Raw genomic sequence first — 121896 nt, 5'->3', positions numbered from 1 at the left:
CACGCTAATCTCTGAATTGGAGATTTTAATCTGTTGAAGAACAAGGACCTAGGTATCACTTGAACTTAGATTCTGCTCTGGTGTAAACCCAGAATAAGTGTGCTTAAGCTCAGATACACAGACTGATCTTTCAAATGCCTTATAAAATGTGTTACTGCCTTATAAAAAGCCAGGCACTTGTAACCTGCTCTAATTCAGTGGGAAACCACCCTTTATACCCGTGTTGTTTCTCTCTGCTCTCCTGCAACACTAACAAAAATGAGTATGGAAACTTCCACCATTCATCAAGACGCCCAGAGTGTCCTCAGATAATCCCTTGTGGGGCTGGATGGTGGGATCAGAGCCAGGCTCTGTCATCAGGGCTCCCCAGCTGGTCAGAGGGATGGGTTTGTTCCCAACCACCCCTTACTGTGTCTCGAGATGAATGGCTCCACACTGACCACTACAATTACTTGACAGTCCCAGGAGAGATGCTGTTTAAGCTGAAGGACAGCACTGGAACCAGAACAAATGTGTCTAAACTGGACATAATTGCATTCACACTGGTTATTGAAAGAAGATTCCTAATAAAGTTTTTGGAGAGCAGCCAAAATTATTAAAGGGATAAAGCAACCCATAATTATTTTTAAAATATAAGTTGGTATGATTTTGGGAAGATTTATTGAAGTTGCAGAGGAGTCAGATGTCTCAGCAGTCCTTTAACCTTCTTGTTTCTGACTAAGGGGTCTCTTGGTAATTTAGTGTCTGGTGTTAACTCTTACCCACACAGGACATTGCTCTGCTGCTATTCTTCTGCTGTGATCACACTGAGCTCTGCTCTCCAAAACAGCCCCAGAAATTGCTGCCTCCCGTGTGCAGGATGGTGGGGGAACGACAACCCTCTGTTTAATTTAGCATTGAAAAGCCCACTCCCCTTACTAAGGTGTATGAAAAATAATTTGCTGTGTGTCAATGTTGGTTTCACTGGAAAAAGTCAGTTCTAAAAACCACCTACCTGATAAACAAAACCAAAATCTCTAAAATGAGACCTCAAAATGAATCACATTCTTGAAAATCTCCTTTTTCTTCCAGTCACAAAATGGGGCTGGCAATACTTACATGCCTCTGGGAAGTTCCCTGGGTAAGAAAATCATCATGGCATGCAAGATCTTCTCCAAAAAGGGCATTATTTGCCTGGTAATTTGCTTTTATTGTTTTGGTCTAAAAAAATCCCAAAACATCTCCACACAAACTTCATAGTGTTACACTGAGTTTATTTTGAAAAAGAAATCAAAGAATGTTTTTTCATCTCTGAGCCAGATGGGAAGAAAAAACAAACGTATTCCACCATATGAAAGAAAACAGATGAGAACTTTAAAAAAAAATTTAGCCAAGTTTTTTTAGAATTTTTTTTCCAGTAAACAACATGGAAAAAATGCAGTGGAGATGGTGAATGAACAAATAGGCTCTGGTTTTAGGAAGGCCTGGTTTCTGGCGAGCAAGGGTTTTGTCTGTAGGGCAGTTTACTGTCCCATTTATAGGTGCCCAAGGTATCCCTGAGTGTGGGTAAGCACTGGGAACTTCCTCCTCCAGCTCCTGCCCAGGCCCTGGGGAGCCCATGGTGTCCCAGCTGGGGGCAGTGCCAGGCATGGGCCGCTGTCCCACTGCTGGCCTCTCACCTGGGTGAGCCCCAGCACCTGCACAGGGCAGTGCAGAGCCTGCTCTGGGGACCGCTCGTGGAAGAGCCATGGAAGAGCTCTGGGGAACACAGGCACCCACAGAAGTGAGGGAGGAAAAGCAAAGCAAGGCTGGAGACTGCGTGTTCCCTTTGGATGCTACAGATGTGTGAGCTGCTGTGCTCTTGGGCAAGGAGCCTGCACTGGGGAAAAGTGGTTTTGTTTTCTCACATGTGAATGGACTCAGCCGCCCTGCTCCTTGCAGATCAGTTTGCTCCCACAGCCAGTGGCTGCCCTCTGACCAGCTCCTTGCCTTGCCACTGACCAGACACCAGTTCCTGCTACTTGTTAAAAGCAGGGTAGCTACTTGCCAGGAACAGAAAATTAAAAGAGGAGGTCAGCTGTCTGAGAGAGAGAGGAATAGCAAGACCAGATCAGCCATTATAAACAGATAATTTAAGCCATCATAATGGCTAATGTGGGGGCTGATGTGACTTAGTTCAGGACATCCCTCACCTGGAGGCTCATATGAGGTGTTTGGTGTGCTAGGACAGTAAGCAGCAAAGGGCTTCAGCCCTTCTTAAAGGTCTTATTCAGATTAGGCCTTCCAAACCATGTTCCTATCCCCTATGTGCTGCAAGAACAAGGCAGTAAACCTGCAATTGCAGGATAAGATAGCCCCAGACATGCTCAGAACCAGGGTGGTGTAAGTGAAAAAGAAGGCTTTAATGGAAAAAAGCTTCATCAGTTTGATTTTTAATACCTGTGAATGCTCTGGGTCCACATCCCTCTGATTTCCACATCCCTCTGATTTCCACATCCCTCTTGGTAACACACACATGCACAGAGTTAACAACTTTAATTTCTGTGTTTTCACTTAGTGATTCCTTTATTGGAACATTTGCAAGTATTAATTATAGACAACAAAGGAAATGAGACTTGAGATTTATAAGCTCTAATCAGCTGAAGGCATTTCCAAATAAATTAATGAAACAAGTCAGAAATGACATTAAGAAATCCAGAACTTAATGTAAATCACAATGACTTTGTACCTTCTCTGACTTTCCCTCTTTTTCTTCCAACAGTCCAGTGCTTGCCAGGGTATATGAACTTGTATTTAATTTTTATGTAAAACAAGAAGGATGATGGGAATGTGTGCTCAGTATGACAAGTTACAATACTTATGTGTAAGAAGGAAAGCAAAACTCAAGCTGGGGCATAAAAATTTGCTATCACTCAAAAATTTCTATAAAATCTGCATTATTACTGAAACCATACAGAAAGATTTGATGAAGATGTTTTCCCATTAAGGAGTGGCAGTGGCTTTCATGACAATTTCTTGGCCCATTCTGGTGTCCTGCTTGTGCTCCTGCCAATCTGTCCTTTCTGTGATGTGTTCCTGAGCTGTCTTAACACTCTTGGTCCTCTCAGTGATTTCAGTTCTTGCTGCCATTAGACACCTCTGTTTCCTTCCTGCAGGAATACTAGGTCAAAAGGATGGTCTGTCTCAGCACGCCTGGCTGCTCAGGCCATGTTTTAAGGATGACCGGCCACGTCAGGCACGCAACTGCAGCATCCCTCTTCATCCAGTTTTGTCTAACAGCTGCAGTGTTTGATTCAAGTGTGTGAACAGAGGGTGTGAGCCCAGTCACGTCTCATTTCTCAGTGTCCTCAGCTTGTCATTCCTCTGGCTGGGGAACACTAGATAACTCTTGGATAATCTGATCTCGTGTATGTACCATCACTGCTGTTGCTGAAGGAAGAGAAGGATGAAATCTGGGCAAGGAAGCAATACAGCTTGGGCTTAAACAGACATTTCTCATTCACTTCTTTTGGTGACAGAAGTCTGTGACATCAATAGAAAGCATAAGGAATGTAATTTAATGTGGTAGATGCTCAAAACAGGCTTATTTCACCCAAATAAGACAACATTCAAAACAAAGGTAGCAGTCCTTCCACTTCAGTGTGGCTCTTCAAGGCTCCATTCACCAGGGTTTGTGAGGCTCTCTGGGCACACAAAATACTGGTTTTGTACCCCGTTATCCAAAAATAGCAGTTTAACATTATCTCCACAGACAATGTGTAAATATATATGTAAACACTGCAGCATGTATCTACACACAACTCCTTGGTACAGCATGACAGTGCATGGCAGAATCAAGTTGTATTCAAAACCTTGTGAAAAAGAAAAGGGTCACAAAATCCAGACAAGCCCTGCCTCCACGATGGTGACACAGGGTTTCTGCAGCTGCAATACATAAACCTTTTTATGTAATACATATACCAATTTTCGCGTTGTTCCTGTCTCATATCTAATTTGTAGTCACAGGACAGTTTCCCAAATGTATAATTTTGTGTATTTTGAAAAAAAATTATAATTGAAATTTAAAACACTTGAGGGAGTGAGAGATGTAGGGAAACAGCAGTCTTTAATTGATTGATCTTAGGAGCAGTATTTGAAAATCTGAAGTACGGAATCTTGTCTCTGTTTCCAACAGAGCTGGAGTATTTCAACAAACATATCTGCATTCAGCCAAGGTAAATGGCAGGTCAGGAGGCAATGGAAAAACAGCTCTCCTTCCCAAGAAGCCAAAACAACTTCCTTCATTGTAGAGCATGTGGCCATGAGAAGGGTATAAAAATTGGAAACCAATACCAAGGTTTCTGCTAATGAATTAACCTGCTAATTTTTAAAATTCCTAATAAGCTGCCTAGACAATGGCTCATGGTACTGTGGAAGAAACTGGCTGGGTAATGGTATAATCTCTTTCTGCTTTGCAGCATATTTTCTGTTTTGTTTGGGAGAGAAGTACCAGTCCAAGAAAACAGACAGATTGATTTACAAAGCACTTTGGAGAAGTGCAAGTTTATTAGATTTTTCTGAGTATGGCATGTTTTTCTCACCAAATCTTGAAATCTGTCTTAAAAACAAACATATTTCAGTGTGTGCAGCTTCTTTGTTTCTCTTTTCATAAAGTCTCTCATCTGGGCTTGACCTGCAGTATGTGTGGCAACTACTGGGGTAGAATTCCTTACAAGAAGGGAGAAGGAATGAAAACATTTCAAAATGATTATTAAAAATTGGAGATTTACTTCCATGGAATTTTCTCCTAAGAGGAAGGAAGGAAGGAAGGAAGGAAGGAAGGAAGGAAGGAAGGAAGGAAGGAAGGAAGGAAGGAAGGAAGGAAGGAAGGAAGGAAGGGCAGGCTTTTATTAAAATGGTCTTTCCATAGTACCCCAATGAAACACTGGCTGTGATCAGAGCTATAATGAGTATCTAGTCCTTAGTCAACTTAATTGTTACACATGCAGACTAGACTGCTTACAGTAAGGAAAACACTATCTAAAATCTGCTTTAAAAGTTATTTAACCAGAACAAATCATCTGGGAAAGTAAAAATATTTCTAGCTGGAAAAATATTTCTCTATAGCTGAGCTAGGCCTGATAGCAAACCTTAATGAATTATTAGTACCTTTATTGTTTTCTTTGGCCCCTGTGCACTATATTTGTAAAAAAAGTCAGTAAAAAAGAGAACAACTGTAAAAAGCAAATATTTTGTACAAAAATACAAAGTTTTAAAAGCTCTTAAAAGTATATTCCATATTACTGATAAGAGTTGGACTATATATATATATTTATATAAAATCTATATATTCGTGTATCTGTATAATTTTCCTACATTTGGGATTTTAGCAAATTAAGCAACCGTTTACACAGTTGCTTTATATGTTTTTCTATGTGAGTGACCAACAGTCTTACTCAGATTTATAGAATGTCTTTTCTCAGAAGACACAAGCTGGTTATGGATGTGGTTACTGGTTGAGAAGAAAATCTAGAACAGAATTAGTCCAACAGTATTTCCTGATGCTGAGGGTCGAAAGGCCTTAAATAATTACAGGATGCTGGAGAAGAGTTATTGCTGCATTCCTTGATGCTTTTAAATCAGTTTTCAGTGCTTGCTTTTTTTCTGTTTTCATTTTTTTTTTTAATTTTGGAAGTCAGTGTTGCTCTTTCCCATGATTTTCTTCTTCTTTACATAAATTTCCTTAATATGAAGGTATCTGTAAAGTTACAGCCTATTACACTCCAAGAATTTGCCCTACAGTATGAGAGAAAACAAGAAAAACAAAGAGAAAATGAAATGCTGTAAAAAGCCTGTGAAGATTAAACAAATTTCAAAAGAGAAAACTTACAGAGATCAAGGTATGGAAAAAATTTGAGCGGACTCATACTCAGATCCTGAAAGTCCTGGAGTATAAATATTTGTAAACCTTTAAGTTTTCTTAAAATAACAAATGTATGTAGGAAAACCAGGGTAAATCTTATTGTTACTTACACATGGTCCTTCACTCTGGACATCTAAACAGAATTATACATACAAAGCTTGTTCAGCACTTAGTTGTGTCTTAGGGGACCATGGATGGGATGTAATTTTGGCTCTGGCTAACATTTATGTCTGCCTTCACTGAAATCCAACCAACACGTTTCCATTTGGAGGAGCCAGGCACCCTTGGCAGAGCAATGTTTAAACAGGTTGTATGGAGGAGATAATGTTTCAGGCAGAGCCCCAGCATGAACACAAACACTTTTGTGCCACGTTTGACCACATTCTATGGCGATGGGGCCGGGCTCTAAGCGGCCATGGGAACCACCTGCCCTCTGCTCCTGCAGAAATGCCTGTGTCAACAGAGAGAGATGCCCTGTGGCAAACACCTGGCTGTCTGCTGGCCACACCAGCAGCTTATGAGCCCTTCACTCCAGCTGCAACGGATGAGCTGCTGATGGCCTATGGACCCAGCTTCTCAGTCCCATGGGACATCTCCTGGCAGTGACGGGAATTTTAAGATCTCCTCAGCAGTCACCAAGTTTGTGCCTCCTATTGCACAAACTTTCAAAAGAAATATTTTCTGGTTTTTGAAGACTGACTCCTGAGCCACTCTAAGGCCAGCTTTCCCTGTTGTGTGGCCACTGAGCCTATAAAGGCAGCTTCCAGCATGGGTAGGATCTGGAGTATGCGCCAAATCATGCCCAAAATTTTAGGCATGTGTAAAGCCTACAGGAAATGGTCAAGATTCTGGGCATTCCATGGCTATAGCCAGCTTTGAGGCTGCTTTTTCCAAGTGCAATAAATCCAGCACTTGCATCTGGATCTGAGTAGAAGTGCCTCACATGTGATTCCCCCTCTTCCTCAACAAGGCACTGCTGTAGCATTTAGCGAAGATCTCACCTCTAGCTGCGGGACATTTACTATGGGCAAGATGGAATAATCAAACCAAGGGCCTTGCTTACCTTTGTCCATGTCTTTTTCACAAATGAAATTGTTAGCATCTTCACAGTGGAAGTCATTCCAGAGTCCAGCATAGATCAACCCAGCACAATCTTCCCCTGGCCCGTGATTGTGATCCCAGTTATCAGGCTGCCCAGGTTTCCAGTTTCTTTCCACAAAAAAGCAAGAGATATGATTGCACAACACAGCACACATGGCAGGTTTTCACCACAAGAAATTAACGAAAACATCATGAGATCTGTTCTGAACGGGAAACACACATTGAAACAAACAATACATAACTCTTGCTGAAAATGGAAAACAGATGTATTACAGAGAAGGGAATCTATTCGGCCTCAGGCTGCCAAAACTCAGAGACCTAAATTTAGACCAATGAACTTTATTTTAGTTTCTGAGCGTACATGCACACACAGTGGGAGTGCTCCGTGCTCCAAGTGCATTGCTCCAAGCCTGTGAAACCTGCACAGCGCATTCCCGCTGGCAGATGGGGCTCAGAAGAGCCCACGGGCTCAGAGGTAATGCCAAGATGGCATCAGCCTGCCCTCACTCACTGCAAAGCTCTCTGACTGCACCAAAGGTGGGCATCTTGGGAGGAACAGCGAAGATCCATGTGTTTTAGGGACACGTGCTCAGATGGGAAGGGAATTCTATTGAGTTTTAAGAAATCCACACACAGTATATTTACACACATCTTTTGAGATCGTTAGCTTTGATGGTGAAATTGAAGGTAGCAAGTAAAAAATCTTGCAGCAAGTGTTTCCTCATCCTGTTTTTGTTTAACAAGTGAGAAATGCTTCCAAACTCAGGATTTAAAAGCTCGGTTTTCCTGCAGAAACAGGTTGTTGAAGGGAGCTTGTGATTGCTGGCTGACACAGTCCATGCTCAGCTAAAAACATGCCTGCCTGACATAGAGCATCCAACCAGGCATCTGGGAGGACACACAGCTTTCCAGAAGTAATGAAATACTCCAAAAACCTGTAACCAACAGCTCTGAGGTTATGACAGAGCACCTAAAACCATGGTGCAGTGGAAATCTACTAAAAGCAGCACCTTAAGTAGGATCAGTCACAGTGCTGCCATGAAGAGAAAGAAAGATGAAAATGGGAAAGGAGAAAAAGGGGAAAATATTACGGCTCATTTGAAATGAATGTGACTTTTGCCATGTTTTTCATCTAAATGAACACCAATGAGATCATAGCTAATCATTTCGTAACATCTGACTGACTGTGTAGCCTGTTTTTCTGAAGCACAGCATGTTAACATCTATAAACTCTTTAGTCTACTTCTCAGTATTAAAAATTTGGGTGGTTGCAATCTGTTCCATTTAGGACAAATTAGGTGTAGCCCTAGGATTCCTGGAAAGCTGCCAATTCAGTTCTCAGCTGGCCAAAGCATAGACACCCTCATTTCATGCATTTTCCTTATGCTGAATACTTTCCACTTGGATTTAGGCTTTATCTAAAGACTGGTCATTTTTTATTAGAACGAGTACTCTATTTATAGCCACTTGTAATGCAAATAAGGAAAATTCAAACCAAAACAGTAAAACTGTGCTTTCCATCTCAACTTTGTAATAAAAGTCAGAAGCAAAAGTTTTGGCAAGAAACACTGGGCTGCATAGTTATGTGATTCTTTCATTCAACATTCAGTTTTCTTTCTGGCAAGGAAAGGAATCCTTGTGCATGGAGAAGGCAGAGAGAAAAAACCCCAGCATCCTCAGTAACAAATTAAATTATTGGCATCTACAACCATCTGGATTCATTAGATAATGTCTAGATGCTGCTTTTAGAAGTATCAGCAAGAGCGACAGCATTGCTTTCTATTTACGTACGTGTAAACTGGTAAAGATCCATCCAACCATCTCCATTCATTTTCCTTCTCTGTATCTGTTAGTCCAATCCAGAAGCTGCCTTTCCCAATAATCTGCCTTTTTATCCATTGCTGTGAAAGAAAGAGCTTAGTCCATAACAAGGACAATGGTTTTTGGCACCAATAAACTACACTGGTTTCATAAGCCTCTTGTTATGACAACACAGTGGGCCAGAGAATTTTTTCTTAGCTGAAGATATGTGTCAGGAGTTGGCCTTGAGACCCCTCGCCCAGATTAGAATCCCTTTCATTGTTTGCAATGAGGTAGAGAGAACTAGGCATGAAAATTGGGTTGACATAAAGCCACAGCTAATATCTTACAGACACAAATTGAAAAAAACCCTAAGAGTAAGGAATTGTATCTTGACATCTCCACTGCCATGTTGAATAGTATTTAAAATATAGTTAGATTAAAGATACTTTTGGGTCATACTAGTCTTAGGCTGCATGTATTAAATCAGATAATTTAAAATTACATTATATTCACTGCCGTGAAAAATACTTTGATAGTACACAAGGCATAATGGATTCCATCTTTAAAGGTTCAAAACTCCTACAGTTCTCAGCAGCTTTTCTGACTGCTCTGTCCCCACCACCTTCTGCTCACACTACCCTTCTGCACAGGGAGAAGCTGCTGATCAGGCACAAGAGGGTGGACTAAAATTCTAATGAGTCAATGTGTTTATTTCTACTATATGAATTCATGGTGCTCTCAGCTTCCCACTATCTTGTGGTTTCTGCATGTTAAACAGCTTCAAACTTCCTCCTTGAAAACCTGCAAGAGAGGGTAATTACCTGCTCTTCTTTGTCATTGATGATAACCAAGCGTGATGCTTTCTCTTCACAGAATAACTTTGCGTCTTCAAAAATTTCTCTTTCAGTTGAAAAGTAGTAGCACTTTTCTGTATAGTTCTTCCAGTGGGGGGAACAACCTGTGATGTGAATTTTTTTTGTGTTAAGCCTGTTATTGGTAACTCAAGGGAGCAGTGATAAATGGAGGAACCCATGCCCCTGCACAGCATGCAGTGTGGTGATGGCTTACCATTAGCCTCGGGCACGGGCGTAGGCTGGCTCTGTAGCGCCATTGGCATCCCTGGGCCTGGCGGCCCCGGTGGGCCAGGCGGGCCCTTCGGACCAGGCAGCCCAGGGACCCCAGGGAGCCCAGTTATTCCTCGTGGTCCTGGTAACCCTGGGCTTCCCACCGTTCCTTGCAGGCCTTGAAATCCAGGTGGGCCTTGGGGCCCCGGTGGACCATCCTTGCCTGGTGGCCCTGGTGGCCCTGGGTCTCCATTTGGTCCAGGCAGACCGGTCTTGCCAGGAGAACCTCTCTGACCTTTGGAGCCAGGCGATCCTCTTGAACCTTTCCCTCCTTTTTCTCCTGGTGGCCCGGCTGGCCCAGGTGGGCCCTTCTCACCTGCAGGTCCTGGTGGTCCAGGCTCTCCTTTCTCTCCTTTTTGTCCTTTTAGGCCAGCGGGGCCAAGAGGACCAGGAGGGCCTCTGTCACCTTTAGGTCCCCTTGGACCAGGAGGGCCTGAAACAATGCAAGTGTACAAAGTGGGGATATGCACAGAAAACAAAACAAAAAGCCCACGTGGGGTAGGCTTGTTTAATACATCTCAGACCAACGCCACTGGATATTTAAAAAAACAGAAACTGGGCTAACAGCTGCTTTCATCAGTGCTTGTAATAGTGCAGCTGCTTTCCAGGTCCTGTATACTGTTGTCCTTTCCTTGACCTCCACAAAATACAAGATACAGAAAATACTCTGATACACCCAGCCATGTGAACGGGACAGTGACACCGCGCCCCAGGTGACCAGGCAAGGTGCCAGTCTCTGCAAAACTCTGTGCACTTGTCTATACTGGTTTATGCACTAGTGCTGTGTGTTGTTGGTCCTGTTCCCTCACTCTGCCATGCTCCCTTCTCCTTCTATTCTCATCACTCTGCTCTTAGTCCCAGGACTCTTTCTCCTGATCCTCGTTGTTTGTCTGTCAATAACAGGGTGTCAAAAAGAGACAAAATGATGGATAGTGAGCAAAAGGCCAACTATGGAAAAGACCGGAAGTTGCAAATTGGCCAGCTCTAACAAGACAGGGGACAATAACTCACAACAGGAAATGGCAATACTGTGACAGCAATAAACAACAAAACAGTTTGGGATTCTGTTCATGGATGAGCAAATCCCTTGTCACTACCTTCCCACCCCCGGCACTAATCTACATAATTCAAACTCCTCCAGAGATAGATCACCAAGCTGGAATCATTTAGGCCTGGTTGAAATGAGAATGGTTAAGGTTACTGACATGTAATCTTGGCTCTAATACAGCCTTAGTTTATTTGGAGCAATGGATTTATATTTGTGATTAGAGGTTTAGGCTGATTCACATCTGATTGGAAATATGAGTGTTCTTTTCATTTGGGATAATATTTGGCTGGGAAAAACCTTTTAAACCTGATGCTATTTATTTCTGGAGAAAATAAAGTATCCCAGGATTAAAAACTAAGCAAAGTAGGATGTTTTCTGGCAGACTAACAACTGGCTTAAAGTGAAATAGTAACTTGTTTTTCAGTAAGGGTGGACCTTTCTGGGAATAGTCCAACATATATTTTTTAGCCATTTCCTCCTTACTGAGGATTTGTTTCTTGATGTTCCACACCTTCACTCACTTATTTTAGAAACTAAATCAAAAGCAGATCCAGTCAGTCAGTCAGTCAGACAGAATAAAATTCTGCTAAGTCAGAACCTTCTTTCATAACATCCCCATTTTAGCTAGAAAAATTAGTACGGAAAATTCAAGCTACATGTTCATTTCCAAAGTTTAGGATTAGATAATGGAAAACTTCAGGACTCTGTACCAGCACACACTAACTTCACAGAACTAAAGAAGTAATGCAAGCAGGAATTCAGCACACACACCATCATTAGGGAAGCTGCATACCTTGTAGGATAGTGAAATTCTTGATGAGCTGGCCATGTTTGGAATCCACCAGCTTCATTTCTTCCATGATTACTGACAAATTAGCAACTTCAACATCTAATCTTGACCTCATCAAATCCTGTTGCACCTTGAGAGATGCAGAGTCTATGCGAATATTGGCTAGTGTGCTGTTCATAAAAATCAGCTCATCCGAGTGTTTACTTAAGGTGTCCGTACAAGTTGTCCTGACCTCATTGAGATTGCTCGTCAGTGTCCGTAGGTGATGAGCAGTGTAGCTGATGTTGTTGATGATATTGACTATATCAGTCTCAAAGACCTGGAACCTTTCTTCTAGATTGGTGAATTTGGCAGCAGTTCTGTTTTCATCTCCTTTATGCTGTTCCTGGAGATCCTTTAGACTTTGTTCATTGGCTTGGGCAATTGTGGTGATGTTCTCCATTTGCCCACTGAAGGAGCTGAGCTGACTGTTCATGTCTTCAAGTGTATCATTGTTGGCTTTTGCCATTGCTGAGTTGTTGGCAGCCAAGGCCTGTAAATTGTGCACTTTCTCCTTAAGCCAGTCAGTGTCCTTCCGGGCCTGAAGGACAACCTGCTGCAGATTTTGAAAGTCATTCTTGATTCTTAGAATAGCCGAGCTTGTATCTTCCATTGACTTCTGTAAGACACTGATAAGATTTCTTTGCTGTATTTGAGTCAGGTTTAAGTTGTTAAGGCTCATGATGACCACACTGTGAGAATGCTCTTGGCTTTGCAGGGTTGCTTGTATATTACTTGTGTCTTGTTGGAGATTGTTGATATAGCCAGTATATGCCTGAAGTGTCTTATTGACACTGATGATCGTGAAAGTGTTACTATCTAAGGCACTTTTCATTTGGTTCTGCCTATCATCTAATACATTTCCAGACTCTTGCAGCTTCTCCAGTGTGTCTTTGTTTCTGCTAGTTTTCTCTGCAATGTCATGAAGTTGCTGACGAAGAGCCAGAATGTCAGATCTGAAGCTGGACAGTTCAGTGTTAGTATTCAAGGCTTTTTGTCCAGCTTGGTCATCTGTTGTACAGGAAAAAACAAAAAAAAAAAAAGGAAAGGCTTTAGTTTTTTTTTTTAACACAGTATGAAACAACACAGTGTTCTTTAAGAACAGTCAGGTTGTCAAACTATTCAGTAGGATTTTTATGCTATCTTTTCCAGAAAAGAGAAACGACTAAACAAAGTTCTGCCGCTAGACAGAGAAAACAAGGAAAGAGGAATTGATGGAGACCTTGTGTCTTGCTGAGGAGAACAAAATGGTGATTCTGTCATCACAAATGGGAAAAACTATGGTTAGAAACTGATGAGTATATGCAGTCAAGAATGCTGTGTTCTGAATGAAAACTGAATTGGAAACAGAATTCAAAACATTAAACAGGTACCAGCAAGTGGAGGTTTTGAAGTTACAACTGGATTTTGCTGAAAGACCAGGAGTTTATTTTATCTGTTCATGTTTTCTTCTTTCTTTTCATTGCAAGTGGAATACCTTCATTGTGATTTAGTACATAGAATTCTAATTTTTAAAATCTTGGGTTTAGTTTTCACTAAGTTCTCATACTTATTTTAAAGCAATCTGGATTAGAGACAAAACTTTGCCAGCAGGCTACTTCAGATATGTCAGGATAAGATATATTTCTGGTTTTCTCTCTAATACATTACTATTGCTTTTAATGGCATTTATTTTGCCATTATTGTTGCCTCATGTTCTGAGTTTGAGGAAGGCAAAACCTTTAATCTTTGAGGAACATCTCTGCCTGTGCTTACATTGCCCTATGGAATACTTCTGGAAGCTTGTCCAAGTATGATGAAGCATTTGAGACTGCACAGCCTATCATCCAGGACATAGAAACCAAGGAAATATAGCAGTCAACACTTGCTCTCAGGGAAGACTCCCTTGCTTGACCTCAATCACTTCACTATCCTGCTCACAGTCCATATATTTTTGTCCTCATCTACATGTAGCTATATTTATGAATTAGATAGTCTCAAGTCCATTATTTCAGATGATGCCAAGAGAAAGCAGTATGGTTTTCATAAATTGCAGTGAATACAGCTGTGTATGGTGCTTTTGTCTGGTGTGATTGAATGAGTCATGATGAAAATGTCAAAGGATGGCTTGTGAGACTTCAGCCTGAAGTGTTTATGGAGTCTTTTGTGGATGGATATCTTCCTGAGCACAGTTCCTCTCCCTGCCATTTCTCTCACTCCCAGATCTTCTCAGCTCTGACTCCATGTTTACCTCTTGGCTGTAGCTCAAATTATACAGTGTTCCTCACACAGCTCTGACAACTGCCAGGTCCTCATACAGCTAATCCCTGAAGGCCTGTCTTCCATTCACCACATGCTTTTATCCTTCTGGCCCTACAGCACTTCTCTTACTTTTATGTCTCCTACTCAAACTGCTCCAGAACTTTCCTAACTTCCTCCATGGCAAGGCCACCTAAATGTGAATGGATGATCCTGAGCATCTCACTGAGCATCCATCCAGCAGTGTGCAAAAATGTGTCGCCATGAAAGAAGCAAAGGTGCTCCAAGTCATGAAAATTTAATCAGCATAATATAATAACCCAAATAGAATCCAGAAGGTTGCACAAGCAACCTTTACAGAAGTGTAATATTTACTTCTGTAGATGTGTCAGTAAAAGAACACCTCACTGAATTACCCCATATTTTTGAACTAAATGTAGTGTACAAATACTTTAGAAGCCAGCTCCTTTTTGAGAGAAAAAAGTTGTAAAAATTTACAATCAAGCTGCAAGCAGAGAAGTTTTCCTAGAAATACATGTCTCAATATATGATTTACAAAGCTAGACCAAATTTATCTCAAGAATCACATGCATGTATATGTATATTAATACTTCTACAATAAAAACTGTATGTATAGGAAGAAAAGTAAAAATGTACACTTAGAGAGTAGAATTTTTATCCATGATTTTTTTTTTTGCATCTTCCTGAAAATTGAGAACTTTGATAGTGCTTGGGATACCCAAACACATAGCAATCTTACCTCCTGTATTCCCTGAGATGATCAAGAAATAATTTATGGAAGTAATACACTTGCCTCAGACATAAGAATTTTGAATAGCTGATTATTGTGTACCTTGCAAAATGAATCTTAATTGCTAAGCAGCTTCAAGATGACTGGGTGACAGGTGCTCATTTTATGTAGAGGCTTTTGTGCTGTAGAACAACTTCTGTTATGTTTTAGATCTCTACCTCAGAGAAGATTCTCTCCTGAGGACAACATTTAAGTGTCTGTTTATTTAAATATAAATGCTTTCAGAGTGACTTCAGTGGGAACTGTAAATTTTGAAGTATTCTTAAAATGCTTTTCTAAGTAGAGCTGATCTGAACTATTTCTAAGTACTTTCCCAAGTACTTGAGAAACTGGAATGGAAGTGCTGTATCTTGTCATAGGCAGAGATTTTTCAGACAAATTTCCTGTCTCAATCTGCCAGGAGAACACCCCAGGTCCATAATACAAAGGGGCTTTGCTTGTGGGTAGATTACCTAATTTCTTCAGATCACTCTCCACTTCTGTGAGCTTTTCTGTGTATCTTCTGTGGGATGTTTCCAGGCCACCTGTCACATTGTCCATTTTTTCTACAACTAGGGGAGAGAGAACAGTGTGTTATGAAAAGAAGAAAAGGGAAATTATGAAAAAAGACTAGTAAACAATAAAGCAAACAAAACCCCATACCATTATCACCAAACAGTAAAAAAAGAAAACATCTTAAAATTGCCTTGCTTGCCATTACACACTGCTGTTGCTGTTGCCATTACACACTGTGAAATCTCGGAAGGATGAGCTCCTATTTGCTGGTGGACCCAGAATTCTTCTACTTCTTCAGTCTTCCAGCAGTCCCTAATGATTTTTTTTGCCCATGAGAAATCTCTCTCCTGAATGAGGAAATCCCTCTCTGTGGGTTTTCCTCACAAACAAAGTAATTTTCTTTTAACAGTATTTCCATGCTTCCAGCACAGTACTGTGTAGCAAAGGAAAATTGATTGCTAAAGGCTCAGATGTGTGAATGAATCTTCCTTTAATTTTCCTACGAGGCATTTCTCCTTAAAAAGAATTCTTTTTTTTTCTTCTGCCTTTTCATCAGTAAAAGGCACCACCTGGATAGTAAACTTAGGACTGAGATAGGAATTACTAAATGTTTTGGGGGGTTTAAACATATTGATAATGGTACAGATCACTCAAAGCAATCTTGAAATGATTCTGCCTCATTAAGATTGAAAGGATGGTCATTCAGGTCATTCAGATTTATGACTGATGTGCCCTTTATTTTGTAATGCCAGAGTACTTTTATTGTCACTGAGATATTCAATTATTTGATGAAATTAATATGGGAATGGAAAAAGCAGAGCAACAAATAAACAGCCCGGGGTAGCCTCCAGTGGCAAAAATGTGAAATTCTTGCAAGGCTAGAGGTAGCCAACAGATTTCACAGTAGACTTTGTCTAACAGCCTTTTGCATTCAAGCCACAACTAGGAGTAGAAATTGCTTCTCATCATGAGATTATTTCATCCTTTTGCTACACTGAGAGCAGAATGGGTCTGTAATAACCCTTGGAGAGGCTACACAAGTTATTGTGCCAGCTCCTTTTTTTCAAACAGGAGAAATAAAGTGTTTCCCATCTTTTGAGGTTCTGTAAACATGTGTGGGATAGAGGTACCTCTAACTCTTTCTGTCTGTGAAATGATCTGCAGCTAGGAAAGAGTCTCATAAAAATGTTGCTATGTAAAGGTTTGGGTTTTCCCAAGAAGTGAAATTTAGCAATCTTTTGCTGCTCATGAGCAACCACACGAATCCCAGACCTTTAAAGTGTAGTCCATCAGATGCTCCTTCTTTATTAGCATTTACATTTGTTTTTCTGATTCTGGGTACCACAGTTACACTGGAGGCTTTTACTGCTTCCCCAAAACCAACATAAGAAAAACAGATCAAGACTATCTGATGGAACATCACTGAGTTACAACAGAGAAAAAGTCTCAGGGTCTTCAGAGAGACCATACAGCCTTTGGTGAATTACTTGCCTGCTCCTTTCTAGGCTGCTAAAAAGCCAGTAAAAGAGAGACTCTACTGCTTGTGCAGAGTGTGGCTTTCTGTATTTGAGATGATGACAGATTGCTTGCTAAACACCAGACCCAGACTACAATAAAGGCTTTGCTTTTTCAGAGAGACAGTTGCTCAATATCTTCAGCTTTAGAAAGCATTTTTCTCCCCATTATAGCACTAATTTTTCACTGGTTCTTCTGCCCATTAAAGTTGTCAAAATGCTATATGCCATTTTTCCTAAATGAAACCAGAGTTGATTCTCTGTTTGTCCTGCCCTGCTGTCTTCCAGGCTGGAAAAGGTCCTTCAGCTACTTCTGACACTCCACTGATGCATGTATATGCCTATGCATCACATACAGAGGGGGTGAGGACTTGGCTTTTCCTTCTGGCTCCTTGTTCAGTCTGTGGTGTTCTCCTTTGTCTACAGAGAGTCACTGCCAGGGCATGGCTCACTCTGGGCACTTAGAGGGACCTTATGAAATCATCTGTATTTAAAAAGCAGGCCTAATTCAAGTGTTTCTGCTGAAACTGTGCCTTGACTAGCAATGTCACATCGCCTATGGTTCTTGTTAATTCAGTTTTAGTGTAATATTCAACTGTTTCCCCAGTTATACAACACACTTGGAGTAGGAAAATGAAGATATATTATCAGTAATTAAAAGAAAAATGTAATTTCTTCCTTTTGCTGTCCAAATGAATGCTAGTTTTGATGTAGAAAAATGTAATTTCTTCCTTTTGCTGTTCAAATGAATGCTAGATCTGAAGTTTGTAAAACTAAACTATCATATAACAAGTATGTTTTCATGGCTGAATGAAATCTAACACTGGAAGCTTGAGTTAAAATTTAACCCTGAAGAGTCCAAAGCAAATGTAAACAAAACAGTAGTAATCCTATCAATAAGTAGTTGTCTGGCAGTTAAATGAGACTGAACAGAAGTAATTATACAACAGCATATGCTATTTTCATTGTTCAAAGTGAAAAAACCCAAAGCCACTGAACTCCAACAGCAGAAACAAATCTGCTGGTCTCTGCAAATCTGACTGCAGGGCTAGCTCAAGGGCTAAGCTGCCATCCCATAGATAAACCAATGCATGTATTTGCTTTATATTGGGGTGGGATCTTATGGTCAAATAAATCATGGGTTTGGGGAATTTGATCCCCTGCCCAAACTCCTTCCCAAAGCAAGTTGTAGCTTATTTGCTTTTCTTGCTATTGCCCTGCAAGCGGAAAGGATGAATTTGGGAGAGTAGTGAGTAGCGAGAGGCCAGTGTTGTGTTTTTTTGTTCTTGGTGTCCAAAGAGGTCATGTGGACTAAAGGTCCTGTTACTGGGAATGTCTTTCCTTCCCTGGTAGTAACTCCCACTATCATCTCTGGATGGAGCCTTCAGTGATATGTGAGTGTGTGGAACACTCTTAGAAGTGGAAGTCAGCCTCTAGTGAGTGTCCCAGACTTGAACAGCCACTTTCCACCTTCTCCAGAAAAAGGCAAACAGGCAGAACAGCCGTAATATCCCACACAAAAGGCCACTCTGCTGCTCCCAACAATCTGCCCGCTCTTAAAAAGGCAAAGCTGTGTATGTCTTAACTTGCTTTTGGTTAACTTCACCTTAATTCACAGCTTGGTTTCTCTGCATTGTCATCTCAATTCCTGACAAGATCACAGTGGAAAATGTGGCAAAGATCCTCTAAAGGAAGCCAAAATTTCAAGTAGTTGCTGACCAGAACAGTGAGGAGTGTCTGCAACTAAGCCACCATGACAAAATGTGCCATTTCACCAGGATGTGTTGGCCCCAGGTAATGGCAGGCAAACTATGTCTGGGAGACAGATAAAAGAAGCAGATGAAAGTCATGGTGGGCGTTACTCAAGAAACTTAAAAACAAGGACTGACTAGAATTCTCTACCAGAATTCTAAACTACCAGAAATTCAGCCTGCAAGCATTCTCTTACCAGAACAAGCCACAGGAAGATAATTCATCTTCAATAGACTAATCTGACACCAGCTGGTGCCAGAAAAATTATAACTTTGTATTTTTAATTTAATTTAATAAAGTATGCACAAAAATTGCAGGTTGCTTTATTAGTGTTTTAAACAACAATTTGTCTTCTCAAAGCAGAAGAATACTAAACTTGACTAGTTATTCCTTCATGGTTTGTTTCCTTGTTATTCATTCATGTTTTGGTTTCAGGGTTCTCCAACATACTATATAATTTTTACCACTAGTTTGGAGGTTTGTTCTGTGTTGACTTTGCCTCCCATTGAGTTATTTTTTTGCTTGCCATATTTAATCCACTGATTAGTAGTTTTAATGTTTTAAATCACAAAGGATATTTAAATGCAATGTAGGAAATGAAAGTTTTAAAAGTAGTTTTGGGCTTTATAAACATAAGTGTGGGAGGCAAATTTAATGGAAACTTAGCTAAGAGACTGAAAGAATCCCTGATGCCAGCAGAATTCCTTCTTCCAGTGTAATGTTGCAGTAAAGAAGAGAAGCCAAATTCTGATACGGAGAGGCGAGTTCGAGAACAATATACTTTTATTCTGAATTTTGTTCTTCCTTTAAGGCCTAATCCTTTCTCAACAATAAAAACTGTTGCAGTAATTAATTTGAATGTGTACTTTCAGCTGGGGTTTTATCTACCTTATGTTTATCTAACTTATGTTTTCTGCAAATTACCATGTAGGTACACTGAAGACAAAGCTCTGAAACTGCAGGTACAAAGGGCAGAATTAATGTCTGACATATGACCATTTGCTGCATGGTGTTACAGAAGAATGCTTGGATTCAACAAGACTTTTGTCTCTTTTTCTCTTTTCCTTGGCATTCAAATGTTGCAATCACCAAGTTGGTGAGCAGTGGTCACCAAAATGTCTTAGGTTCTGCGAGCAAGATATGCATTATCCACCCTCCTACAACCCCTTTTCCATTTATTTTTTGAAGAGGGAATTCTTTTGTCCTTGTCCTGGATAGCTGTGATTTGGTACTGCTGTGGCAGAAAGACTCATCCCTGATGAGTGACTGCTCATTCAAAGAAGTAAGTTTAGAAATGAGTGAAGCAAAGTTTGGGCCTCAAGTAAAGAGCAAAGCCTGGGGAAAAGATGGTGCTAGCAGCCCCCACAGGTAAATAAGCTTGAAAACTAGATTGAAATGAGGAAGACAAAATCTTTCTCCCAAAGTCTGCTGGACAGTTTCCTTATTGATTCTGCCTCCTCCACACATGTAAAGCATTTGCCAAAGCAAGATAAAGAACAGTAGTCTCTCCAACTTGATATGCTGCATCTGATGCTGAGTGAGGGCTCTGAGAAGCCCCAGAAATGATAGATTTATGTAAAACTCTTGAGGGAAATTCTGCTAAATTCCAGTAGTTTAGTGGCTGGGTTAAGTTGGGAGAGACCCCATTCTCATCTGATGTAAGCAGATTTCTGCAGATTTATATCTGCAAAAGGCCTCCCCTAATCCATTTGACCAAATCATCTTAGATCAATAATAAATTTTTGAATCCTGGAAGGCTTTTTGTCCCTCAAAATCTGACTTCCAGAGACCAGTTACTTCAGGAGATGTATCCACATAGATGTACTGCATTTTTTTTTTTTTTACATTTGATGTTAATTTGCCACCTTTTGTCTGGTTTATCATGAAACAAGATTACCTAAGTCTCTCTATCTGTTCCTCACATTCTCTCTTTTCCCTGGATAAATCTTCCATCTAAACAAAACAGTTTTAATTTTCTCCCACTCAAAACTGTGCCAAATCCTCTTAAATAATTATTTATCCTTTCTATTTCTACAATTTCCTTTTCTTTCCCTGGCAAAGGACCAGAGGTGATGTCAGCTCTGCTATGAGTGCAGCTGTTGGCAGCACAGGACATGCTGCATGCTAATCACATGAATATTTACTCAGCTCCTTGGAGGGGTTTTGGAGCTACTCTCAGAGCCATGCTCAGACAGGTAATTTAGAACTAGCTTGGTTTTCTCTGCAACAAGCTGTGAAGCCCTGTTATAATGCTCACAATGATGTTGTTCACTTTCCTTTCCATGCCAGAAATTCACATCTTATTTATTTAACTTATTATAGATGTAACTGCACAGTAAGCAGGTGTTTACATCAAAACATTTTTATAAATGCCCAAGTGGCTGCAGTTAATTCGTGATAAGGATTTATGGGAATTTTAAGCCATGTTTCCCAGTGTGCCCAACCAATGACTTGCATAAATGAAATTCTCTCCATTACTGGGTTGCTCAACTACCAGAATCTTTGAAATTACTGTTAAAAGCATCTAAGTGTCTTTGTTCATCACAATTATTGTGAATAGTCAATACACTGGTACCTCCTGGTTTAATTTTTCTTTTTCTAGATATTTCAAATTAATATTTATACTACATTTTGTTCCTGTGATAAATATTATATTAGTAAGATATTCCTGGCTGTTGCACATATTACACAGCTTTGTGTCTTCCGGTACTCCTTCTTGGTGGAGGAATGATCATTTTGTTTCAACTTCCCTTTCAAATGTCTAATCTGGTTTCAAAAATTCATAGTTATTTGAAAGTCAAATTCTAATGTTGCAGTTTGTTGTTATGTACATACAAAAAGCCAACACTGCCCAAGTACTGATATTTAGGCTAAAATGTGACAAATTGCCTGGCTAGCTAATAAGTGACAACGTGTTTGGACACTTGTCTGAAAGTGAAATGTTGGCCTCAATGCATACATACCTTTGTATCCCAGAATGGCTACTGTGATTGTTAACAGGGCACACAAAATGTATAATAAGATGATGGAGAACTTCAGTGCCCAGTTATTTTTACACTTGGTACATTGGCTCCCCTCCTGAATACCTGCAACAGAAAATTTAAAGAAATTTAAAACAATGGCAAAGAACACATTGCTGGGTTTCTCTCCTCATCTCCTTTCCTCTGTTTTCTAAAGAGCAAATTATTTATATCAGCAGGTGATGTTTACATATGGGGTACCTATTTGCCTGTGCTGCCAGGATAAAAAATCACAGTGGTTAGAAGATCTGCTCTGTGAAACAATCACTTTGGGATTTTAGCATGTGTAAGAAAAGTAGGTTCTGCTTCACTGGACAACCTCTGGCTTTCCTGTGAAGGTGGCTATTTTCTGATTGTGCTAACAAGATTCTGGTGAGTTTTGGAAATAAAACCTTTATTAGCATCTCCTCTGTCAGGCATCACACTGCAGCAGCTCTTTCTTAGCATTAGGTATCCCTATGGGGGCAATAGGACACAATAAATGTTCTGGCAGAAAAAAACCACAGGAAAAAAAGAGCATTGTGAAAGACTGGTAGGAGTAGTTCTGCTTTGTGACAATCACCACAGACAGTTACCATGCAAACACTTTCTTTCCACAATGAGACTTCTTGCATATTTTTGGGGGGTTTTGGAGAACACTATTTCCACAGAAAGAAGAGATGCTTTACTGATACAGTGATCTGTTCATCCACAGAAAAAGTGCTGGTGAATTTCTCTTTGTGGACAAGTTAAGAAAAATGGCCTCAAACTGATGAAAGAAAACAGAGCTATACTAGTCTATATTTAAACTTTTTTCCAGAACAGCTTGGTATCTTTGAGTCTATTATGGAAGCAATTTTCCTATTTTCCTCTTTTGTGGTCCTTGGGAATAGCTCAAGAGTGTTGGGAGCATGGGTTATTAATCAGAAGCACAAATGTGTAAAAACCTGAAAACTGGAGCGATGTGCTGGAAGAAACAGACGGGATTTATCCATCTTTCCAAGGTGCACTAAGCAGGCCAGGATTAACCTAACGTTCTGTGTCTGTCAGAAAATGCATTTCTTTGATATTCACTCTATTTGTGTACTATTAGGGGAGTCCCACAGGAAAGCTTTAAGCTCTAATAAATTCTATGTACCAGATTACTTAACTAATCAAAACTTGCTCTGCAGCTTTTTATGAATAACTTTTATTTCCCCCAAGGCCTAACACACAGATGATTTTACTTTTCCAAACTCATAACCTTCTACAGAGTGGTTTTTTCTTTTTCTTTTTTTTTTTTTTTTTTTTTTTTTTTAAGAGAAAAGCACAGGCCACTTCCCCTGGGTTCAAGAAGGATGGGTGACCAACATAATGAGTTAGGTCAACTGCATTTCTCTCTCCAATGACATTTTCCAATGGCTTCCTTTAAAGCTAAGGTACTTGAAGAAGGAAGGATTACCATATTGGAGCAACTGAGGAAGAGGATTTACACAAATTTATTTGACAAGGCATTTTCTTCAATCTTCTCTGCACATATATACTCGCTGTGGTTAAGGTGGAAATGCATCTTTTTCAGGTCTTTTCCACATTACATCATCACATGTTTTTTCTAAACTTTTCGGGTGTGACATCACATTCTGTTGCCATGTGATGAAAGTGATGCCATGATTTGGGCTCCTTGTGGCTTAGGCATAAGACCAGCTGGGAACATCTGGTTCTTTTTTCAGGAACATTATGGGAAAATGAGACAAAGGCTTGTAAGCATAAACTCAAGAACAGAAATTCCAGAGGGTTAAGGCTTCTCTTCTGTGTGTGGGGTGAGAAGGGAGGGAGCTGGCACAGAGACAGGCAGCTCCATAGCCCACTTATTGGTGACTTGGATTTGGAAGGGGGGTAACTCCTGCACCACAAAAGAAAAGGTGAAGGGTCCATATTTCAGTAGTCAGGTTTGCTTATGGATCCTGATGCATGGGCTGACTTGCTTGCTTTGGTCTCAAGGAGTTTGCCAGTGAGGAAGCTCTAACTGCTGAAAAAGCAGGAAAGGGAAAGTGCAGTTTTCTAAAGGTTTGCAATAGGTATTTAGAGACTGAAATGACCTCACAGTGGGAACTTGGTAGTGTCTGGAGAACCAAATTGCTGGTCTTAGCCAGTACTAATGGGCTCATTGAACCCCTGTGCCCTAAATGCAAGGCACCTTCTCATGGAAGGATTTAAAATTCCAATCTAGTTGTCTTTAAGAGTCCACATATCCAAAAACAAGTTTGGGGCAAAACTCACATCACATTCACTTTCTAAATACACAGACAAACAGAAAGCTTGATCCTCCTTATTTTAATGTTAATTGAAGCAGGCCTAGATCCTAATCTGGGAAAAATGATGGACTGCAGAGGTACAAAACACAGAGAAAGGCAGAAGTAAAAACAAAGCCTTTGGCAGCAATTGCCAATGAAAAGTTTCACTTGATAAGTGTCTCATAGTCAGATGACTCATTTTATGACATGACCTGCTTTCTGTCATTGTACTCCGGCTTCCTGGGTAGTGTAATGAGCTGAAACTTCACCGATGTCACTGGGTGTATTGCAGTTCAGCATCAAGCATCATCTATGTTCCAGTGCTTCACAGGGATCCAGTTTCACTTGTCTCAACCCACTCTACCTCTGGTTCAATAAAACAGCACTTCAGCTTTTCATAACTTTTTGTTTCTGTGTGTTTCAAACTGACACCAGAACAGCACCACAACAAAAGCCAGACCTCTCCATCCTTTTACAGCCCAGCACGGTTGGTATCAATAACACAGGCACATCATACTTAAACAATCATACAGGCTGGAGTGATTCCATTAACTAACTGGCCTGGAACTCTGCACTGCATTCCTTACTGGGGCTTTCTGCCTGTCAGCCTAAAACTACTTCTGATTGCCAATGAACCCCTGCTACCCTCATCTAACATGACCCAGGTCCAGGGCTGGAGTGAAAAGCCAGGGAGCTATAACAGGGTCTTTTGTTTTCTTTTACCTGGGATACAGTAAAGTCTTTCAGATAAATTATATTTGCTCTTTATTACAAACATGTAGTGCTTAACTCTGCTGCTAGTTTACTAAACATAAAAACTACCGCAAAAATACCATATATAGGTACCCCTTGAAGAAGAGATTTGGAAGACTCATTCTGATGTCTTTCTGAGCAATTAAATACATCAGGCTACATGCAAAAGCCATGAATGCAACCCTCTCTGAGTAGGGATGAACTCCAGTATAATCAGACCTCCCCAAATTCCCAAGCACACACCCTGACTTCAGCTTGCCCTATTTTTTATCCCCACTACCTCACTTAAGAATCATGCCCAAATAAGATTGTTTTGATATAGGAGATGCATTTAGTTCATGTTGTGAAGACACATTTTTATTCAAAGGTGGTTCTCAAAAGATGTAATAGCCAAAATATTAAGCAACAACAAATGTGAGTCAATTAAAAATGCTTACTGTGATTACACAAAACCCAGCAGGCTAGCATAACATCATGCAGGTTTACCACAAAAGCTGTGAGTTGAGCCTTGAAGGATCCCATGCTTGGGCTTTTATTTGGCAGAAGTTCCCCAGTTTTATCCACTAGACTGCTTGCTGTTATGACTGACAGATAAAAATGCAGAATTCTTCCAGGAGACGTATCACATTCCATCTAGAAAGCTGCAGACTAAATGGAAAGGGAAAGGCCCTACACACACATCCCATTGACAGAACAAATGTAAACCTGCAAAAGGGCGTTCTCAGCTCAAGTGAGCTCTTCTCCATCTGTTAGTGATGCTCCTAGTGCAGCACACTCCTCTCTGTGTCCTGCACACGTGTTTTCAATGCTGCTCTGCTCCCAGACATTTGTCACTGCCTTCCAAACCAAGGGAGCTGGGGTCACTTCCGCATGACGTGCATTTCTCACTGCTGATTTGATCAATGTTTAATAAATATCAGATGGGACACAATGTGCCTCGTTTCACTGGACATATGCTTTTTTCCATTCCTTTCTCTGACTTATTTTAATAAGAGCTCTGGTTTTTCTGCCTCACTGTTGGGAAGACATCTGGCCAAACAGACAGCAACCTAGTACAAAGAGATCCTGCTGGCTCACATGCTTTGGGGACCCCCTTCTCTGCAAACCAAAATGCTCACAAAAAAATATGCAAGTGAGACATCCCCCTGTTACCAGGCTTTGTAGTATTTGTTTTTATAGCATTGCATTCCAGGGACTGAAGACTTTGTTCTCACGCAGGGGGTATACATCTGCAGATTCCTTTTGGGCTCCAAGAAGAGGTTTTGCTGAAGGAGGACCTGGGTTTTTTGGGTTTTATTTGTTTGGGGGATTTTTGTTGTTGTTGTTGTTGTTGTTGTTTTGTTCCATGGTTTCAATGAGACACTAGATAGCTTTGCTCTTTGTAACCACCTTACAAAATACCTGACTCCTCAACTGTATTACACTTCAGGAGCACATCTTTGAACACTGGAATAAGACATGCACACACTTTTTAAAAAATTTTCTGAATAATTCTCTTACAAGTATTTGCCTCTCTGCTCTTTTCTTGGCTCTGGCTGCAGGATCATAAGTGGCCTCATAATATTTCTGCTAGCAAATCAATTTTGACAAAGATGCAAGGTTTCCTTCATAACCCCGACAAGAAATGAGAATAATAATGATAAGATAAAGAAATGCAGTGCAGGAAATGAAAATACATTAGTTCGGAGGGGGCTTCCCCTGTGTGATTCACTGAAAAGAGATAACAAAAGGAAGACTGCAAGCCTACTTTGCAGCCTTCAAATGATTGTTTTCTCAAAGTCAATGTTTTCAAAACAGCAGTGGATCTAATACCTATATTTAAAGGGACCTGAGCAAACTATATACTTCTAATTCAGGACTCCTGCCCTAGAAGGTGGCACTGCTCATGGCAGGGAGGCAGAAACTACATGATTTTGGGTTACCTTCCAGCATGAACCATTCTGTGCTTCAGTGTGTAACTAGGAGTCAAATACTGAGACGTAATTAACGTTGCAGAGTTGCAACATGCTCCCAGTGGTGTCTATCTCATAGCAAAAAGTAGGTGATCCCATGAGGAATCCATCTCTAGGTTTACATACCTAAATGTTTTGAAAAACCTGGTTTAAAGTGCTTAAATTCAGGCACCCAAGTGTAAAATGGTAGGTGTTTACTAATATGCATGACTAGCAATTATGAAAGGAAGTTTGTCTCACAGGACAGAGAGGATTTTAAGTTCAGGCATATAAGTGTTTTCATATTTACATACACATAAACATAATTATGTTCAAATATATGGAAAAATGAGTGTATTTTTTTTACAGAGAAGCTTTGGTAATGATAAAACCCCAGCATATTATATCAGCACACTAAGAAAAAGCAGGCAACAGCATCTTTGACAATAATAACTTTGTATAGGTTTGAGACTATGGGATCCAGCCAGCCACAAAATTCACAGTGAGATTTTTGTCTTCTCTTTTGTACTGTGTCACAGGTTATTAACCTACCCCTCACAAAAACAATTCCCGTGATCCTTCAGGAATGGTTTTGTTGGAGTGAACAAAACTGATGGTTTGATAGTTCCATATGCTGGCCTACTTCAGAAAACAATTGTTCTTTATAACGGCAAAAATTGAAACTGCTTCATGCCTTTTAAAATTATTCCTTTGAGATAAAACTAATTTCTTCAGTTTAGAGTCTATTCTCACACTGTAAATGCTGTAATTTGAGCTACATGTAAATAGATGTCCTATATATTTCCTAGCTAATGTGTAAAGATCCACACCTCCTCCCGTTCCACAGTTTTGGCAAGCCCTGTCTCCACAATGGCAGTGGTCCTGCTCACCCAAATAGTGCAGTGCTGGCTTGTGGCCAGGTGGATTGCAACAGCCTGCTTAACTTAATCATCAGATTTTTACAATGCCATTGGAAAAAATATCTAGCACAAACATGCTGTCATTTGTTCCGGAATTTGCTAGTTTTGCTTCTGGTTTTATAATCAAATAGGGATAAATGCAAGCATGCTTGCTTTGAAAAAGTTTCTGGTTATTTATTAGGAAGCAATTAAAGCAGCTAAACTTGAAATCCAAGCAGTGGGTATGTACCCACCTAACTCGTGCCAGTTTTCCTATGCCAGGTGGAAAATTATGAAGCATGGCAGCAAGACACAGGCTGAAACAGCCACTCTATATTCCAAGTAAACACTGCAAGACACAGAGCTTCTTTCTTCCAAAATGAATAAATAAATGGACCCAACCCAAACCACTCCATCTCCACAGGTTTCTACAGCATTCAGCATAATCTGATTGCCCTGCTACACAGCTGGCAGCTGTGCCAATAACCTCTGGAGAGAAGAAAGCACACCTCAAAAGCCCGGTCTGAGAATTTGTGCCTTGTGAGGCTGTACAATCCCTGCCACAGACAGTGGTACCAGTTCCTATGATTATATCCTGAACTTCACATTTGAGATTTCCTATTCACCTGGTGCCCCTTTCTTTCCAAGTACAAGGTTGGGGCAATCCCTGGTATCACTATAGGTTGGGGCATGAACAGATCAAGAGCAGCACTGCCAAGAAGGACTTGGGGATGCTGGTGTACAAAAGCTGGACATGGGTTGGCAATGTGCTCTTGCAGCCCAGAAAGCCAAACATATCCTGGGCTGTGTCAAAAGCAGTGTGGCCAGCAGAGGAAGGACGCAATCTGCCCTTCTATTCTGCTCTGGTGAGACCCCACCTGTGTACAGTTCTGGGGTCCCCAGCACAGAAAAGACATGGACCTGCTGGGGTGGGTCCAGGGGAGGAACATGAAGATCAGAAGTGCTGGAGCATCTCTTCTATGAAGACAGGATGACTGAGTTGGGACTGAGTTCAACCTGGAGAAGAGAAGGCTTCAAAGGAACTTTATTGTGGCCTTTCAGTACTTAAAGGGGGCTGCTAAGAAAGATGAGGACAAACTTTTTAGCAGGCTTCGTGTCCTAACAAGAGGAAATGGCTTTAAACCAAAAGAAGGTAGATTCAGATTAAATAAAATGAAGATTTTTACAATGAGTGTGGTGAAACAGGAACAGGTTGCTCATAGAGGTGATAGATACCCCATCCCTGGTAACATTCAAGGTCAGGGTGAGCAGGGCTCTGAGCAAACTGATCTTGATGAACATGTCCTTGATCACGGCAGAGCATTTGGACTAGATGACTAACTTTTAGGGTCCCTTGCAACCCAAACTGTTCTATGATTCTTGTAGCTATGTAATTATGTGGGACTTTCAGCTTGCATTCTAGGAGAACAGATTCCCAGACTCCTAAAAAATAGAAGTGGGGAGGAGTTGTTCATTAATGCTTAAGAGAATCAAAGACTCCACCAGGACTTTCATAATTCCACCTCTTCAGAGGAACTCTCAACACTGAGGGTGCAATGCTGGGGCTGGGGCTGGCAGGGCTCACCCTGTCCCTGCACCCCCTGAAGTGGAAGGGGTGCATTTTTCCCAAAAGCCCAGGGTATTTCAGTAAACATGAGGGATTTCCTTCTCTGGGACACTTTGGGAAAACCCAGCCCTTAATGATCAGCACACTGCAGCCCAAAGCTCTGCACAAAGGGGCCATCAAGCAAATTCTCCTCCACACAGCAGACTGAGCCTGTTGGAGGCAGCGGCCACTTCCCATAAATCAGAATCCCACATCTGACATAACAAAGAGTCTCAGAGGGCCAACACTATTATCTCTGGAAAGCTTTCAGCCTAAGAAATACTTTATTCTATGTAATGTACACAAACCCTTTCATTAAAGGAGGGGAGAACCCTCATTTTCAGCCTGACCATCATCTCTCACTTATTTATATAACCCAGGCAGCATTTTCTCTCTGGCTTTGTTCTTCTTTGCAGCAGTCCAGAGAATCACAATGAATTGTCAGAAATCCTAATTATACACTTCAACAACCACCACCATTTAATTATATAGTATTACCAAACAATGTCCTACTGTGATTAAACACTAAATATTTTAATTGAAAGGATACAAAAAGCCCAACCACAACACAGGGTAAGCAAAGACTGCTGCGTATCCGAACTGTATGTTAGGCAAATATTACAAACAGAGCTGAAGAACCAGTGTGGTAAATTTTATGAAAAATCACGGATTTGCAATAGCTTAAGGTCCAGCCATAACAATGTGGTAAGAATATCACACCAGCAGAGGGTCCAGCATCCCTCAGGCTATTAGATTTAAAGACAAACTCAAACCAGAACAAACCTCAGAAAGTGCTGGTGCTTTTAAATAACTGTCTGGAATAAGAGAGATGTGTCTGTCCTCAGTTACAGAAAATCAAGTAACGGATCACTCAGTGCATGTCTCTGGAACTAAACCCAGAAATCTAATTAGGCTGTTCAAAAGATGAGAGAAAAACTAGAACAGTTAAAGGAAGATAAAAATTATGTATGAATTAAAGACCTGTTCAATGACAGGCAAGACAGCCATGATACATGACAATAAAGAGCCTCTCTCAAACTCTGTCTCAATACAGGAGAATGTAGACTGACTGGCAAGAAGAAATATAGCCAGACCTATAAGGAGATCAAAGCCAGGTTTTTTGTTTGTGAAGCAGTTTCCTAAGACAACCTGAAGATATTCCATTCAATGATTTAAATAAAACCAGAGGTAACAAAGCATTAGTAAAGTCAAGGATGGGATCCCTCCCTCAGAGTTGTGCCAGATGGCACAGTAATGCCATTTTTGCCAAAGTCCAAGCCTTCCATTCTGAAATAAATATGCTTCCTAATGAAATATAGATCCTAATTAAGATTAAATAATTTGATGACTAATGTAACTGATTTTCCACCCTAATTCAATTTACATTCAACTGAAAGATGAAAAGAAGTAACATATAATATACACCCAAAGTGTGTATTTTCCTTAAAATTATCTAATTTTATAACACAGTATTTAGGTGTTAGTGACCCTAGTAATGGTGCTAAATGGTAGGCAGAAAAGTGGTTAATTCCGCGCTTTGTGGCTTTTAATACATTTCTTGAGGGGGGCAACATGATCCCCTCTATGGCTGGGTGTGGTAGGTACCAAAACCATGGCAGTGCCACCTGTGCTGCAGGGCCACTCACCAAGGACATGATGAAGACATCCAGGGCACAGATGCAAAGATGATGCTCTTCACAGAAAGCTTCCACCTGTTCTTTTACCAGTTCTGCAACTTCTAAATTTAAGGGCAATGCTAAAAACATTGGATCACTGTTATAAAGAACAAGAAACAATGGGAACTCCAGCCATGCACAACAAAGCAACAGATCTGTATCCACTGATGTTGCCACAAAAGCTATTCCATTTAACTACAGAAATTAAATTTTTTATGTGCCTTCACAAGTTAAGTGGAAGTATTTGGCAGCCATCTGTTCCATGTAAGTTTCTGTGCACACACGCACCCCTGACATGGCTGAGGCAGGTCATTCATTTAAGAGCATTGTAAAATACCATGTGTTATAGCAAAGTGTGTTTTAAACTCTTGTAGCTCATACGAATCTAAACCAATTTTCACTCAGTAGTCAGAAGAACAACCAGCATGCCCTCCTCATCAGGATTTTTTCTCTCATCTACTACCTGGTGGAACTGAACAAAACAGAGTTTCAACCATATTTGATAGCATAAAACCCATATTTACATTTTTCTGTTAGGGAAAAATGCAGATATACTTTTGATGAGGTTTTCAGCGGGGAAAAAATTGTTGCCTGAGACTGAACAAGTATACCCAGAAAATCTAACCTGCAGATGTATCTGTAACTACAGGTTTTGTTATGTTCCATCTGAAATGTTGCAATAAATGCTGACATTAACAGGATTGAAAAAAATTAACCAAGATATGATGCCTCAAATTAATATATATACCTTTATACACTCTTTTCTGGATTTAGTGGTAATGGTCCTGTTGCCTTCTTTAAGGACAATTCTAATATAAAAATCACCTCTTTTCCAAATGAAAAGTTTCTCTGAGGACATTATTTGAAATTTAAAAGATTCATGTGCATGAAAAAAGAAGAGGTAAAAGTTTTTCTGTCCATGCTGGGTACTTAGCAGTTTCATAGAACTGTTACTTGGAAGGTGACCCCAAAAATGAAGAGGGCCACAAGGAAGAATGCAGTAGGACCAAAAAAAAAAAAAAAAAAAAAAAGTGAGTTCAGAAAACAGTAGGTATAAAGAAGCCTGCTCTACTCTTTTAATTATGCAAATTGCCACTTCTGATTAGCCTTTTCCCTGCGATATCCAGAATCCTTGGCTAAGGTACCAATACTGAATTGAGAAGAAAGGATCCCCATAGGCACTGCACTGAACATAGCTCATGGTCACAAATCCACTGGCTGTAAATTCATTCCTAATCTCCTGAGGCTACATGCTCAACTACAGGAGAGAAATTATGTCGAGGTATAAGCACTGTTCCTCTACAAGTGTGCTGCCTTACTCCCCTCAGCTGAATTGAGACTCTGCATTAAATCACCTCCAAAGGAGAGGAGCTGTCAGGGCCTGGATTTATTTTCCACCTCACTGCCCTTCTAAAACCACTTTCTAAAGGTAGAGCTTTTTCTACAGAAATATTGCAGGCTTGATGGCAGACACAATAAATCTTGTTTCCACCCTCCAATATAACCAACCTCCCCCTCTGCCTCCTTTTCCAGAATCTTATATTTTCAAAGTGGAAGTTTTCCCCTGTGAAGCTGGATCTCTAAGTTAAGGAATGATTATTTCTCAATGCAGCTCCCATCTTTCAGTTTTCTCTCTCTGTTCTTCCCTTTCCCCCTCTCCTGTCTCCTTGTGTCCTGTAGATTCTCCGACCTCTGAGGTCTCCCTAACCCTGGTTCATTCACACCTCACTAGCATCCAATTTCCTGGATAAAAAGCAGACTTAGAATGAATTCCTCAGGCAACCAGAACAGTTTTTTAAAACGCTTGTGCCAATGTGTAATGACTGCGCAATGAAAGGAACAAACAGCCCTGATAAATGGATTTTTTCCACCTAATATCATCACAATTTCTGGGATTTTTCCCTGGTTAATATTCACTCTTATCTAGAGAGGAAATTTTTATTCTGTGAACTACTACAAGAAATTTTCTGTACAGAGGTGGGGGCGTGGTTGAACAGAATTTGTGTTTTCCCTCCTAATAAAACACCAAGCAAATCTGCACTTTCTTGACAAATGCTGGGAAATGATGCATTAAATCCGCTTGTTACAAGTGAGGAAAAGCCCTGCAGAAGGACATCCAGAGCACTGCAGTCAGAAAGATAATGAATTAGCCAACAATTAGACAACAAGCATATTACCTGCCTACATAGCACCCACCCTGCTGTGAATGCAATCACTGTGGTAAGGAGGTGAAAACTACTGCAATCACGAAAATACAGAAGCTGACAAATCCATTAAACATGAAAAATTTGCTACACTTTCAACAGCAACAACAATAATAATACTTGCAAAAGTAATCATCTTCCTGAAACATACATTCCTTGCTATAATCCTTTCCCTGATAGCTTATGAAATCATGGAGAACCAAGTCTTTGCAAAATATTATTTAACAAAGCCTGGCAGTTTTAGGATCCCTGTCTTCAGAGCAGTACAAGGGGAAGGCTGTTGCCATGAGGCCAGGCTCTCCTGAGATTCCACATCTGCAGATGGAGCACTAAGAATCTCAGAATCACAGAATCATTTTGGTTGGAAAAAACCTCCAAATTCATTAAGTCCAGCCTTTGACCATCTCCACTTTGTCACCTACACCATGGCACTGAGTGCCACATCCAGTTGTTTCTTGAGGACCTCCAGGGATGGTGACTCCACCACCTCCCTTGGCTGTTCATTCCAATACTTGACAATCCTTTCCATGTAGAAATTTCTCCTGATGTCCAGTCTAAACCTTCCTTGGCAGGGGACATATCTTGAGGCTTTGTCTTCTTTTCCTGTCACTTCTTGCCAGTCAGAAAAGGCCAACCCCCAGCAGGCTCCAGCTACTTTCAGGTGGTTTTAGAGAGCGATAAGGTCACTCCTGAGCCTCCTTTTCTCCAGGATAAACAACTCCAGCTCCCTCAGCCATGCCTCATAGGACTTACAAGTCTTTTAAGTTTGATTTAAAGTCTGACTTAAGTCAAGACTTAAGTACAACTTGCTAGTCTTCAGTCTGGTAAGACTCAAATCTCACCATGCATTTCAGGCTCATTGCTACAAGCTTTATCAGGGGATTTAGGCTGACAGTAAAAGGCTTAAATTGAACAAAATAATTTTCTTACCCAAAAGACTAAATGAAAAACTTAGAACTTTTCACTATAAAATATGTGTTCTTTAATGGAGAGAAAATCCCAGAGCACTTTAATTAAGAGGCAGAAGGCATAATATAAAACTATAGTTACAAGTGGGAATTGGCAAATTTTAATTCAGACAAAAAATTGTAAAAGAGACCTTGGGGTTTTTTTCCCTAGTTGACACATAAATATATTATTAAAAGTTCTTGTGAAAGGTCCAACCCTGTGCAATAAAAAACCCCCAACCCAAATATTAGCTTGTGTTTCAGTGAAAGCAATCCCAAGGTAACTAAAACTTCGGAGGACAGCTATTCAGGGGGGAGGGAAGAAGGAAGCTGAGTGAACTCAGTCAAGATGTCTAAGCTCATTTTGAAAAATTATTCTGCCTGAAGTTAATGCCAAAGACTTTTGGACTGCAAACCTACATATCTGCTTAAATCCGATGTTCCTCTAGACTTGTAACTTTACCACACTTTTAACTCTCTGAGGAATGCTGAAGTTCTCAAATAATGGCTGTAATAATCAGTTTCCTTGTTCTGATATGATATACCACTAAAAATACAAAGAAAATAGTCCCTTTCTGTACTTTCTGTAAAAGATGGCAAGAACTTAGAAAGCTAATAGAATTGATCATATTTGTGTCCAACCTGAATTTGCATTTCCATTCTTGGGGTTTTTTTGCCAAATACCAAGATTTATTGGTCCTTGAAGAGAAAAAAAAAAGACTGAAACAAATCTGGGGTCAATATTTGACTTCAGGGTCAATATATCTTGCCTTTTCACTCTCAAAGAGGTCAATATCTGCTGTTATTTATGCCATACTCTGCAGCTGCTCTTTTGAACTCCAGCAGAGAAATACATCACACCCTTGACCCACAGCCTTTCCAACTAAGTGTGGAGACACTGTAATTTATTTATTCAAAGCAAGTGTCAAATGTTTTTAGCACTAAACTGCACTAAACACTCTTGTTCCTTATCACAGCTCCAGTTACACAAGTGCAACCTCTCTGGCTTCCACAGACTTACATGCAATTTCCACCAGTGCAGGTGTATCACTCAGCCAGGGAGCTGGAAGATGGTTTTTGTTCCATGACAAGCTAAAAGCATAAAACAGAAGAGCAGGTGAAGCAGCCAAATTGGCAGCTCAGTGGAAGCTCTGCATTAAAAAAATTAACACACGGTACTGTAACCTATTTAGGAAAAATCCAATAAAATACAAAATAACTCTTCCTTGTGTCTTTGGAATCCACAGGCACCAAGTCCCAGTAGTGCTCTGAGGTTTATATGTAATAGGCTGAAGAATAATTTTCACATATTAAGAGTAAAAATATTTTCTAAAAATTCTGTTTCTCCGCAGTTTTATTTGACTTGGTACATTTATTTCTTGGCTAGTTCCTACTACAGTAAGTTTCAGTCCAGTACAAATTTTTTCCATGGCTGAACTATATCCTCCTGAAAAGCAGAGGCGGAAATGTTGAAAACCATAAACTATAGCTAAAGGCACACATCACAAAAAGCAGAGTTCTCAGTGTGAGGAGAACCTTATTTTTCAATGAAATATGGACTTTGATAAGCACACTTTGTACCTCCTCATACTTTGAATCTTACTCCAGTCTCCAAAAGGAAGAATTATTTGAACATATTTGCTGTAGCTTTTTCACTTAAGAGACTAAGAGTTTTCACTACTTTTCATGTTCCTCTTGTTCTGCACTTCTTTCCTGATCCACAAGAAAAGATGGCATCTTGTTTGCCATCTCATTTGAACAATGCATCATTCTATTTAAATAGCTTAGACAGACCTCAAAGCTGTTAAAACTAAGAGCTCCAAAAATATTTTTAAGGAGAATTAATGTATTCAGTTTCTTCATACCCTACTATATGAATACTATTTTTTACTGGTGAGATCAATGTCTGTAAATTTTTAGATGAACTGTGTTGCACAGTTAAAATAGATTAAACTGCTTGATAAATGTTCTGGTAGTTCTTGTGCCAAAAGATGAGAGAGGATATGCCCAGCAAAAAGTGTTACACTCCTGCAGAAATTGGGTAGTACAATGTTATGCAGCTTCTTCTCTCTTCCACTCCTTGTTTTACTGAGTGCTTTGTTAAAGAAATTTAAATGAACTCACAGAAATTTCCTCTAAGTGTTCTGCCAAGGTGCATGAGCAAACTCAGGTCAAATTTTTACTGTACATGGACAGAAGCCAGAGGACAGAAGAGCACTTAATTTTTAATCATTATTTCATTAGTTAGTAAACTGCTTAGCTGCTCCATAATATTTTGGATTGTCTGAAAATGGCACGCTTTGCAGGAAATCCTTCTTTGGCCACTCTCAGTCGCAGACACAAACCTTACAGGTTTCCCAAGGGAGCACAAAGCTTAGTGCATAACTAAAACATAATGATGAGTACAGGGCAGCCATTCAAGCCAGATGAGTCACAGGATAAGCTGGGACCACATACAGGAAAGTGAACATCAGGGTATTTGGGAGAATGGTGTAAACAAAATCACGAATCCTGTGTGCTGTGTGTGGAGAGCAGTGGCTCCAAAGAAGATAACGAGTGAGATGACAAGAAGGCCACTGTGATGTTGAGGACAAAAGGGCAGAGCCAGCTCCTTGGCTTGCTGCAGCGAGCTGGCAGCTGGACCAGCCTTGGGCATCACAGCACTGATGAGAACTCAGCTCAACACAGGGACTGGGAAAGCCCAACTCACTGCTGCAGCTTCCAGGTTCTTGTGCTGGAGACAGCACTTGGAGGCTGGACAACCTTGGACCAGCTCTACAGCTCCAGGGACACACCAGTCACTCAAAGGCTGAGAGAAAAGGTCTCCTGGAGGTGGTGGCCAAGGGCAGCTTCTAATGGGGTCAGGAGAGAGCCATTGGCTCCAAGGCAGCACACACTGGAGGGAGCTGCCACTGAGCTCATGACCCTGGTGTCCCTTTGTGGGGAGGCTGCAAGCCACACCAGGTGTTTCCACCACTATGAGTCTTACCAGGAGTCTGGGGTTTACAGTGAGAGCCTTAAATTGAGCCAGATGCTTTTCATACTTGGAAGAAAACAGTAATTAAAAGAAAACCAGAGGACTTGGCTGCAAACTTGGGTTCTTTAATGGAGCACTGTCACTAAAGGGCACTCTGATGTAGAGGTAGGAGTAACATATGTTCCTGGCTACAAGCTGGAGGTAGAGACTCTTCTTGGAAAAAAAAACAGAAATTGAAGCAGTGGGGGTGATTACAACTGGAACAAATTACCATCACAGGGGATTCCCTGTACTTTAATGCCTTTAGATCAAGCTTGACTCCTCATTTAAAAGATATGCTTCAGCCAAAAACAAAGTCCTTGGACTTTGTACAGGAGTAACTGGATAGAAGTGCACAGCCTATCGCACACAAGAGGTCAGAGTAGTTAAGTGCCTTGGCTCTAATCCCTACAGATGGAAATACGTGTGGCTGTGCTCTGGCCTGCTGCACAGAAAATACGTGTCTCTAGGGGAAGTTCATGGTGATGACAAGATGCCTCACTGCCCCAAGGGGGATGTGTCTTTCAGATCCAGCTGAGCTCAGAATTAAAACAGATAACCCTCCCAGATGTTTTATGGCACTGGATGGAGACAGCAGGTGATAAGGTTTAGTGTATGCTGGAACACAAGGGGGTTTAGTTTTTTTCTTACAAATCCAGCAATAAGTCTGTTCAAGAAACAAAATAAAATTAATCCAAAGGTATAAAGACTGGAAGCTAATTAAAAGCCTACTTTTATTAATAGAGGGGGAGAAACTGCTCCAGAATAGTTCATTATGTTGAATAATGGCCCTCTAATACTGCCAGAAAATGCTAAAAGCTTTGGTGAGTTATCTTTGACCTGGTTTGTTAGACAAAACTACCCTGTTGTAGCTTTTCTTCAGAGAGGGCACAGATATCCACATTGGGAGGCAACAACCAAGTCAAGTATATGTCTCTCATGTAGGGGTGAAAGGACACATTTCCCATCTTGACCTTTTTTTTTTTTTCCTTTAAAGCTGGTTCTTCCAGTCTAACAGATTTTCTTCAGAGCTCTCAGCCAAATTCTGGAGGAAAACTCTTTTTGCTGAAGTCCAACTTTTTCCTTGAAGAGCACAGAAGTGAGTATGAAAAAGTACAAGTATTTCAGTCAATTAATACAGCTTTGGAAAACATAATTATACTAAATTTTTACTACTTTTTAGTATGAGTTACTATTTAAACCGGTGAAAATTTGCTGATAATGCTAGTGACTACTAAAAAAAGACAGTATGGAAAGTAAGGATTTAGGACTAGGATATGAAACAGAAGAATTTTCTATAAAACTGAAAAGGGCTAACTTGGACAGGCTTGTAGAAGCTGTTTACTGAAGTACTACATAAGATGAAACTCACTTGACATTCACAGAAAACTTCTGAGATGCAGCTGGTCCCTGCCATCTCCATCCTGAGCATCCCTTCTGTTGTATTTGCCCCATTACTTCAAGAAAGAAATTAAATGCTGCATTTTGGGACAATTTAGTTACAACCAAAAAAGGATGATGAATGACACAATAAATCAAACCCTGGAAGATTTGTAGAAGTACTGGACAACCGTGCACAAAAGCTTAAGCATTAAAACTTGTTTTCTTGCAAACTTTCCTTAATCCACACGTGCTGGGAAGGCTCCCGGAACTTGCAGGAGAACAGAGACAGAAACGGGGGACTTTTGTCAGCTTTCCATGGCATTACAGGCAATCAACACATCAGCCTTTCACAGCCAAGAAAACTGCCTCCCTGTGTGCTGAGCCTTGAATCATTCCCTGTGTAAGTCACAACTGGGGGCGGCTTTGCTCTGCTTCCAGCCACGGCTGCTGCACTGGGGAAAGGGTAAGGGAATCTCTAGGGAAGCTTTTGGGAACTGCAGTGACTCTGTCACGGAAGGGGGACAGCCATTGCAGGGAATGTTTGGCCACCTTCGTGTCAGGGCACTGCTTCAGGGATGTTCACACTCACGCTGGGTTTCTCTGCCGCCTGGAGGTGTGTTTGTTTTTTAGCACCTTTTTCCAGCAGGCAGCAAACTGTGGAAGGCTGAGCCCCCAGATATCCTATATTGTCCAGTCTGACACTTATTAACAGGGAAAATGCCACTGTAATACTGAGAGTGCTTCTTAAATGAGCACTGTTAAACTTCAACAAGGATGTTTAATGTATTGCAAAAAGGAAGAATGAGGGCCTGTGTCTTCTTAATTCATCTGAACAGTACCTGGCAATCTTACAAAGTGAAAAAAAAAACCCATTGCCCTGAATTTTCATTAAGGCTCAGTGTTTGGATTCAGTGCCAGTTGTCATTGATTCACCCCGTCTTCAAGATAAGTTGCAGACTAATCTATTTTACTTTCATACAGCACTGAGGCCAAATTACCCTTGTACTTGCTCTGGTGGAGCCTCAGAGTTACTGTCATCACACAGATAAAACTCAGCCCAAAATCTGCTGAGCTGATTGATGTCCACTCCCTGGTTTTCCACCCTTTATAGCAAAGGAAAACAGCTCATCCTTCAGCTGTGTGTGAAAACTAGCAAAGACACAAGTTCCAAAATTTGTATTTTTTATTTAGCTTGACTGGAGACTCTTTAGTGAATGTACATTTATTTTAACTGATTGAATTTGATTAGCAGCTATTACAGACTGAAATTCGGCTCTAAAAGACTATTACCATAAATTGAGACAATTTTCTGTAGTGGAAATTCACCTCATAAATCAAGTCTGGTATTCATATGGCAGCACAGATGCGCCAACTCAACTTGCAGCTGCAGGCACTCAGAAAGCAGCAGAATTTGTCCCTAAATTTGCAATTGTTTGATGACAAAATGAATATATTTTGACTTTCAAGTGAACAGACTATTGGAAGATGTCTTCTAATACAGAATTTCAGGATATCTAGTCCAAAACACCACTGCTGGTAAAAACGAGGAGACTGGAGATTAAAGGGTTTTCCCAGTTCTGTCTGTACTGCAGTTTTTCAAATATATGTTCCTCTGCCTCCAATGTGCTGGTCAGCAGGACAAGCATTTCTTCAGTATTGACACACCATCCAGCTCCATGTCAAACATGGAAAAGGGTTAGTTTTGCCCCACAGGAATGCAAAGCACTTCCAGGTCCAGGGGAGTTACTAAATAAACAGCTTACATTTCAGAATTACCTGGGAACTCCTGCTGAAATTGGGACCATTCATCAAAGACAGAGTTCAAAATTAAATACCTGGGTAGGAGGTTAACTAAAGTTGCTGGTGGTTCAGCTCTTCTGAAATTTGGTTTATTATTACTATAAAGCCAAAGGTCCCTGTTTGGAAGACTCTAGACTAATCCCACTTGCTTACTTATTTTTTGTTAATCAAAAAGTGCCTGAGATCCTGATTTTGGCTGACCAGACAGAATAAAAACCAAAAACTCTAGAAAATGAAGTTTGTCCCCTACATGTCTGGGACAAAAACAGAACTCACAAGAAAAAAAAAAAAAAATCTGTGATTCAGCAAGCACAGAAAACAAAAGTATTTTTTCTATAATTATAACATTTTTTTTCCCAACTGAAAATTCTTTATTCACAATAACTTTTTTCCTCAGATTTAGATTTTTAGCATAATCCAATTTTCAGCCATAAAATATGCCACATTGGCTATTCTTTTAAGCTTCGTGGTGAAATTTTGATGATAATATTTTGTATTTACACCCTTGTCCTTAAATACAGACAGCCAGTCCTGCTGTTCATCTTAAATAGCATGAAACCAAAATTTTACTCCCATCAGGTACTAGTTTGAAATACATGGTCCCTCCAGTGCTGAGATACACTGAAAAAAGGTTTGCAGGTTTTCATGGAACTTGCTGTCTTTCTGAGCAATTTTTTTTTTTTATTTCTTAACCAAAATTTCAACTCTTACATCAGTGTAAATCCAGGATAAGTTCAGTGTAGTAACTCTAGGTCTAAATTAGTACAAGTGAAAACAGAAAGCCCTAGAATATGATACTGAAATTAAAATGTTACTTGTTGAAATAGACTGTAGAAGCCATGTCCAAAATTTCTGGTTTTGTTGCTTTAATATATTTTGTGGAATATTCAAAAGGACTTCAAAAAAGGGGTCACCAATGCAGAACAAGAACTGTGTTAAAAATCAGCTTATATCTTCCCAGAACCCAGTCTTTCTGTAGCCCTTCTTGTTCCCTGTCAAGGCAGTGCTTCCAGGAACACCCTAAGAAACTCTGAAAACATCAATATAAAGCCTGGGCTGTGGGGAAAAACATCATTAGGAGAAACTAAAGGAAAAAGGCATCTTTTTGCAAATTCAACACACACAACTGGAATATCTCCTGTACATAAAATTCCTGCTTTATGAAAGTGGTATATGAGGAAAATCTGAAAGCTCATTTAACAGTTTAGGATGTGATCTGCATTCAGAACATCTCCTCATTAACACCACATCATTTACCCCCATGAGGTTTAAGAATAATGGGATTCTGGCTCACATGCCTCCATCCTGACTTAGCTTCCCTGCTTCTCCTGTCCCAGGCCTCTCTTCTAATTCAGCTAGTCAGCTTGGTAGATACCAGACACTTAGGAACTAGGCTGGGATAAATCAACCCTCTGAAACCAATTTAAATTTTAGCCAGACGAGGTAAAACCGTGTGACTCATGTTGTGCAATAACTCACTATTCAGTTATCTCCAGCCTTCTCCACACATCCCTATCTCCCCTCTCACAAACACCTTGAGATATTTGCAGGACTCACTTTACCTGCCGTGCCTATCACACATCAAAGCTCCCCTGAATGAACACATACACAGCTAGATATTACCCAGTTCCTGCTGGTATCCCACCTGCTCAGCAGTTCCAGCTGTCCCTGTGAAAACTTATGGAATGTGAGGTTAAAACTGCCAGAAAGCCTTCCTATAGGCACTTAAACAAAGTCTTAATTTCCCACATTGTTTCAAAAGGGTGCATATCAAGAATTCATTCCTTGCTGGTTTATAAATACATCTCAGATTTGTAACTCAGGCTGAAGCTGTCATTAAGTCACACAGGTTCTTTCTTTAGAAGTTTCTACAGTTAGCTTTCTCCACATTTTTACTGCTGAAATTTTGAACCCAAGGTTGGCCACCCCTAGACTCAATGATTAAAATCCCTTTGCCCCTGGATTCCTTACATTTTTTTTCTGACCTCTTCCAGAAGAACTCCACAGCAGCTGCTACCTCCCTTTCCCCCACGTGACTCCTTCATATTTCCTGCATCCCTCTGCTATGTCCCACTTCCCCACTCCACAGCACACACATGGGTCTGTCAGTAACACCAGATGTCCTGGGGAGTCATCCTCCCCTAATGTCTCTCTTTTCACACCCTGGCCTTCCCTTCCCTCCTCTCACTTGTAAAACTTCATATGCACAAGGGAATCTCTCCATTTCTCAAGAGCCAAGCAGCACCTGGTCCTTGTGCAAAGAGCCCAGACCTGCTCCATCACATTCTTCTCCTTCTGACTCCTCTGCAGAAATCCCTGGTGGCCTCAGGATTCAGTGGCTGCACTGCACATGAGTCTGCCACCTGGCTGCCTGATGGGTCAGCTTATGTCCTTACAGCCCTGTCCTTAACCTGGAAGTGATTTTGGACAGGGACTGCACTGAATATGTTACTGTTTGAATGCTGTGACCTAAAATGTATTACAAATGACTTGGTAGTCCAATATTTATAGCTACTTTGCCTGGAGTCTGCCAGTGAGGGCTGTTGAAACATTACAGAGCAAAGTTTGCAACAAACCCACCCCTCCAAACTTCCTCCTCTCTCAATCTCCCCAAAAAAGCAGGAGATACAGTTAATCCACCCATTTTCATGGCAATACCACTTCAACAAAGGTTCAGAGGAGTATCTGCCTTCCCCCTATAGCATCATGTCTTGTAAGGAGGCTCTGACAGAAACAGATGTTGACTGTATATCAGAAGGAGGTTGCCACCATGCTGATTCACTTGTTATCTGAGGGCTGCAGCTGTTAGAAGTTTTGTACAGAGTGCAAGCCCACCTGGCCATTGAATGAGGACACATCAAAGAGGGGCCGAGCCAGAAACAGCCTGACATGATGCCCTTATTCAGCACCACATCCTTGCAAATGGCAATATAATCTCCAGAAAGATGCATGAGGATATAGAGAGTATGTGTGTACAGCATAAAATGTCTGGCAATTGTAGTGCATTCACCAGTCTGTGGATCATGGCTGAAAGCCCCACCAGAGGACACAAACTTTGGAAAACACAGCGGGGTCAGAACTACAAAGCAGTTGTGAGGCAATTGGACTTGCTCATGCAACACTGTCTTCTTTTAAAATATTGCAAGCTAAATATAAAAGGCAAGAGCCCAGCCCCGTAGGAGGGATAGGTGACTGTGTTTTAGCAAGCAGGGAAGGCAGTGTGGGTAACCACCAGAGCCTGACAGTAGGAAACCCTGTAACTGAGGAGAGAGCAAATGAGGAGAGAGAAAATGCAATGCCTAAGTCTGTAAGCAAAATTAGAGGTGTGGTGTGTCTGGTGATGGTACTGGAATCTGGTAACTGTGTCTGGTGATGGTACTGGAATAGTTTATGCTGTTTCTGCATCCATTCATTGAGCAACTGAGATGCAATAAAGAATTGGACAGTACAGATGAAAGGATGATAAGAACTTTCCTTAAAACGAGGGGTTAAAGAAAACATAATTTTACTGAGTTTAGCAAAGATGAGACTAAGCTGACTTATTCATGTTTTGTTCATAAATGAAACCCTTTCTGACAATACAAGGCTTTCAAATAAACAAAACATGATAAAAGCCAATGTGGTGGACAGTGAAGTTAAACATATTCCAGGTAGACACAAGCTGATAGTTCTTGTGAGAGATGATGATTAACAATGGGAAACAGTGAAAAATACATAAAAGGGATTTTATGAAATGTTAAAATTAGGTCTCATGTCTTTTATTAAGAAATGCTTTAGCTACAGGAAAAAAAGAATGATGGGAATCGTTCAGCAATTCTGCTGTCTTATATTTTGTAAAAGGTCAGGTTTCATTATCATGATGGTCCCCTCTAATTGTAAAGTTCTGAGCCTATGCATTTTTAAAGCATTCTATGCTCCTGAAAACCATTAATTGCACCAAACTATATGACCATAAAAAGGAGTTTTGATGGACAGGCTGAAGAGGGTAGCTCACAACAGCCAGTAACTGTGCTTGTGCTTATGGAAACCAACTCAACAGCAAAGAGCAAACATACAGATGCCCCATGGATAACTTTCTGAGTACACAGAGGCTGCCCAAGATCCCATGCTGGAATCTTCTCTGTGTAGATGATCAGAGAGGAAAGCAGTAATAATATGCCATGCTTGTTCCCTTACTGCATTTGAAGAGATGTTTATCAGAATTCAATTTTCCTGTTGCACCAGGAAAGTCACCCCAGGTACCTCTCTCTTGCTTGTAGTACCTGTGCTTCAGCTGGGACGTGTGCCTGTGAAATGAGGGGTGTCAGGCCAGCCATGTCCAAACTGGGCCCCACAGTGCCTGAAGACCTGGCTCCTTGCACCCTCAGACACGGCCTGAGCTCCCACACAGGCATGTGCATCCCCAGGGAGCACCTTTGGCTTGGGAGCTCACACCACAGGAGGAACAAGTGCATTTCTGCTGGGAAATCTCGGACACAGCAGAAACTGAAGAGGCACCAGACATGTATGAAAACTGATGAGCCCCAGTAGGCTTTGGTGATCTCTTTCCATTTCTCTCCCTCTCTGGCCCCTCAAGAAGGGTAGGAACAAACTTTTCCTCTTCTACTGCGGTTTCAGGAAAAAACAAGGGGTTTTAAAGAACTGTGAGCCATTTAAAAGGAAACTCCTAAACATACAGAAAAAAATGTTTTTTAAAAAAATCCATCCCCACAACTATTCCAACATGTTTCAAAGAAGTCACTGTGGATTAATGATGTCTGCAAACACTTTTCTAACTAAATAGTTCACTCTCTGCTTGAACACTGAAACAGCTTTCATCTCACCTTTCAGTTTGCTGTGAACTCTTGTAATTAAGGAAAGAATATTGACATGGTCTTTGGCTTTTTAAATAATGCCAAGAGAGGCAATTTCTTTATATTACTCCACTTGTGCAGAATGAGCAAAACTCCAAACTTCCCTGAGAAAGAATGGAGAACCTGACCGGGGACACTGACAGATTTCCTTTGATGCCTCACAAATGTGCTGTTCTAGTGCTTGTGTATCAGTGCTGGTGATGTGAAACACAGGGCTGGGAGCCCCAGGTTAGCACTGAGCCTCTCCCTGCACTCCCAGTACCACAGCATTACTGCACCTGTCCCACTGAGTACAGCCACATCAGCTCAGCACCTTTCTTTTGTGTCCTCCTGCCTGGAATGATGAAATACATCCTTCAACACTTGGGCACCCTCAAATAAAAACCAAACCAAACCAAAGAAAAGACTTATCCATATGCAAGTTTTGAAAAAGCTTTCAGAAAGACACTGGCAAAATGTAAAATAGATTTTGAAATTATACAACATTCCTAATCCTGAAAGGTGAGGTGCCACTTTTGTCTTTGGGTTTAAATTCAGAGAAAGCTTTGTCTACAGCTATCCCACTAGCTCTGACAAGATCTGGTTTAAAACAGCATTACCTTCATCAGATACAACTGAGTTCCACCTCTGAGAAAAAAAAAGGCTTTAATGATGTTCAAATATCAGGCTTTCTGAGGTCCATAAGCCAAAATCTATTTGACTTTCCCCCTCAGCCTCCCTGTCTTGAAAAGCAAACTTCACATCTGCTTGTTATCAGTAGTTATCTCACAGCATGCCTCTGAATCATTTAGAAAACTCAAAGCACATGTTTATCCCTGCTGAGGAACCAGTCATTATGATGCTATTTACAGGCCCTTGGTGACCCAAGCTCACTACATGGTGTAGAAAACTGCCAAAGATTTTGTCTCAGGGGTTCTCACTGCTGCTAGGTTTAATTACTTACCATCAGCTTTCAGCCAGGAGGCTGCACTCCCTCCTTTCAAGCTGCATTGAGGCATGCCTGTGTGAGGACATGTGGGAAAGCTGAGATAAATCAATTAGACATATGAAGCACGTTGCATGTGACTTAAAGCACGTTAAGTCCTCATGTGGTTATTCTTATTCAGAAGAATAAAAAGGCTTTCACTTTCCTGTGCAGGCAACTTCAAAGCTGCACCATTTTACAGTTGTGGAGTGTAGTTAAAAGCAATGAGGGGCTAGGAAGAGATGCCAACAGTCTGGGCAAATGCATTTAAATCTGAAAATGCAAACACTGATTGTTTAGTAATGTGGAAGGATGATATGTCCTTCTGAGACCAAATGTGCTTCTTCCAAGATGTTGTGCACGCAAACCTTTCCAGAGCCTTTCTGCTTAGATGGCCAGACAAACCTTACATTTTTCTTAGCACAAGGATAAAACTATTTCACCACAAGATACTCAAAATAAGCCTACTTTTTTGTGGGACATGAAGGTTCATGCAAGTCTGCACTTCCCCTGTCTGTTGAGAGTCAGCGGTTTTGCTCAGTATTTTCAAAATTCAAGAAAACCATTTAAAGGTCTGATCCTACAGCCAGTGTCCAGTTTGCAAGTGCTCCTTAAAACACCATAGGGGAAATCTGCAACATCAAACCCAGACCTTTGCCACTCTGGTACAAAAGGCTAAGAATAGTGGTTCCTCCTTGTGCAAAGAGCAGAAATCTCTTCATACGATTCTTCTTAACCCTCTTGAAAATCTGTGCAGGGCTAGCCCCAAATGTCATTTTTCACAATTTTGAATGAAAACAGAGCCCTATGTTTTTTGCTTTTCATTTAGTAATTTCAGCAGTGAGCCATATTTTAATTTTTTTTTTTGGCTACAGCTGTTTCAACAAGTTAAAAAAGTTCTTTCTAAAGCCTTCACAGCACTTCAGAAACAGAAGAATCCCAATATGGCGTCCTCATCTCATCTTGCTAAAGAATCTTTTGGAAAGGTAACAACATCAGACACGGATGTTGCAGCTTTGGCTGCTTTCAGAGAATGTCTCTGTGAGGGGACATACACAGAAGTGACCTACAATGCCAAACTCCAAGTTCTACTTGTGACAACTTGTCTGAAGCTACTTGCTGTGGCATATCTGTGTGAAGTACCAAGTACAGACAGAGCCATCCATTATAAATTCTGTGCAGAAGTTGTACGGTGTCTGTCATCTTCTTAATTAAACTAAACCCAAAACCAATAATAAAATACCCCAACCCCAAACAAAAATACCTCAGCAGACCAAAACCAGCTGAATGTCACCAGTATTTCCATTCCTGCATGTGGGTAAGTATCTGCAGCTGACAACTTCAACCACACGTTCTGCAGGCTGCCTTGTTCCACGCTCTTGGGGGGATGTTTATATATCCACTCACATGCCTTACGCTCTTTAATAACATAATATACAGAATGGGGAAAATTTAAAGAGAAAGCACTTGGCTACAGCTAGGTCCAAACCAAAGCTATGTCTAACCTAACTATGCCTCAATTCCTTGTGTTGCTGTCACCAAACTAGCATAAAATTTGATTAGACTTAACATTTCTGGCTTTATCTTGAGAAAACCATGGAAACTTGGGGTTGAAAAAAAAAAAGGCTTCAAATGCACTGCAATGTGACCCTGGAAAAAAAAATCTAGAGGCTATAAGGGTATACAAAACATCTGTTCTGCCCTCTAAATAGATATTAAAAGCTTAATTAACATTTCACAGTGGTATGACAGAATCTTTGAAGAAATCAAATCAGAAATTAAAAATACGTATGACATTTATTTTGAACATCCTAGTGCCATAGGTCCAGTTCACTAAGTGTGAAGAGTCTGCTACATTACTCAGAGGTGAAATGTGTATTTCAACTCTGCCTTCATTTAAGCAGTGCAGCTCAGTTTCCTCTGCTTCTCCAGTTTCTGACTCACATTTGGACTGGACTGACACTTTTTGCTGAAGCGTAGCTTGACTTAGGACTCAACTCCAGATGTCTACATCACTGACACTCAGGAGGGAAAGGCAGTGATGCACTGGAAGGGGGTGTTTCTGCTGTTGTTGAAGACTGCCATTCTCTTCTCATGCAAAAACTCATGATTCTGAGGTGACACTAATCTCCTGAATAGGTCCCAACACAGCACTTGCTTCACTGAAGGCTTTAGAACCTTTTGTTCAGGCCTGGCACAGTTAGCCAAAGCTTTCCACTTCCATTTAATTTTTCTTCAAGATGTAATTACTGCAATGCTCTCAGGCTTGGAGCTACCCTTGAAGATCAGTCAGAGGCAACAGCTGCCACACACTGTGGCTTCCCACTTGCTAGGAATTGCTCACCACAGGCGACATGTCACAACAACTCTTTCAACACACTGTACAGATTTTCATTTCTCATGTTCAAAGTTGCATTCATCTGGATTAGCAGAGACATGGGGAAGCTGGCACCACTGTGCTAGCTTGCTGAGGCTGGGAAACCAAGGGCTTGGCTCACACAAAGATTAGGCACTTTTAGGTCCAATATATTTCCAGGCCTTTTAAAGATGGACCTCACTGCTTTTTTCCAGTCCTTTGCTGGTTCTTTACTCCAGGATCATCTTGGTGTCACCTCATCAGCAATCTCCTCTGGGATCCTGTGCCTTGCCCCTGTGGGCCTTGCTGTATCCCTGCCACACCAGGAGGAACTACAAGCCAATGCTCCTGCAGAGCTGGCTATCTGTGCAGTGCTCTGCTTGCTGCTGTGTCTCCTTGGACTGGACAGGAGCTGGCAGCCTGTAACTCAGGCTGGGCATGTTACTCACCTTGGGAAACCAGGATACAGCTCAGAGAAGGCACTGGACTAAGCAGAGCCTCAGGTATTCAGTTACCACCTCAAGAGGTGGGATGTGGTTATCTGTAAGGTGCTGTGCCAGAACCAGAGAGCCAAAGCAGAGCCACAGCTTCTCAGGGCTGCACTCTAACCTCCAGGTCACCTTAACTGCAGCTCCCAACAGTAAACACCATAATGGAAAGGCTGGCATAGCCATGCAGGGATAGGGTCATTCAGACTACAAACCAACCTCTTTTGCATGAGAATGCAACCATAACTGAATTTAGCTAGCCCTTGTTTTGATCAGGACACAGCCTGTTTATACTGCTTAATTGTAGTCATTCCTGTGGCTTTGTTTATTTGTTTACAGCAGTACTCCAAAGTTTGGGAAAATGTTGCAAAAGTTTCAAATAGCAAACATGGCAGTCATTCTTTAAACTAGGGTTTATAGTTTCTAGGAGGACTTCAACATGCGTTATAATATTGCAAAACCCCAGCATGTCTTTGCATAATTTGTCAGTACAAATCTGGGGACAATTTATGCAGTGCTGAGAAACAGCTACTTCTGGTACAGCTGCAAGTTTTTGCAGACACACAAGATAAATCACCTACTCAAAGATGATGGAAACACTCCCAGGAGTTTCAAACGAGTTCATAATTAATTAATATCTACCATCATCAAAAATCCATAAAAACAATTCTGAAAATAAAAAAAAAGGATGTGACACCACCCTCCTGTTATGTCCCCACATATTTATTTGCATAAATAAAGGACTTACAGCAGCATTACATTCTCTTTTTTTCCCCAACACAAATGGGCTTTCTGAAAATATGTTGTGTTTCTCATGCTTTAGTACATATATTCCAAAAGTGTTCCTTTTCCCAGGATTTGTCAGTCTTACTGATACATCAAGATAAAGAATCTCAACCTTTTCATAGTCTGGTTGGAGCTAGACCTGTTCACTTGAAGAAGCAAGGGTCTGGCACCTAATTTAGCAAGAATCAGTAGGACAGTTTAGGAACAGGGAGTTTGAAGAGCTCTATGAGAGTCAGGAACTCCAGTCCAGCAGAATTTGAAGAGGGTATTTTGCTTCTACACTCACTAGGTACATAAACTTGAAAATTTTCCTTCCCTTCTGATGCAGGGCCCTAAAGGTACAATTCTGGTACCATGAAACTGGGACAATTCTTTAAGTGGGACATGTTTCTTTTAACAGCAGATAAGTGCTCTGAGACATATCAAACCTCAGGATCTTTCAAAATAACCTCCTTGTGAATTCTTTTAGGTGATATGCTCTCTCCATACCCTTTGATCCAGCCTAAATTTTATATTTACACAGCACAGACAACTTTTTGCTGTGACATGGATGACATCAACTTAGTGTGCATGGTGTATTTTTTACAAGGCATGAATATTTAATTTATGATATCTGTTCTCTGTTGCCTGAACCTGGAATTTTAACTCAGAATTGCACAGGGTTTTGCCTTGCTTCCTTTTGCCCTTTATTTTGTGGAACCTCAGTGTGCTGAGATTTGCAGCTTCATGTTCCCCCTCAGTATCGAGGACTTCACTGGCTTGTGGGGAAATATCCATCTTATACTTTCTTTCCTCTCTGTTCACATCTGGAGCGAGGCATGATGTCATCAGTATAGCATGTCATCTGCCTCATCTCCCCTGGTAAAAATAAGAAAATTTGCTTGATTTTCAAGCGTTCATTGAGGAATCTGAATGCAACATGAAGCTGCTCGGAGTGGCCTACTCATTCTGGCCAGTCTGATTAATCTGCACCATCACACAGCTCTCTGGGAGCATCTGAACAGCCATTGCCTTGTTCTGAGGAAAAAAATAACTCACAAATTCTTATTCCTCTCTGCCCTTCCCCTGGCCTTGAATCCCATTTCTGTGCCTTTAAAGGTGAATTATTTTTCTGTTTCCCTTTCATTCCAGCAGAAAGATGGCCCCTTTTCTGTTTCAATGGGACCCGGGCCTTCCTGCCGCAGCTGCTCCCTCTTGGCCAGCGGCCGACTGCCTCATCTGAGCTCAATCTTAATGTAGTTTATTTTTCTCTGTCTTAGTTGTTTTGTTTTTTGCCTTTTCTTCGGGTTGGACCTCTCTTAATCAATCTCAGTCTTAGCCCTTTTCCCTTTCAATTCAGCCTTTCTTGCTCTGCTGGGTTTGGGGTAAAAGAAACAAGGCTTCCTTAGAGTGATTTGCTTACTCTCTCTTTTCCTGATTTCCTTACCCTTCTCTTCCTCTGCCAGGGAGGTCAGGTGGGCTCTGACCTTGGGTAACAGCGCAAACTGGAACATTTGTGATTGCAACAGAAACACTTTTTAAATCAATTTAACAATCCAGCAGTTGCAGAGGGAAGCCAGCAGGGTTGTCCTGCCTGCTGGGCCCTGCTACACGATGTCTTAGATTGCCTTCCATGCTGAAGTTCACTCTCACAGAATGAAGTCATGACTCTGATACATCCCTCCTTGTCAGTCAGCAGCAATACAAGTCAAACATCTTTATTTATGTATATTTGTTTTTACCTCTAAAAAAAATTCACTAAAATTACCACTTAAAAGTCAAGCTGTGTCATTGTGAACTCTTACTTTGCTTCATGTGGCTTTTGTTTATACAGCTGAAGAGTCACAAAGTCGATGAACTTGAAATATCTGAAGAATTCTGTAAGAAGTTATTATATGAAATCCTAATTGGAGAGAAGCAGTGTGTTTGCTTGCTGCTACGGATGGATGGCAGCAGGGCACGTACCATTGAGTCCTATGAAACAGAATGCAACCCTACAGTTTCCAACTGGAATGTTTAAAACCATATAGGCCTGAATGGGTTCTGAAAATTTCTCCTATGCATAAGAGAAGGAAATTGTCTTTAGGAGGCTTTTTCATCTGTTTAACAGATGTTCATAGAGATCAAGCCATGCTTTCTAGGAGGGTCAGGGCCACTGAACCAAGTAAATGTGGGGATATGGGGAAAATACAGGACAATGTCAAAACACCATTTCATTATGGCGGAGGGTTATCTCACCAGCTCTCAAGCATCTAAGCCAAAATTTTCAGCAATGCCAGCTGACATAAAATTTAGGGCTGAACATTCTGATATAAAAACATATTGACTGGAAATCGCAAATAATCCATGGAGAAATCCATGGTCCTTAACTTATAATCACATTGCTTTAGATCCTCAAGTTTGCCATGTGGTGTTCGGTAGTCTCCTTTTATGAGTAGCCACACTTCATCATGCCATCTGCAGAAGAAAATAACTGCATTTAACAGAAGCCTCTTTTTATTTAGAGCTGCAGGGGGAACTAATTAAAGGTAACTGAAACCACAGCTGCTAAAATAATTATATGGCATGTAAACTATTTTGGAAAGCTCTCATTGCTTCTCAGTGTGACAAAGTGGAGTACGATTGAAAACCTACCATCACCTTAAGCAATACATTTGTAGTAAATTATGTACCTAGAACTCCGTAGGATACTCCCTAACACAGGCATGTGAAACAGCCATGCATGTTTTAAGTGTACGTATACACAAACACACACACATATTCTATAAATTGACCTTTTTTAGTGCTCTTACTAGCTGCATATAGTCTTCAAGACTTAGGAAAGAAACAGGTACTGTCATTATAGAACTGTAATAAAGAGATGCCCACATTATTTTGGAAAGAAAAGCATTTTATAATCACACATGGAACTGATTGTTTGGAATTAAACACACTAAACATTATTCAACCAGTCATCAGTGAAAAAAGCATTTCTTTCAATCATTTTCATGTAAGAAAAAGACTTGAACTTCATATATATACATATACACACACACAGAGAATGGCAGTACTGAAGTTTGGATAAAGAGTTTCAGATGAGGTTTGAATTATTCCAAACTCAGGGCTCAGTGGGGAACTCAGATTTTACATTTGCACAGGGATGCAGCTGTCAAAAAGAAGTAAAATCAACCGACAAAAAGCACCAGCAAACAAATCTGATTGATTGTGTAATTTGGAACTCATTCATAAGAAGTTCTTTAAAATGAAGAAGAGGAAGGATGTGCATTTGAACTCCCTTCTACTTTAATTTGTTTCTCTCCAAATGATGTTCATCATCACGGCATTTCAGCCTCTTTTGAAACTGATTAATGCAAGCAAGCCTGAAAAAGGCAGGCATTATCATAGAGTGACTCAAAGCTGGACCTGGCTTTAATTTTACAAGCACATTCTTCTAACACCCTTTCCAATGTTTATTACAGATCACACTAAATGTTTTGGGACAACAGTGTTTCCCCAAAAAAGCCACGACCAAGTGCAAAGCAGGGTGCACTCCCCTGATAGTGCACGCACTCCCTGGCCCCGCTAAAACCCAGATCCTTGGCTCTTCCTAGAGCAAAATCCCTGTATCCATCTCCATTTGTTGACTTGTACTCAGTTTCAAGGAAAGAGAAATGTGGTGGTCTACCATAAAGTTACCACAAAGTTTATCACCAGTTAAGCTGAGTTTGCTGATAGACTTTCTCTTTTAAGTGACAGCCCAGCCAGTATGCAAGTGAAGCATTCAGCTTCACAAAACCAAAGTACTAATAGTCTGTCACGAAGAAACCCCAACAAAGTGAAGTTATCCTCAGTGACATTTTAGTGCCAATACTGCTTGGAAATAAGCATGAATACCAGATATTAAATAATTTCCATACCTTGGAAACAACATATTATCCCCCTGGAGATGCAGAAAAGGAGATGATGCCAACTTCTTTGACAGGATATCAATTGACAGGGCAACAGCCACATTTACCATCTCAAATAATATTTGGTCAGCAAACATCTATTACTAAAAGACCAGAATACAAATCTCCAACTCAGACATTACTTTTGTCATCACATGCGGATGTGCAAGAGGGAAATCTATCAAAATCATAGACAGACTCTGAATGATTTAAAGAAAAATGCTTCAACAAATACTAGGCAATAAATGGATTTCAAGGATAATATATAACAAGATATGCCAGAGCATCCAACAACTGGTTATGTCTTGAGTGAACTAGAAAAAGCCCCTTATGAACAATGACGAGGAAATAAGTAAAGAATGAAGCTGATTTGTTTGCCATAACAGACATTGCATAGGTCAATGGGTAAACCCTCAGAAGGCCTCACTGAAAGAATTCCCTCCTTCAAGCCTCCTGAAGGAAGGGTATTGCACTTAGGAACATGCTCAGCATGAAAGCAGGAATTGCAGTTAGTCAGGGGCTGACATGACTCTTAAGTGCCCTAAGAAAAGTTGGGTGGCTTAAGGAAAGATTGAGACCCAGGTGTGACAATTTTCATAAATTCATTTGCCTCATTAATTTTTTTTCATAGAAAGTTTAAGTTATCCCATTGACCTCCTGTACCCTACCTAGCTTCCTTGACATAGTCAAGGAAAAAGAGCCCAGGAGCCAGGATCTTGGTCTGGAATGGACAATGTCCTTTCATAGGCCGTTACTGGGGCTCAGAGCAAGTCATGCAGGTATAGGCTACTTTAGGGTACAATATCATCTAAAGATGCAGGTGCAAACCTCCTGTGACTTTAAAAAGGGCCTTAGCAACTAAATCTTGTTGAACTCAAAGAGGGACTAAAGGGCAAACAAAACCCATCACCCTGTGACTCTGAAAGCAAGCATGAATTAAAAACGAAAAATTTCTTCAGAGTCCTCTAGTCAAATAGTCTGTCAAAGCAAAATGTATTCTGCACATTTTCTTTATTTTTCCCCAAACTTCTCTCTTGTTGTTATTCTAATGGACCCTGTGTGAAAGCAGGAAGCACACAGGCCTAAAAGTATATGAAAACTATAGATAAACTGCATGAGGCTGCTCTCAATTACAGCCAAGCTGGAAAGAGCACAAATGAAAACCAGACTGACTGTCTGGCTATTTTATGTCTCAATGAGACCTGAAAATTTAGATAGTTTCAAGAATATCCCATATAAAGAATATCATATATTTTATTGATAAACAGCTCAGAGACTGAATGGTCCCAGCTTGTAGTCATCTTCATTTTGACCTGATTGAAAACATCCTTCCCTGTCTTGGATGGTATGTGGGTCACATCAGTGGAAGGATATTAAGTTCACCCTGTTGGTGCCCTTTCACATCTAATGTGTTAAGAATGACCCTGACGTGCCAGAAGTGTTGACTGACAGTTGTTTTCGTGCAGATGCTGGAGAGGTTATGCAAATCATGGTGTTTATGAGCTGCTACACAAGACCCGAGCCAAGTTTGGCAGAAACCACCCCTTCATTTTGCTGGCTCGTGAGCCCACCCAGAGTAGCTGAAAACCTCAGACAGTGTTCCTTTCTTATGGAATGAGAAAATGCCGCACTGAACTGAGAAACTAAGATTGACTTGGGCTTCTGCGCCAAGATCTTTATGTTTGTTTCAATTGCTTTTTTAATGGAACAGCAGATAGTTTCCATTTTCCTCGAGGCCATTTGCAAACAGGAGAAAGGGTCTGAAGAGTGAGTTACAGCCTGTGCCAGCAGAGAAGATTAAAGTTGTCAAGATACTATGATAAAAATTATGTTACTTTTACACTAGGATTTGGGATTTAAAGTATTAAAAGAAGGTCCTTACAGAGAAACTTGGGGCCTCCCCTCATTTTCCCTGCTACACACTGTTCACAGCTGCCCCACTTTGTAATACAATAATGATTAGAACAGAGAAGCTGTTGGTTTTAGTTAGGAAACCAAACAAATATCAACAAAATACCAAGAAGATGTAGTTGAATACATTCTCTAAAGTCCTAAATGTGGAGAAAAATTTCCAGTAAGAGTGATAGCACTGAAATGAATGCATCCTACTTGTGCAGAGGTAAGGACTGGCACCGCTCAGAAAATGTCTGTCAGAGGACACACGTTTGTTGTACAAAATATTTCATCACTCAGCGCTGTGCTCTCTTCATCTCATCTCCTCTCATCTGATCATCTAATCTCATCCATCTTTGCTTGTATTTCAGCTACAGCCATACCAATGCTGATCATTGTAAATTCTCACTTCAAGTGATAGAGTGATAGCAAACAGTCCTATTTATGTGTCACTACGTGAGAGTGACATGGAACTATCTGGACATTCTCCATGCTACATTAGCCATGCCCACAGGCTAATCGACAAACAATCTGAGGCACTGGAACAGACTCTGGCCTCAACCAAACTCAGACCCTATGAATCACAGTAAGTGAGAATGATGCTTCTAATCTATCTAAATGACAAAATAATTTTGAAGTCTTTAGAAAATCATCTACCAACAAAAAAGTTTCTTCCTGTTGAATATCACACTATGAAGCTGGGATCCTGCATGTGTGGGTAAATTATTAAAACAATCAAAAGGAACTGAACAATTCAATTATGGAGTCAATCATACATGTTGAGTAACAAATGCCTTCAGAGAGAAATATTTCTGAATAAGGAGTAAAAATATTTTCAATATTTCTGAGTAGAGAATCTTTAATAAATAACTTCACCTGTAAATTAATTCCATCAAAAAAGTGACTTGGCCAAGCTTGGAAATCAAAGGAAGTAAAAGAAGGACACAGAAGTTTGACATTTAAGCAGATTCATAAATGGAAGATATGTGGCCTTAGATGAACAACAAACTCCCTTAACATGCTGGTTTTCTAAAGAGAAAATAGCTGCAAGTATTTTAGATGATTTCGGGACAGGCTGCTATGGTTAGGGTCTTCATTTTTGCAAAGTATTAAAAAAAAGCAAGATATTGAACATAAACACGGCATTTTGCAAATAAAGCAGATTAAGGAGTGAAAATTCCTCTTGCTATTAAAACTATTAGTGTCTTGAACACCAAGGAGAATATAATAATCAAAAATGCAAAAGGTACAAAACAGCTGGCAGGATGTGCCAGGTTTATTTGCCCCACTGGGCTCCACACCCCACGCCCTCACCCTCAGGCCAGAAGCAGCAATAAGCCAAATCCTGGGCCCCTCATGATGGCATCACCTCACAGCCAGCCCTGCACTGATGACTTCCAGGCTGGCCCTTCCCAGTGGCTGTCTGTAGCCATGGGCTTGCTGGGGGATACAGTCAGAGCCTGCACGTGTGCTGAGCCCCAGGGGCCCAAGGAAGATGGGTCTTGCCCAGCCACATGAGCAGTAGGGCTAGAATGGGAATCTTGAAAACTTGGCCCTTCCCAGCTTAAATAAGAGAGCTAATGAAGAAAGCAACAGTGGCTCTAATGTATGGTAATAATTAAGACATATTCAGATGTTGGTAAATGAAAAGGGTAGTTGAAGACTAAAGAAGTAAAATCGTAATTGTAAGTAGCTGGGCTTCCACTTCATAAAAAAACGAGACACTATGAAGGATGCCATATTGCACTTGGCTCCCATCCTAAAATAATTCCACATTATAAATATTTGACACAGCACTTAAGACTATTGCCTCTACAGGATTTAATGCAGTATAATGTAACACATCTGTTAGCTACCCACATGGCATGAAAAGAGTGAATGGGGAAGATAGGAACAAAAAGTTCAAAAACATATTGTACACTATTACTTCTGTGTTGGTGCTGATCATGCTGCATTCATTAACTAGTGAGCTAGGATGACATAAAATGTTTCACAATACCTAAACAGCACAATCTTGTCCATTGCTTTTTTGATCTGTGAGACTACATCAACCCAGTTCCTGACTTAACTTTCTATACCTGAAAAGTACCATGAGAAGTCATGGTATGGATACTAGATAGAATGTATGGATACTAGATATAATGTGAAAAATTGGAGTACCTGTATGAAAATGCAGCAGCATAAGCCACTACTTGTAAGGTCAAGTAACCTGGGGAAATGCACCTGCTTTTTATGTCTTCAATTTACGTACTAAAAATCTATTGTCATCAGTTTACACTACCTAAAAATTGGTAAATGGAAGAGATGTGTAAACCAAGTTAATAAATCCTTTTGTCAACCACATGGTAGCTGAGTAACACTTTCTTGCTCTACTTTGAAGAGTTGCAGGATTGCCATTTGACAGTTATCTCCTGTGTGAGTTCCTCTGCTCAGCATCCTTCCTGCTTGCAGGGAAACTTTTCTTAAGGGTATCTTTCTCAGGAAAAACTCACAGAGTATCTTTCTTAAACTTTAAGTGCTGTAGTCAAAGAAAAATGTTAAAAGCCACAGGTCATGCTAACAAGCAACCAAACTAATGTACAAACAACACTTAAGGGTTGGCATGCACTTTCATCACTGCAGGTCCACCAGTCTGCTGGTAACAAACTCCACACCAGCTTTTTGTTCTCCTGAGGGCAGCTTAGATTGATTTTGGAGTGACCATGCACTGGAACAGATTGCCTTGAAAGGCTGTAGAGTCTCCCTAACTGAATATATTCAAGAATTGTATGGATGCAATCCTGTGCCATGTGCTCTAGCATGGCCCTGCTTGAGCAGGGAGGTTGGACCAGATGTGGTCCTCTCCAATCTTACCCATCCTGTAATTCTGTGAAAAGAAAGCTACACTGAAAAAGTAATTACAGAACAAACCTTTGGTTTTCTCATGGTTCCATAATAGAAGTGCCAATCTCTGCTCTGTTCCCAAATTTAACAGTGAAAAAACAAAGCAGAACAAAACAAACAAAAAACCCCAACAAACAAATTAAAAAACCCAAAGAAAGTCTTACTGTGGGATAGAGTTTAAAATCTTTCCAGAGGCTGGAGTCCTGCCTTTATTCAGGTTTTATTTTCATCAAAGCATTTTCATGTGGTGCTAGACCCAACCAGGATTTTCAAAGCTGCAAACCAGCTTAACTGTCCTTTGCTCATTTGAAAAGGTCAGTGTTGATCTGCAGAGAGACCACGCACAGCCTGGGCACTGCTCTATGTGCCTGTGGCCCAGCACACAGCAGAAAGCAGGAGGTGGCCAGGAGATGGTTCAGCCAGGAGCTACAACAGTGCCAGGTGCCACCAACACCGAGTGACCTCTTTCTGAGGGCTCTGAGAACTCATAGTGGGTGCACTTTGGTAAGCTCAGTATGTCTGTGATACTCTCTGATCTCTTATTCCCCATGTCTAAACCACAACATTTTGTTTTCTCTGAAAGCTGCTGATGAAGCAAACATTAGCTTTTTTGGGAAATTGCTTTGGCATTTGTCAGACTATCAAAATGAGTAAATCATTTAGCAGAGAAAAACAAATCTAGGCACAACTTTGCATACCATTATCTTGACTCCTCTACTGTATAACTTTTCATAACTGTGCCTCATCTAGGAAAAGTCACAAATCTGTTGTTTGTGGGAAGCTAGATAATTAGACACTCTAAATGACAACTGACAAACTATAGCTAAAAGCTAACCAGCCTGGTAAACAGGAAACGCAAGACTGATTTTTTGCTTCTTTACTCAGAGATTCACACAGATTAAATAAATGCTTAATTCAGCCCTTCTCTAGCAGCAGTTCACAAACCAGGGGTGGTTTGTGAAACCACAGAGCCTGCTTGTGGAGCCATGTTAAATTCGTAACACTTCCCAGTTTTGATTGCCTGCAATAGTCATCCCTCCCAGAAACTTGCTATGTGCTGGTTCATTCATCCACAGCTTGGAGATCCCTAGGTTTCAGTCAGGTCTAATGACCAGAAATTTAGCCAGTTATTCATAAACAATTTCCCACTCAAAAGCACAAGAGCCTGACTAGGCAGCCCCTTGAGATAACAGCAAAACTCCTAAAAGAGCTAAGAAATCAAGGTAACAGCATCTTGAATAAAGTATTAATTTTTTTTACACTGGTAAATGTTCACATTTCCCACAAATAACCCACGCATACGTACTTGGTTATGAATTTCTGATTCAACAAACACTGTGGGCAAACCCTGTGGTCAGAGGTTGCTAGGAGCATAAATGTGTATAGCTGTTGGTCATCACGTCCTCCTGCCTCTGCAGAGGACAAAATTCAGAGTATATCATTCATCTCTTTTGTTTGAACTATGGAAGGACCTGGCTGAGAGCAGCAGGAATGAACTCAAAACTTGGGTCACGAATGTGAATGATTAGAAGAAGGATCTCAGCTAGCATATTTGATCTCCTGAGCTTGGAGGACAATTAGAGCAAAACTGAACAGCTTAAGTTTTCTTTAATTAGCCTCCAGTCTGCAGTGTATGGAGGTTCAGAGCTTAAATAAATTCTTACATAACTCAAGGTCCTCTTTTCTTTTTCCATCAATATTACTATTTCCATTGAAAAATATTTAGGTTTTAGAAGGAGGGAAATGTGATAGTCATTTATTGCCCCCACACTGCTAAGAAATTCCATGCTTTTATGTGCAGGAAGCATTGTGTTGATGTTGGCTTCCCCATGAGTTAAAAATCTTGTTTAAATGTTGCAGAATCTAAATGCTCTTTGAGGTTTTTCTGTGTTGTTTTATGGAAAGGCTTCTGCCTGATTATTTACAGATGCTGTCTCTGAGAAAGCCAAAAATAGTTATTTACTAATTCAAATTTTAAACTAGCATTTTTATTATTTTATTGTGTAACCAAGGAACTCTGCTCCGGGGTCCTGAGTTCAAAGAGAAGAACGAGCCCTCGGGCTCTGCGTTGGCATCACAGGCAGCAACATTCCCGCTCAGCCAACAGCAGTGCCAAGCCTTGGCAGACCACAGGGTCCTCCCCAGCAGAAATGCAGCCTCCAGAACATTTTGCAGCACAGGCTCCCTAGGTAAAATGACCATGAGGGACTCACATTATTTCGAAAGTTGCTTCTCCCACAGTAGCACAGGGTGTTTAAAGCAAATTTAGGAATTACGACAGCCCTTCAAGCCATGCTGCTTTTCCATGGCCACCTTGGCTGAGCATCAGTAAGGGATTTTTTTTCAATAGTTCATGAAGTGCTAAGATGTATCTTGAGCTTAACAAGCAAGAAATATTGCTCAGCCAGCTCAGCGAGCAAGCATTTCGTCAGATGGAACACTCAATCAAAGTCCTCTTCACTTCTCCAAGGCTAAGGAGAATTGTGAACACCAAACAATAGGGGGAGTACCCTTGTTAAAGAGAAGCCAAGGAGCTTGGATCTCATCCTTGCCAGTCTAAAGACAGATTTTACTCTATATTCTCTCAGCAACCAGGGCCAGATTGAAAAGCCTGAAGCTATGGCTTTTCAATCATGTATATACCTTCTTGGTGGGTGGTTTCACTGATCTGGTGTGTTAGACTACTCCCATCCTATGGATATGGCAGTCTCAGCAGTCCTGGGAAGGGACTGGGGATCAGCACAAACTAGCAAAATGAGAGAGAGGTGGGTTACCAGACATTATTTCTGCCTCACCAAGAGCATGGCTCAAAATAGCTTTCCTGACCCATGTGAACTCAGCTTCTCCAAATCCATGAATCGTGATATGGTTAGGAGGGAGGGTGATGTATCAAAAACTCAGCATTGCAGTAAACAAGTATTACAGCATATTACTGTTTTCATTACAAAAGGTTCTACATAAAATATTGTTGATAAAACATTTGCAAATGTATTTTTCTGCCTGTCAGCAGGTACTCATACCAGGTGAAAGCTGCCCCTAACTCAGTTTGCACAAACACTTGCCTACCACAATGTGGCTCTGAAACAAAACAGGAGCTGTTTGTGAGCCACTACTTGTCTCAACCCCCAAGTAAAGTACCACACAGATACAGGACAAATCTGTGGGTTTCCATCATAGATTTGCCTTCTAACAGACTGACTTTCAATTTGGATATCTCTCAAACACATGGCTTGGGAGGTTTGTGTTTATTTCCTATAGTTCAACTTCTTATCTAAAAATAGCATTATAGATTTTGTGAAAACAACAGCAAACACCCCTCGGGTGATTTCTTTACAGACTTCTGTAGTTGGTGTAGCATTTGTATTTAGTTGTTCTGCAGTTTCCTTAAAAAAAAAAAAAAAAAAAAAGCAAAAGATGGGCCAGCTACATTTGCTTCCTCCAGTAGAAAATTTCCTTCATTTCAGAGCTACCAGTGGAGATTGGAAAATTTGACATTGTGACAAATAAATTAGGTTCTTATTTACATGATCCAAAATATTCTAATTTGCTTTGAATGGAAGAAACCTCCTGACCACAATTACCATTTTAAGGTGTTAACTTTTTGCAAACTATAGATTTTTCCTAGACATGAAACCACTTGAGAACCAAGATCACATAGTCAAATTTGACCTAAAATTGAATTCTCATCTTTCTTTCCTGAAACATATTTGAGCTTGCATTCTTACTGGTTCTGGCTGGATGCAACTCATCTCTGGCACTGATAACAACATCTGCTCTTTCTAAATGTGGAATTCTTCTACAGGAAAGGCTGCATGATTTGTTTAGTTATGTCAAGTTTCTTAGCCCTACCACAACCTGGCAACATAGTTACTTCTCTCATTCCTTACATCTACACGTGGAAAGAGAATTTATATGACCGATAATTTGTGCTTGCAACTGAGTTTGCATAGCCTTGCTACTTTTAATCCAATAATTTTAGGTGCTCTAGAAACGTCTATAAATTTTCCTAACAGTGCCACTTCCTACCATTGGTGCAATTTAAGAATCTCCCACAGTAACACTAAACTTTTAAGAAGTGTCAAAAAAATTTTTGGCACTTACCTCTTTGGTTATAAATCACTTGTTCAATGTATTCTGCATTTTATTTCCATGCTAGGATCATGGATCTGAAATGCATTTGGGTAAAGTTACCTGGGTGTCCCCCACCAGCCCTGCTTTGTCTCCAGCTCCCTCGCTTTCTCCTGATGTCTGTGCTCTGCTCTTCTCAGAGGCAAAGAACCACACCATCTGTGAAGCATGTTTTCTCCTTCTCCATCTCCATTTTTCAAATGGAGAACATGTGAATTTTCCAGCACAACACAGGCATTTGCACTAGAGCTGGAAGACCATTAGGACTTTCCTCCTGTCTTGTATCACAAATTAATTGCTAATTTCTCTACATGTTCCTCAGAAATGCTGATCTGCATGACCACAAGAAAATTTCTTACCTTGGTTTCAGCCTCACCTCCTGTACCAAAAGGATGATGACACATCTTTACCTTGTTGAAAAGATCAATGATGACTGAGATGTGACCAGTGAATTCCTACTGTTGTTAAGGAAAATACTTTCTATAAAACTCTTCACCTCTCCTCACTTTATTGATGAGTATGCAGCTTATCCATGACATGATACACAAGAAACCAACATAATTGTGCTGAAGAGAGTGTGATTTCTCTTTTTCTAATAAAAAAGAGAAGTGACTAGCAAAATTTTTCTTTGGCCTCAGATGTCTTTAGTAAATCAAATGGATGTACAAGATGTAACTGAGTATCTGCCTCTGGTGAGAATTTTCTGAAATACGGTTGGATAAAGAAAATTTCTTAATCAGTTTTGAAATCCAGTTTTGAAAGAAAAGTTGTAGGATAATGGCCTCTGATGAAACAGTAATAACAAAATTAATAATAATCCATGTATTTCCCTAATTCTACCAGTATTATTTCCATCACCATCACATTCAGTACTTGTGTCTGTTGGTCTTAATTCCTACAACATTTTGCTGTGTTGGAACACATGAGGTAGAAACTAAAGTCCACAGCTGTTTCTTGCTTATTGTGCTGGTTTGCAATGGGCTAGAGGTAATTTTCTTCCTAGTAGCTGATACGGGGCTATGCTGTGGATTTGTGCTGGAGACAGTGCTGATAACACAGGGACGTTTCATTATTGCTGAACAGCTCTTATGCAGAGTCGAGGCCTTTTCTGCTCCTCACATCCCCCCACCAGTGAGCAGGCTGGGGGTGCACAAGGAGCTGGGAGAGAACACAGCTCAGGAGAGCTGATCCCAACTGATCACTGGGATATTCCAAAACATATGGCATCATGCTCAGCATACAGAGCTGGGGAAGATGGGGGCATTTAGAGTGATGGTGCTTGTCTTCCCATCACTGTTAAAAGTGATGGAGCTAAGCTTTTCTGGAGATGGTTGAACACTTGCCTGACCAGGGACCAGGGGAATTAAATTATCTCCCAGATATTTCACAGAATATTCTGAGTTGGAAGGCACCTGCAAGGATCATTGAGTCCAACTCTCAAGGGAATGGCCTGGATAATGATCAAACATGCAACACTGGTGTTATCAGAACCACGCTGTAACCTACTGAGCTAGTATCAGGTGGTGCATGAATTCCTCGTTTTGCTTTGCTTGTGCACAGCTTCTCCTTTCCCTATTAAACTGTCTTTATCTCCACCCACAAGTCTTCTCACTTTTACTTTTCTGATTCTCTACCTGGTCCTGCTAGTGGGGAAGTGAGTGAGTGGCTGTGTGGGGTTTAGCTGCCACCTGGGTTAAGCCACGACACTTACTAAAAAGAACAGGAAGCTTCGGAAGCTTCTTTTAACAACCATATCAACAAGGAAAGCTCACACAATTGATTGAAAGAAACGTGAAAACTGTATCCTTTTCATCATTATTATGGCGGAATAAAACTGCTACATTTCACCCAGTGTGTTGCACTGATATCAAGAACATTAAGTGCCAAATGTAGTGCTGAGTTTCTGAGGTATTTTCTCTCTCTGGATTTCAGCTTACACATTTAAAGGTTTCCAGGTGCTAAGAGGAAATCTGTCTAAAATTAAGTACTTGAGCATGGTTATGTTGGCAAGACTCATACCTAGCTAGAGCCTAAAAACTGATCCCTTATTAGAGCACCTCAGTGGACTGAATTTATTGGCAATCTGAGCCAGAGTGCAAGCCATGCACTGAATGCAAGTCAGTCAGAACACAGGCTTGCTGCTTGGTAGGGTTAGGGATTACTCAGGCTGCAGAAACGGAGCATCTCTCCCCTGGATGCTGATGGTATAGTTCACCATGTGCTCATGTGTCTCTGCTCTGCACCACAGTTACACAAGCAGACTTGTGAGCACAGCATCAGCCACCTGTAGCCCAAGGAGATCCTACTGGGGTCTGCTAATAGTGGTCTGTCTGGCTCCTGTTGTTTTGTTACACAGGGTCAGCAGATTCCCCAGGACTTCACATCCATTCCTGTGACAAAGCAGAAGCACCACCCTGAAATATTTTCTGTCTTCTCTTATATTGGGCATACGCTCACTATAGACTACAAAAATCTGTTCTTCCGTGCCAGGCCAGGTTTTATTTGTCATTAGTAAATGCCTGCATAGCCTCAGCACTTCCCTCTCATATCTGGAGAATGTTAAGCCAGAATTAATGACACATGGCTAACAGGCATTGTGGCTAATATGTCACCAAGGCTATATCTCCCAGAGCAGCAGTCTCTGCTGAGCATCAGTCCTTGCCTTCGTGACTCTGCTGTACTCCTCCATGTAGCTTACTAATTCAGATTATGTGGAACATCTTTTGTTATTTAACACTAATAGGATTCAGTTGAACAATGCTTAATTACATCCAGGTCTCCTTCAATGGATGGCTTGTTCCCCCTGTCAATGATCCAATAAGTACTGAGACATACCACAAAATGCAGAATGAGTAATGCACACGGAGGTGATTATTATGCTGTGGTGCTCATGATAACAGATCATGGATTACTGAAGCTACATGGACTTTGGGATAGCCCCTGCAAAACATTTTCAAGAATCTAGAGTTTCTCTCAGTGCCCAGGTTAACATAGGCTGCTCTATCCTTCTTTCCAAAAGACTGTTTCCTTTACACCATTTACTGCATCCTGATTTAAACTCATCATGGATTTATCCTCATGAAAACTGGGGAAGACAGAATGAAGTTTGCAGCTCACTATTATTCTTAAGTAATAGTTGATGGTAGATCCAGGACACCAAATTCTCTTCCATCAACACCTACACAGTTTGGTTAGCCATGACAGAAGTTGTCAGTAGGCATAAAAAGTGTGATACCTTTTAGATTGGTGAGATGGACCAAGTGAAAATTCCCCAGTTTGATAGAGCTGGGGTCAAATGTGGGGGCAGCCCCAAAAGCACAGCTTCAAGGCCACTGCTGTTGAACCCAGGCATGGCAGACAGCAGTCTGCTGCCCACCCTGTCACCTCACTGTCCTGGGCAGAGGACAGTGGGCCATAAGTCTGGATGCCTGAGGTATACTGGGTGTAAGTCTCTGAAGTGCTGTGGCCACCCCAAAAACGCTCTGGATAGAAAAGGAAATGGTGCATGCCACCCACCCAAACCCATGAGGTGTCAACAAGGGCTTAATTTACACAGAATTGGACCATGGGCTACATAACTCAGTGTCACCCCTCGGCATGCACAGCCAAGGACAGCTTCGCCTCATTAGTGCTCAGCAGTGAGCACACACTAAACTCCACTATCCTTCCTTATGATTCAACCCCTTGAGAATCCTTGGGGATTCTCTAGCTCCCCTAAGTCATCCAAAATATTTTGGAGAGGAGCACAACAGGCCAGCCAGACTCTTTCCACACTCGACCAGAAAAAGCAAAACACTCATCCTGTTTACATCACATGTTTTGGGAGCTGGGGTGCACACCACCTCAGCCAGAACAATGCAGCTCATGGACAGTTTGCAGCCAATTCCTGGACCATTTTCTAATGTGGAGCCCTCAATGTTGAGAGAAAGTGAACACAGTCAGCTTCCATCTGGAAACACCCAGCAGGGTGGGCTGCAATTCTCAAAAACCCTACTGAATAACAGTATGAAAAATTCTGCATCATACACAAGCATGATCTGTCCAGTGGGCTGTCTTATATCCCTCCACATCACATTCAACCTAACTCAGACAAAAAAACACCCCAAACTAGGCAGAGCTGATGGATTCAGTTGCCAGAATAATCCAAGGGAAAACTTTCATCAGACTGAGTGGGCAGCCTGCCTTTCTCCACAGTGACAAGACAAAGATTTAATTGCTTATCATGAATTTCTGTCAGGAAAAATCTCTTGCTCCTTCAGTTTGCTTATTTCTGCTGAAAAGAGTCTAATTATATGAGACTTGGTAAATGTACTACAGTAATAAAAGAGGGTCTGTGCCATCATTTCAGATGACAAACAGAATAAGTTAAATATCAGAAAACACTATAACTTCAAGGTTGTTTTTCATCAAAAATACGTTTTCAGCAGATTCCATCTTCCTTGCCTTTAGAGTGTTTCAGGAAGAAACAGTCTCCCTCTGTTCCAGACATGTCACACTCCTGTTTTGTCACAGCTGCGAGCACTGGTTCCACCCCTGGAATTTGTACAACCTGAACTGGTCTGTTTATATTTGCTTATAAGGAACTGAGTTAACTCTCACAAATGCTGATGTGGAAGCACAGTGGTACCACAGAAGCCTCAAACTTGCCCAACTCCTGCCAGAGACATGTTGAATTAGCTGCAATACCTTCCGTGATGCTGCTGCAGCAAGGAGTCTGTCAACAAGTCCTTTTTCAGCACATAACACTCCATGCAAATACAGCCCTGATCTGTGTGGGACACTGAGCAGTTTTATAGCCACAACACATCACTCGGTGATAAACCTCTGCTGAACTGAGCAGAAGAATGGGAGTGCTACATCCCTCCCATCCTTCATCTCTGTGCCCTATACTGCAAGTTTTAGAGAGGTTTTTATTCTCTAAAGCATAATGTGGATGCATCTAGAAATTGTAATTTGAGCTCTACTACATATTCTCTTGGTGATTTTTTAGACTGTGTTCATTAAACTCACATTGCATTCTGATACTCAAAGTGAAAAAAACCCCAAACAACTGGAAATCCCTTAGTAAAATGTTCCTGTGGTAGTTCCAGATTAAGAAGTTAAAATGAGAGAAATATGATTGACATATAAAGACTCTCCCTGCCCTGTACCAAAAGATCCAGAGGTGTTAAGATGAGAAAACTTAAAAAAGGAAAAAACAGCATTTATGAATTGGAGAAGAGTTCAGCCTCATGTTTACTAGCTGGTTATAAACAGGGCTAGAAACCCTTGCCTGTTCTCAATAATTTTTGTGGAAGGCAATATAGATGAAAATATGCTTTTATATGACAGCTAACAGATGAACTAATTTATTTATTGCTCATAAAGACTTGAGGACTTAGTCATCCAGTGGGGAAGGTTCTCCTGGAATCACGGATGCTCCTAAAATGCTACTGCTATCTATTATTTTAACTCTTTGGATCTCAAGTCTAGAACAGAGCAGATGTGTGAATTCCTGCTGTCACATCCTTCCCTTGGCCTGCAGGTTGTTACCCACTCTTTGCTCATCTCACCTGCTGAGACCACAAGATCTTGCACGATTCTTACTATGAATTTTTTTGTTGATGAATTTCAGATGCTATGAAATAAGCACCATGAGTAACAGCAGCAGCCCATCATTTAGACACTGGAAAGGCAACAGTTGTTCACTGATTTTGGTCAGATCTTCTCAGATTTTCTGCAGATAATAAATACATAGTTTCTATAAATGGAGGAGTAGTCTGCAATATATTTTTGAGTAGGGCACTGCTGAAGAAACCACAGTGAAGAATCTGACACTTTTTTTTGGAAATTAAACACAGCAGAAATTTTTACTAGATTAATGTGTCTCTGGAAGAAGGCAGTTCCATTTGAAAGATTTAATATTTACAAACACTTTCAGATTTTTCTTTAATGAAAGCTAAAATAAGCTGTGGGTAGTGTTTAGATTCTGGATAAAGCATAATGAACAAGCATCAAAACATTCTGCAAAAGTGAAAAATTGCACTACTCAATTGAAATGTGTTTATTTTGAGGTAGCAAAAAGGAAACACTGGACAGTATTCCTAAATAAACCACTGTGATACCCGATGCATTTCTGGCTTGGGAGTCCAGCCTCCTAGTGAAAACTAATTTATCTGATCTATTTTTCCCATAAAACAAAAGAACAAAATTTAAAATCACACAAGAATAAAGTAGAATAACTCAGTTGCTCAGGAATTCTGAAGCTGTTCTTCAGCTGAAGACCTCAAAATAAAGCTGTATAAGCTTTTCCAAGATGATCCTTTCTGCAACTGTCCCTTGTTGGGGGGGGGTAAGGTGGGTGGGAATCATATGGTGCCTTTATTCAGAGCAAGAAAACAAAAAAAATGAAATGCCAGCACTTTTTTCTGGGACAAAAGAGTCAAAAGTTTTTGACAAGCTCTAATATTAGAGCAATACATCAGCACTGCGCTAATCCTGAACAGAGGTATTTCCGTATAAAAACAAACTTATATACTTGGAATTTAACACCAAATTCAGCCTCATGCAATGCAGCTGTATTTGCAGTATGCAATCCCACATGTGAAATCTAAATGAAAGAAGCATTTCATGTTTTGAAACTTCCATATCACAAATAGATGGGCCATGAATCATGGTGACAACAGACAGAAAAAATATATTTGCTGCCCAGTCTTTCAATAAACTCCTAATTCACTGCTAGATGTGATTACCAACCAGTCAGCCTCCCCTCCATGCCTGGTGAGAACTGATCATCCTGGAAGTTACATTGAAATATAAGGAAGAGAGGGAGGTGATTAGAGACAACCAGCATGCCTTCACCAAGGGCAAATCATGCCTGATGATGTGGTGGAATTCTATGATGGAATGCCTGCATTGGTGGTCCCTCATCATAGGGAAGGGACGCCATCCAGGGGGACCTTGACAAAGACTAAGGAACAGACCCACGTCTGATTCTGTCTGCTCTCTCTAGAACATGTCATAAATATGTGCATTTTGTTTACAGATAGTCTGAGAGCATAGAGACCCTCCAAAACAAGACCTGAGTTGCCTGATGGGTGTCTGATGAAGACATCAGCCTATATGCCTTCATTTGTGAAGCCCTGATGACAAGAAGGTGAAAAATGCAAATCTCCTTGGAGAAACTGTGGTGAACTGAAAGAATTTACCAGCAGTTGCCTCTGAAAAGCTTATGCATTTACAAGCACAGTTTTCCCATTTGTTACAGCACTCTCTACCACAGTGCACTGACCCCAAGTTATGCTCGGATGGCCTGATTGTAAAAAATGTGTGGTGTTTATAAGAAAAACTTGGTGGAGGATTCACCCTTTCAGTAGCATGCTATGAATAGAGGCTATTGAGGACCCAAATTGGTAGGCATGCACGAACATGGAGGTGTCTTCCCACTAGTATGGTGTGGCAAGGGCATCCACAGAGCAGTGGGCATGAGGATGAATGGGCATCCTGCTGTGCATGCAGCAGGATGAGCAGCTGACACCGAATCTTCTTTGCCCCATTCTCACCAACCATTTGCAGGTTGTGCTCTGGGGTCGTGAATTTGGACCAAAACAAACGTGAAGAAAAAAAAGCAATCCACATTTTGGGATGGGGGATAAGGGAGATAAAATTTCCCTAGACATTTTCTCTTTTCATTGGCAGGCTCTGGACACTGCTCACAGGTTTGGTGTGTCAGACATGATCCCAGCTAAGACTGCCCAGCCCAGAGGCTGCAGGTGAGGCAGCTGTTTCAGCCAGGGCTGTTGCCACTACAAACATACTGCTCTTTTGCAATCTATTTGGTACTTGTCCTCGTCTCATCAAACACAGGAAATATTACCAAAAAAACCCTAACATATCATATTATTATTATTATATTTTCTAAACCCAGTGATTTATTGTGACAAAGATTCTATTTGGCCAGTCCTGTCTTCATAGTTTCTTTAATTGCAGTTTCACTAGAGGAAGGCACATCACACTTCCTATATTCTTCTTACATAATAGAGAAAAACAAGCTCAGGCTCAAAATAACCCAAGAACCCCATACCAGAGGAAAGAAACCAACAGAAAAATTAACATTCCACATGTTTCAAGAATGTGAACAACGTCATCACACAGACATGCAGAAAACTGGTGTTACTCAAACCAGGCACTGCCAATTCTCCATCTAATGAGTTGTTGAATCCTGAGACAATCAGAAACCACTCATGAGAGCTTAGTGAACAACAGCATTTGTTTCCCCTTCTAATTTCTCCTTATTAAAAGCTACAGGGAAAGCACTGGGCTAGAAAGACTACCTCAATTACTCTTCATTGCTGTCCATAACGATTAGTTCAGGCCACAGTGATGCTGCAGCAGCCAGCACAGGATACAAAGCAGGTGCTCTGTCTCCTCCTGGTCGCTCCCTCTGCCTGGAGTGGAAATGCCATTGGGAGAATGAGTATGAGCTCACCCTCCACAGAGGCTGGTGATACCCATGACTGAATTTCGTGATAAAAGGAACGCTTGGCCTTCCTCTTTTGCTCAACTGTCTTTTTTTTTTTTTTTTTTTTTTTTTTGTCTCTGTGTTTTAGGCATTGTTCCAAGTAATCTCCTGAGTGAAACCCCACCTCTCAGAGCAAGAAGGCTGCTTCTGCTTGGATGGGGGGGTGAAGTACATGGATGTGGCAGGCAGCTGATCTACAGAGCAGGGACACGTGTATGGCCCAGTGGGCCAGATACATAAAACCAGCAAGAAACACTTTTCCAGAATCAAGATGAGGACAGAGGACTGCCTCAAGGGAGCTGAAGGAACATTGAAGCTTTTTTGAACAAAACAGAGGAAGTAAGATACTGCTTATTCCTGGTCCTTGCTATTTCTCCTTTGGCATAAATCTGCAGGACAGTTGTGGCACGACTCTGAGTTTTCAGTCTGCTTCTGACAAGGTTTTCCCCCTTAAAAGATAAGAAAATACCAGAAACATAGATACTGGGATAATATATATTCTATATATGGAGGAGGTGGATATGGCTTCAGAACATAAATTATGATAAAATCAATTTAACTGTTAGCTGTTTTATCACCCAGTCATCTAGGACCCCATTCAACATCTCTATGGTTCACTAAAAAATTAAGAATACAGCAATGAAAACGTTAGAATGTCCATCTCTAATCAACCTGTAGTAAAGACCAACGTACAAGTTTGGTAGAAGGAAACTAAGAGTCTTTTAAAACTGTCAGTCAGTGAGGAGACCCAGTACTGAACAAAATGCTATTTTTATAAATCCCATACCAACCTGATGCAAAACTTCATGGCAGGACTAACTTTACTACTGCAAAACTTTAAAAACTTCACAGTGAGATGCAATAATTCTTTGATGTTAACAAACTTCCTTATGCTCCTCTGACAAGTGTTAAGGAACTGCATGGTGCAAGCAACTACAGAGGAAACTAGTCTTGCTCACTGAGATCCTGGTTCTAATTCACTAAATACAATGAAAATAAATGATTGATTTCATTGTGATTTAAAGCAATATACTTATTTAGGCCTTTCAGCTGCCTGCACAAGTATTGTTTAACTCCCTGTCTTTTAACAGTGGGATGACACAAATCTACCCAAATAATTTCACACTTCAACACTGTCAGGGACAACACTGCTTTAATCAGTGGAACTGTACTTATTTGCAACAGAATTGTCTGTGACCTAAGAATGTAACTCCTGAGAGATAGTCACAAAATTCTCCACTCTCCTCAGATTTCTAAAAGACATATAAAATTATTATGAGAAAATTATGTTACAGATAGCTTCCATGAATTTCAAAAAGAGCCTGAAGCAAGAATCCCAGAAAAAATGCACAATGTTTTGCTTACTGTACTACAAAATGAATAACCAGAATTTTAAGGCCTGGGAAATCAGCAGAGATAATCCCAAATCCTTGTAACAAACCATAATCTGATGAGAATGACCGTCTGCTGTGAGTATCTCATCTGCACCAGGTAACGCTGCAGACAAATTACAGATCATCCTCCTCCCAGCTCTGTCTTTCTCCTAAGCTTTCCCCATGCCACTGCTCAAATATTTCTAATAAACCACTTTGACTTAAATGTCTAATTTACTGGAAATCTGCTGGCAACATCTTATGAGTTGGCTGAAAAACAAGCAAAGTAATCTGCAAATCTTTAAAACCAGCGCAGTTTTAAATGGGGATGTTTGCTGATTGCCTTTTCTCTCTCTCAGTAGTGGTCAGCTCTGGCAGTGAAATGCTTTGAAAAACATGCAGCCCGTGCTAGAAAAAGATCAAAAGCGGATCAGATGTCATCTCCAGCTCATGCCAGTCGTGCAAGAAAGAGGAAAAAACAAAGTGAGAAGATTTTTTCTCGCCATGCATCACTCTATGTTCCTCATCTGCACACAAGGGCTCCTGGGCACAACACAGCATTTCTGCCAGGAGACCTGGACCCACAGCATGACTGGGATCGTGCTGTCCAGCACTGCCCCACCCCTGTCCCCAAAGAATTGATCAGCCTTTATCCTGGCAGCACCAGCACTTTCCTCCCAGTGCTCCTCCTCACTGGGCTGGCAGTCCTGGAGAAGGCAAGGAGTTCTGGGTGCTGGTTTGACTTGACAGCAAACAGTGAAAGGGTTCAGGGGGAGGGCAGCCCTGCTCACAGGCAGGCAGTGTTGCCCACGCAGGGCCTGGCTCTCTCTGGGAGTGGGAGGTGAAACTCCCTGGATTTGTGAGCAGTGCCAGGTCCTGGCACCATCTCCTTCCCTGCCCTCGCTACACTACATCCCATTTCACCTGTTTGTATTTGCAAGATTACCCACACTGTGCTGGGCTAAAAATGTGCAGGTAATGCTCTATTTTCTTTAAGAACATAAAGTCTTTTAAACATTTTGGAGGTCAACATCAAAGAAGAGTGCCCACCCAAGAGTCTTAAATGCCATATCCATTTTCTGTGGGATTTTCCTAAAGGGCTGTGTTGGGACCCATGTAAGAGCGGTGGGGTGGGTTCATAGCCCTGGATATCCCTTCTGGACAGGCACACAATGGCAGCTGACTGGGGACCACTGCCTACACCCTGCCTGCCTCCTCTGTGGTCTGTTTGATGCTTGGGGGTGAAGGTGGTGAGCATCCATTGATTTTGGGGCAGGATTAACCTGAAAACCTGCCAGGGATTTTGGAGACTGGCTGTACTGACGTGAGGGGAGCAGCAGCAGCCCATGCCCTGCTGACTCAGCTGGCAGGGCTCACTCAGGCTGCTTGGTGGGCGAGATTGGGTTACATGGCAGAAATCATAACAAAGGCAGGAAACAGATCAGGACTCCCTGGGTTTAACTCCCTCTCTGGGGACCCTGCTGGTTTCCAGACTGCAGATTGTTTTAACCCTGTCCTGAAACCTGCCTGTGTGGCATCTCTGCTCTGGTGAATGGCACAGAAATATGAACCCTGCTGAGCAGTGGTAAACCCTGCTGAGCAGTGGTAAACAGACTGCAACAACAGAGTCCCTTGGTAGGGTTTTGGGATGACCCCCTCCCTGCTGAGCCCTGCCAGCTCTGTGTGGCTTTGCCTCCCCACAGCCACAGAGCACCTCTGTCATCTTGAGCCTGGCTCTCCTGCTCTTGTTCTCAGAGAGCACTTCCAGCACAGGACAGGAGGAAAACCCCATCTGACTTCATGCAGCTTTAGTAATTCCAGTACCAAAATAGCTGTGCCAACACTGCATAGTTTTGGTGGCTGAGTTGATGTAATGTGTCCATTGGAAAGGGGATGTCTTTCATAAAACCAGTCAACTATGCAGGATTGTATTTTATTTTAAGAAGCTCAAAGGAAATTATACAAACACATTGCTGATTCTCTCAAGTACTGATCTGATTTCAGGTGGTGTTTTTTTCACTTTGAGGCAGGATGCTTAGGAACAAGTCCTACCTGTGAATGTGAAGTGGGGAAGTGTTGCTCAGAGCAGAGGAACAGGAAATCAAGCTTTGCAATCTCCAAACTGAAGGTGTTTGGGGGAAAAGAAGAAATTTCTCATGAGATCATAATGACCACAGCACTACCTTCAGTTCCCTCTTGGAACTCTGATGTTCTAGAAACAGCAATTTTGAAAGGTGAAACATGGCCACCTGGAGGCTATGAAACCTTTTCATATACAGATCTGATAGCAAAAGGAGAGATAAGTGACCACCAAAAAATTCCTTGCTGGGAATTTGCCTGAGAGAAGGCTGCAGGACTAGGGTGGTATCATGGCTTCCCTCCATCAGGACTTCAAAGAGTGTAATAGTCCCATAACACATCGTCCTGCAAAGCTCCCAAAACTGGTGGAATAAGGAAGAGTTTCTCAATTTAGTTTCCCCTGTATTAAAAGCCTATGAAAACTATTTAAAAAATAACCACATAGGGGTAGTGTAATACAAAAACCCAAACAAACCTCAAAACACTCCCACCCTGGAAATGTCTCCCATTCACAGCTTCACCAAGTATTTTCTTTTAACTCACCACAAGACTTCCCAGAAGAACAACTGAAAAGACATTAGACATTATTTTTCTTTTAAAAATATTGTTTTAGAAACCTCCCAGAAGGGAGAAAAATAAAGTAAATTATTATAGTACCACATCAGCACAATTGCCAAGCTCAAAATGAAGAAGGCTACAGTGATCTAAGTATCCCTTTGACGTAAAATGCTTTTTAATTTCACAGTCAGCTGTTCTGCTTCCTCTTACAAAGACACTTAATGTCTTCTAAGTCACCTTGAATACCCACATATACAAATTCTTGGTAGCTCTTTCACTTATTTGGTGGGTTTGTTTTGGTAATCTGGTTTCATGCATGGGAAAGTTCATTCTTTGTAGTAAATGAAAGGCTTTCATAAGGGGTCTTCTTTCCATTTGAGACATGATTAGAGGCCAATTGCTATTCAAACCAGCTGTAATAAAAAGGGCTTGTTGTGAAGAACACAGCTCTATTTCTTTTTATTAAAGCACAGAACTACTCACAGTAACCTTTTGCAAGACAACTGAGAATAAAAACAGCTTCACCACGTTGTATTTCACACAGCAGCTTGCCAAGAGCATGAGTTTCTCAGGAGTCAGAGCTGCAGCAGAGGAGCAGATGTGGCTATTGCTGTGGAGGTGGGCCCCTGCCAGCACCCTCCCGTCCTGTGGGTCAGCACGCACGGTGGTCACAAAGGGGCAAAGGGGCTCAAAGTGACGCTGAGCCTCATCTGCTCCTGGCCCAGAGTCAAGGCCTGCTGGAGCAAGAGCCAGCTGTGAAGTTTATGGGGTTTATGGAGTGCCAATCACCCTCTGACAAGGGCAGGCATTTCCTGCAGCTACCAAACTTCCCTCCTGCATCCTCTCTATGGGCTCAGTACTGAAATGAGCTTTCTACCTTCTGGTGGACCGCTCCAGACCTAACTGATATGGGCAGGGGGAATAATGGACAGAGTTTCAGCTAAACACGGAAAGGACAGGAGCCACATATGCCTTGCTCCTATCACCTCTTAAAAAGCCAAAGCAGACCACGGCACCACAAACCAGCATCTCCACAGAGCCTGCAGTTTTCTGAAGCATGATGAACTTGAGCGATGAACACCACACAAAGCACAGAGATCTTTCACAGATGTGGCTTCTTGCGCTGCTTTGGACCTTTGCAGAAAGGATGGTTCTGATCTGAGACCAGAAGAGATGGTCTCCGAGGGTTAAATGACAGGTCTCTGAAAAATGACCTTTACTTTAGATGTCTTTGATGAGGCAAGAGAAAGACAATGAAGACATGTTTAGTCTTCTTCCTCCTCCTGCAGTATTTCAGCTGATTCAGACCCTCACACATACCAAACTCATTACTTTGAGTCCCCCAAGTTTTCTCCTAATTTTAGCTACCCTTGATTAACTATTTAAACCCACATTAGTATTAAAACTGTCAATATTATGGAAAGTTTTTTCGGCTCCTGTGTAATGAGCAGAAGAACACAATATTGGTTTATTTGCCTTCCCTTAAAACTGAGCTATGCTGCTGCTTTCTGCAAGGCGCCTTGAGTAAAGAAATATTATAAAAATCGGAAATCTGCACATGGTTATTTTTATAAATTTGCTAAAGAGGTTAACATGTAGTATCATTAAACAAGAAGAAGCCTGTTTTCTTAAGGAGACAAGTTACTTTGTTTGAGGCAGCCAGAATACTCATGAATGGAGCCTTGGAATACAGTGAGCACAAGAGCCACCTCTCAGATTTTTGGCTTTCCAGACCCAGGAAACAATGTTTGGAGCACAAATTTCCACATGGAACCTACATGCAATCTAGTCCTACAGGTCTGTGTCTGAAGTTGTGCTGTTAGGTAGCCCTACACAAGCCTGAGCCAAATCCAGCTTGGATGTATTCACACAAAGCACACAGGTTTAAATATAAACATCTGCGCATGCAAGAAGGGACAGGTGGTAACTTCTGGGGACAAATGAGTTTAGCTGTGCACAGCTGCTGTGCTGAAACCTGGACAGTGTGTGTCTGGATTAATTGGCTTCAGACTGTGCAGTCTTAATTAAAGACACGATCTCTCCCACTCCCAACTCAAGACTCACAGGTTAGATTTAAAATTAAATCACCAGTTTTGTGGGGAATTATACATCAGATTTCCACCTGAAGCAAATAACTTATAGAAACAAATGAAGAAGGAAGAAAAATATCTTTTGGCTCTATGTATTATTATTTCTTGTAACCAGACTGTCCCCTATCATATGACAAAGCAGAAATATATGTAAGGAATCTTTCAGGCAATGGTTGTCACTACATACACAGATGGTTTGAAATCATAACTTCACCCACTAACAAAACACAAAAGGGAAGGTTTTTTCTGCCATTGAACATGAGCAAATGTAGGGTATATTGATCATAACAAGCCTGGTAAGTAAAATTTTCCAGGTCCATTCCTGGACTAATTAAAAATATAAAATTTGGTGGAATTCTTCATCTTCCCTGACTAAGACCTTGAAAAACAAGCTCACAGATATATGCTATGTAATGCAAATCAATAAGCATAATCTAAATATTTAAAATTTCAGGTTTTGAAAAATATGCAGTGAAGCCCTGTTAAGCAGACCCTCATGCTCAGATATCCTTAAGGAAAAACAATTCTGCTCTGCCTCTTTGTGGCATTATGAAACAGCTGCCAGAGAAAACATAAAGTCCTGCTATGCTAGGTGTGAATGTCTGCACACAACTTCAAATACAAAATCTCCTTACAAGCCTCAGCCGGGCTGAAGCAAAGTGGATCCCTGAGTCTCACACTCCATGTATTACAGAGAGTTCAGCTGCTTCTATCAAGAGTCACAAGCTGAACCACAAAAACACATTCACATCTTATTTATTTAAGGCATCAATCTCTCTCTCTGGCTGAGTGGGTGGATTTTCCAGATGCATTCCTGACTGAGCTGGAGTGTCTGCAGGACAGAAACCTCTCCACACCCCCACTGCACAACTCCTGTCCGGGCACCGAGCAAGACTCCTTCCCACTCACGCCTCTCTCCCAACCTCTCTCCACTTTCCAGAGTCTCAGCCCACTCACTTAACCCAGGCTGCAACAGGAGAAATGGAAATTTTTTGGCTCTTGGCTGCTTCACCTAAGATTTACCCATAGAAGGCTAATTGAGACTGGGTAAAATTTTAATCCAAGCTTTATTTTGGCTAATATTCTGTAGTGCAGAACTGTGGAATTTGGATTGGTTTTGACTTAGCAAAGCAGCATACTGTTTCCTTGTTAGTGTCTGAAACAGGAAAAATCATCCTCAAACACTTACCCTGTTCTTCATTTGTGCTATCTCTTATATTGTTCTCTCTCACAGGCTTCTTTAGGCTTTTCCCAGCCTTTATATAAGACATATTACAGAGGTATGGAGTTGACAATATTATCTATGTTGTAACTCAAAATTATCAGGATGGTGATGCTCTTGCTCAGCATGGAATTCCTTCATGCATCATTGGCCTCTCCTTGCTATTGCTAGTTTAAGGACAGGTATCTTCAAAGAGGTAGTTGCCACAGATCCCTAAAAGTAGATGACATAACTCCTACCCTAAATCCTATATTCAGATTTTATATGGAAGTCAATCTTCAGGCAGAAAATTTTCTCTCTGAAAATTATCAAGAAATTTGTCAAGTGCAGCAATGTCACATAGCTGCATTCAGTGTTACCTTGCCAGGACACTGGCCAGGCTCGGGGATGCTGAGTGTGATGGTAGAGGACAGCAGAGATATTTAGGTCTGGGTCTAGGTCCAGGTCCCACATTCAGGTCTGGGTGAAGCTGTTTAATTTTCACACCTTCCCTGCTGTGGCTCCCACAGGAGCATGGAAAACCCAGCACCAACCACGCACAGAGCTACAGTACAAGTTGAAGAAATTCCTAAGAAATAAAAAGAATCCAGGATATCAAAGTAAGCAGCACATGACAGGTATGTGATTAATTTGTGTGTGTTGTTAGGTTCACCCAAAAAAATAGCCTCAAGGGAATACAGCACTCCCTTTCTCATGGGAAGCCCAGTGTCCCTGTGTCACTTTCAGATATAATCATTATGAAGAAGGTACAGAAAAGCCAAAGATCAACTGCAGACATGTGAGCACTTGAAAGCTAAAGTTCAGCTGGCTGTAGTAGCAGCTGGCTACAAATACAGATTTGTATTTGGAATAAAGCTTAAGAGGAGCTCAAGAGTAATGCTGGTGCATTCTACAATCCCACGGCAGTACTGGGAGAGTCCACTAATGTGTATTTTCCATTATTGTCTCCTTCCATCTCGTGATGGCTTCATATCTGAATTTTTCATTTCTGCCAGTTTTCCTGTGATATTCCTCTGCATGGAAACATAATGGTACCAAGCAATGAAAACACAGTGCAGAGTTTCCTTCCAAGACAGTAATTTCGCAGGTAATTTTGCTACAAAGTTGAACAGCCCAAAATGCAGCCTAGGTGTTCTGGCAGCAAGCTGATGTTACCAAACATCATTATTTGTCCAGCTAGTTTACAGGGAAATAAAAACAAAATCCCCAGGTGTCGCTTACAGTGTAGCCAATGTTTTTCATTCCTCCCGTAAATACAACGTGCTGTTCAGCCCACACACCTATTTTACAGCTCTAATGAAAAAGACAGAGCAAAATTCACACATCATGGTGACCACACTGCCTTTCAATTTACCCCTGTAAAAGACAGAGATTGATCAAACAGGTATTGCTGCAAGCATGCGAATGCAATATATGAAGAAGCATGTCAAGAATTTTAATTGTACTAAATAGGAAAAACCCGTAACTAAGAGAAAATAGATTGCCTACATAACAACACACAGCTGGAATGACTTTAGTCCCCACAGCACTGCTAAGAGGCCTCTTTATGGGCTTGGATTAGAAGTGCCTTTAGCTAGGCACAGCAGGACAGGTTGGATGGGGCAGCCCCAAACCCACAGACCTGAACATCTCGGCTCTTTCAGCCCCTGACTAAGTTAGCACAGGGCACATAGACCCGATAACTTTTTGGATCTTGCTATTACTGCCTGACACTGATGGATTTCTCAGGGTCCACCAATTATTCTCTATCTTTATGAAGACAGGTGGTTTCAGATTTGTTGTTTGGATATCCCATCTATCACATGTGCCATGACACTGCAAAAGGCAGAAGGTACTGACAGAGGAGGGACACACACTGGTGGCACAGGGGCACCTTGACAGTTCCTGAGCACATTCCTCTACATGTCAGCATTCTTTATTTATTTATTGAGACTTCAATTCCCTGACAACTGCTCCAGGGAGCAGTACTGGGAGTATCTACTGGAAAAGAAAAGAAAGACAAAGAAACTGTATATAGGTGGTCCCTCTCCATGCAGCCCCTGATGCTGGGGTTGAAGCTCCAGCACAAACCAGGACCCCTGAGGGTGCTGGATTCTCTCATCTGCTCAGGGCTCACCCTATGAGAGGGCAGGCTTGACCCCCTTCCACCTTACTGGCCATGGCAATTAAAAGGGTCATTTCAAATGAAATTTCTTGGCCTGAAATGAACAGCCACATGGGCACCGCCATTCAGTGGGGATTTCATACCCCAGGACACACGCAGGCAAAATCCTCATCTGTCAAATATGGCCAGATCAGTGAACTGGAAGCAACAGTGCCTGACTTTCCTCTGCCTTTGTGAGTGTGAGTGACCTTGTGACTTTTTATTAAGCCATATGATTACACACTGCAGGCACACAAGTGAAAGAATGCCCAGGGAGGTATGTGGTTGTGGCACCTGAAATCCCTCACTGGTCGTTTACAAACCATAAAGAAAAGTCGACAAATTCCTAAAGCTTAGAATTTACTTTTTTTTTTCATAGGGGCTTAAGGTTTGTGTGCATATAGCAAACCACCAGGCTGATGCCAGACATTGTTTTGGTGCTTGTTATTAGAGATATGAACAATGGCCTGGATTTATTCAGAGACAAGGACTAAAATTATTCCATCTGTTCAGTGTTAATGAATAAATGCTCTTCTTGAACTATCACAAAATTCTGAGCCATGAATTTTGATCATGTTTGAGCAGTTATTTATAGGCACAAATTCCTCTGTATGTTTTAAAATCCTTTTCAGAAAAAGCTTTGTATCTTAAAGTTTTCAGTTTTGCTGTAACCCGTTTGCAATGCTTTTGTCAGTTGTACACTCCTAAAACTCCATAGTTATATGTTATCAAAGGTGAAGAAAGAATAAATAACTTCTTACCATACAAAATTCTATAAAAAGTGCACAGCAAGAAAACAGTTAAATGGATCTTGTTCAGCTGTTCCCAGGCCACTCATCAAGGGGAAAAAAACCCCTATTTTACAAAAATGTTTTTAAACATATTTTCCCCCTCACCTTTTTTTTAGTATGGCAGATTTCATTACTGCATAGCAGGATGATTCATCCATTCCTGGTCCACAAATTCCTAGACTTTATTCTTACACCTGGAATCATGCTTAGGAGCTAGATGGTTGTAACTGCATGGAAGAGGTATCCTAACCCAGTCATATCCTATATGCTTTAAAGAAGTACCTGCCTTCCTTGAGAGAGCCCCATAGTAATTTTTATCCCTCCTTCCTTGGCAGCTCTTGACCTAGGGGGTGTGGGGAAGGTGGGAGGATCAGTGCCTTGGTGTGCACTGGACCTCCCTGGGGACATGAGAGCCTGTCCCCTCCTGACAGCTCAGCAGGGAAGAGGAGAGGGCATGGTGAGGAGTACCCTGACTCACCATCTAGAGCATGGAGGTGGCCAAGATGGGTGTTTCTGTGGAGAACAGGCTCACAGTCTGTAATTCTGGCTATGTTTGTCAAGGGCAAAGGGTAATTATCTTGCACAAGCTATTTAGTCTTCAACTTATCTATAGTGTACTGGTCCTATCTTCTGATTCCATGGGAAGCTTCTCTTCATCAGCAGGGCTTTCAGCTCATTTATTTGAAGCCTGTTTTCTAAAATACTACAGTGTGCTTTGCAACAGGTCAAAGACCATCTTCTCTGCTTCCAGCAATCCCATATTGTACCGTAGCTTCGTATTATGCAATCAGTAATTTGACAGGAAATTTCTACTTCAAATATTCTATTTATTAAAGCAGAGATATTAAGTTCTTAAACATTACCATAAAGGAAAAAAAAAAAAAAAAAAGCACAACAAATTCTACATCTATTACCTCAGAATGCCATGAGTTAGGAAGATCAGATCTTCTACCTTGGAGTCCATTTGATCCCTTCAATTCCCTTGCCTAGGGAGATGCCCAGAGCCCAAATCTCAGAGGAAAGAGTCAAACCCTGCCAGAAAGAGGTCTCATCCTTCTGTCGACATTTCAAAACTAGTCTTAGCTCTCATGCTTGAGATTTAGCATCCCCAAAGTGTATCATATTGGAAAGGAAGTTTTGCCCTTTCCTTATTCATTGTTTCCCAAAGTGAGTTGCATGAGGTGGTACAAACCAGTGACACTGATTGACCAGTTAATATTGGTGGCAATCTGGTAGAGGAAAGCCAGTGGAGAGGCTTAGCTTCCATCTAGAGCAGATAACTTTAAGACAGCCTGAGAAATGGGATTGAAGATGAAGTAACTGGAATAAGAAACACACTTCCTCCCTTTTTCAGTGCAGCAATCTGGAGGCATTGCAGCTGAGCGACTTCTGGCAGCATCCCTGCACATCTGTAGCATTCATTGAAAAGAAGTAAACAGCATCAGTGAGCTGGAAAGACTGTTTTTCTTACTGACCCCCTGCAGCAAATCTATCCCAACCTCAAAGGAGAAAAAAATCTGATGTGTATTTTCCTAGGAGTTGTCTGCATCTGTATTCATTATTCTTTAATATGTTAGTGTGTTATGCTTAGTATGTTTGGCTTACTATGACCAGTTAATGTTCTATTGACTAAAAATACAGTAGCTTGACAAATTCTCACAAATTAACTTATTTGAGAAGGAAGGACAGAATGATTCAGAAAAAGGGGAAGTGGTGCAAGACAGTGCGTATTCCACCCTCTTTTCAAAAACTTCTTCCCCAAAATGAGAATTGCTGGAGAATGCCTCCCTCCTTCCCTCCTTCTGCTGATCTCTTCCTTCCTTGAACCAAACTACAGGCTCTGGGAACAAGGCAGCTAATAATAAACTCCTCAGCTGAACTCTAGGAAAGGAGCTTGGTCAAGGCTTTGCCTGCCAAATGCTGACCAACACATGTTCCCAGCTGCCAGCAGTGACTGACTGCTAGCCACGTTTTTTAAAACAGTTATACTTTAGCCTTCTGCCCCTCAGAGCACATTTTGCTCCAAACAAGACCTCCCAATTCCAAATGATGGAGTCAAAGGTACTTGACTCATGGTCCACCTACCATGCCTCATGTCCATGGAGCATACAGGGAGTTCTCCAATCATAATATATTAACACAACTGCTCTTGCACTATGACTCCTGAAACAAAAACCCCACTGCTGTTTTTATCCCTGCCCACACCAACAGGCTGTAACAGCAACAGGGCTGGCATTTCTACAGTGCCAGCCAGCAGACAGACAGCACTTCTTTCAAAATTACCTTTTATCAAGGTTTGTGTAATAAAACTCGGTTCTTGCCTTGAGATTCCCCCTTATTGCCTTCTTTTACCAGAAAGGACACAGGGCCAAGAGGGAACACCAAGACAGCAGGAGTAACATTTCCTACTGGTCAGGCAGGAGCTCAGCTGCATTTTGGCCCCAAGAGCAACCTCTGGTGCTTCACTTGAAATGCTGACCCAGCTGTCCACTGAGTCTGGAGTCTTTAAAAGTCGTGCAGGTCCCATTTCAGTCTGGAGGAGCCCAGTGCCAGGAGAGGAAGCAGCCAGCACTGCTGAAGGTATGAGGCTCCCACTCTCTCCAGAGGCTGCTCAGAGGCTGCCTGGAAACGCAGCAGAGACTGTAGAGGTGGGAACTCACTGAGTCAGGTTTTCTGAAGAAGAGGAAATAAACCCTTTAAGGCACACAAAAGCATGAGCACATAGCATCAAACACCATGGATGCTGGTGCAGGGGTGTGTGGAAACCAGGCCAGCCTAGCTCCTCCCTGAGCTGTCTCCTGGTGCTGGGAAAGATGAGGAGGGTATAGGAGGAAGTCTGGGCTCCAAAATATTATGGACAAAGGCGGCTCCTTGGATTGAGACCCTACTGAATTACACAGCTCTCACCAGTGTCAATGCTTCATGATCCCATCTCCCCTTTAATCAAGGCTCTTCTGTACTGCAGATATTTGGGATACCTTCCTGACCACAGCAAGGGTGTTTTCCTGAGGTATAAGGCACTTAGGGTTGGTTCCTAAGGGTGGAGCTACCCTGACTCCTCCTCCGGTGGTGAAATCTCCTCCTACCACTTCCAGGCTGTAAGTCCTCTCCTCCCTCCATGCTGCCCCACCAGGCACAACAGCGCAAGCATTTCTGGAAATGGTCTGTATTTCTAAGGGGAGAAATAACTCACCTTGGTAGCATCACAATACCCAGGAGAAAGAAAGAAATGACAGCAAGTTAGTAGGCAAAAATCCCATCCCGTCTCAACAGCACACTTACTATTGGGACAGTAAGGATAATTAAGTGCCCACACCTCCCTAAAATCTTGTTCACTGCAAAAGTGCTGATCAGGAGTAGCCAGGTAGAAGACAACACCAAAGGAACTTATATTTATAGCTGTTAATAAATAGTAATATTTTTTACTTATTTGGAGGTGACAGAAATGAACAGTTAGCATTTCTTCCTATTTCTCAAGATTTGTTTTGCTTTTTTGCTATTCCAGGGCTTAATGCAGAACAACAACAACAAATGGAAACAAACAAAAGGAAAACAACAAATAAGAAAGGAAAAAACCCTATGTGCAGCCTTATGGAGGACTTCCCAAGCCACAGATGCTGGCTCTGTGGTTGGCTGGTCTATCCAAAATAAAGCTCAGCAGCAGGGAGCAATGGAGTGGTTCAGGGGGTAGAAAAGGTCATGCGAATGTGATCCCCACCTCCCAAACTCCAATCTCCTTATGCTGCCTCCCCCTGCTCCTTTTGGGATGGAAGGAATTTTTTACTTACTTTTCATTTTTATTTTCAGCCTGCCTTTTTTATCCATTTGCCAACAGGGGTCATTGAAAGTGACTCTTGCTGCAGCTACTTTCCCATGACAAAAGAAAATGAGGTGAACTATTCTGATGGCTCATAGGTGAAAAGGCACCAGCAGCTTTGATGATGAGCCCCTTTGGCTGTGCCAAGACAGAGCTGGCACTGTGGGAGCTCAGAGGCCACCATGTCACCTTCCCCTTGCCAGAGGGACAGGCATTCTCCTGCCCTGGGTGAAACTGTTGACTGCAGAGACTGTTTTCCCAACAGAAAGAGATCACAAGAGCCTTGAAAACAGGGGCCCTGAAGGCTGCTCACCCCTGTGCACAGATGCGTGGTACTACCCTCCTCACAGGAGAAGGCCATTTTGGGTGAACAAACATAAAAAAAAGAGGAAAGTGGAAAAAGGAAAGAAAGTGAGCAACCTCATTTTAATAATTTATGACATCAGAATGCACTAATACCATATACTTTTCCTTTGAGAGGAGTGCACAGCCTGTGTCATGGCTCAGCTGCTGGTACAACTGGGCCATGTCTACAGGAGATGCCATGAAACCACTCTGGGGAAAACCTACAAACTCTGCTGCGCATCAGTCTGGGGGCTGAAGCAATGCCCAGCTCAGCAGAGAACATGTAAGAGGCATGGCCCCTTTTTTTCACAGCCAGCACATTCATTTCTCTTCAGGTGTGGGCTTCAATTTCCTAATGAAAGAAGTATTTTGGAAGCCTTATGTTTGCCAAGAAAATAAACCAAGTCTAAACATCACACCTTCCTCTGGGAGGACATTGGATGTGGATGATGGGACTATACCTGTAAATCTCAATGCTGCCAACAGGAAGGTTTTTCATAGCAAGTGTTTGATTTACCCTAAGCAAGCTGAAAGTCTGCTTTTGGTCAGGTCACTTACCAAACCTCTTATAGCCGAAGGACTGCACCTCCTCCTCCTCTGCAAAGTCGTCTGGAGAAAGAAAGACACAGCAGCAGATTATTACTACTACCACTAGAAAAAGATGAGAAAAAGGTTTTACAGATGCATGTTCAAATAATATAAGTTTACTTGGTTTGTTAGGCATGCTACTGCTCTTCCCCTCTGCTACTCCTATCCCACCTCTATCTCCAAATGCAGAAGGCAGTTCAGAGCCTTTCCTCCAATGAGAATCCCCAGCAGAACTCTGGATTACAAACTCTGCAGATTTATCACCTGGCAGCCATCCTGAGGCCTGCTTGGCCACCTAAGAGCAGACCAGAGCAGAAATGTCCCTCATCACAATGACAGCCACAATTGTCGCCAGTGTGCCACTTGATCAAGCTTGCCACAGGAGTCTGAGGGGATGGTTGTCCATCCATCCATCCATCCATCCATCCATCCATCCATCCATCCATCCATCCATCCATCACCTCCCATGCACACTAGCTTGGCCTGAAAATGTCAGATCCCATAAAACATGGGAAATAGAACTGGGAAACTCAGGTGAGAAAAATAAAAACTAAGATGGTGAAGATTGTGAAAGGTCTAGAGGGGAATAGCTGAGATCACTTGGTTTGTTCAGCCTGGAGAAGAGGAGACTGCAGGAACACCTCACGACAGTCTACAACTTCCTCATGAGGGGAAGTGGAGGGGCAAACCCTGATGATGGGACCTGAGGGAAGGGAAGTTGTAGGGAGGTTCCACAGGGAAGGGGTCACAGCACCCTTCTGCCTGAGTTCTGGAAGTGTTAGGACAATGCATTCACACACAGAGTGTGATTCTTGGGGCTGGCCTGTGCAGGGACAGGAGTTGGATTTGATGATCCTTGAGGGTCCCTTCCTCAGGATATTCTATCATTCCATCATGCCCTTTGTTCTCATCTTTACAGTAAGCAAGCAGTAATATGCTAATAATCACAAGGTTATTTTGTCGGAAGCTGAATTTCTCTCCATTTCCTTCCGTCAGCAAAGGAAAAGGCTGGCATCAGCAAAAAAGAAATACACTCATGACTATTTATTAAAAAAAGAATATGTTTGTGTTCATGTGTTCAGCCTCCTTCCACCAAGACAACCCCTTGTTAGTCCAATTTCCTGCTGAGCCAGGAAAGGCAAAAGCTCTGCCTTGTCACCAGCCCCAGCCCAGGCCGTTCTTCTCCCACCTCTGTATTTCCCAGAGGGAACATTTAATGACTGGTGGAGGAAAAGCAAGCTCAAAGCAGATAAACACGTGTGATGGTGTGAGAAGTCTGTGTTTAGTTAGATCTTTTTTGCCCACAGACTTGCTGCACATGATTGAGCTGCTCTGCATCATGAAATTGAGCTAACTGGTGCCACAGCTACCTTGGGACAGCACACAGCCTTGGGGGGATGAATTCAAAGGCAAAGATACAGTCTGCATCCAGCTTCAACAAAGCCTAAACTATTTGTGTGCATGTCTCCAGCAGGAAATCTGACTTGTTCTTCCTTCTGACCTGTGAGGTGCCACACACAGAAGGCTCTGAAGGACACTTTGCCTGAAGCATCAGCAGTGTCCATGAAATGCATCATTTTGCAGAACATCACCCTTTACTCAGACAGAACGATTGATTAAACAGCTAAAAACATATTCTTCACCAGGTAAGACATTTTGCTTACTGCCAGCAGTGCTCCTGTCCATATGTTTAACTAGACCCCCAATTCAGATGTGCATTTAAGAAGTGGAAGAGCCAGTGGATGCTCCTTAGGCAAAACAAACACATCCTGGTTTTGAAGACAGAAAGAAACCTTTAAAAGACCAAGCCAAACAAACCCTCACAATTGTCCCAAATGTTATCTGAAGACAAGGCCCCACAGCTAAACATGACAAATACTAATAAACCATAAACAGTCAGCAACCAACTTCTTATCCCAGCAGTGAGCTACTCAGGAAAGATCTTCCCCTCTTGCACGAAAGATAAAATGCTGCACAAAATAAGATTACAGCTCCAGAGACCTTAGCTTCCTGCCCTCTCCTGCTATCAGGCTGCAACACAATTGCCTCCTTTGTTTCTCAGGAGTGTAACCTGGCTTATCTGATCCACAGCTGATCTATATAGCCAGGCCATCTTTAAATCCTGCAGCTTCATCCCACACCACATCTCCACATCCTTCCTCCCAGGCTGACAGCCCCTTCCCTAGTTTTCTTGTTTTTCATGCTTAGACCAACAGCATTGCCTTTTACAACTTTAATTACATTTTTGTTTCTTTGGGCATTTCAGTATATGCAACATGTTTATATATGTACATATTATACATTTCTATACACACATATACTTTTAAATATATATATATATATGTGGTTTTCAGTATTTGCAATGCTGTGTGTTATTCTTTCTGGGGATGGGCTTTTTCCTTGAGCTTTGGATACATTATAATTATTTATTCACCTCCTAATTTTGAAGAGCACTTGTGATATTTGAAACAAAGATGTGGAGATGAGCAAGGATGGTTATGTCAAATGGTGACTCATCTCCCTGATCAGTAAAATCTCAAACATCATCTCTGTGAGTTGATCCTGCAAGGGGTAGTCAATGTAATTTTAGGGGAAATCTTTAAAAATTATTTAACAGACAAAGCTCAATGTTCTTTCAGTCACAACTGCAACTTTGCTGAAATTATGTGCAAATACAGTACTTTAAAATATTAACTGTAATGTAACAAGTTTAAGGAAGAAAAAAAGATGGAGGAAATTAATAAAGCAAGCTTGGACTAAACATTCAGAAATTACAGCACTTTGGAAAAAGAGACTAAGATGGATTGAAAGTCCTACCTCAGAAGAAGTCTATGCTTGAAATATTAAAAATGAAGTGGACAAACAAGCCTATAAATTTAGGTCCCAAGGCAAAGCCCTGCACCCAGCCTGTTCCTCCCATGTCTGTTGGGCAGTATTGTCCTCACTGGAGGCAGCAGAAACGATCCTCAGCTCCCTGTTACAGTGCTGGAAATATTAAAATTTTGTCACAAGTTCTACAAAAATCTCAAAGCTTCCTGATATCTTCAAATCAGCAAAATACAGGAGAACCTAAGTTTTCATTTAAAAGGTAACAGGTTTTCTAGTGAAAACTATGAAAATGTGATCTGTTATGAATTACAGAGGTTAAGAAAATATACACCAAGTAAGAAGTCAAATACTAGGAACACCTCTAGTATGTTTTAATGACTTATGGTTTTAAAGGCAGTATCAGAAATTGTTGTGGCAGAAATTCATGAGCTTTGAGCACCAGTGACTGATCTTAGAAATGGAAATTCTGCATTTTCACATCAGCGGTGCCCACACTTGAGTGAGGCTGCAACTGGTGCAGGAGGGGTTTGCTGGACATTGTGAAAGCCTTAAGTTAGAAATAGTTTACTTTAGTTTAAATCCAGTCCTCAGTTACAAAGAGGACTGGAATGAACACAGTGTTTCTGTTACATACACATGCATTAATATGCAGGCAAGGCTTATTTTCATAGGTGAAAAATATCAAGGGCAGACTCCTCCTTGAAGGAGACAATCAAGTAGAATTTGTTGTTATGTTCTGGTCACAAGAATTAACTCTTTAGTAGGGGGAAGACCAGCTCTAACTCAGTTATAAGACACTTAACTGAGCTCTCAGCTGTGAACCAAAAATCCAGAATAAGAAAGATGAAGAAACATGAAAAGCTGGTCTCCTATTTCCCTGACTTGTACAGAACTCTGGCAGCAGGAAGGTCCATAAAAAAGGTGAACTTTGGGCAGAACAGAAACATATGTGAGCAACCAATTGTATTTAACCATGTAAGGGAAGGGCCACCAGAGATCTCCTGTTTTATTGGGTTTACAAGAGACTCCTTGGATGCTAGAACAGATTGTCATGGGGAGATTACAGCAAACTGCTACAAATCACTGTCTCACTGAGGCTGAACAGCAATACATCAAATATTCTATGGAGTCAGTGCAAAGTAAGAGTTCTGGTCCAAAAAAGTAAAAAAAAAAACCCCTCTGAGATATTTTGGCAATATCCATGCCCAATTGAGTAGCAATGCCAAATTCCACTTGCCCTCCAGTTATAAGCTATTACTGCAACACCTCTAGTAAATGCAGTTGTAGAGTTAAATAAGTTACAGTACAATGCTTCAAGGGAGTGGGAATTATGAAAAGGCAGTTCAGCTGGGGATTAGCACAGCGAACAGAGGGAATTCATTTAATCTAAAACAAATTAGACTCTCATTTGATTAATTTGCCAGTGGCAAAGCAAATCTGTGGAGTAGAACTGTTTAATTTCTTGTTCTTAAACCTTAAATAAATTAATCATGGATCACTTATGAGTCACTCTGAGGTCAAGAAAGAAAGAGCTGGCCTGGAGCCAAAATGGATGCTAAATCTGCCCCTGAGACAATACAGGGCATAAAACCACAGCACCAGATCTGAGGAGCCTTTGGTGCAAGGTGATTTTAGGGAAGTTGTTTCCATTTTAGCCCCTTCCTTTCATGGGTGTCATTGTTGGCATGTGGAAGGTGTTAAAGAAAGCTGCTAATGTACGTGTCCAGCTGTCTCCTTTTAACAGTACACCTTGCTCAGCCATTTAAACCTAATTAACTAACGAGGCAAACAAGACCTCAGAACCATTAGAGATGCTGGGTCATATGGTGGCTGCAGACACGTGGTATCCAATAATTTCCAGAGCACTTGTGTGCTGCAAACATGGATACAAAGTCCTTGTTTAAGGACCTTGTCTGAAGTCCTAAATAAAGAAAACAAACCAATATTCTACATTGCATTTCAAAATCTGGGAAAATCTATTCCAGGAGAGAATGAGGCATCTGGGCTGAAAATGGTCATGCCAAGTTTCACCTCAGATTTTAGAAGTTCCTTTAAAATCCCCTGAAAACTCAAATTACAGTACATTAGAAGTACCAGTCTGGGAACTCAGACTGTAAGATTAATTTGTAGTAAAAATGACATCCAGTGTAAGAGTTTCCTCTAAAATAAATCTCTCTTTCAAAAGGCTTTAATGGTTAGAGCCCTGCCTTTCCTGCTGACTTAATGGGAACTATAGAGCTATATCTCAGTGCAACTCAGTAAAGCTCATTCTAATATTATCAGGGAGAGATTTTTACTTGTACCTTTTGGAAAGAAGGTGTGCCTATTAGCTGAAAATCACAATATTCCACTCTTTAACCCATCAGCATGGATGAAGAACTCTACTCAGAACTGTGGAACAAGTGCCTCTCCTTCATGAGAGACTGCCTGCAGTGTCAAAAAGCTGCTTCTGCCTGCTCTCTCCCTCTCAGCACTTTCACTGAAAGGCAAAACCCATCCACTTGTGAGGTTTCTGTAATATTAACAACTGTTCAGGCAGACAAGAACAGCGACACCAATATCTTTCTCATATCACATTTCAAAAGCTTTTTGAGCTGCCACCAGATTTATATGCATTTCTGCTCACTATTAACTGGGTCTACATTCAAACTGCTGACCTAGAGGTGAAATGGAGTCAGCAGAAGCACAGCAAGCAGCTGTGGCCTTCAGATGTTGATGACTTCATCAGTCTAATTGGTTTCCACTGGTTTTCATAGCTTTTTATTCTGAACAGTCTCCTGCTTGTGCTAATGGGCTGCTCATTCCCAGTTCTCTTCACAGATGCTTTATTTCACTTGTCCTCTTGTTCTGCCTTTCTCCACTACTTTTTCTTTATAGGTCCTTTTCATAGTCAAGTCTCTCTCTCAGCCTCTATTTTGATAAGCCCTCCCTCACAAAATCCTACCCCCCACTTGAAGCACTTCCTGACTGAGAGGATCCCGAGCTAACATGTCACGCTAACAGTCACTTTGGACAGGGATGACACGGATTCTGCACTTGCAGAGTACCTGGTCTTTAGGGCAGCCATGGCTGAAGTTCAGCTGAGGCTGTCCTGGAAGAGAGACCACCTCCCTGCATTGCAAAGCATCCTTTGGGATGTTGTTTGAGCTTGGATTCTGGCAGCAAAACTGAGGCTTTTCCTCAGCTCTGTCCAACCGAGACTGCTGATCTGGGAATTTTTCTGCTTATCTCAGTGACTGAAAGAGGCAATGTCCTAGATCAGAGATCCTCCCTTGGTACTATCCTGTGACTCGGTTAGTGTCTACCATCACTTAACACATGCATAAAACAAACAAAACCAGTAATCGTGACAAATGGGTGCACTTTAATGTCTTGGTCTTCATCTGTTCCCCTACTGCTGTGCCCAAAAAATGTGAGCACTTACATTAGGAACACACACAAAATGACGGAAGATTGTGAAATTTAGAGGTATAAAAACAATCACTCTAGTTTTGCTTTTTAGGCACAAGATGAAGACAGTAAATAGGGAGATTTGAACAAAACTTGTTCGCACATAAGTGCCACATTACCGTACTGGGGTCAGGAGCAGCTGCATGGTGTGGAGGATCGACCTTAGAAGTTAAAAGTTTAAATCATATCATATTTCAGAATAATTATTTAAGGGCAAACAGATATGTTCTCATTAGTGCACTGAAAAATCGTGCCTCCCTGTCTGTATGTCAGAGGAGGCAATTAACAGCGGTATTAAAATGGCATACACATTCCTAACAACACATGTCTCTATTACCTCCCATAACTCATTCACTTTGTTCCCCAGTGATGTCCTAGTCTGCACCTTAAATTTATGCACCAAAAGGGATTGCAGTTTTAGGTGGAAGCGGTCAAACTCCAAAGACAATTCATCTTAGGTTGCTCCCTCGCTCTCATAGACCACACTCACATTATGAGGAGGATCAGGTTCACTTTCCATGCCTTGTAAAAAGTGTCTTTATTTTGCTTTCCAAGGGGGAGGGCTGGAAGGAGAGATTCTCTGTTCTGACATACAGAACCTCAGGATAAGGAAGGTTTTTTGAAGCTGAAGATAACTGGGTGTGCATCTTTTGCAGTACTGAGCTGCTTTCATCCTTGACATTTGTCCCAGCTCTCTTTATTTTACTCTGTTTTATCTCTGCAAGGCCTGATCAGCTCTGTCTCTCTGCAAGATTACCTTTCCCTCCTTATCCTGGCAGTCAGAATCTGAACCTCTGGGCACAACAGTCTTTCAGTGTGGATCTAAGTTAACTGTGTAGTGGTTGTGACAAAAAAAGGGCTCTGTTCAGCCCTCAGCTGTAGCAAAATAATTCTAAAATGAATCTACATTATCCAAAGTAAGAGAAAAAGGATACTTTAAACAACTCCCTTCTCCATAGGGAGGTTTATCTATGCTATTCTTAGTTGCTAGTCTTAGTCCTGTGTGGCTGGGAAAAGTAGAATTGAAGCAATAACAAACAATTACAAGTTCTTCCTGAAAATGCTCCTGTCATAAATCGGTTATATGCTAATTCTTCTCAATATCCTTTGCAGTTGTATAGTAATATTTCTATCTGTGCAAGAACAAATTTCTCTTATAATTTCATAGCTCTGTTGTCCTCTGTATTAGTAAGACCATGCTTTGACACACACTTGCATCTTTCTCATCCATATGTTTAAAATCCTCTGTGCTACCAATCAATTCAGGACACACACTGACTGTATAGTAGCGTTGCTCAGGATTTGTTCTGTGTTTTATCACACATTTATTATAACTGCTTGTGCCTTTGAACTTCTGCTGTAGGGTCCTGTGACATGTCCAACACACACCACTCAGACCTCCTGCATATGTTTCATGTTTATGTCACTATATTCATATAAGCTCTGTTATAAATGGACTAAGGAAAGGTTACTGGATCACTCCACTTCTAATCCTTGGTTTTCAGATGCTTTCCGGCTTCTGCAAAATGCTCTGGACTGGATTTTTAAAAAAATTCTTGGTTTGAAGTTTCTATCCAGGAAAGACCTATTTGCAGATGACTCTTCATTTGATTTTGTGCACACAAAAAAAAAAAAAAAGAGAGAGAGAGAAAGTCTTTTCTGCAATGTTCCAAAATTATAACTTTTATTCCTTTATTCTTTAAAATTAGCAGTGGCATCAAAACTGAGAGAAAGACAAAACCTGTCAAGAAGGTAACCATCATATAAATAAATTTTTAAAAATTTTTCAAGGTAGTCAAGAAAGAAGTGAGCTTGCATAAACAGTCAGCTTTTGCTACTGTAAGCATTATTTGCAATTACATCCCGGCTCTAAGTCCCACAGAAGGGACAATTTTAGCAACACAGGCTGGTATGGTAATTAATTGTCTGCTAAAGTGCTCGCTGTGTAAGGCAAACTTGTGGCCAGCTGAACTGGCACATCCCAAGGGAGCTGGGTGTGCTCTCCTCTCCTGCGCACGGAGGGCACAGAGCGCCTCTGAGGCAAAGGACTCAAGGCTAAGCAGGACAGGAATTCGGGCCAGGCTGGTCCCCAGGCACCAAGGGCTTCACTGCTCCAGTGGAACACAACCAAGGCCACACCTGCTTCTCCCCCATGCTTCCTCTTGTATAGAATGAGAGAAACAGCACAAAACAGAATATTTGGCCCACAGGATCCCAGATGATTTGTCCTCCAGCAGCGCTATACAAGTACATTGCTCCTTCTGCATTGCTATACAAGTGGTACACAGCAAGGTGCTTGTGGTGGCAGAGAGGGAGGAGGAGAAGGAATGAAAAGAAGCAGCTAAGCTACTCTAAGCATCTCTAATTAAGAGCTTCTCTGTCATCCTGGAGCAACAGTCTCAAAATGACCACTTTGGCTTAGAAGCCAAATGACCACATTGCCTGATTTTGGGCATTAGTATTGAGTGGTTATCCAAACAGTATCCATATTTCAGAGGGAAATACTTATCACCAGCACTGCCATTGACAATAGTGATTACAGGTAGAGTTTAAAGTAGCAGTTACAAAATATATTGCAGCTATATGGGAAGAAGCTCTCAGCTTTAAAAATGCTTGTCCCAGTCTTAAATTAGGGCCAATGTTTTTGACCATGTGGTGATGTTTGACTATGAGGAAGTTCTTTTCATTTGTTTCCCAGGCAGCAAGTGCTCCTTCATACCCAAATAAATAACTACAACTTAGAAGTATCATTTGATAAAGATATATCTGACCCTAAAGCAGACAAATCCCTATATAAATCACATGAATTATTGCTAAAAAAAAATATGACAAAGTTTGTGAGCTCAGTGTTGTTTGCTGGAAATAAAACTGCCAGCATATTGAACATAAACTTCAATTTATTTTACTGATTTAAAACATAACACATTACAAATACCAGCAATGGAAATATAATTTATTCCTTACAGATATTTAGTGATGTAATTATTTAGATATTCCTCCATTCTCTAGAGAGGGTAGATACAGAGACAGCTGCAATCAACAGATCTTTTTGTTTTTATTGAGAACAAAAACAAGTACGAAACTATAAAAAAACTATACTACAGTCCTACTATTATCACTACCATCAAGTTTAAAGAGAAAACATGAAAATCCAAGTCCATACCCAGAAAAGGAAATCACTGAGTCAAAATCTGATTTGACTCTCTGACTTCTCTAACACTGGCAGAAGCACGTGATGTGATGTTTTGTTTGACTCTTTTCTTTTGCTATTAGCACAGTCCTTCAAGTGTTCTTCTTTGCATGTTTTATGACTGATTTCTGTAACTCTCTGGGGGAAAGAAATAAGATGGCTGCGATCACTCTTAGGGAAGCCAAATGGTAAGGACTAGCACTCCCTCTTGATGGAGTGTGGGGCAGCAGGGAGTGCTCCCAGGAGCAGGAATTACATCCTCCCTTTGAATGCCACTGCTCTGCTTTGCAAAGAGTGATGTAAGTAGAATGGAAGGAGACACAAATTGCATTATATGTTATTCCCATCCTTGTTCCTTTGCATCCCACCTCTCCTCAAAACCCCAAAGAATGGAGTGTAAGGCTTTCAGCGGTAACAGGTTTGTTCTATCTACTGTCAGATCCCCATTATTTTGGTTTGTTCCTGCCCTTACACTTATGCTGATAATGACGAACTGATGACAAAATTTTTGGCATGATCAGCCTATAAATAAAGAACATTGTAAATACTAATAATACAAATAATAAATTATTTGTCGTATGTTGCATGGCTCTAGAGAGGCACCATGCCACAGTGTCCGAAGTAACTTAAATAGTGTGTGTGTGGGCTTGCAAAATAAATGCCCCCCAAAAGTTTTTCCTCCCTTCAGGCAGCTACTCTGGCAAGTGAATAAATAATCACATCATTTGGTGTCCCAGACTCTGGAAACTCAGTGTAACTATCATGATGTTTGCTGGCCTCCTGGCATCTGGAATAAAACTGCATTCCAAGAACAGGCACAGTGGTGCCCAAAAGCAATTTTCACGTATGTATGTCTTTTCCTTAAGCTTATTTTTGCCTCTGAAGAAAAACTGAATTCAACTCTCACAACATCCCAACTAACTCCTAAACTTTCCATAATGTCCTTTGATGTTTTCATTGTAAGTATTCCCCAGTGTGTAAAGCCTCTGCCTTTTGCTGTAAGGCTATCAATTTTCATAAACAGAAGGCTTTCTTGCACCTCCCATACATCTTTACTAGGTTGCAGAGTAGCAATTCGGCAATCTGCTTCATTATTTCAATTTAAAGTATGTGATACCTCTCTGTCACGGCTATGCAGGACAGGGACATTCCACTCATTTAAAACAGAGGAGGAAGGGAGGAAAAGAGAGAAAAAGGAAAAGAAACAAAGTTTTAGTTTGAACAGATGCAAAGTAAAAACCAAAAATTTTCCAGGCGGTGGATGCAGAGAAGAAATACGCCAAATACATTTCACAAGCCAGTTAGGCTTCTACTGGCACCTAATCACTGCCAGATGTTTAGAAGCAACACCAAGAACATCGCAAAACGCTGGCAAAAAATAAACAAATCAACCAGGGAGAAACACAACTCTTCTTCTCGGGGTACTGGCGAGGGAGAAGATAAAAGTTGGGTGCCGAGAGAGACCGTGCCGGGGGCAGAGCACACGTGCCGGGACACACTCACTCCCACACTCGCAGGGACAGCCCGCTCCCGGAGCGGGACTGACGGACACACGGCGCAGACCCCGCACCCGGGGTGGCGGTCAGACCCCGCTCTGCCTCTCCCGGCACCGGCCGCCCGTGCCCTGCCCGCCACCTGTGTCCCGCGGCCACTGTCCCCAAGACCGCCCTGCCCGCAGCGTCCCCTTGCTGAGACTGTCCGCGCTCCCGCCCCGGTCCCGCACGGCGTTCCCGCACGGCATTCCCGCACGGCGTTCCCGCACGGCGTTCCCGCACGGCATTCCCGCACGGCGTTCCCGCACGGCGTTCCCGCACGGCGTTCCCGCACGCCGCCGGTCCATCCGCGCTGCCCGGTGCCCGGTGCACGTGTGCGGGCTCCCCGCTCCGTGCCTACCTTTCATCTTGGCGCCGGGGCGGCTCGCATAGGACGGTCGGGGCGCGGCGGGGCTGCCGCCGGAGCGGCGGGCGGCGGGGCGCTCCCTGCCTACTGCCGGGCCATGACCGCCGCGGGCCCCGCTGCGCAGCCCCGGCCGCTCGCCTCGCTGCTCGGCCGCCGCCGGCACCCAGCCCTCGCCGCCAGCCCCGCCGAGCCCGCCCGGCCCCGCCTCCCTCCCTCCGCCCCGGGGAAGGGGCCGCGGCCGGGGCCGGGCGGCGGGGGCGGGCTCGGGGTCCCGCCGCAGGATGGGACAGCGGGTGTCGCGCCCCGGGGCTGTCACAGCCTGCCCGCCGCGTCCTAAGGGACCGCGGGGCTCCCGGGATGCCCGTGGGGAGCAGCCCCGGACGGGAGGTACAGGGCACCCGTCAAGGACCGGGGAGCTCAAGCGGGATGTGATGCTCCCGGCAGGAGAACGGTCCTGGCTCTGCGCTTCCCACAGCCCTGCAGGCACCCGGGGATTCCTCGCGAGTGTGGTGCCTCCAGGCTCCCCGCAGCAGCGTGCCTCACTCGCGGCACGCCGATGGAGGGACCCTGGAGCGGGGGTGCATAGCTGACTGCTGCAGGATGTGCCAAATTCACCCTGGTGCTGAATGAAGGGCCACGAGTAGTCCTGTTGGATTCAATGGGACTGCGTGCACTACAATGCATACATGCACTACTGCGTGCACTTCAGTGGCACTGGAGAGTGTGCATAAATATTTGTGGGATTAGGGATATACCGGCCAGTCATCTTTTATTTTTCTAGTTCTGGATGTTGCCAGGAATAAGGGATCGTTTCCAGGCTCCTGTTTTCAAGAAAGGCATGGTTTGTTTTCCGGCAAAGCTACCAGTTTTTAGGCAATTGAAGACGGTGATAAATGTTTATGATCCAGCTTTGGGTGTTAACATCAGTGCTGATGAGGCAGGGCAGGTGCAATGTGTCCCAGTTCATTCTGGGGATGAACAAAGTAGTGGAGGCAGAGAGGAGTGGAGGCACCAGAGTCACTCCTGATGCAGTGAGAAGATGCACATGATTTTGCCTTTGCAGTTAGAGGTACCACAGCCTGTGGGATGTGGGGATTCCCAAAGAAATGATTATACTACATGGCCTTTCCAGAGGGTCTATAGCTTCATTAAGGACCACAGTGTACCAGAAAGGTCATGGCTCAGAGTCACTGCATTAATTTAACACCAGGTCAAAAAGCACTGGAAACCTATCAAGTAGGATCTCATATCAGCAAGGATTGGAGGATTAAATCTGCCAAAAGTAGTCATTCTAGAGGAAAAATGAAAGAACATATTCAGAAATCTGAATTCCTTCAGTTGGTCTGATTATTTGAGTTGACGTCAGCTTGAGCAAGTTTCACTGACTTGGAGGCAGTACCTTTAGTTTGGGACTGATGAAAATATTGGAATACCAGCTGCAGTAGCCATTTGCTGCTTTAAAGCAGGGCTCAGATATCAAAGAGACTTGACTCAGCTTTTAGTTTACACTCTAGCAGTTGGAATATCAGGAGTAAAACACTTAAATCTGAATACAGTCATCAGGTAATTACAGGGTCCCTGTAGTGCTGTGTTGGCTTAGGACTGCAGTGTATATGAGACACACTTGTGCTTACTTGGTGGAGTGAGGCTCCTAAGTTAATTTACAATTTTTATTTTAAAGAATCAATAAAATTCTGTTTTCAAAACTGAAAGCCATCAAAACTCTGATCCAAATCCCATGAGTATGTTTCCAAAAAGAAACCTTTCCATCACTTTTCATTGACTGTATGAAAGCAGTGAATGAAGCCCCATTTCTCCATAAGAGGGTACCTCTGTTTGAAAACACTGTGCAGAAGGAGTGCTTTAAAAAAAGATGGGGAAAGAAGAATATGACCTTAAACCTGTGTCATCAGGTGCAAGGAGCAGGACTGTGCAGGAATTTAGAAAATTCCTCAAAAGCAGTAAAAGATAACACTTTTCTAATTTTTTATACAGTAACCTTAATGAACTGAAAAGTAGCAACGAAAGCTGCAGAGCCTGATGAGTTAACTTCTGCATCTGAGGAAAATATGTTCCTTATTAATCGAAAGAAAAATTATTAGTATTTTGAATTCATACAGAGCTTATGATTGATTTAGTAGGCCTGGGGTCTACCTTCATTCTTGTGACTTGAAAATATTTATTAATTTGTGAACACAGTGGGACACTTCATATTTCTGGAGTAAGCTTCCATATGGGCTTTTAATCATGTAAGTTGTATTCCATACTGGATTTCCTATACATATCTTAGGAATGTGTGAGAAAGTATAGGTAAAAATACCTTAATTTAAATGGCTGATGAGCTTCTGCTAACACTGCTATAAAAATCTAGTTTTAGTAAAGAAGTGCAGGAAACTCATTAACTGTTTTACATGTCAAATCTTTCCTTTAAACCCAAGTATTTTATGTTTTAAAGTGATCATTCTTCTCTCCTTCTCACCAATCCATGTCTGTCCACCAGAGGAGGTGTAGGTGTTAGACACTATCACCGCCCTTAGCAATCCTGGGACTAACAGAGGGGAAGACAGATTGTTGATGGATCATGGAGATGGGGTAATTGATCAAGCACACTTAACAAACATCAGTGGATAATTGATATTATGGAGCATATTCATTATTGTATATGTTCAGCTGCATACATTCATATCTAGGGTGCAGTACACTGCATAATACAGGTTTGTATTATGCTAGGAAACATAATACTGTGTTGCTCAGTCACAGGCCTTCACAAACTTTAGCTTTTTATACACTCTTTCATATTTTTCAAGTTTCATTTAAATCTATGGTGAAATTTGCCAAACACAGTTGCTTTGCTTTTCTGCAGAAAACCACGGATCTTCTCAGAAAAAGTTTCAAGTATATTTTCATATTCTTTTATTTTTAGGAAACTTTAGACCACATTCTAGGGAAACTAATTTCACAGAAATGCTTCATTTTAGGGGCTTCTTTGTTACTCTAGTTCAGGACATAAATTATGAGGCCTGTTTTTTCATCCAACAATAACAATATAACAGCAGCTTACTGCCACAACGGGCTGCCTGTCACAAAGCCATGCCATGTTGCAGCCAGATTCAGACTCAGAGAAGGGCTAAAGGATCTAAACAAATCATCCTTCTTCAGAAATGTTTACATATTGCCTTAATATGGCCTGTTTATATGGAACTATTACAATTTATTCATCAAATGCTGAAATAAGGTACCCAAGTGAGTGCTTTGCAGATGCTGTGGCACGGTGTGACTTTAAGCACTTACCAACCACATGTGCATTGTTTATTTTATTTTTCTTGCTACAGTCTCCTCTTGAATATAAAGGAAGTTTGTTTATAATGGGTCTCACTCACTTTTGCTTAGCAAAATATGTTGAAATTCAGCAGTAATCCAAAAGAGAAAGATGTCAGTGTTTAATTTCCCCGTGTGCACTTTAGAATAAATTGTGCAGGCTGTGCTAAAGTGATTGAGCCAAGGTAATGGGCTCAGTTCTTGTTCGCTTTGATTCCACTTCATAACGGACCATTACCCTCACCTGGCTCATTCCCAGAGCCTAACCTACAAAATTTGTGCTCTTTGGCAAATCTTGGAGACCCTGGAAGCCTTGGTCCTTGCACATGGAGGCATGTGTGGCATTCTCTTTTGATCAGCAGCTTTCTCATAGCCCGAACTCACATACAATACAAAGAGCCACAATTGAATTTAAAAATGTCTCAAAAAATAATTGCATGCATCATTGAGGAGAACTGCATGTGACACGGGAACCATATGTGGAGGATCATTTGTCTGAAGTAAGTACCATTTGGGTTCCATACAAAATGTTCATTTGAAAAGTAAGAGTTGAGTATTATAACATATTTTAATGATAAATCTTTTTCTGCGCAACAATTTCATATTGTTGTTAATGACCATTTTGGAGCTGTGCCCAGAGTGAAGACATTATCCTTGGATCTGGGTAATGAGTTTGTAAATGATCCTGAACAAATGGTGAAGCTATTTGCTAAAATTTTTTGTTAAATCTACAGATGAGCCTTTTCTTAATCTGGGTAATTAGCATGATAATTTGAAAGTATTTACTTATCTAGACTTGTCCCTGGCAAGTGAGGTTGATTTTTGTTTTTCCTTTCCTATTTTTTGATTAACTGTGAGACTGAGGGGGATTCTGAAAGCAGCAAAACACCTGGTTGTCTTTTCAGTCTGCCAGAATTACTCAGATATACAGACTTGTTCTAGCTATGGTTTGGATGTTGATCCTGCAAAGGCTCATGTGCCAGTTCTCTTGTCTTTCAATTGCTGTGAACTTTTTATCTTGGAAGGAAAAGAAAGGAAGATAACTCTAGAATAGGCTGGACAGTCACATTGCACTAAATTTAAATAAAAGCAAAATGCAAGTAAAAGTACAGCTATTACGCTAATGTGCGGGTGAGATTGAAGGACCACTGTTTAATATTTTTGATATTTGGTAAAACACATCATTGTGGTGTTTTTTCATATTTTGCATGAAGAGAGATTGTTTACAGTTCAGAAAGTTTGTGAAATTTTATTCTGGCAATTTACAGACCAATTTCCTTGCACAGTTTTTTGTCAAAGTTGTCTAAAACAATTGTGTAGCCGTTGTATCTGCTGAATATCCAAACCAATGAAATATTTGTCATTTGCACTCCAAAATTTCCATAATGAAAAGTAATTCCATTACTGCTAGAGTGCTAAAATGCTGAAGACACTAAAACCAAGACCAAATAATTTGTGCCAATTTTATTAGGATCCTTGCAGAAGCAGATTTTTATACATTACTTATGACATTTTGTTTGCTCATAGAATGTGTTTCTTTCAACACACAGAAAAATGATTCTGATTGCCTCAGGAATAGATTGTTATTGCCTGAGGTCTAACCAGGTCAGCTGTCTCTTCAGCTGGAGTATATAAAATTGATACTGGCCAGAGTTTGATTTATGTGGATAGAAAGCAGCAAAGGTCTCTCCATGTTTTGAGACTGTCCAAATGCCAATGACATTCAGTTTATGGCTATCTTTAGTGGGAGCAAGCCAGCAGGAACCCAGAATTGGGCTGTGTCAGCCCAGAGAAGCATCAGTGTGCTGTCATTACATGCCACACATCTGGGTTTGAGCTGGGTGTGTTCTGCATGCCCCAGTCTGGCTGTGCAACTTCTCCCAGAGGCAAAGTGGTGCACAGAGCTGTCTCTGTAAGGGCACCTGGCACTAGAGGGAGTGGAAGCCGGTGTAAATTACTTACAGACACCAACACAGCGTGGTTCCGCTCTGTCCACTCCCCAGATTTGCTGGTTATGTCAATAGAGACTCACATGGTAAGTGCAAATGCATGATACAATCATACAATCATAGAATGGCCTGGGTTGGAAGGAACTTCCAAGATCATCTAGTTCCACCCCCCTCCTGTGGACCAGGACATCTTCCACTGGACCAGGTTGCTCAGAGCTCTGACCAACATGGACTTAAACACTTCCAGGGATGGGACATCCACAACTTCTCTGGGAAATCTGTTGCAGTGCCTCACCACCCTCCCAGTAAGGAATTATTTCCTATTATCTAATCTAAACCTTTTGTCTTTCAGTTTGAACCCCTTCCTACTTGTCCTGTCACTGTGTGCTCCTGTGAAAAGTCCCTCTCCATCTTTCTAGTAGGATCTCTTCAGGTACTGGAATACCATATGTCTTCCTGATCCCTTGCCTGGCAGTGCAGATCTCAGAGTCAAACAGGGTCTGAATGTGGCTTGTATATTGCTTGGTCACAGGAGAGGATCCTAACAAGAAAAAGCAAATAAAAATACAGTGAATCCTCCCTATATTAAGTTAACATTATTGCAATGTATTTTGGCTCCTCAGCCTGTGAGTTCCACCCATTAGGACTCCCTGACGCTTCAACAAGTGGGTGTAAGTAGGTCCAGGGGAATATTAAATTACAACTCTTCAGCTCTGACTTTGGCCCAAAAAGAAGAGAAAAAAAACCTTTGAAAATCAGGGAACATCATGACTGCAATTGTAAAGTATTTTGCATGCTATGTAGAACACATCTGTAAATTATGTAAATTAATATTTATGGAGAGTGTTGAACCTTTGAAGTTTTGCTTTTTGGAACATACTGAAAATAAAAGATGGCCACTCTGATTAGTATTTTTAGTAGAATTTACCAGGTTTACATAGATCTTTTTTTTTACAGCAAATGGACTTCAAAAGGAAGAAATGTACCAAAAGATAGGAAGTGATTGCTTCTGAGACCATATTATCAACAATTGCTTCTGGTGGAACAGGTGTTCTGCTTCTGTCTTCTTTCAGGTAGATTACAGAGCATGAGATACTCACTGGAAATATTAATGAAGGCTATAAAGAGATACCATGGCTTTTTCATTTTGTAAGGCATGCACAAATAGTTGTGGTTAAAAAACATTATTGAGGTGGTGAAATTGAGCACTCACAATAGGAAATGCCAGGCGAAAGATTTCCCATGGGACTTCAGCTCACTTGCCTATGTTTGGAATTATTGGCAAGACATACATTCCTACTGACAAAAGGTATCAATATGAATACTAGTTTATAATGGTGTGTTATTTTCTTCTCTCCTAATTCCATTTATCTGGTACAGAGGAGGGACTGAACCCATTCAAGGAGCATCCCTTCAATATTTTATCTTTTCTTCATTGTTCCTATAGGTCCCATTCACTGCAATGTTCATGCTCCTCTCTGAAGATAAAATTATTGATTTCCTCTGTCTGTCATCAGGGTAGCATTGCCCAAATCTTAATTCAACTTTGCAAGCAATAAGTAGTATTAATACCTCTGTTTTATAGGACTGAGTCACAGTAAGATTAAAGCCATTCTCTCCTAAGAAGTGAATCCCTAGAAGTGCAATGATTTCTTGAGCTACCCAATGTTGTTGTTGATGTTTACACTATACACCTGAGGACACCTTCCACTTTCCGAGCCTGGCTGAAAGACCCAGTGACAGCCCCACAAGGCTCAGCTACACACAGTGCTGCCTCTGACCTTTCTCTCCCATCTTTCCATGCATGTGAAACCTGCAAAGAGCAGCCCTGGCAGTCTCTGATTGAATCCCCACAAGTGGATCACTGGGACATGAGGGGTGCTGCTGATTGCAGAGGACCAGCAATCCAGCTACAGTCATGCCCAGTGTTTCCATGCTTGAAGGCTACATCCCATTGTCTTCCATGTTAGGGGGCAGTGCTCAGCCCTTCTGCAAATGAAGCCATAGGCTCCTGTCAGGATTGTTGAGAAAAACATGGGTAGTGACAGACAGGGCTGAGCTGGATGTTGTTGAGTGGCTGGGATGGGTGAAGGCCAGCTGGTGGCAGCTCAGCCCCCACCCTGTTGCTCACTCACTTTCCCCCAGAGAGACGGGGGAGAGAGCTGGAAAGCCAAAAGTGAGAGAAACTTGTGGGTCAAGATGAAAGCAGTTTAATAAATGCATGGGGAAAAGAAGATCCCAGCTGATGCAAAGGCAATCACTCATCACCTCCCACCAGCAGTCCTGTGCCCAGTCAGTCTTCAAGCAGCAGCTGAGCACAAAAAGTCCCAGTTTTATTGATGAGCATGCTGTATCTGGTGTGAAACATCCCTGGGCAGTTTGGGTCAGCTGTCCCCTTCCAGCCTCTTGCCTACTCCCAGCCTACTCAGACTAGAAACAGAGAAGGCCTTGGTGCTGTGAAAGCACAGCAACAGCAAAAACATGGATGTCTTACCTGCTCTCTTTTGGTCACAAATCTAAACCACAGCACTGGGCTGGCCACTTGAAGAAAGTCACCTTCACCCCACCCAGACCCAGCGTAGCTGCTCCCATCACATGGGCACTGCCTGGCAGAGTCAGAGTCCTGTTCTCTAGTTTCAGCTTTGAAAATCAGAAATTTCTTTTTCCCTGTCTCTTCTCTGTCCTTTACAATGAGTGAGGTAGAACCCTTAAAAGACTTAAAGTTTTCCTCACTCTACAAACCTGGGGTTGACATCTTGCTTCTATGCTGTGCAGACTCACGCTGGGAAAGAGAAAATGTTATTCCAGGCACAAAGATCACCTACCCACCAGATTTCAGGATTTTGATGCAAAGCCTGGGAAATGAGAGTTTTTAAAGGAAAACATCCACAGGCTTTTGACACAGACAACAATATATACATTTTCCCTTAGGTTCTTTCTTGGAAATGACTGAAAATTTTCCAAAAAAATTATCAAAAGAAGTCCAAACAAAATCAGCCAGAGGCATCCAGCCAGCAGGAGAAATTACAGCTAGGATGACTGAATTTTGGCAAGGCTATAAGGTCCTTATAATGGAAAGTATTGGGTAACTTTAAAGAAAGGCCAAAACCAGTTCAGGAATGAAGAAAGAATGGCCGTGGTGGCCAGTGATTTTAATCTTTCATCTACCATGTAACCTTATAAAGGGAAGACATAACCCAAAATGTGTTTGGAGGTATCTGTGGAGAGGACACAGGGGAACAAGCTGATATTGATCTTTCTTTTGTCAATCCAGGCTGTCAAGTCTTTTGAAAGCTCTACAAAGCTTTCTCCCACAATAGAAAAGTCAATTTCTCTACTTGAGATATTTGTGAGGAATGAAACACATGCATCCATGCCTCTCTCAGATCCACATAAAACTACCTACAAGCCCAGCTGAGCAATGAGTTACAGCCCTTGGCTTCCAGACTCAGCATCAGCCACTCACACACCCTCAGGTAGAGTATAGACCTCTTTTCTTGACTTTAAAGATGACTGCTCAGCACGCAGCTGGCTTCCAGAGTATTGTGTAAAGGGTATTCCAAACATTTCAGGTTAAAGTTCAGGAAAGAAGTGCTGTTATTAGCTCATTTCAGTGCAGGTGCTAGGGCAGAGTATGGAGACTGGGAAAATCTCCCTCCTGCTCTGGCAGAAACTCATCTGCTGTGGCTGACAGAGCTCAGTGAGGTTTCCAGCTCTGCCTCCCAGGAAGGGAGCAGCACAGAGATCAGGAACAAAGCTCTGCACTATTCACCAGCTTTGTTGTTCCTGCAGGGGTGCTTGGGATGGAGAGGAAAGAGTTCTGTCACACATTTATAAAATAATCCTTGAAGTGCAGAGTTTTCATGCTGTAACTTGTCATGCTGTTTTCTTCATGGAAAGAGACCAGGCATGCCTGCTGACAGTCAAAATCTGTCAAAATCAGCATGAACTGCAGAACAATTATATACATACACCTGTTTGTTCAAACTGTTCCCCTAGGACCTGGAGATCTCTGGGGTTTCTTGGGCAATGGATAACTGCAAGGGCAGGGAGAGCTGTGAAGCATGGAGCAGCACTGTGTTCAGTCCATGTGCCACTTGCAATACATGCAAAAATCATTTTCATGGGGAATGAAAATGAAGCAAGGCACCAGAGGCACCACCTGACCATTGTTCCTGGGGGATGTTCATAAGTTCAAGTAGGGAAGAGTTTGCTTCTTCTGTTACCATGTATTTTTCTGAGTTTTGGAGTGTTACTGGTTTTCTTTGTATTAGATTTCAGAAAATAGATTTCAAAATTGGTAACAGGCAGCTAGTCTGCTCGTAATGTTCCTTTTTTTCCCCCCTTGAGATATTTGCCTGTGTAATAAATTCCCCTTTTTTAATTTATTAAATGAACATAGTTAAGGTACTTGCAAAGAAATTAATATCCAAATATATGCAGAAGTATCAGAGAACAAAATTCGCAGGAATAGCAAAATTGCAACATGGAGTCATTTATACTGGAGGGAACCATGAGAAGGTGTCTGGTCCAGCCTCCTGTTCCAAGTAGGGTCAGATGTGAGACCAGACCAGGTTGCTCAGTGCTTTTCCCCTTTGGATCTTGGAAGCTCCAAAGGCAGAGACTGCACAGTCTCTCTGGGCAGCCTGCACCCCTGCCTGGGTGGGACTGATCACTCAGGCTGAGCAAGTTTCTTCTTGTGTCTTGTCTGAACCTCCCTTGTGTCAATGCGTGCTTGTCTCTCATCCTCCCAGCGTGGAGCACTGTGTAGAGCCCAGCTCCATCTCCTCCCCAGCCTCCCAGCAGGAAGCTGCTGTTACCTGCTGGGCTGCACCTCTGCTTCATGCTCAGCTGTCGGGAGTTTAGTTCAAGCATGGCTTAAAGAAAAAGGCCACGAAGCCATGCAGCTGAGAGAAAAGTAACAGGTAGCTGTGAAACAGTTTCAAAGCAGCTTCCAGCCTGACTTCTATAAACAATTAGTCTCTCTCAGGCATCCTTGTATAAGCAATAAAGTTCTCAGGCAGTCTTCCCATAACAAAGGTAACATCCTCTCTGGGAAAAGATGGCATCCTGGGAACAGTTATGGAAGTTTTGGGAACCGATCGTATCACAGTGTGAACACTGATTTTGTTTGATGTAAACAATCAACGGTATTGTAAAACAAAAGGAGTGGTTAGAGTTTTCTCTGTTAGCCTATCATAAAGCTGTATTTTGGAATATGCATGAAGTTAATTAACACTGTTATTTAAAGTGACGGATCGATCAATAAAGTTGGAGTTCGATGCATTATAGGATGGTCGTTCTCCCCCTCACTTCAACAAATTGGTGACCCCGACGTGATAGCGGACACCAGGACGATCGCGGCCATCACGGGGATTGCGAACACCAAAGGATAAGTGAGGAATGGTTCAGGCTCCGAAGCAGCGGGAGCGGCAATAAGCGCGAAATTAAAGCGGAGGAAAAAAGAAAACCGCCGATACGCGCCGTGCCCTGGCGACCATAATCAGATGGGCCAGCTGATACGTGCGGCATAGAAGTCTTGGAATACGCTGCTAGGTGAAAGTGCGCACTTAAAAAGAGGTATGGAAAGACAAGCCGCATATGAACTTTTTATTACATTTTTGCAAAAAAGGCAAATTAAGGGTATAGACTTACAGAAAGAATTGCAAGGTCTTTTGGCTTATGGTCTGGAAAGGGGAGTCTTTGTGAATCCCCACACGGTTCACGAGTTGTCGGAGTGGCGTAAATTTGGTGATATATTATGGCAGGCTACGTTAGACGATGATAAAACTGCTAGGAAAATGGGTAAATTATGGCGGGTTATTAACAACGAACTGTTGCAGTTTCAGGCGGAAAAGAGGGCTGCCTATCAGGCTACTGCCGCTCACGATCGTAATAAAGAATACGATCAAGAGAGGGAGTTTGATAAAGAGTCGGGGACTCCTCCTGGCCCTGCAATGAGGACGGTTTCATTACCGACCTCGCCTCCTCCCTCGGCAAGCCAGGCGCCGAGCCAGGCTCCACAGGGCGCTTTACTACCCTCTGCGCCGCTTCTACCGCCTCCTTTAACGAGCCAGCCCCCCCTGACGAGCCAAGCTCCGCAGGGTGCTCCGCAGGGTGCTTTATTGCCCGCTTCGCCGCAGGCTACGCATAGCACTTCTGAGTCTCCCGTATTGCTTGCATCGCAGCAGCCAGGGCCACAAACGTGTGTCCCGTTCCCGAAAAGTAATCAGAGCCCTGGGTTGGAAAACGATCGAGCGGTGATGATTGCACGGGAAAGACGGGATGCGTGGGCAGCTCTTGCCAAAGATGCAATGGAGAAGGGAGACCAGGAGTTGATAAGCTTAGCGAGCGAACTGGCTTGTCCGGTTATTTTCACCCCCCAGGCTGGCGGAGGTATGCAAGCGACAATTAGTGCTTTAGATTGGAAGATGTTATCTCAGTTGCGAGCTACTGTTAGCCAGTTTGGCTTTAAAAGTGAACCAGCCAAGCAAATGCTCGACTATATTTTTGACACCAGTATTCTTCTTATTAATGATTGTCGTGGCATAGTTAAATTAATCTTTACCCAACATCAACAATTGCTGTTTAATGCTCATTGGCAAGCGCTCGTTAGCGAGTGCGTGGCAGTACAAAGGCAGCAGGGTGACCCTCTCCATGGCGTCACTGTTAGTGAGCTTATGGGTCTGGGACCTTTCTTTCGTCCTGAGGCACAAGCCTTAATAGGTCAAGAGAAGTGCCGGGAGGCAATAAGGTTAGTCAGACTCGCGATGGAAAGGGTAAAGGAACCAGAAGAGAGACCTATATATATAGGAATCAAGCAAGGCAGAGAGGAATCATTTAGCTCTTTTGTTGACAAGGTTGCTGCAGAAATTGAAAGAGCTGAGGTGCCAAAATATCTTAGGGGAGTATTGCTCAGGGAGTGTGCTCTCCGAAATTGTAATTCTACTAATAGGAGAGTACTTAACACCCTAGGTACTAATTGGACTATAGAAGAGGCATTAGAGAAGATGGCCCTCATATCTACGGGACAGCAGGCTTTTGTGGTAGATGCGATCAAACAGAAATCAACGTCAGGAATAGGCTTGCAAGAACAGGCAAAGTCCTCTCAGAGTCAGGTATTAGCTGCTCTTGCACCTCACCAAGCGTCAGCTGCATTTGCAAATCAAATAATATGGGCCCAAAAATGCCGCTCGGACGACCAGGCACCAACAGAAGTCATCGCTGCAGCATCGGCACCTTCTTCTGTCTCCAACCCGACACCACACGAAGCCACCGCGGGGAGAGAGCGAAGCCGCCGCGGGGGGAGCAGCCACGGGTGCAGCGGTGCCTGCAGCGGAGTCAGCCTGCCGGCGAGTAAACAAAGAATCCAGCGCAGGGGGGGGAGTTTTCGCCCGCTCCGTCACACGCACCGCGGGACTGGAGCGCTTTTTGCAGCGGGAGCGTTTCTCCCTCCCCCCACAGCCGGCAAAAGCTTCAGTTTAAGACCTAACAGCCTAATGGATGTAACTTTTGTCAACAAAAGGAAAAGATCCCTGTTGAAATTAAGAAACCAGTGATGGTAAACAAGGAAAGTTAAAGGAACTTTTGTTTTTCCTGGCAGAGACTGTGAAACAGGAATCAGCGTACTGTATGCATGGGTCAAATTTCGGCCGGTTTGGCTCGGCATAGGTTATGCTGTCTTGAAATCACCTGTATTGGCAGAGACTTTAACATCAGAAGCCCGAATGGCTCAGTCAGTGGAACATCAGACTCTAGAATTATATTTTGAAAAGTTTAAAAATGTTAAGATATGTTAGACTGATTGTATGAGTGAGATGTTGTGAGTGTGCTTTTTGATATAGAAATGCTATAGCAAACACGTGAACAAAGTTATTTTAGCTTAATATTTTAGAATCAGGCCTGTAAGTAAGTTATAGTAAATGCTATATTTTATGTCTATAGTAAGTTTTATCTGTTATTAAGTAGTTTAAGTTAAATTAAATGCTAAATACTATTAAGGTTAAGTTTGTTAAGTTTATTTGCTGTTAAGTTTCGAGGTCTGTTAAGGTTAAATCATATTAGGTTTAAGATAAGTTAGATTCTGTTAAGTTTGATCTTACATTATTTACAAATAAGTCTAAAATCAGTTAGATTTTGTTATAGTTTTGTTAGAATTAAGAGATTTTACGTGTAAGTTCTGTTGATTTAAAATTCTATTAAGTTTAAGTAAAGATAAGTTTAAGTAATGTTAAGTTCTATTAAGTTTAAGTATTTTAAGTATAAGTGCTATTAAGTTTAAGTGATGTTAGATAGATTTATGCTTTTACAATAGGTGTTTGTTTTATGACTTGTGTTCAAAGTGTTGTTGTGAACATCAGAGAAACCTTGCTAGCTGAAAATACTATTTAGTTATTAGAATTGCCTATTCTTATGTTGCAAAGAGTGTAGCACAGTTAGCCCATAGAATTTTGAAGCCAGTTAAGTTCTATTAATTTAAAAATAAGTCTGCTAAGTTAAGTATTTTAAGTGCTTCAAGTGCATACTACTTTCTCACCACTCCAAATCAACAAAGGACTGAGAATCGCCCAGCTGATGCCATTTCAGCCAAATGACTAAAGGATTACAGACTATAAAACTGATTTTGAACATTTTTGAGAAACCCAGGGAAGAGGTGGATGTGAAAATCTCAAGGACAGAAAGGATCGTTTTCAGACTTGTCATTCACCTCCTCTCCAGGTTCACATGAATGAAAACAGCTAACAGCTTTCTTTTCTTAGTCCAATTACCACCTACCGTGCAATGCCTGATAAGGCCAGACATTGTAGCTCAGCTGAGGGTGGTTTTAACCCTTTGGGATAAAACGCTGTTGCCGGACAACCAGGGAACTGATTGACATTATTGAATCATTATCATCTTTCCATATAAAAGGACCGGCAAAAGAGAACTGCCTTGAATGTCACAGCCCACATTGTGCTGCTTGGGTTGCACTGTGTTGTGGGGGTTGTGACAGGACCTTTTGGGTGGATCGGTTGTCACTTTTTCGTTTATGGTGTGATACCTGTAATCATAGACGTAACTGGGAATATAATTGGGAGTGGGCTCTACGAAATGCAACAGGACTCAACACTGCCTCAGCTTTAGATCTTTATGAGTCACATGAGCAGAAAATCTTGGCTTATTATCGATGGGAGGTACAGTGTATTTTAAAAAGGTTTAAAGCTCAAAGTGCATCATATATAGTCTCTGTAAGGTGTAGAAAACTGGTGCCTTTAACACAACATTCCATTGTAGGGCCTATAAAAGGAGATCCCAATCAGGCATTAGACAACTGCATTAAAAAATTACAAAGGTGTGGTCTTCAGGTCTCGGGAACAGTAAGGTTAAAAACTGACAAGAAGAAGAAGGTCAAAGTAAAACCAGAAAAATGAGGTTTCCTTTTATTATATTATTTAGTGTAGTGGTAGCTGAAGAATTTAAGTTAACACATTTTAGTCAACCTAGAAATAATGTATGGCTAACACTTGCTAGGCAGATTAATCAGACTTCGCTTTGTCTCAGCATTGGAGGAGTTACCAACCCCTTTCGAACCTGTTTGGTAGGACTCCCAGTATGGTCTCCTCAAGAATTCTGCAGTTTTATTAATAACCGTGCCTTATGTATGCACAGTATGGTAAATATTAAATTGCCTAAAGGGTATACTGCCAGTCAGAGTGATGGCTACCGTCAATGCCTGTTAGTTCAATCTCTTAATATTCCTTTGCATTCTCCACCTGAGGAGTTAGAGCTTTTTGGAAGTGCAAATGCTAGCATGACCAGCACTTCTGATGGTGGATGGTTTAACTTTGATTATTTTAATCCTCAAAAGATGAAATCATATAAACAAACATGGGCAACTCTGGATTCAGCTCTAAAGCCAAACATAGTGTCTAAACAACTCTACAGCCATTGTAAAGGCTCTAGCATCATGACACCTAAGAAATTACCTACAGGAATATTTCTAATTTGCGGAGATAGAGCCTGGAATGGTATACCTGCTCAACCTCAGGGTGGACCTTGTTATTTAGGCAAGTTATCACTATTTCACCCTAATATATCTGTGCTGATGCAATTAAGTCATCAGGTAAGCAGGCAAAAGCGTAGCTTACATGACTTGGACTGTAGTCAAATAGGAGATCCGTGGTTCTGGAGTAAATTTAAACAAGTGATGGTTTCAGCTTTCCTACCCTGGGGTGCTGCAAGCAAAGCATTGACTCTAGCAAAACAAATAGGGTGTTGGGCTAAGGGTGAACTAAATAAAACTTCACAGATATTAGATATGTTAACTTCAGATGTACAAAGTGTTAATCACGCTGTTCTACAAAATAGAGCTGCTATAGATTTCTTATTATTAGCTCAAGGCCATGGGTGTGAAGAGTTTGAAGGAATGTGTTGCATGAATTTATCTGATCATTCTGTATCTATTCATGCTAAGATAAAAGAGCTACGGCTAGGACTTAATAAGCTTAAGGAAGAAGAAGGATTAGGTATTGATGGGTGGCTTAAAAGTTTCGGATTGGGACCCTGGCTAAGAAACCTTATAACATATGCTATAGGGATATTAGGAGTACTCTTATTGCTTTTACTTATATTACCTTGTTTCTGTAGCTGTATCCAAAAGATGGTTAGTAGGATGATAGAGAAAATGTGGCAAACTAACCTCCTTTCTTTTAAAGAAAAAGACGGGGGAAATGTCGGGAGTTTAGTTCAAGCATGGCTTAAAGAAAAAGGCCACGAAGCCATGCAGCTGAGAGAAAAGTAACAGGTAGCTGTGAAACAGTTTCAAAGCAGCTTCCAGCCTGACTTCTATAAACAATTAGTCTCTCTCAGGCATCCTTGTATAAGCAATAAAGTTCTCAGGCAGTCTTCCCATAACAAAGGTAACATCCTCTCTGGGAAAAGATGGCATCCTGGGAACAGTTATGGAAGTTTTGGGAACCGATCGTATCACAGTGTGAACACTGATTTTGTTTGATGTAAACAATCAACGGTATTGTAAAACAAAAGGAGTGGTTAGAGTTTTCTCTGTTAGCCTATCATAAAGCTGTATTTTGGAATATGCATGAAGTTAATTAACACTGTTATTTAAAGTGACGGATCGATCAATAAAGTTGGAGTTCGATGCATTATAGGATGGTCGTTCTCCCCCTCACTTCAACACTCAGCTTGCTGTCCTTCCTGTGGAGCTGCTCCCCATGCTCCCAGCTTGTCCCATTCCAGTAAGCTGGTCCATCCCAGGAGCAGAAAATTGAACTTGCTCTTCGATTCAGAACGTTTCTGTTGGCCCAGTCCTCCAGCCTGCCTAGATCCAGGGCTGCTTCCTAGCCCAGTGAATGCACTCCCCAATTTTGTTTCATCTGCAGATTTAATAAAGTGTACCCCATCCCCTCCTTCAAAGCAGGAATACAGGTATAAGACAGGACAGATCTCACTTGTTACTAGTCACCAGACAAGGTGGCAGGAATCATTAACCACTATCCTTTGAACCTTTTGGAACCCTTGCACAAACCCTATCTAGTTCCATCGACATAGATCAAAGTTTCCCAAGGAACCTCTGACTCTGTTCTTTTTCCTTTTTTTTTTTCTTTTTTTTTTTAGTTTCTCTCTCCTTGACCGTCACTTCTAGGCAAAAAGGTCTGAGACACCTTGTTGCTGAAGACCAAGGCACAGAAGCCATTGCTCAGCCTTGCAGCTGCTGGTGCTGCTGCATTCACCAATGGAGAGTACAAGCGTACAAGCTGCTCCTGGCAGTGGTCTTCTCTCCCTTGACCTTTCCAGACAAGTCCCAAGAAGAACCTGCTGGAGATATGGCCAGGAGTGGGGTGTTTGTGGCAAGCAAGGATGCTTTGAGGCAATTTGCCTTGGCCCAGCTCATAGGAGCAGTAGTGTATGTTGTCCTAAAGGCAGGACATCTGGAGCCACTTTCTGTCCACCCCTGCAAGCCTCCATAGACCCAACCAAGCAGCCTAACTTTATGTTATTATCTTTCATTTTACATACTGATAATATTTGTGCTTGCAATTAAAGAAACCTGAACTTGTAACCAATTTTCCTGTTCTTTTGGCCCAGATACTACTTTTTTCACAGAACTAAAATGCAGAGTGCAAAATTTTGCTGCTGGTTGATGTGGCCCCTCAGTCTCACAGGAAAAGGGAGGGAAAAGTTTTGAGTCATTCAGCAACAACCACAGGGAAATATAGTCCCATCCACATTCATTTCCAGAGAGGAATTTGAGGTTTGGATGACACAGAAGAGGAATTACTGTGGGGTAAGGACTTCTCAGGCTTTGCTGGTAAAAGGACGTTCCAAAGCGCAGAGGATTTTTATAGTTTCTGTAATTCCTCTAACTCTGTGTTTCTCATTTTATGAGTGTGAGCTGTCTCCATTTCCCTGCCCTTTCCCGTTGGGCTCGTTCGCCTTTGTGCATCCCTGATTCAGCAGCAGCAGCAGCTCGGTGCCTCGGGATGAGGGTGAGAACTGGCTGCCTTTGCTGGCTGCAGGAACAAGCATTACCTTGCCTCAGAGAGACTGGCTGAGCTGCTGCCAGAAACCAGACTCGGCTAGCAGAGCCTTGGCCGTGACTGCAGCCACCTCTCACTTCCCCCTCCTACAGGGAATGAGCTCCTTGTGACTAAGAGAGTTTTCTGGTAACTCTTCCTAACCTCTTTGCAGCCTTGGGGTGAAGAAAAGGGATGTGAAAGTGCAGCCTCTAATTTCAGAAAAACTGTTCAACATCGAGTTATAGAATCACAGAATGGTCTGGGTTGGAGGGGACATCAAAGATGATCCCATTCCAACCCTCCAGTCATGGGCAGGGACATCTTCCACTGGACCAGGCTGCCCAAAGCCCCATCCAACCTGGCCTTGAACACTTCCAGGGATGGGACATGCACAGCTTCTCTGGGCAAGCTGTTCCAGCACCTCACCACCCTCACAGTAAAGAATTTATTCCTAAAATCTAATATAAACTTACCCTCTGTCAGTTTAAAAGCATTCCCTTTGTCCTATCACTACATGTGCATGTAGAAAGTCCCTCTCCATCTCTCCTGTAGCCCCCTTCAGGCACTGGAAGGCTGCCATAAGGTCTTCCCAGAGCCTTCTCTTCTCCAGGCTGAGCAACCCCAGCTCAGCCTGTCTTCACAGCAGAGGTGCTCCAGCTCTGTGGTCTTCCATATCACCCTCCTCTTGTGCCTGTGGTGAATTACTGGGGCTAAGATAAAGCACAAACAAGAATTTTACATAAGTTATTTGGGAAAATATGAAGACTACAACCCTCATTATGTCTTCTCAAAATGTATTCCAGTCCCAATTCAACTTTGAATCCATGAAATATGAAAATCCTCCACTGATAGGAGGTACAATACATGGTCCTGTGTTAAATGGCATGGCCATGCTCAATCTTCTTTCATCCAGTTGGAAGCAGAGTGCTCCTGTGAGCCCTTCATTTGGAGCTTCTTCTCTGACTTTGGTAGTTGCCCCAGAAAAACAATTGCTGTAGAAGGTGATAATGCAGGAGATTAATTCATCCACTGCCATAGCTATGTGGGAATCTGGTCACCAGAGAAGAAATCTTGAATTGCATTTCTTTTATGGTGGAGTTGAAATGTGAAGAATGAAACCTTGGGACATGATCTGCTCTGCTAACTAAGTAGGCAGCAGCATTTTATACCACTGGAAGCTTTTTTCAGGGTGGTGGCAGTTGTTGTAATGGATTGCTCTTACCAAAACTTTGAATTTTAAAAGTCATGTGAAATAAGACTGCAAATAATAATTGCAAAGAATGAAGGGGAAAGCTGAAAGTTCATAACCTGTATGAGTCCAGGTGAGCCCTATTGAGTGGATTGTTTTGTCACATTTTCAACCCAGGGAATTGGTGGAATCTCCATCCCTGAAGGTGTTCAAAAGTTGTGTTGATGTGGCTCTTGGGGACGTGGGTTAGTAGTGGACTTGGCAGTGCTGGGTTAATGGCTGGACTCGATGATCTTGGAGGTCTTTTCCAACCTAAGCGATTCTTTATAAAAGTAAATTCTAAATTATACATTAGGGTCTCTGTTGCTTGTTTTATGGCAAGTTTATTCTGGTCAGGCAAAACACGGCTACAAAGATACATTCAGGTGTGGTCACTCAGTTGTAGACCCCTGTATCACCAAGTGTTGCAAGTGAAGAGCCTCGTGCATGGCCCAATGCTCTCAGCCTTCTGCAGGCATTAATTGTTCATGCAGACAACACTTCTGTGAATGTTCTTTTCTTGGCAAGGATGACCTGAAATGGTTTGAATATAATTGCACAGCTTTACTTGGACTTGTGCTTCCTGGTTATGCTGATGGGCAGCATTTTTGGCTAATAAGAAAACTATATATAATCTTACACTGTACGTGGTGATGATATATGGATTGATATTGGAACAATGACTGAATTCCTTTATGGTTTATGAATACCACTCCAAATTTAAACAGTTTTGATTAAATGCTCGCTCGGGCTCATGCTGTTCTATAACATGTGGCACTTTTTGGAAAGAGGAATTTTCTTTTAACTTGTCAGTCTAAGTATCAGTCCTGATCAAAACATGGGATGCATGTGCTCAGGAAATTTTGCTGTTGAAAATTTGTTTTCATTCTGAATTAAAGGAGAAATGACATTTGAACTTATTTTTCCTACACTCCTCAGTGCAAAAAAATTTTTTAACAAATTCTCTCTACTTAGAACACTGTAAATTAGGGGTTGGATTTTGAAATTCTGGGTTAAAGATTTTTAAATGTTTGCTGTATTTATTTTTTTATGTTTTTACATTTTGACATTACTTTATGCCACTTTCATTGCTTTGAAATCAGTTTATGACTTCAGAACAGCTATATTTCATTATATTACTTTAAATAATTTTAAAGTCTGGCTTCTGTTTATTGCACATTAAAGCATTTTATCTTCTCAATGTAGCTGTCTCCAATTTCTGTTGTGTTGAAAGAATTTATCAGACTCTTTAGTTCCAAAACAAACAGGAAATACTTGGATAGGAGTGACATACCAGATCTTCGCAAAAAACAGGAGACACTGTGATCAAGGAAAGAAGTTTCATTCAGTGATAGAAAGCAGCACACAGTAATGATTTTAAAAGACAGTAAAACTCAGGAAGGGAATAAAATATTTCAGCTGTGATGATAGTTTTTATTGTATTGTGCTCTGTCATCTGCTAACTGCAGTATTGTATAAATTGCCGTAAGTTATAAAATTTATTTTAAAATGAACACAAGACAAATAGAAACATAATTTCAGAATGCTGAAATGAAGTTTCATAATGTATGCTGAAATCTACTTTCTTGAAATAGTGCTTTTCTTGAAACATTTGCACTGAAAGACTTTGGGGTGGAGTTGATTTGTATCAACATATTATAAAATTTTTCAAATTTTGATGAAGAGAGCACTACTGCATTGGCAAATATTTTGATGAAAAAGTCAGCCTGTGTTTTAGGTACTGTTCTAAGACAGGATGGTAGTTTATTAAAACCTGCATAGGAAGGAAATGAACTCATTTCAAGGACATGTGCAGGCGTAGATGTAAATATTGCTGCTTGTTTCCTGAGGGATGGAGCAAGCTGACATTAACCTTAATGGGAAGATGCTATTTACTTTTCATCTCATACAGAGATCTCATACATAGATTGTTTAGTTCATTAAAAGCCATTAAATATCTGCTTGAACTTCAAATGATCATTGGATGTGCTCATTTTAGAGTAGTCCTACTGCTTTTGCTCTTTCTGATGGTGCTAGCTCTAGAGAGCCTGGTAAGGAGGAACCTTTACAGATGTCCTTTGCCTTCAGCTTTCACATTCAACAGCTTGGAACACCAGAAGCCATCGCTGAAAACTTGGCCTTCCTGAAATCAACGGGATACGTGCCACTGGCTTCAGCAGAGTCAGGATTTCACTGCACGTTGAGAAGATTACCATGTTAATTTATTTATTTTATTGGCAGAAAGGAAAGCTGTGCAAAACCAATCCAGTTAAACAAACTTCTGATGGGTTTGGATGTGTAACTCCTATTTTATGCTATTAGAGGCAAATTGTGCTAGAACGTGCCTGTGCTCTCACTGCAAGCAGGCAGCAGAACAATCGCTGATCATAACAACACACAAAGTTCTTTGAAAGCCAGAATTCCCCATACATCTGTAAGAAATAATGTTGCAACACTACACTACTTTGATCTATCAAAAATCACTTTAGAGAGGGGAAGGTATTTTATTGGTAAAATGGAGTAAATTTCATTCACACTCTTGTGCCCATATGCTGACAAGCACCAGGAGGGCTATATACCCAAATAAATGCATTCAGGCATCCAGATATGAGTACCCAGCCAGTCTGCCTGGGACTCCTTGGCAGGTAGGACAAGGGATGCCACCTGTAAAGTTCTCCCCACGTGTCCTGGTTTCTCCTTAGCTTGGTGGCAGTGATGTGGGTTTGTATGTGCCTTTCATACCATCTAGAAATCAGATCATCATTATCCAGCCTGGGCATCTCCATGTCTCCCAGTCTGGGTGTCCTGGGAAGCTGCACGCAGTCCATGGGCTCTTCATGTGCCACCAATCCAGGCATTGTCAGCAGATATTGCACTCATAAACCTTCCCCTGCTGCTTCTTTGGGTGGATGCCCACCTTGACTTTTCCACTCCTGCTCCACTCGTGACACTCCTAAGGTTTTTACTGCAGTTCTCTACATGTTGATGTAAAATTCAACAGACTTATTTTTTGTTTGCAATTTTCTCAAGGTCTGTACAAAATTGAACTACTTGTGAACAGATACAACCCCCTTTCACTCATTTTACTTTGCAAGTGACTATGTTCTGATGCTAAGAATAACTTTCCCTTTCAGGGAAAAGATCCATCTTTTAATGGGTCGTTTGTCAAGATTGCAAAACCTCTCTGAATAATTCCTGTGTTTATATATATATTTTATATTACATCGTATTGAGAGGTCTCAGCAAGACATATTTTTATGAGTTTATGCTAGAAAGAATCATCTCTCTGAGCCTGAATGCTTGGCTTTGTAATCAAGAGACACTCATTTGATGAGGCCCCTGGTGCTAAGCCCTCCAAGATGAGTAAAAGGCATTACTTTTAGTCAAACTGTAAACATCACATACTTTTTAAAAATATATTGGATAAAGAAACAAGACAGTAAAGAGGTATCTTATATCTGTTGCATGTGAAGTACTGTGTGAAGTTGACCAAATTAAAACCAAAACAGATAGCATTCTATTGCAGGAATGAATGAAGGCTTAAAAAATGAAATATAAGAACAACCTTCCACCCACAGAACCCAGTCCAAAAGCAAGATTTTGATTTATTTGATTCTACACATATTTTTGTCATTAAGCTTTGTAGCATATTCTAAACTTCTGCTGTGCTGTTATGCATGCTAAAACACTGATTCCCACATGGTGAGCTAATGGCAAAGTAAACACTTGTGTCACCAGGAAAAAGAGAAAGTCTTCAGCATGGACACAGAAGATTTAAATACTCTCTCAGACACATTCTCCTATGTGAAGATGACACCACACAGGATTTCTGAACTCTTCTCCCTTGTCTTAGGACACCTAAATGAGCTCCTTTCAGTCATAACAGCAGAAAGGAGGACAAATTGTAATGAAACCACATTAAAAGAAGAAAGGAGGAAAAAAAAAAAAAGGAAAAGCAAGCTAAGATCTTTAATTTTAGATAGCTGGGCAGACTTAGCTGCACAGTTTTGGAATAAATGAGTCAAAACTACAGATGGGCATGAAAAAGAAGAAAAGCTGTTGATAGTATCAGCAGAGTTGCATTAGCTGAGTATGTGTGTGTGCATGCAAAGATCAGGACTTTGAGGAAAAGAGCCCATACCCTGCTGCAGAGCCCATTCACATCTGCTGGAGTCCCACCACTGCTGGTGCCTGCCCCAGCTCCTCGCTTGGAAGGCAAGAGGCTCCTTGGAATTCTTTTTTTTTAGAAACAGAAAAAACATAATGCAATTTCCAATGAATATGCCAAACTCTTGTCATCTTTTGAGAGGCTCAAATGATAATTTTTGGGTGCTATATAAAAATTAGGAGTTAATTATATAAATATTTTATTTATTTATTTATTTATCTCACTTAAAGCTTGGCCATCCTATGGATTTGCTTACTCAGCTGTGCTTGTCCTGGGCCTGAAGAGGTGCAGAGATCAGGACAGCTGCCCTGCAGGAGCTCTTCTGAGTTTTCTTCTATCTGGCACCTGCAGTTTCTGTCAGTGGTGGGAGAGGAGAGACAAAGGGATCTGCAGCAGCACAAGTCCTTGGCCATTGCCTATATTTTCTGTGCCCCCAAGAGGGAGAGTTCCTTGTATAATATACCAGACAGGGACCAGCTTCTGGAGGAACAATCCAAGAGAGATGCAATTCCCTCTTAACTAAATAAGTTGCAGCAACAGAGACGTCCATCTTCACTTCCAAGCAGAGCTATCTCATCAAATCTGTCCTACCTCCTTGTGGTGGAAGGGCCAGAGCTGTTGTGTTGGCTTATGGCTTTACAGAAAGGAGCATGAAAGTAAACGCTCCCAAACTGACAGGCTTGTCCATACAAACTCTGTGTCTATTGGTGAGGTTTTTACTGTGAGGTCCTTTTGCTGTGTGAGCACAAACTCCATTCATTGGTGAAATTTGTGTCTTCACTAAAGGTGTTTGCCAGTGTTACCACTCCTCCTTACTGAAGTACCACCTAATGGGGTGGGGGGAGGAAAAAAATCCAAGGATCACCTTGCCAAGGTAGTTTTCATTATGGTCAAACACTAAGGCTAGACTCCATACAGGATTTTTATTTAGTTTTATATTTTTAGTTTTATTTTCTCCTGCTTTTCTTGCCTGCTTGTTTTAATCTGTGGAAATATGTGTGCATGTGTGTTTTTTAATTTTTTTCGCAATCATTTCACAGTGTCCCTTCTGATGTCTTGGAGACCACACATTAAGGAAGACTGGGTGTAGACTAATTGCAAGACTTTCCCAGTAGCATGAATCTAAGCTTGAAATCCCTTCTGCTCTTTTCTTTTTCTTCCCACAAGCAATATCAAAATGCCAACAAGCAGGGAGACATTTCTAATAGTTTCATTTTTCATATTTATCTTGCATCATCCAATACACTCACAAGCAAAAACCCATTATGGGACAAGCCAATGAGTTACTCTGAAGTGACTTAAGGGCTGAGTCCTGGTGATAACTGCAGTTGCCTTCTATTTTCCCTTTGTGTGGAGTAGTTAATCTGCAGTCCCAGCTGGACAAGCTGCCTTCTGCTGGGCTGCAAGGTAGGAGCCCACACCGAGTGGAACAGTAAGATCATGGCTTTGAGAATTTGTTTCTGATTTTTTAAGGTGCACCACAGTGGAGCCAAGATCACTGA

General features: G+C 41.6%; 1 protein-coding gene across 1 annotated transcript; it reads right to left on the bottom strand.

The window, feature by feature from the left end:
• Positions 1 to 2479: 2479 nt before the first annotated feature.
• Positions 2480 to 97384, bottom strand: COLEC12 (collectin subfamily member 12). Its single transcript, XM_058810013.1, has 10 exons — positions 97208 to 97384; positions 85816 to 85866; positions 21560 to 21682; positions 15288 to 15386; positions 11751 to 12797; positions 9854 to 10342; positions 9607 to 9743; positions 8774 to 8883; positions 6945 to 7090; positions 2480 to 5754 (listed from the first exon to the last, which is right to left on the bottom strand). Exons 1-10 carry the CDS (start codon positions 97212 to 97214, stop codon positions 5735 to 5737), a joined length of 2229 nt encoding a protein of 742 aa, XP_058665996.1. The 5' UTR covers positions 97215 to 97384; the 3' UTR covers positions 2480 to 5734.
• Between the last annotated feature and the right edge of the window lie 24512 nt (positions 97385 to 121896).

The sequence above is a fragment of the Ammospiza caudacuta genome, chromosome 1 (assembly GCF_027887145.1).
Source record: "Ammospiza caudacuta isolate bAmmCau1 chromosome 1, bAmmCau1.pri, whole genome shotgun sequence".
Lineage (NCBI taxonomy): Eukaryota > Metazoa > Chordata > Aves > Passeriformes > Passerellidae > Ammospiza > Ammospiza caudacuta.
This window is presented reverse-complemented; position numbering and strand designations above follow the sequence as displayed.

Coding starts and splice junctions, on each gene's coding strand:
- COLEC12 (XM_058810013.1), bottom strand. Junction 21,683..85,815: donor CTTCGGCTATAAGAGGTTTG/GTAAGTGACCTG, acceptor TTTCTGTTGCAG/GTATTCAGGAGGGGAGCCAA. Junction 8,884..9,606: donor TCAATGACAAAGAAGAGCAG/GTAATTACCCTC, acceptor TTTCTTTCACAG/CAATGGATAAAAAGGCAGAT.